The sequence below is a fragment of the Varroa destructor genome, unplaced genomic scaffold, assembly GCF_002443255.2.
Source record: "Varroa destructor unplaced genomic scaffold, Vdes_3.0 BEIS01000002.1, whole genome shotgun sequence".
NCBI classification, from domain to species: domain Eukaryota; kingdom Metazoa; phylum Arthropoda; class Arachnida; order Mesostigmata; family Varroidae; genus Varroa; species Varroa destructor.
The window spans coordinates 36011226-36144019 of record NW_019211455.1 but is presented as its reverse complement, the minus strand read 5'-3'; the positions used below and the strand labels follow the sequence as shown (position 1 = coordinate 36144019).

General features: G+C 37.2%; 9 protein-coding genes and 1 long non-coding RNA gene across 40 annotated transcripts in view; 4 read left to right on the top strand and 6 right to left on the bottom strand.

Annotated features, from left to right (window-relative positions):
• Positions 1–1108: 1108 nt before the first annotated feature.
• Positions 1109–8643, bottom strand: LOC147757739 (uncharacterized). Of its 2 annotated transcripts, XM_086980612.1 has the most exons (4): positions 8531–8643; positions 7523–7609; positions 2877–3026; positions 1110–2046 (listed from the first exon to the last, which is right to left on the bottom strand). In XM_086980612.1, the coding sequence occupies exons 1-4, from the start codon at positions 8560–8562 to the stop codon at positions 1812–1814; spliced, it is 504 nt and encodes a 167-aa protein (XP_086836738.1). In that variant the 5' UTR covers positions 8563–8643; the 3' UTR covers positions 1110–1811. The 2 variants fall into 2 exon arrangements, with proteins under 2 accessions (XP_086836739.1, XP_086836738.1); XM_086980613.1 differs by lacking the exon at positions 7523–7609 and having other exon boundaries at positions 1109–2046.
• A 5869-nt stretch (positions 8644–14512) lies between these two features.
• On the bottom strand, positions 14513–67446 carry Neurl4 (neuralized E3 ubiquitin protein ligase 4). Of its 11 annotated transcripts, none has more exons than XM_086981841.1 (27): positions 67089–67446; positions 66624–66815; positions 57666–57825; positions 32274–32387; positions 31847–32006; positions 31176–31379; positions 30544–30952; positions 30214–30339; positions 29599–29692; positions 28692–28880; positions 27788–27918; positions 27095–27350; positions 26728–26908; positions 26323–26529; positions 25832–26053; positions 25343–25534; positions 24606–24769; positions 24188–24328; positions 23936–24035; positions 22949–23109; positions 22495–22644; positions 21133–21306; positions 20201–20497; positions 18422–18637; positions 16306–16526; positions 15313–15901; positions 14513–15030 (listed from the first exon to the last, which is right to left on the bottom strand). In XM_086981841.1, the coding sequence occupies exons 2-26, from the start codon at positions 66725–66727 to the stop codon at positions 15670–15672; spliced, it is 4605 nt and encodes a 1534-aa protein (XP_086837967.1). In that variant the 5' UTR covers positions 66728–66815; positions 67089–67446; the 3' UTR covers positions 14513–15030; positions 15313–15669. The 11 variants fall into 11 exon arrangements, with proteins under 11 accessions (XP_086837967.1, XP_086837969.1, XP_086837970.1 ...); XM_086981843.1 differs by lacking the exons at positions 66624–66815; positions 67089–67446 and adding exons at positions 65123–65208; positions 66487–66513; XM_086981844.1 differs by lacking the exons at positions 57666–57825; positions 66624–66815; positions 67089–67446 and adding an exon at positions 66487–66519.
• LOC111243641 (solute carrier family 60 member 1-like) lies at positions 51722–59893 on the top strand. Of its 12 annotated transcripts, none has more exons than XM_086981856.1 (7): positions 51727–51994; positions 52343–52464; positions 54122–54252; positions 54536–54801; positions 56338–56464; positions 56694–57015; positions 58469–59893. In XM_086981856.1, exons 5-7 carry the CDS (start codon positions 56410–56412, stop codon positions 59271–59273), a joined length of 1182 nt encoding a protein of 393 aa, XP_086837982.1. In that variant the 5' UTR covers positions 51727–51994; positions 52343–52464; positions 54122–54252; positions 54536–54801; positions 56338–56409; the 3' UTR covers positions 59274–59893. The 12 variants fall into 12 exon arrangements, with proteins under 12 accessions (XP_086837976.1, XP_086837980.1, XP_086837978.1 ...); XM_086981857.1 differs by having other exon boundaries at positions 52343–52468; XM_086981859.1 differs by having other exon boundaries at positions 51729–51994; positions 56721–57015.
• Positions 67447–68536: 1090 nt separating the features above from the next.
• Hsp83 (Heat shock protein 83) lies at positions 68537–71701 on the bottom strand. The gene is made up of 2 exons (XM_022791765.2): positions 71541–71701; positions 68537–71119 (listed from the first exon to the last, which is right to left on the bottom strand). Exon 2 carries the CDS (start codon positions 71117–71119, stop codon positions 68975–68977), a length of 2145 nt encoding a protein of 714 aa, XP_022647500.1. The 5' UTR covers positions 71541–71701; the 3' UTR covers positions 68537–68974.
• A 3517-nt stretch (positions 71702–75218) lies between these two features.
• On the bottom strand, positions 75219–78016 carry caly (ubiquitin carboxyl-terminal hydrolase calypso). Its single transcript, XM_022793636.2, has 2 exons — positions 77601–78016; positions 75219–76963 (listed from the first exon to the last, which is right to left on the bottom strand). Exons 1-2 carry the CDS (start codon positions 77656–77658, stop codon positions 75510–75512), a joined length of 1512 nt encoding a protein of 503 aa, XP_022649371.1. The 5' UTR covers positions 77659–78016; the 3' UTR covers positions 75219–75509.
• A 15952-nt stretch (positions 78017–93968) lies between these two features.
• Positions 93969–98087, top strand: LOC147757738 (uncharacterized). The gene is made up of 2 exons (XM_086981176.1): positions 93969–94066; positions 95302–98087. The coding sequence occupies exon 2, from the start codon at positions 95363–95365 to the stop codon at positions 96230–96232; it is 870 nt and encodes a 289-aa protein (XP_086837302.1). The 5' UTR covers positions 93969–94066; positions 95302–95362; the 3' UTR covers positions 96233–98087.
• A 3933-nt stretch (positions 98088–102020) lies between these two features.
• Positions 102021–114360, top strand: MFS16 (major facilitator superfamily transporter 16). The gene is made up of 4 exons (XM_022794830.2): positions 102021–103256; positions 110937–111120; positions 111608–111737; positions 112823–114360. Exons 1-4 carry the CDS (start codon positions 102302–102304, stop codon positions 113123–113125), a joined length of 1572 nt encoding a protein of 523 aa, XP_022650565.1. The 5' UTR covers positions 102021–102301; the 3' UTR covers positions 113126–114360.
• LOC147757737 (uncharacterized) lies at positions 105688–109186 on the bottom strand. Its single transcript, XR_015320681.1, has 3 exons — positions 108995–109186; positions 107201–107320; positions 105688–106287 (listed from the first exon to the last, which is right to left on the bottom strand). It is a non-coding gene; the product is annotated as an uncharacterized LOC147757737 (long non-coding RNA).
• On the bottom strand, positions 112823–122244 carry LOC111245884 (PHD finger protein 10-like). 5 transcript variants are annotated; one of them, XM_086979672.1, is made up of 8 exons: positions 122105–122244; positions 121524–121643; positions 121292–121343; positions 120385–120739; positions 119935–120151; positions 118740–119096; positions 117667–118282; positions 112823–116574 (listed from the first exon to the last, which is right to left on the bottom strand). In XM_086979672.1, the coding sequence occupies exons 4-8, from the start codon at positions 120713–120715 to the stop codon at positions 116032–116034; spliced, it is 2064 nt and encodes a 687-aa protein (XP_086835798.1). In that variant the 5' UTR covers positions 120716–120739; positions 121292–121343; positions 121524–121643; positions 122105–122244; the 3' UTR covers positions 112823–116031. The 5 variants fall into 5 exon arrangements, with proteins under 5 accessions (XP_086835798.1, XP_086835796.1, XP_086835797.1 ...); XM_086979670.1 differs by having other exon boundaries at positions 121528–121643; XM_086979671.1 differs by having other exon boundaries at positions 120385–120737; positions 121292–121643.
• Positions 122245–123404: 1160 nt separating this feature from the next.
• The window catches only part of LOC111245886 (mitochondrial 2-oxodicarboxylate carrier), an 11639-nt gene continuing 2249 nt past the window's right edge, over positions 123405–132794 (top strand). Inside the window, exons 1-4 of one of the 5 annotated variants that reach the window (XM_086979684.1) lie at positions 123407–123546; positions 127307–127545; positions 130469–130731; positions 131893–132794. The exon at positions 131893–132794 is cut by the window's right edge and continues 2249 nt beyond it. In XM_086979684.1, coding sequence (XP_086835810.1) covers positions 130497–130731; positions 131893–132578 — 921 coding nt within the window. In that variant the 5' untranslated portion in view covers positions 123407–123546; positions 127307–127545; positions 130469–130496 and the 3' untranslated portion in view covers positions 132579–132794. Of the gene's footprint in view, positions 123547–127193; positions 127546–129048; positions 129280–130468; positions 130732–131892 lie in introns of those variants that run through there. The other 4 variants (XM_086979683.1, XM_022794837.2, XM_022794831.2 and 1 more) reach the window with 4 other exon arrangements.

The following is a 132794-nucleotide window of genomic DNA, read 5'->3' as shown; positions in this document are numbered from 1 at the left end:
ATATATAGCTGTGACAAGGTATGACTGAACCTGTGCGCTTTGCTTGACGCCACGTTTTCTCACCGTTATTCCATTAATGTTACGCCATAGGAGCGCCATTCATTACTCCAGAGCAGATCTTCAAAGAAACAATTTCCATACAACTGCATGACAGGTTTACCATAAATCTGTTTACAGATTTTGTACAGAGCATTAATTGGCTCCCAGTCTACGATGCAGTTAATGTCGATTCGATGTATATAAAAAAAAACAAAAGTACCGAATGAGTTTTGATCCTGCACAGTAGAGTGTTAACCAATCTACTGGTAGCAGATCTTGCACCAGACCGACATGATAACTTAGCACACATATAACACATAGACGCAGTAGACACGAATAGCAGAATATAAATCAACTAGACTTCGCACAACTAGACAATATAGCCGTAGGAAAAAGTACAGAAGGGAGTCCGGTAATACTTATATTTACTATGTAAGATTCAAAGCGGATTCAAATTCAAGTGAACTCTACAGCAAAGATTGTCAGAAAACGGGGCTCTCGGTAAGTTTGTTCGATTGTTTTTTGTCTTTGAACAAGCGATGCATAGCTTCTGTTAAATAAACTCCCAAGCACTACATAAAACCTCTAAACTTGAAGGGCTCGATTCTTTTGCTAGATGTGGATTAGCTGACTTCTGATATTCTATCTTCCGAATGATGACTTACCGCCTTAATCTGTCGAGTAGTTTATCAGTACCAGGCTGTGGTACGCATTTGTTTCGACCTACTTGTATATTTGCTGTACCTATTAGGGTGAAACTCTGTGGTCTGTGTTGTTCATATCAAGCCTTTTGGCACCTCATCTTGTGCGCTGACCAGTTCACTTCATTTTCCGAAATCCACACAGTTGTATAAAAGTCTTTTAAATAAAATGGTATTCTCTTAAGTATAAATAGGAATAAAAGAATGTGCTCCAATAATATAGACTGAATTCCCTTGATATATAAAAACTTAGTAACAAACTAGCTTTAAAATATCTATTATTAACTTCTCCTTCAGATGCTGTTAAAATGCAATTAATTTTTTCATTAAAATTAAAATGTTTTCAGAGATCATTTGAGCTTTTAATATATGCGTCCAGGGAGCGTTTCGACAGATACACAGGTCTACCGTCATTCACGGTGCGTATATTCAGAAATAAAACAGCAATATGGTAATGGCTTGCAAGATACAACAGAAGTAGATACGCAATTCAATTATCAGAATCAAAAATTGACACCATAAACATTTAGGTGCTCAGACAATTTTGGGGCCCATGTATAACTTTATTAGTAAATTCGGTACGTCAAGAACGTATATCCACTTCCTATATAGTGCGCTACATGTGGCAAGTTTTATGTCTGCAATATTAATTTCCGACTTACAGAATAACACCATCAAGACAATATTTTTGTATTAATCTTTTACTATGCAACTTTTATAGGTCACAAATGGTTATCTTGTTTATCGCCCATCTAAGTACAACATCACGTTGAGATTTCTCATCTTTCATTAAGCATTTTAATGCGTGACCTCCTCTCTTGTGTGATTAGCAATAGTAATATGACACGAAAAATTCGACGTTTTTACTAGTTTTTTTTCTCAAGCTATGATCAAAATTTTGTCTGCACTAGGTAATATTTTTGGCATATCGCATAAGTGGTAGAAGCCGTATTAACTTGATAAGCAACCACAAAGACATGTCAGCTTCCGCCTTACCCTCTGTCTGTCGCTAGCTGAGCATGGCAGCATACACAAATAGGTCCTGTGAGCGAAAATTGGACATTTGTAGTTCTACTGTGCATTATTCTGGTTGCAATGACCTACCAATAATCTCTGAGAACTTTCTGAGACTGCGCAAAATGACATCTTGGTGATAACGTCTTCGATATTGCGGAAGATGGTCAGGACCTCCCGTATCCTTTCCCCAATCCTTACTACCTCCTTAAGAGTTGCTTCAACATGAGCCACGTTTTCTTTCATTTTCACGTCAAAATTACTGATCACCCGCAGGCGAGCTTCAAGTCGCCTAAAAATAATAAAGCACTTGTATAATTTCAGCTTAAATAAAGGTGATCGAATAAAACTATATTTTGAATCAAGCAGCACTATTGGAAAGCCAAGTATGCATCATTTATTTAGTTTTGCAATAGTATTTGCGATGAACTTGCTAAAAAAACCACGAATTTATTTAATGAGCTTCAGAAACAAATATATAGTAGACCAAAATGCAAATGTCTGGTACCATTTTTGTGTTTCCCCTTCAAGCCTATTATGAGGCATATACCATGGAGTCTGAAGAAAGTTTGACTTGTTTATGCTGAAGGATAATATGATGTGCTATGCAGTAATTTCGTCTACCATAATCATATTTATTTCGCCTCAAAAACAGTCACCGACAACAAATCATTGTGCTTACGTACAGCTATGAAAAATCGGAATACGTGTGTTCTCTAAGGTTCGCTCTGTTGTTATGTCTTGACGTGTGTATTCTTACGCTTAAGAATTAAATGAACATAAGCATGGGTATCTCACGAGCCTATGTTACAGGGTGATATGAGTAGAGTACTCAATCGGATATATAGGAGTGATACTCGCTTTTTGGTCTGATAACAATTCAGACATACATAAGTCTTCGAACTGTTTATATTTGTTAAGAGGTTTGGCTTCAAAACACACTAGCGAGCAAGATAAGCTTGTTCGACTTGCTCAAGCGAGAATGCGGATTCAACCGATAAGATTCCCTTTAATTCAAAAGGTGTCCTTATTTTCGGAAAAAAGAAACGTGTTTACGAGTATTCGCCGAAAGTGGCAATGTTGAGCAAGTCTGAACACGAAATGCATAAGGACAATACTTGCTCGTTTCTTTCTCGTAACACAGCTTTTCGCGCAGGATCGTGTGTCTTCCCTAGACGCTCGCATTCAGTGGCAATATCATTCTTTAGTTCCGCAAGGATCTTTTGCAGCATGATAACTGAATCTTCCAGTGGGCTTCGTTCTTCCTTTGCACTGCAACAGAGAGATCCATACGGGGAGTTATACTGAATACGACAGCTTGATATTAGAAATGATCGTCTAGAAAAGAAGTGAGTAATTATGGTAAACCTAGTCACTTGTTTGTTTTCGAAAGAATACGCTACTATATAAGTTGCCAACCAGCTTTGCTCATAGTAGCGCATTATGAATTTGTTTAAAAAAACTGTCCATATACCTAATAATCCATTGTATTGTTGTATGTAAGTTGCACCAAAACTATAAAAGGTTGTATAGTTAGCTTATGTAGTCATAGCGCAAATCGTAAGAATATCGTAGGCATCCATATACCACATTTCTCTATATGCACATGGATACCCTCCTCTAACAGATGCCAGTTTGGGTGTACGTTTGTAAAATATGACGAAGGGCATCGATATTCGAGTATCGCTCTCGGTAGTGTGCTTCAACCCGAAAGCCCTATCTATTCACTTTTTTTAAATTATCTAAATTTTGATGTACTAACGACAGATCCTACGATTGAGAAAGCAGGTTGGAAATGCTCAATGAACTGGACAGGGGTACAACTACAAATTTTATTTCACATCATTCAAAATACACACCTAAAGAGTGATGTTTAGGCTGTATGTGCATCCTTTAAAGCTAAACGCTCGCTTTGCGAAAGCGGGTGGTGCATCTGTATAACAAAGATGCTTGGAACAATGAAATTGAAGTCAACCCAACCCAAATTATGGTTGTCCATCCAAATGCATGGCCCGCTTCGACTACATTTTGGCAGCAACGAGCATATCGAAATAGGACGGAACGGCTTCTTTTTGAATAGAACATCAAGCCTCAAATGCAAAACTGAACTATTTTATGCCCGGTCCCGGAGCTACCAAATATTATCTTTTCTACACTTACACATACTGCGTTCGACTATGCGGCTTAATAGGAAGTGATTTATGTTCACCAGTTGTATCTTTCTCCAAAAATTGCAGATTTCTAATGCGGTAGAGATCGATAAGGTGACGATATGCTCATTTGGCAAGTTAACTTTCTACTAGTGAATCCAGCACTAATTTAAATTCGGATAATGTTCAATCCTCTTTCCTAACTGGCCACATTCAAACGATCAAAGGAAATACGCATTTATATCGTACACTATAAGGCACGTGATTCGTAAATTGAACCCCATACATGATTTGTTAACAACAATCCCTTTTTTTAATTATAAAAATATAGAGGATGTGAGAAATTTGAACCTTCTGCAGCGAAGTGGGCTTTTAAAGATACCCTGTTAGTTCAGACACCGTGAATAAGAAAAATGTAACTAGAGAGTTACAACAAGAGAGAAACTAGAGAGCTGTAAGCAGGTTTTTTCGATTAGTGTCAAATCGATCCGCACATCCTGGTTACTGCTGTATGGCATGCGAGATCAATCCAAGCGGTGAATGTTCCAAACAGAATAAACTCCTTTAGTGACCAGCAAGCCTAAAATAAGGCCGACTAAGGGTAAACCACGACTTGGAACCTATTTTTTAGAACAGTTTTTAAAAACTACCCAAACTCTAGTGATATATATAATAAATAGATCGAATTTGTTTTTTACCGAGGAATTAATAAATTCCCCGTTAAACACGTCCAGAAGTCTCTGTCTAATAACAGTGTTCATCTTAGTGAAAGTCCTACAAGGAGTGTTAGCATTAGTTTGTCAACAAAGCTAGGATGTAAACAACGAATAATATTATACCTTTTTTTTTTAACTGTTAAATACTTGGAGACCCCAAAGCTATTCGCAAGTGCGTGTTTATCTATAAATAAAATAAATATCCGCATTAAAGACTCATTAGGTTCAGTTCGAATATATTACGGCGGCATAGTAACTGCAGATACCGAGAAGATCGAGAACCTCCATCAGCACAGGAGTTCTACCCCTGCTTTTGTCGCGGTAAACCCACTATACATGAGGTTCTAGGTTACGTATACACATCACTTGAGATTACGCGCGTATATCTATAAAATGTTCCTAATAAACGAAACGAAGTATTTTACCTCTTGTATTCTTACGCTCATAACCTACTGCCAGTCTATTTATATTCTTCTTAACACTAGTCTATTTACCAATATAATTACTATTAAGAAGCAACTTGCAAATATATGGAAGCAATTTTCTGAACCAAAGTCGCCGCTGGAGTGAATGTCTGAAGAGCTAGTCGATAAGTCGGTGATGCCTTCTTCTTATTAATCTTCGCTGATCTTAAGTAACTATTTTCTTTATTTGAAACCCCTAGCTAGTCTTTTTTCGCTTCTGCAGCATTGCCCGGCTGTAAATAAGCGTGCAAGTGTTCTCATCTTCTTTGTTGATGCTCTTTAGATGTTAGCGCTTGTACAAGCTTCGAGGCCGTGATTGGGCGCAGCACGCTAGGCTATTGCGTGTAAGGCATCATCTCCTTCGCTCTTTGGGCATACACAAAAGATCAAGCGAGCTTTTCCTATACGTTGCAACATTAAAAGGCCATGTCGTGTGAGGACATGCGTGAGAAAGTTAGAACTCCAGGTTTTTCAACTCATCTGTTAATAATCTGAATGATGCATCGTACTGCGGATCCTGATGATAGCCAGGAAGTGGCATACGATTTTTGATACTTCTAGGACTGGAGTTCGTTGTACTTTTTGGAGCAGTGTTCTCCGTTGCTTTCTGTCGACTCCGTACAGGAGCTCCAAAGACAATGAAAAATTCAGTTACCACCATTAAAAACTTTCCCTCTAAAGAGTTGTGGATGTTTGACATTTTCCTTGCCAAGCCTACCGAGATTTTCGGAGCTTTAGCCATCGCGTCTCGTATGTTTTTTTGCTTCCCGTTGTCTGACTTAACGGAATATTTAGGTGTCTAATGGTGAAGGCGTTTTAATTCCTCGTTCTTCTGATGCAATCGTCATGTTAAAAAATTTTCTCCCTTTCTGTGACAAGGACCGTTTCAGATTTTTACGAGAAAAATATTCAGAACTATTAAGTTATGATATAGATGTCCTTCGGACAATTTGTGCTATTTAGTGACGGATGTTCTTGTCATCACATGCAAAAAGCGTCTTTATCTCTTATTTACCCGCATGTTTAGATGCAGCATGTGAGCGGGCGAGTGAAATTATTGTTGTTCAAAATATATAAATTGAAGCAGTATTGTTGCTTGTTTACAAGCTGCGCCTAAATAGAAAAAACCAACAGCTGGTATATATATATCTCACTGGCGAGTACAAAGGCACCTATACCAAAGCTGCCTTTTTTCGAAGATTTAGTTCTGGCAGCTGAAGTATATAAAACAAGAAAGGTAAACGTTTATTCGCTTGAAGAGGTTGGCAATTACGTCCGATTTTTGTGAGAAAGGTTATCGAAGGTTGTGATATGTTTGGAACTATTACAGTACTCCAACGCAACAGCAAGCACTGCCATTTGTGATGCGATCTTTTAGAGGACTTTACATATTTAGCAAACTGATATCATTGATTACAGTGGATAGGTCCAGAATAGATGTCTCTATATTTTCATAGTTCTCGATCTTTGAAATATTCCGAAGTTTCAGTAAACCAAACACGGCCGAAGGATTCAGTGGCGAACGAGTTCTCATTCATCAAAACAGACTTTTTTGGCCACCAATGGGGGGAGGGGGGCTAAAGTTGTCAAAGATGCGGATGTCGAAGGAAGGCTCCTACACAACGGCGAAAAACATTAGGGAATGTTAAAGCTGACGGGATCTAAAAGCCCGTCAGGAAGGCACATTTCGGAAGATTCCAGTACTCTAATAAACCGTTTTGCAGCTATTTCAGAAACGAGCAAGAGCACCATCTAGTGTAGGTCGTAAGGGTCCCAGGTATCACAAAGGATAGATATCTTGTGAAAATGTTAAATCGAATATTTGCACGATGTCATTTGCTACTTAGGTCTTTGAAGCAAACAGCGGCCGATAATCTAGCATTGCCTCTCCTCACCGATCTAGAAGTCAATTGAGGACACCACAACTTGCACAAATATGATCATATTCCAATTGCAGCTAAAACGATATTTCCTGTCAATGTTTCTGTCAATAAGTACTCTCTGCCAAGCAAAGCTGACGCTATGTTGCTGCATTGCTTTTAAAAATACAAAACCATCAAAACGGGACGTTGTAAGTTCTATGAACTACAGTGAAACGTTAGATGGACAAAGCAGTGAACAGAAAACAATCTATCTTTTACCAGTCAATCGCAACAGCTATATAGTCGAGAACTGGCTCTCGGATCTTTTGGGCCTTCTCTGGAGCAAAAATTTCCCAGGAGCTCCAGGTAAATATAAAACGACACGAGTAATTACATTGATAGGCTAGATTCAAAATTATATATGATCATATTCTATATATCTACATGATAATGTTAGTTGTACAAAAAAGCTGTCATCTATCTTCACGATTTGAAATACATAAAAAAAAAACCTATAATATAAACAACTTCCTGATACGATACATATAACTCTGCTGAATTTTACACTCAACTCACCTCATGTTGTAGCTGCTAACCTCAACTAATAAGAAAGCGCTAACCCTTTGCCGTAGCGACCCGCCCTCGTGGCGACACATACGAGATCTACTATCAGATTACGATGAGAGAAACATGTTATTTTTATGATCATATTTCAACTATGTTGCGTATACATAGTCTCCTAAAATACCTGCAATGACGCCATGTTTGCGTACAAATTTAAATGCGCATTAAATGTGGCCATTTGCATATACGAGTGTAAATATTCAAACATTTCTATTCGGTTGTTCGTAACCGAAAGCGCTCTGTTGGTACTAACACTTATTTTCGGGAACCGATAAAAGCTTTTTAGGGTGGCCATCCTCTCTAGCAGAGAATACTGATCTATTTATATTTTAATAGAGATTATAGTTTTGAAGATCGATACATAACTTAAAACATTCTATCTATTAAATCGTCTTAAGCTAAATGGCGCACTGCTGAATTGCTCCTTAGTAGATTATGAATCTTAATCTTTGCCGAATCATTATGAACATTTAGATTTGATGCAAAAATGTGCCTCGTACAACAGCAAATAAACGGTGTACCCTTGCATGATCCTTACCCCGCATAGGATTTTATGTTGTCATAGCATATGCCCTGCTGATGTATTCCTAAAAGCTAAGAGCAATTCACTATGGGTGTTTATGGTACGAACGAAAAACATGGTTGCGATTCATGGAAACTTCTCTTAGTTTTCATGAAGCCTAAATGAATCCGTACATCGTATCAAAATTCCTAGATTGTTTAAACATTAACTCGTTTATCTAGATAGCGAAGATGTTCCCTGAGAATTTAAACGGAAATTATTAGATTAGAAACGTCGCCTTTTACTCGAATTCCAGCATCAAATTTATTATTGATTTTCTCCTATTCCTCCCAACATTTTCTTTTCACTAAGGGACCAAGGAAGTGATCTGAAACGAAATGAATTTTAGTGACAAATTTATTATACATGGCATTTCCTATATTTGGATATCTTTTTACCGCAGGAACTTCTTCGATGTTCGAATGCTCATGTTCTTCACGATGTTTTGCCGGACGTTGTCGTGACGAACAACGAAATGGCCTCAATTGTCGGACTCGTTGTCAAGTTGCCTCCTGAAACAGATGTAATATAGGGCCATATATTTCTTCTTATTGATCGCCTTATTCTTGTTACACATTTCACAAGGTATAAGGCCCTTTCAGTCCTATCAAGTGCAAATTAGGCTCATTTTCGGACACGGATCTAGCTTAGCTCTAGGCTTAAGCCTGTAATCTTGAGCTACCCATTTCCTTTGTTTGTGCATCTATGTAAAGACACGAACTCTGGATGACGATTCTATGTAAGACAGTGTTTTCGCAAGTACCGCGTGGGATGTTGAGCTTAATAGGGGACCGAGCTGCCACGTGCTTTTCACCTAGTTTGCGGCGTAGCCAAATTTCTAAGTTCCGGTGAAATTCTATACGCTCTAAATGTATGTACAGGTTATGCTTGCAACCAATTAGCAAGTTGTTAGCTATCCGATGTTCTCATTGATCTTGGATGGCCAATTGGTGTACGGTACATCTAGTAGATCTAGGAACAATAGCTTGAGCTGAATATATATGCATGTATATATTGGATCGATAGAGCTGCACAGAGATGGCAATTTGCAAACCGCACACGTAGTCACAATATAAAATAATAAGAAAATAATAAAAATGCATAGAGTATATATAGTATTAATATATAATATAATAGTTAATATATAATATAAGCGAAACTTATATTAAATATAAACATATATTTATATACATATATGAATAAATAAGAGGACTTTATAGGTTTTAGTTGTTTCAAAAACAAATAATTTTAATTAAGCGATTAAAAATAGTGGTCAACTTTAGTATTAAAGTTTCATAAAGATAAAATAGTTTGTGACCGTCAAGTCCTCATTATATACGGTACAAATGCCCTAGGCTAGTTCAGTAGATTTTTGACCTTAGAAATGGACACTAGAGGTGTCGAAAATTATTTTTGAAACCTAAACTCGACATAAAATTGTACTTGTTCCACACCATTCCATTGTGTAACGCGCTTATAAAGGAGAAAGCGAGTACATTTCAAATGGATTTCGAATAAATAGTGGAGACGTAAACAGGGAAGGCAACACAAAAAATTGACCCTTATTCCTGTAACAGCCTGTAACAGAGCTGAAGATTAATGCTTACACTATCTGCTAGTTTGACATTCAGCCGACGGTTTCTATACAAAACTCATTAAGTTCTGAACCCTTTCAGGTTGCTTCACATACTCATATTGTGTCGAATTGTATCCTGTAGCTGTTGAAAATCTATATCGCTTTGTATAATGTGCCTTGATATCTAGCTACCACGTAGAAGCACAATGAAAATTACGTGACACCAAAATACGCAAATTCAAAAATCCAAAGATTGAATGCGATTTGAATGTAAATTGTACATAAGCCTTTGCTAAATATAATTTGACTCAATAGCCCTGTCACACACAACAGGAAGACTATAGGTTACAACCTGATTAAGACACGCCACAGGTAAACGTATGATTACTGCAGTAAGTGATGCAGAATAATAATTTTATCAAGAAAACAGTAAGGTAATCGGTAAAATGAAACAATCTCGAGTTCCGTAACATTTACCGTATTGTCTATTTCATGGTCACGGCACCTTTTTCGATTTATTGATGACAACATACCACATACGTAATAGTGATTAGGACAGATATGGAAAATGCAATACTGCCGATACTGCTAAAAATGCCAAGCAAAGCAGAATGCTATAAAGTCAGTCAATGGATCACTCAACCTGGTGCAACTCGATGAATTTCTTTGTTGCCCTAAAACTCCTAAGCTAGTTATACTTTTTCCATATAGATATATATGGTTACTATAGAGGGGCCTCATACAGCTACAGGATTTCGATAGTCTCCACTGTTATAGTATAATAGAGCTATAGATGATGTAGCTCGCTTGGTGATACGGCTAAATGTCATCATAAAATCGCATGAGAACACACGCTTTAAAGAGATTCGGTGAATATAGACATGCTTTGGGCTTTGCGAAACTATAGAGGTTTAACAAAGGTTTATCGTGCGTGAATCTGAAGTTTATAAAAAGAAAAAAATGCTTAAATATATTCCTCCAATGTAAGGATTTTGTGTTTCTTGTACGTTCTCCTTTGTTGTTTAATACAAATAACTATTTATGGACAGAGAGAGTAATCATAATTATTATTGGCTCTACATTTGAACACAATCGTTATCTCAGTATGTGCTACACATCAAAAACACAGTAAGAGTATTCAGCGTCACGTTAAACCGTTCATACTCCATTTAAATCGAGGGAGCATGCCTTGCTCCAGGTTACGATAACCTACGTAGTCAGCAGTCTAGGAAGGGATTTATAAAGATACAGAAGTACACGGTGGGGAAAATCTATAACTCGAAGAGTCAATAGCATAGTATTTTGGCCACAGTTTAAGAACACGACCAGCCCACTGTTACCTCTGTCCAAAAGTCAAGCCGAGGGACTTTGCAGATAAGCTTAATTAAATCATTTTTCCAGCGAGGTTGAGTGAGTTGCTTGCTATGTTGATGGAGTATTTAAGTTTTTGAAAAAGATTACATTTAATGCTAAAAAATATTCACAGAAAAACCTCACATAACGTTAGCCAATTAATTTTCGAAATCCCAAACGATAACAAACGATTTGTGAGGCCGTCAGTAGAAGGAACGGCATGCAATTTACTTCCACGGAACGCGAAATGTCTTGATGTCTAGAAGCAGGGCATACTTATAACTCTGAAACTTTGTGGGAGTCCACATATTACTAAATCGTCATTGGAGACCGCATCGCCAATGATAAAACTAAGTGGAGATAAGTCACAAATATCATGTGGTATAAGTTAACGGCGGACCCTGAACCAAGAAGTGTACCTTTAGTTGCCTGATGAAAGTCAGCTTTACTTGACCGGACTTTGCGTAACGACGTATTCGTTTGTTATCATACTGTTCATTATTTTGGATCGTAATTCATTATTTACTACTTGCTTTTTGACAATAACTTGTCCATTTCTATTTTGGTCAGACGATGCTGCTTTTTTTTTTCGTCTTTCTGTGTTTTTCTTCACGTAGTGCATTTAAACGCTTGCTAACAATGTGTTAATGCGAAAAGATATATTAAGAGCGTAAAAATGAAAGTAAGTTTTCTATATTGCGGTTAGTTGGATGTATCAAAAATGAAAACAAGAGCGACTTTAAACACAAACCACGCGCAGAAGAAAACGTTTGCTTTCAAATATCTAACAATTTAATTAAAGTTCGACGGTTTATTATTTACGTTGGTCTAATTCTCAATGTATTTACAAATTACGATTTATAGACATTATACCAAAGCAAACAAGTTTATACTTGTAGCATTGAAAGTTTTACGTATTGCCTTAATGTATGTGTTTTGTATGAAAATAAGGACTACGTTTACTTTTTTTATTGTGCTAGAAACAAGATTCAGTCTGAACGAAAAATGCACTATTATCTTTCAAAAAACGTGACAAATGTGCAAAAACAAACAAAGTACAAACAGCGAACCTTTTTTTTTTAAGAAAGGTCCGCAATTTTTGTAACCCAGTGCAATTAGAAATTGTGAAGTGTATAAACCCAATATTATGGTACCGAAGAAGGGAGAACAAGAAAGCAATTGTGCATTTTTTGGAAGAAATTTTCAGTTTTTGACTCGTAGCCGCATATCATTAAATCACTGAGACTCTTACGAACATACGTCATAGCTAGATCAAATGCTTACAATTCGCGAAGGTCAATGGTAGGCTAAGTTCGCGATAGAACAAAAACTCTGGTGCAAGCATTATGTTTATCAAGTAAAATCCGTAGTGCTCGGTATGAGCTAAGTGTAAGCAATTTTAATTAATACTCCTGCTTCACAATTTTTCGCGAAAAAAAAAAATTTCTTGAAGCAAGTACTACTGTGGATGCCGTAGGGCCTCCAGGTGTTTTGAGAGCTGTGTTGGAAAGCGGAACCCCTGCGTATTTTGGTCGAAGTTTACTAAACCCATAATCCAAAAATTTAATGTTCAAAACAACCCACAAGACCCTAAAGTTAACAAAAAACGCTTTGTGTGGTTAAAATCAGTGTTCATAATACAATTGATGCGTTGCTTATACGTCAAAAATGTCAACTACAGCATTTTTCGATGAATACGGTGCAACCTAAATCTATATTCCATATTTTAGCTTAGCTCCTCTATCGTTTGTGATCCTCATACTTATCACTAAATGATATTTTTGAAACCGATCAAACATTATTTTCACAATTGAAAAGAACCAGATTCAAAGGCCATACTGTTACCTTTAACTTCGCCCTCGTTTCTTTGCTTTGCATTTATTTTACATTGGTGATCGTCTTCGAATAGATGCTTGCGACAATGGCATCTCTTTATGTATAACTCAATAAACAGCCTAGTTTTTTTGCTTCGCAAGTCGCCTAAGTCTCGTTGTTTTTCTGGGTGTTTTATACCGTATATATATATATAGCAACTTTTGCTTCTTGAGTGTCTTATTCTGCTATTTGCTATACGTCAAGTTATATTATTAGTAGGTGCGTTGTGGTTTCTATGGGCAAATGGGCGCCGGGCTCCATATAGGCTTGCAGTGATTTGATACGCCTTAACGTCCCGCCGTCGTATGCCTCTGCTTTTACCAGTGCAATCCAATATCTACCGCTATCTCACACGAATATGTCACTTGCAGTCTTGCGTATATGCGCAGCACGCTTCGCTGCTAGTCAATCCCTTTGTAGAAAATCGACCGGCGATACTTCTTTATACATATATTGTATTTACACTTCTCAATAGTATAATAGGAACGTATTCTTCCGTAGTAACGTGGGAGAGGTTACTCCGCTCTGTTAAAGCTCAAACGCTCAAATTGAAACAATATTGATACAACAATTAACGCGTGTAGATAGTAAAGCATACATTTGTGTTGTATGAGAATGCTGCGAGATTATAGCTAGCAAGGAACAATTATGGAAAGAGATTCATCAGTAACAACAATTATGCAACTTTAATAAATGAGGGTATGTTCGCTTCAAGTCTGAGATATGCGTATATATAAAGGCTGAATATGAAAGTAATCATCTAATTCTTAGTTAAAATGGTTTAAGTCTAGAAATTATATTTATATATTCTTATAAACAACATACAAAGGATAAATCAATATATATATATATATATATATATATATATATATATACATATATATAGAAGCGATGTTGCTTCTGCACACTTTATCCATGGTATTCTTTACTTGGTGAAGTATACTGTATTGATAATAGGTGATGTGCAGTATAATTATAATTGTGAGGTAGACTGCGCACACATTTTATTTAATTTAATTAATCATCAGATCCAAGCCAGTAGATTGATGGCTGCCACTCATTTATCAATTCTAGTGGGAAATTAGTTTTTTTAAACGAATAGATCAATTACCTGCCAATGTGTTAATTGGAAACACTTTTATAAAGATTTACGCAGGTACATGCCCATGTATTTCTATTCAACAGTACGAACAATGTATTGGCAACCTAAAAATGCTAGTATAAAACGACATTACTTCTTGATTGGCGTTTGAAATTATTGCAAACAGGCAGTCTGGAATTTCGAATGATTCGCGTATGTATGCCGAGAACACGAAGTCGTTTTTATTGGGCAAACTTAGCAATATGATGGTGATATCCGTCTCAAGTTAAAAATTATTCATTCGATTAAAAAATAATTTTAGTGCATGCACTTGAATCAGACAGACGGAATAAGTTCAATTGATCACACTTAGTACTCGCAGATTATTCGGACTATCTGTGTCGTCGATAACATTACGAAAAACAAAGGTAATGCTTCTTTGATCCGGGACCTTTATACCTAAAGACCTATGATGTCATTTAAAACACGCTGGAATGACTACGTTTAGGGTAAAATTGCTTTATTTCAAGCTTAACTCACATCACCTTTGCTAAGCATTCTACATTGCTATTATATACAACGGAGCGGATGCAGGCTCTTTTTTCGCGTCCTCAAGTTTGTTGAATATCGTCACGTAAAAACCTTGATTTCAATTCCATCTTAACATTCGCTCTTAACAGTGTTGTTAAAATGTATTGTAGGAAGCAACATATTTTATGCGACTATGCCTATCGGGAAGGAATTCCTTTGTGATAGTAATATTAATAATAAAGTTTAGCTTATTACTTAGAACACCAGCTGTCACGAATATCGTCACAGATTGATATAAACCTACTTGAAGGTGAAATAACTCCTAACTGCACACAATGCTGACGCCGCCATTTCTTTTCAATCCTTGTTGACGATTTATTAGCATCATAAGCACTGATTCTCGTTTCTGGCTGTTTTTTTGTTCCGTCTTTCTCAGCGCTTCATTTGACCAATGCCACGCCAATCCATGATTCCTTCTTAACCTAATAATAATTTAAAAATGAAAAAAAATTTTCTGGTTACACGTAACTATAAAACTTAGTTATAAAAACCATGCTTGCTTCATACTTAGCTTTCCTGGCCTACAAGAAACCTCTCAACTATTCGATAAATTTCGAGGAATGCATACTACTCGAGGATGAGTTGATCATTCCTGCATTGAATTGAATTAACTGAAATAAGTTTGGCACACGCCGAATTCTTCGTGTATCTTACACTGAAGTAAAAAGAATTCAAGTCTGATCTTAACTGATAATAATACTCACCGTAGAGAACTGGCTTATGGAGCTCATGTGTGCGTCAAGCTTTTCTTGACAAAATCCCCTGCTCGGCTATGCCTCGTTAGGTTGGACGCCAGATTTTCCCGTTTATTTTTTTGATGCGGCTGCGTCCATCGGTGTGGCGCGGCCATATTCACCCGAACATGCTTCTTCTTTCTTCTCATTTAGGCTCTGTTCTATTTATTGTGCTTTAGTTCTATAGCTGTTACTATTTAACAGGCTCGGCAGCAGATTTTAAATTTAAATATGACATATTACTTGGCAGTTTTTATAGTAGTTACAACGATGTAGAAAACTAAACATTAGTTTGGCCACGGCTTTCCCTTTGGATGTCTATTGCGTCTAGTCTAGGCAGACAATAATTGCCTGAACAGCAGTAGCACTTTTTTCCTTCGTGTGCCATTCTTCCCATTTTTCCTGTTGAACGGAAGGACTAACGTTTAAAACAGTAGAAGCTGACCCCATTGATTGGCCTCCTTCTGTTAGGAAAACTTTTTGATAGGAATCAGGACAAATCAGAGCTTGAAGAACTATTCGCGACTCCTTAGGCTCACTGAAACCCCGTGGACTGAAACTGACACCAGATGCAACCATCGTTAGGTGATAGAACACTAGAAATGCAACCCTTAATTATAGCAATTCTTTAACAGTAGCTTTCTTTGATGTAAACTGAGTAAAATATTACTCGTCTGTTCACTTTAATCGAAGTAATAAATTAATAGATCACTGCATTAATGTAGACAAGCATTACTAAATAACCCAATGCTCACTAGTCACCTGTAAAGACAAACAATTTTCTAAAAATTGCATACATAGTTTTATCACAGAAGCTTAGTTCTTGATCTCGTTATAATACTATTACCAATCATAGTAAGGTTAAATTGTCTTGCTAATCTCTTATGACTTCACTGCACCCCCCGAATTCTATTAGTTGACTAAAAAAAAGAATCTGTGTGCAGATTTTGATCGATTACTAACCGATGTGCTGGTGCTCGTGACAGCGCGTATCGAAGACAAGGAGTTGCACAAACAATTGGCGCAGATGTTTTTCCATCAAGATGCTTTGCGCTTGCACCTGCCGCAACCACAGGTGCCACCCCCCACTCCTGGCGTGCTAACAGACGGCCATGATCAACACATTTCCGTATAGCTCCAAGTGGAATCTCTAAGCTAAATGCGACGTCCCATGATGGAGAGCTCTGAAATGTATTCCGAAAATAGATTACGGGAAAAATGAAAACTTGAATGGCAGTTCATATGATTGGGGAAAAGATCCGCACTTTAAAAGAAAAATACAAAAAAAAGATAGACATTTATTTCTCCTACGCCTATTCAGTGTAGCTGCGATCTCACTTATTATTAACTATGACTGTAAACCTTCGTAAATGTGTGTGGTACCTTTTTGGACGAAATAAATCTAATAATGAGAAACTTTATTTGACCATAATATTGTAATGTATAGGCTTTTTTAACACAGGAAGTCGATATTTGAGATGGTGGTCAGTATCAGTGAACGAAGCATTTTTCCGATAGAAACATTGAATATCGGTATTTTCATTCTATTGTCAAACGTTCACATTTTCGTAAAACTAACACGTTCTCGGTTTTAACAGACTTAACGATTTACACGACTGCTTCGGTTGGGAAAGCTCAAATATGTGTTCTATCTGTAGACGAACTTTTTGACATCTACACAAAGCTGTCAATTAATTCAAAGCGAATAGCAGTAGTAGATCCAAGAATATGGGAATTAGAATCGTCCTGTTTGCTTCTTTAACATCAAAATGGGGCTACTAAATATATTTTAATTTTGGCCGGCAACCTTAGCGCGCCGTAATGTTTAACGATATTAGTGTATTTCAATGTATAGCATCTCACTTCGTTCGTACGCGATGAAGGTTTAATGTTCTAGTGCTGAAAATGTAGATATGTACCTAACGCATATTGCTGTGGACTGCAATGCTCTTGGCGCAAAACTTTATGGAAAACCATTTGCTAACAGGCGCTGGTTAGCGGATCATTCTGTTGCGTTCCAGTATGTACATCAACAATTCTGCGTAAGAGCATATATTTGAATAGAAGTCTTGACTGGAAAAAGACGCAGGACAACCAAATAATATCGACTTATCCTCTATTCAGATAAAACTAGGCGTTCCTTCATAATAACTTAGTGCGTTTGCTGAGAAGGACTCGTCACATGGCGGCCACAATCGTCCGATGTAACAAGTTCGAATTCCTTGTTGTGGACATACATGAAAAGTGTTGTGTACGAAACTTCAGTGAATCTAAAGAACATCTAGTTGCGGAAATCCCTGTCATTGCTGTGCAAGTGTGGTCAACAGTCAAGAGTATGCTGTGATTCCGAGCTGGAGGATTTTCTGCGTCACGAATTTAAGCAGGTTACACCAACGAGATATATGTTACTGTAATGTACAACAAGGGTTTCATTCAACTTTTTGCTAGCCCTAACGGAGCTTTCTCTGACATAAGGAGAATATTCATGTAACTGATTTTTCGAATGTAATGCAAAATAATACTGACAATTTCATTTTAATGCAGGAAAGCGATAAATAGGGTTTTTGAATCATTGGTAATTTTACTTTTATCTCGTTTACAGCTTAAAGGAGGGGTGAAACGATAATAACAACACTGTAGATATGTTTAGATCAATAAAAATTGTCTATGTTGAAGCCTGCTAACTCACTGACTATGTCCAAAAAAATCTAGACAAAAATATGTAGAGCGAGCACCACAGGAAGGTTCTATCGGCAACTAGAGGTCGGCTTATGGCGCCAGCTATTTTACCGCAATAATTCTAGTAATTGTTGTCAATAATTTTGAATCAATACTCTACTTATTGGTAAAGCATCATCTACTAAGCCATTATAGGATCACCAATCATTAATATAATTTAATCTATAGTATTTATAAGAAACGCGAACTGGTTAGTTTAGGTTTTTTAGTACTGTAATTTAATGACAGTTCACGATATAACATGATAATACTGAACTAGATATTTGTTTGATCGAAAACATCGTCGCAGGCGTTGAAAATAATTGAGAAAAAGACATATGTTTACTTCTATAATACGCACCCTTACGGAAGTCTTCAGAGTAAAAGTAGAGCACTTCTTCATCATCTTTCCTTTTACATTTCCTTGAAGCAAACAAGTGTCACACGAACATCTTTGACCATCGACAAGATGCCACGGGAGACACAGCACATAACGAAGAAAGTATATGGCTACCTGATGGTTTGGGCAGGCCGCTAACGCCAAACGCGTCCTGTCGATCTGTACAGGTCGAGGCTCCTAAAAGAGAACAAAACAAAACAGATAAAAACGAGAAATATAAGATATTGAAACTATCCTTCTGATTAAACTCCAATAAATAGTCATTAATAACATTACAAAAAATAACTGCCAATACAGTTTACTAACATTTGTTTTGAAAGGGAATGCAAAGTCGTTTAATACTTCAGGTTAAAAAAAATCATATTTCTTTCTGCGGTTGATATTTTCCGACATAACTATTAGTCTTACTCTATTTTAATCCATATTTGGCATGTATCATCAGAAACCGTATTCAACGCTCTATTCCATTCCGGCTGCATCAAATTACTCTTCTTATGTTTAACGAAAAAATATAAAGCAGCGTTTTTCTAAATGTTTTCAAGTGTCTCGCATTCCAATTGATTTTATAACGAAGGGTTAGTTTAAGTTAAAAAGTTCACAAGGAAGGTATAGAAAAATTTTAACAGATTTATCTTAACAGCAATGTTTATAGAAGTGTTACTGAAAACGGACCTCAAATTTAACTCATCTTCCATACATTTATGTGCAGGCGTTTTGCGATTGCCTGTTTGAATAACAACGCCATCGCCGTAAGGCCTAAGCAGAGAGCTAGACGTTTCCATTTTAATCCTTGATAAGTAAAAACAAAAAAAATGTAATGAATATAGAATTTTGAGTAGTATATTAAAACATTAAATAAGCCGTCAACGTTTCATTTGCGGCTGTATAATATTTTTCTGTATCAATGACACGTCTTACATCTAAGAATGTGTTTCAATGTCATTAGGTAATTTCTAAACGTCTCCTGAGAGAGAATGGATATATCAATCTGAGACTCTGCCGAGCTTGCTATGTGTCCTCCATACTAAAAACCTCTGTTCTATACAGTGGAAGGTAAGACATTTCAATCTTTTTTAAGAAATAAGCGTTAATCGGGCTTCCAGAATGTTTTAGATGCACGTGGATTAGAAGTTCAGCGCGATTCACATTATTGGATGCTTTTCTTTAACTGAATATCAAAAGGTGGAACTTCATGGAACAACTATATACTTTTTTCGCATTCCATCGAGCTTTCACTTACTAATGATTAAGCAAAATCCCAGCTCGTTGGCACAGCGTAGTTCAGCCGATTCCAAAGCTATATTTTCAAAAGCAAATTGACAGCAAATTGCATTTTACAAAAGTCATAACGTTAAGTAATATTAGATGCTCATCTTGCGGGTTATACGGGTTAGGGTGACATGAACGTGCTAGTGCTAAAGCTATTCGAACACTTTCACACTTTGTCCTTTACCCATAAACACCGCTTTTCCAAAGAAGAAGAGCGTTTCCCTCTCACCCTCTTTGCACTTGTGCATCATTAATGGCACATATAATTCCATTTCGTAGAGCTACGTGAGTTAAAAGTAATGTGTTTTAATAAGCCCATTTCAGACCAAGTTGTTTTCAACGATACCGTTAAGTAAATTTTCATCTACCTTCTACTACATGTCAACAAAGTATAAATCGAACATATTCTAGTTAAAAATACGGTTCTTCTGAATAGAAAGTGGTGTTGACTATATTTTTATAATTACAAACCTGTAAATTTTCTTTTCGACCCTGATTATCATCAAGGTGAGCCTTCTCCAAAGCCTCGATTGCTGTGTCCTCCAGCGGATCACCTATAGGCTCATTATCCTGGAGAACCTCTAGTTTCTCACACCGGCCGTAGAGATCACAGAGAGCAAAGCAGCGCGATGCAAAGACATTTCCACACGCAATGCCTTGGTCAATTCCATTAACAAGGAGATGCATCTGACGAGATGAGTCAACTAAAACTCCGACAGTCGACTGTTCCTTTAGATGGTCGAGATTTGGCCCGTAATTGTCTTTTACCTTCGTTTTAAACAAGATTAAATTATAAAAAATATATATAAAATATACAACTTTAAACGCTGCTCGCGTATCAATAGGGCGAGCTAATACCACCATTTGAAAAATTAGACGATACAAGTACGTTTTCCTGATTTCTTTTTACACACAACTTTTTGAAGTTTGAAAATCGGTTTCATTAAATTGGATTTTCTGAATTGACAGTCACAATTACTGTTACGTCGGCTTGGTACACCATTTTTTACATACAGAACATGAAACTACCAAAACTACGGCGATATAGAATATGCTATAATTAATAATATAGTTACGATGATAATGAGGGTACTTAGATACTAAAAATAAAGATGGTCGACCATACTTTCACAAATCACAACATATGCAAATTTGCTAAATTTTGCGCCCCGAAATAACTGATATAATATTGATAGGAAGATATTATATGTTAAAAATAAAAATATCTGCTTATATATATATATCATACTATGGCTTTTTAAGTGCGCCTCGATGCCCGATGCTGTAAAAAACAAACCTTTTTTTATTAATGAATTTGATAATAATATTAATGATATATAAATTTTTGAGGTAGAGAATATCTGTAATAACAATAATATAGAGTGTGGATAATATCGACTTACCTTTCTACCATTGACGTAAACAGATTTACCTATAATGAGCCAACAGAGTTTCGTAAATTCCAGCGCTGAAGATGGAAGTATCAAAGGTATTTCACCTAGAATTCCAATACACATGGAAGACTCCCATTTTGCGGAGCTTAAACGAGACACACGCACTGAAAATGCCTGATCCACCTACAAGTAATATAGATCAAAATTATATATCAAAATAGAACTTAAAATTTTAGTAAGTCATTGAGGTGCTCTAAAAGATAATACATTTATGATATATATATTAGATCCTAAAGATCATAATATTTCAATCGTGTTTGTGATCACAATAATTATCGTTTTTATATGTGAATACACATAATTTTAATCTAAAAAAAGCAGAATTGGGCACAGAAATTCATATATAACGATTCGAGCGTATTGTTTAAAAACTAAAGTAAGATGCACCTTTGTTCCAGTATAGAAAAAATCCAATAAAATTTAGATGTCTCACTACAACAGTGCAGCAACAAAAGTAAACGAATAATCAGTAATGCTTTATAAGTGCTTAGTTATCCTCCACGCAAAAACCGCCTTACCCCTGTAATTCTGCCATTTTTATGGGACGAGGTGGATTATTGTTATTAATTCATATTATAGCGTAGACAGACTCTGCACAAAATCCACTCAATCTCGATAGATGAACTCCTTCAACAGCATTAACATATTTTCTTAGACCGCGTGGCCATCACTCCTTACAACAACAAATATAATAGTACAAATCGATTCGAACTACGATCGACCGAAAAAAGTACGGTGATTTTTGAGATATCTAACTCTAAAGTAGGATAACGGAGTATTGCAGAACAAAATAAGTGATTCGAATATATTCGTATGGTTCATAGATCGAGACCTACAGCTACATCATTACCTTAAGATGATGCGCGCACACTCAGCACTTAGATCTAATGCACTACATTTTTGTATGTACATACGAGGTATAACTATTAACGCAGTGAAGATCTTCTGTAAACACTGTCTTCTATACACTATCGGTTGAGGAAGGCACTTTTGCGAAACCCAACTTAAGGAGATTCGTATCTCGAATGTAACAAAACCACATGGCCTAAAATAATCGGCAAAAAAATGCACACTTCTACTTTTTGCTATATTTTTCTCAAGTTTTAAAATCCAACCAAAGAACAAAATGAGTTATTGGCAAGACTCCGTCTAGGCATGCTAGGGTACCGCTAAAGAAATTTGCTAGCTCTTGCAATGAGAGTTTTCGTAAACCTATTTTTGTGACTAATATTAGCTATTTATATATAACGCTGATTCTCTCACAATTATTATACCGGATGACAAATATTAAGGGCAATGTCGAGAACTTACAGCTAAAGGTTGAGCTGACATTACGATTGCGTCGTTAAATGAGGCAACCCTTTTGGCAGAGGTCCCACCAGCCGCCAGCTGAATATTTGAACCTATGAGCGACTCAAGGAAGCGATTCACTACCGTACCACAAACAGAAACGGGCAGCGCCTAATGTGTAAAAATAAACGAAGCCATTATAATTAGCATTAGTACACTTTAGAAAAAAATGCATACATTTTGAAAAGTTAAAGCTGCGCAAAATGGTTTGATGGTTGTAGCACTAGTTCGACAAGCATACAAAGTTCGAGTCTCGGTTGTGGCGTGCTTTTTTTTCAGGTCGTAGTACTTAGAGGATAGTTAGAACATAGATTTGTTCAAATTCCTGATTCATAAAATTGCAAATTAATTATACAGGCAATAAACCATTTTTTGTATGTGATACTGTTAAGGTACTAATGACCATTTGAAATACCTCATAACAGCTGGGCGTATGTCGACTGGGAACGAAGGCGCTTGAGCAAAGTGAGACGCTCTCGATAGCGCCAAAGAGATCGAAGACAGCTAACATTGCACGCGGAAGATTTTGCGTTGCTACGTTCTGATCCTCCCCATTTACATACACGTGCATGGTTCCTATTGACATAATATTAGGCCAGAAAAGCATTTAACATAGCATATCTCACCCCACACGCAGCTTCTCATTATAGAAAATCAAATTATTTTGTGATTTCTTTAACACAAAATCTTAGTCAAAATCTACGTTCATATTGAAGAACGCAGTTTTGTTGGAAATAATTCAATACATTTTCGTAAAACACGAATCGCCTTGGTATCTATGCTTTTGTTTGTATGGTTTCAAACTTGACGTCGAAATGAATTTCTACAACAGGCTGTAGTTGAAGAACGCTATATTCGGTACAAAAGTATACAATTATTTAAGTGACTCATTCAAAGGTTTCATAAATTAAAATACTGCATCAGTATTAAATTTCTGAACTACAGTTGCAACATACTTACGGACCTCGCGTAAGTTTGCTGTTTTCTTCGATTCGCATAACAGGAAAACCATTTTTAGGTAAAGTTACGCGACTCAAATGTTCATCTTGAAGAATATTGCCAATTTCTGCGCCTCCGCAAACAAACTGATAGAATGTAAGGAATGCTACTTTAAAAAAATTTAATCTGGCTAACACGATAAGTAAAATTTGAAGAAATCATTACATCTGTAACGATACTATAAACTCTAGCAAATACTTCTGTTCAAGATGTTTGTAAGTTAAGATTACGGGCTGTGTTACCTGTGTCTATTTAAGCAATCAAAATGTTTTAGCCGTCACTGATCTTGAAACAAGACAGTGAATTAAATCACTGCTAATGTCAGCCCCACTTTTCCTACTGTGCATAACTATACAATATTTAGCACTAGAGATTCACAGAAAAAAAATAGGTAGGGTCTTACCGTCCGAACAATGCTCTACACCAACCCTCTCGCCTCCAGTAGCTCGTGCAAGTGCGGGTGAGCCATAATTATCTTTGACTAGAGTAGTATTTGAATATACCTGCGTCCAAAAAATGACCAGATTGCACAGTAAAGATACAAAAAAATCATTATATATATAAATATCTTTTGTCACTGGTTAGAAGGGTATCTATAATGTTCAACACTTCGCAAACTCTTATTGGCAAGAGAGAAATAAGAAAAAGCACAAACCTTCCTTCCAACAACAAGACAGGTGATATAGCGAGTGTCTGCAAGAAGTTCCTGGAACGAGCGATAATTTACGGGCCCGCCCTGCGGGTCGTACGTTGTTAAACCAACGATCACATTTGCTGTCAACATATTAGCGTGAATCTGAAAATAAAGATTAGACTTTTTTCTTATTAATGATACTTTTACCACTAATTTAAGACTATAGTAGCTGTATATATATATATATATATATATAGAGAGAGAGAGAGAGAGACAGACAGAGAGAGAGAGAGAGAGAGAGGGATACAAGCAAAGTACAATGTTTGTGAATAGTCTAAATCGCGAATGCAACTTATAATATATATATATATATATATATGTATTCATAAACATTGTCCTTTGCTTGTATATCTAGCTATATATTAACTACGGAGCTTACCTGTTCGATTTGGACTTCAAACAGTTCCTCTAGGTCGAGTGGTCCACAGCTAAAGAGTAGGCCATTGTTAAAACCTAAGGTACGGCATGCTGAACGACCATCATTACGAAGAACTACATTGTGGCCGCACGATTTGTTTAACTGATGGCTGGTACTCCCGCCGCCTAAAATGAAATGCGTTGAGCGAACGAACGATTATAACCATACATTACCAACATTCCGCAAAGTATTTAGATGTGGCACACTCGCATAGGCTAGCTTCGTTTAAACTGTACGAGTGTACTCGTTAACTACATATATATATATATATATATATATATATATATATATATATATATATATGTCCAAGTAGTCCACACGTTTTTATTGCAAAAATCTACTATAGCTAAGTGTCTACACAATCGTGTAGGAATTCTACCTTTGAAAAGACATTACTGACATTACACTCACTGAGGCATTACGGTCCCGATAATTTACAACTACTAAAAGCGAAACGTTTCCTCATTATGCAAATGAGCTTTATTCTCGGTAAAATAAAAAAAGAACAATAAATGACAAATGTACACTGACCCTTTTCTAAAGCTAATTGAGTTCCCCTGAAGCAAAGTGGCTTGTTTTGAAATAAGCCTTTTAACACCATAACACTTGAGCTTATAGACAACAACTGTTTTACGAAGTCGAATAAAGCGACCAGTTCATTCTAGAAGCCTTTTTTAGAAGGCACAGAGCACACACACCTGTTCGAGCTTGTTGACTGAACGACATGCAAGCGTGTGTCAGGCCGCATGATAATCCTGAACTTTGAACTTGCTGATCAATGCTCTGTGCGGCATATACAACGCTAACACGTGCGCATTGGCCGTACATATCGATTACGGCCCACAATGTAGAAGGCATTCCGCTACACGCCTCTCCCATATCATGACCGTCTAAAATGCAACGTTGCCAACAAAGCACAGATACAAAAAAGAACCCGCAGTTAAGGTGGATGTAGAGATTCAAGCATACGGTTGTTGCCTTCAGTTTATGGCGCTCGTGTCGAGAATTAAATACGGTACCGTTCTTAATTATCTTACTCGCTCATAACTGATCATTTGTAGGAAACATATTCGCGGTTTACTTAAAGTATCACAGTTTAGCCCTTGAATGTATATATGTAGTGTTCAAATATTTCGGGAATCATAGGTCTGAGCAAAAAAATTTATCGAGAAGAATCACATACTTACCAATAAAATAATGTAATGAGCCATCGTCTTTTCTCTGTACGCCCACCCGTGAGCCAACACGGACGAGATTTAAATCATACGCATAGTCGACACTAGTAGATGATCCTGCACACATCATAGTAGAGCCTGAGAGCATCCAGGTATCAGGTCGAGCATCTTTTGCAGTTGGCAGGAACTTCATTTGCTCAGGCGGAACCGACGTTACGCCTACCTCTAAGGAACCTTCCAAAAGTAAATAAGGCACGGATGAGATATTGAATTCAAATTTAAATAATAAAGGATACATAAATTGTTATTTACAACAATAAAAACAATTTTAGCTATTAAGCTCTCTTTATTTTTTTTAGGTCGTTGTATATAGCCTTACGGGTAGTCAACCAGCTAAATATGAAAATGCATGTATCTGTAGAAGAACTGAATCAAGTTCTGTAGTAATTTCTGATAATATAAAATACAAAGTCTAGTGGTTTGACCTTCGACCACTTATTGACCTTTCCATCGACCTTCCATTTCCTCGACAACGACCTCGAAAATCTCGTTATCATAAAGTGGCCGATCCGAAGTAACAATGGCTAAATTGAAGTCCTTGTAGGGATCTACACGAACAGCCGTTAAGCCCGAGTTAAGCACTAGAGCTTTTGCACCATGACGAGTCGTATGAAGACGAAGGAGGTCCGATCGAAAGTCTTCGATTAACGCTGCAACATTTATAACGTTTATAACCAATTTAGGTTGAAGGTAATATTAATCTACCGTCTCGAGTGGTAAATGTATTCGAGACCAATCGCAACAATCAAAAGGCTGAAGGTTTTTTAAAAATTATACTTTGTATATACTATATAGGCTTCAAGCTGAAAACAGTTGTTTTCAGCTTGAAGCCTAAGATGACAACTCACGTCTTTCTGGCTGAACAAGACTAACGACACATGTCTGAGGTGCTGGTCCACTGAGTAGCATAGAACCGACTCCCCAAAGCGGCAGTGGGGCAAGCTGCAGTGCAACGCCTAAGTCCCGGTCGTTGACACAAAAATGAACCGACGTATCCCGAGCTACGAATACACCAACCCGATCTCCCTTCTACAAGCCAGTTTTAACGACAACAATCGCACTTAAAAAAAAATAGCAGATAATACAATAATATACTGACGAACACATTAGTAGCCGTGAACTATAATTTAACTCGGGAACTTGGTAAAATGCGACTTGAACTTTGGGGGGTTCCAGTACGTAACATCATGAAATTAGAGAAAATACGCAAATAACCTTAAGTTGAGTGGCTACGTCACGGCCATAGTTCTTGTCGAAAAGTTGCCCATCGAGTGTCAGTCCTCTCGAGGGAAAAAACCATAGTCCGCTTTCATGAGAGACGCTACTCTCCGTTGTCGATGGAACACGCATTGCAACACCAATGGAAACGTGTGCTCCTAGCGGCAACGCCCTCAAACGGACAAGAAACGCCTCTCCAATTCGAAGTGATCGCTCTGACAGCAAAGTTGCGGACTGTACAGAGCCGCTGCTCCTGTATTATCATATAATAAACGATATGTGCAGGTAGATGTCATATATGAATCTATTGTTTAATAACAAGCTATCATCTAACAAAATATCATATCTTTTTAAACGTTAGAAAGAAATATTCAAATAAAATGTTTTGGAAAGAACAGACGTGGCATCTGCGGTCGAGTAGCTATGCTGCATACAAATTGAAATTCCTCTTAAATATGAAAATTTGCATGCATTGAGCATCATAGGCTTAGGATAGCTGGGTGAGACGTTAACCAACAATTGGCGAAAATAAATTTCCAGCTACATAAACATCGATATACCGTTGACACAAATTGCTGAATTGTCGCTTAAACTGCAAACTGATATTTTTTCTAACTGCGCCTTATTTTCCTTAACTATATACCTATATCGCAGTTTTCCGTAAGCCTACTTCTTCCCTCATATACATACACAAAAAGGGCAGTTCTCAAGTCAGTAGAAAATGCTACGGAATCAGTGGCCGCAAAACATAGTGGCCGTTGAAACCATTGCAATCGATCCTTAGAGTTCCATCCCATTGCTTGCTGGTCGTCATCCTGATCCTGCAAGCCAGAAGAGATGGCACGATGAATAGTATTAGTTTTTAGCAGCTGACTTTGTGTTTGTGTGATAGTGAAGCCCACAACACATGCACACATTTTGATTGTCATGCTTACCCAAACTCAAGCACTTGCTAATATATCATAATCCACCCTCGCGCTAGATGTGCGAAAAGGCTACCTAACGCTTTTGTCTGGTACTCTCAACCCACTAAAAGGGAACTCAAACTAAATTACTTTGAGTCCAAGCTTGTCGCAATTATTTTGTCGCCATTCCGTTCTCTTCTCATTCCGTTACACTGCACCACTTGTCTTATTCCTCTACATTGATTACCCCGTTCTTCTACCGAAAATAACCGTTAATTATTCATCCTTGAAGGTTATTTTGCTATTTCAAGATAAACTTCGTCGTGATCTTGCATATTCCCATAACTGGGCAGCTTGAAAACAATATAAATAAGAAATTTAACAGCAGAGATATTTTTCAGACACATTCAATCGTTTATTTCGACAAAACAGCATACGGCAAACTACATGATAAAAATGGGAAAGGCTGATTTTTTCGAAATATCAATTTTGTGTCAGTTATCCCCGTGAATGCAGTTATTTTCATCAATTCATTCAAGGTACTTAACGACATAGTTTCGTTTGTAGCTCAGTGACAAAATTCATCTGCAGTTAAGGTTGCGTGTGCGCTCATATACACTTATGTGCTTTATATTTTATGTATTATAGAAAAATCCTTACCTAAAAATCAATATTACTGAGCGACTCACCTCATCTGTCTGTTGTTGCTGTTGTGCTAGTTGTACTACAATAGATACTTGGGCTGACCGGCCGTATAAATCAACTACGCCATAAACTCCCTCCGGAACATCCGTCGCTGCAACCCCCTGATCAACTCCGTTGATCACAAAGTGCACATGCCCTCCAGAACGCCACACAACACCGACCCTGTCACCCACCTGTTCGTAGTGGCCATATTTTGTATTAGGTAAATAGCTAGTGCAAGCTTTGAGTTACTAGTGGCTAATGTGTGGTGTTGGAAAATAATTGCTTTAGAAAGAATACGTTAGTAAGGTTTATCAGTGAAGAGCTAAAAAGCGGCAAGAAAAAACTATATACACTCAATGGACTGTAGAAACATCAAATAGTGAAAAGTTAGATTTAATAAAATACTTTTGGAATTCTAACAGGCCGATGACACATGCCTTCAGAAAAAAATATAGTGAAACTTTGTAAAACTCTGGCTAAGCTATAAATGTAGGCCAATAGGTACGATTAATATTTTTTTTTGTATTTATAGTTTCTCTAGCATGAAAAAGCTTTTAAAATATGTTGGGCAAAAATAAAAAGATTTGAGCTATAAAGGTGGCCTAATAAAAATTCATGCAACAAAAGACAATTTCCCAGAAAACTTCTTTGATCTGTCCCTTACCACACTTAATTAAAAAAAATAAAACGTATTAAAGGAAAAGTATTAAAAAAGTTAAAGAATGGCGTGGACAAAGCTATCTAATAGGATCAGTAATAAACTGTCTAGAACTCGCATGTAGACGTTTCTTTATTCGGGTTGTTACTACGAAAAATATTTTGCATTCAATATAAGTTCAGTACAGAAGAGCAATGATAATAGTAATAATTTTTACTACTCAATTTTAAACTCAGTGTACATATATTTACCCGTAAATGATCAAGATCAGTTGATGCGTACGCGGTCTTCGTTGTCATTCCATTAACTAGAATACCTAGACCGTTCATCATTATGGTTCCAGATCTGTAACCAGTGCATGTTATAAACATTTTTGAGATAGAATTAACTGCATTATCCTATCGCATACCTCCCATGTTGACTACGATTTTTTTTTTGCTTCCGATGTAACAGAGATACTAAAAATTAAGAAACAATCAGAGCTATTTGTGCGAAATTAGATCTTGTATTGATATGCAGCTTGACATATGCATTGGCTTTACGTTTGGAAAACAAAACTTTATTACCAAATTGCGAATACTAAAATGTCTTTTACAAACCTTTGCTTTCTGACTGTTCCTTAAATTGTAAAAATCTTGAAAGAAAATTTGAAACACGTATATTTCAGTAACCATATGATTAGAAGCGAATTTTCAAATAACTATTTCTATATTGATAGTGGATAAAACTATAAATATGATTTTATACTCATAAATATTACCTTTTACTAACTAAATATGTCGCTTTAAGTCAACTTTGCGTGCATTTCAAGGAAGCAACTGCTGTATTTTTTGAACTGCTAGCATTAATAATAACAATTTACAAACCTCATACAAGTCATTGTTTCGGGAAAGTCGAGTTGTTCTGGACTATGACTAGTTACTCCAACCTCTAACGAACCGCTCCATTTCGTTACTAGGGCATCGATCCGAATCTCGAATAATTCGTTGTGTCTGTAAAAACCGCGTTGCAAATACGTCTATGAACGAAAATAAAGGATGCAGATCTTTTTAATGGGATGTTAAATCGGTCTCTATACGTCGTTCTTAAAGGAAAACGCAGTTTTCTTCAACCGCAAAAAAAGAAATCACTATTATAAACGGAAACAGTTCATAGTATCGAGGTTATTAAGGGGTGTTACTTCTTAAATGTACTACCTCAAAGGTCGATTACTCAGAATGACACCATGGTTAAACTGATCGATTGGGTGGACCCTCTCGGCTGACATAAGGTCCGGGGCTAGACGAATATTGCTGCCACATCGTTCATGGAACCGCAAAGGGCCTTCTGCAGTATCTTGCTCTCCCGAGGAACTACAGCAGGCCAGGTTTGATGCTCTTGAATTTTCTCGGGAATTCCCCATGAAATTCGTCGATGCGTTAAGCCGGCGCTTACCGACCGTCATGATGCGAGATGTAAAGGAATCGCTGGCTGAATTCTGGTATGCTATAGGAGGAGTAGTAAAATTATCAAACATGCAAGAAGCCACTTGTTCACGGTTGGACGCCGATGAAGAGGTTATCATTGGCAAAGCAAGAGAATTGGGTGAGGGTACCGCGAGTATATCTGTAAAACATATAATTTTCATTATTTAGCGTTCCATCCAGAAAGTTGCATAAAAACTGCATCAGTGAAACTGAGGTTACAGTATGAGTTTTGGATGTAAATATGTTTTTTTGAAGGTACATACTTCTAAACTAGATTAAAGACTCTTTAAGTTGACCTAAAATATCTAACCTGACCTAAAATAAAATTTATAGACATAAATATACGCCACTAAGCCACTTACTCATATTCTCAACAGGTACGATATCATTAATAGATATTTGTACACACTTTCCATAGAGATCAAGCACGGCAAAGAGACGAGACGGAGTGTTACTAGCAGCTACCCCTTGATCTACACCGTTTACGACGAAATGAACACTCCCATTGCTTTGTCGAACGACTCCAACACGATCACCTTTTGCTAAATTATCCAAATTTGCCGTTCCTAAAAATTATATATAACATTTTTTAACACCACTCCGACTGGAAAATCAGTTAATCAAAGAATACTAGACACGGTAACGTACCACAAAGAGTATTGTATGGCCTATATATCATTAGAGATCATCATATGGATTATATATCATTAGTAGATATGTATATCTCTGCCTAACATGTATTTGTCAAGAAAACGTCTATAGTTGACTGGTTAATGGTACTATCAATTTTAAAAAATATTCGCATGATCAACATAAAACATCGTGAAACCTAGTTATGTTTAAAATCTATATACGCGCCACAGATCAGGATTTTTTTACGTTGAATAAGATTTGAGAAACAAACAAATAGAAATATTTTACTCAGATTTTAACAATCATAACATACGTGACTAACTAAGACAATAATTTGTCAAAGTGTAAGATAATTCCCAAAGCAAATTCAACTCTTTAGGTTAGACATTAAATAGCGTACCATAATTTTCAATAATTTGTTTGCCGTTATATAGGATGCACGTCCCAGTATAGAGCCACGTACATGCCTTCAAGTGGGCAGCCGAATCTGGTAATGTGTCGAGACCGCGGGGGTCTCTTGCGGTGACACCAAGCTGAATCGACCCTGTCCAAGTTGGAACCTAAATGTCAATGAAACAATTATAATGCAAAAATATAAATTTCACTATACGCGGCAATCAGGATGATATACTGTACATTTCATAAAGGTATGGGCGTATGTGTTATTTATGATGAAAAATATCCTTAAAATGCTTTCAAGTGCATTCCTTGTCATAAAAATTCAAATGGGACGCAGATTCGATATATCAGTTTACTATTTCTAACTATTTACGGACTATTTCTGGCACGACTTATGTTTAATATTAAATTGACATTATTCGGCTCACTAGAGCATCGATCGTCACGCTGACAAGTTCGTTGTCTTCGAGAGCCTGAGAAGTTAGTACGATGCCATTATTGAATTCCTGAACGGCGTTCCGTCGTGTTGCGCTCCTCCGGTCCTTACAAAGAGAAAAATCAGAAAAAGGTGTTGTCAGTAATCTTTTTTTAAGTGTTTTTTAATCATAATATAATGTGTCAGTTTTGGATGGGATATTTAGAAACTATAGGTTTCAGCGCTTAGTTAAATATAAGTAATATCAAAGAGCTTTTTGTTATTGACGGTACCACAAATAATGGTAAATAAGAAAATTTAAGGAAACACATAACTAAAGCCATATTGTGTTTTATTGTAGTTATGTGCAGTTATTTAAAGATCAAGAAGCTCCAATTCCCTCTCCACTGAAAAATTAAGAACACCGTTAAACCAAGTAACACCATTAGGTTGAATATGCTGAGCTTAGTGCGTTATATATGAGTCAGCTAGTTTTCCAACAGACAGAAGATTCTTTCTAAGCATAATCTATGAATGTAAAAGAAGACGGTGTAACTGCTTCCGGAAATAAACATTGACATTGGATTGGCAAACAGTTCACAAGAATTATTCTGTATGGAAAGCTTACATACTAAAACTATAAGATGTAGGTAATTTTTAGAAACTAGATTACTACCTCGTTTATTATTAGGAAATTATATAGCAATATAACGATAATTTCTTACTATAGGTCTCTACAGCGCATAGACTCATGCTAGAGTTTCCTTATTTGACTTATTTTACTTTTAGGATTTTTTTTTAAGGATTTAGGAAAATGTCTGCGAGGCTATTGCAATTTGAGAATCATCGGGGGAAAAGAATTTTAAGTTTCGAAGCATAAATGTGTATTAACCAGTAAAAAATCAAGAATAGTTGTAAGCAGAATCTCAAGTTTATACTTGTTTAAAACATCTCTAATAAAATTCGTCCAATTTAATACGCCACAAGCCGTACAAGAGACTCCATTAGGTAAAAACTGTTGTAACGAAGTCATATGCGCTAAAGAAAAACCAGTATATTTTAATCCTAGGGTAATGACATGTCATTATAGCGATACTTTATAGGATCAATAGAACCATTAATAAAAATGTTTTTTTTTTGTTAAAACGATTTCATTTATTCTATTGATATTATTATTATTATTGATATAATTTTAATCAAGACTTTAATCATACATAGGGTAACGCTTTATATAGAAGGGATCATATATTTTTTATCACCTTTACTTACCGCTGACACTGAAATGGAAGAACCACAAGGTTCCTGGACCAGCAGAATGGTCATCATTCAAGTTCACATCTGAAGCGTTCGCCCACTCAAAACGCACAATAACACCCCTTATACTAACGCGAAATTATTAATAGTGTTTCGTCAACACCTGTTCGAATTATGTCGTATAACACAAATTGATTTTCCATGTTGACTTTGTGTCTTCCTCCCACGCATAGATTTATATGGGAGTAAATGATATTATTAACGGCGCAGTACCTCAGTAAATTCTAGTAGCACGAACAATAATGTTTCCGCTGTTCCATTGCCATATGATATCTATAAGACACTGTCGCAGTTGTTCATTACATGAACTTCAGCCATTTCGCTGCCAGAAACATACGATCTCTATAGAATATTGTCCCAAAGTCAGCGAATTAGAAGATCAACGGTGGAATCTTAGCAGGATGATACTCCGCTGTTCACATTACCCAAAGAAAATCATCCGTTGTTCATAATCTGATTTCAGGGTTCGTCACCAAGTATCTCGCGAAAAAATTAATTTTAATGGAATATTTAAATAGTATATTTAAATAGCATATGTAGTATTTAAATAGAATATTAAGTATTCGCAATTATAGATCAGTGCTCTTTCTTATAGAGAAACCATCTCTCCCATACATGCGCCATACTTGACACTCGACAACAGCAAACCATCGACATGGAGATCCCACATATACGCTATTCTACTTCGACACATCCTGGAAGTATTTCAGGCGGGTCGTCTGGCAGGCGGCTTAATATTTGCGCGCTGTGCAATTCACTACATACAAACGTTGTGCTATATGAATATGTTGCACGGTAGCCCTAAACCAAAGTTCAAGCTGTAACTTGTACAATATTTCGGTCAACTCACTATATTTTTCTTATAGAATTGTTTTTGCGATGGATTTGGCACGAGTAAACAATTGCCTTGGTTTGATTGTAATTACTATTCTTTAAACAAAAACATTAATTATAATAATATAATCTGCCAGAAGAAAATTTTTTTTACGTAACTTTATAAAGTTCTTAGAAGTGATTTCTAATTAACCAAGCTTTCTTATGGATTGCTTTAGGTATCTAAAAAGAGTTTTGGGAGGGTATCTCACGTTACTTAACTCTACCAAAATTTTCACTCAAAGAAAAAACCTCGTATAAGTACTGCATTAACAGCTACGCAATGTTATGCCAGTTGATTATTCGAAATATCGTCGAGCACTTAAAACCATTGAATCGACTGTTAGAATGATGCATAACATGCACTCAACCTCCAGCGCTGTGCCTGAGCATATAATACAGCAATGTAATAAATAAATATACCTAGTTCCCTTCGAGAAAAAAAGCTATGCGACTTGCATCGCAGAGTGATGAATTTCATACATCCAAGAATACTTTATAAATAATTTTAAACTTAACTCTTCTGCCCTTCCTAAATAAATACAACTTAAAAAATAAATAAATTATGCTTAGTTGACTTAATTGTAGCAAATGCTCTGGAAAGTAAATTCCGAGTCACATATGGCCACTTATAATTTTTTTTGCACAGCAGTACAAAGGAATACCTCGAAGTTGCGTGCAGTGCACGGTAAAAGTATTCGATTAATCTTATTCTATTCCTACGGACAAAGTAGCTTGAATGATAGGGCAGAGAATAATTTATTACAAACAAAACAATACTTTACAAAAACAAGTATTGCATACAACTTTTCGGTAAAAATGGAATGCGCAGCAATATTTATTTATGAAGTAAATATAGATATTATTTTAATGACAAACCAAGAGTATTCGCTGTTTCATCATCTTTCGCATCAATCCCAACATTCAGCTAGCATAATACAACGACCAGCTGAATGACGAAAGATCTCTAGAGATATCATACAAAAATGTAGGCCGGTTGCCCCAAGCACTTGTATTTTATTATTTTTGTGTTGTGTGGTAGCCACCACATATTGCAATGAAAAAAGTCAATAAATTTCTACAGTTCTCGGAAATTAATTTTTATACCATAGGCCAAGCACCAGAGTATCTGGGGGTTAGGTTACGAGAAAGCTATTTAGCGCAAAGATGGAACCAGGGTGATTGCTGTGTAAGCAAAAGTTAAAAAGTAAAGAAGAATGAGGGTCTTCCGAGGAAAACACAGCGGATGCTTTTTGAATAGGTAAATTCCTGTCCACATCGATCCTTGCAGCCATAGCTTCAGGTACAATGCTACCATGGGATGTTATGGTTGAGGAACGAAAAAAAGCGGGGAACAGACACCTGTCCAAGAAGAGGGTACAACACGCAAGCGGGACTGTGACGCTGAGACACGCTGAAAAGTTTGAGCAGCAAGAGTAGGCAAACGTAACAAAGGTCGTTGCCTGAAGTACGACGTTGATATGAAGGTCAAAGAGTACTACGGAAAGAACTTCCGAGGAACGACATAGAACTCAACGCAAGCCCTCGTTAGCTACTAATGTTTTCAAGAGTCCTTCGCAGAAAAAGAAAGGCGCCAAGTGGCTCATATATAGAATGCGACGGCGACGTGTGAGATTAAAAAAACTGGACCTTTGTGTAGGACAGACGGTAAGCTAATAGTATGTTTCAAGGTAGAAAGTTGAACAGTAATCTTTGAAACGTATAAGTACAATGGGTGCTTCAGTTAGTAGACGCTGGCCAAAATACCACATAACTGTGGCAAGCGCTCAGAAGTCAACGCCGGTGTTTATCATGCATGCGGCACCACTTCGGGGTTCGGTACTACTACGGGGTGATAAATTATTTTTCATAAAAAAACCCTCTTGGCTAAATATATAGGTGAGGTGTAAAGTTCACATAGAATAATAATGAAGAAAGCTTTCGCTCGCTGACATAAAATTTACATCAAAATATTTTAGTACCGTGAAGTTCTTGTTAAAACTCTTCAATTTTGAACGCTGGAAGCCAAGCGACATTTTCGAAAGGTTAGAGTGCTCTAATACACTGTAATTTAAATCAATTTGGCCAATACACCCCCTAAAAAGAAAATATGCGAACCATTGCACCAATGGTGGCATTTATTGTTCAGTTACTTCCAACTAGCAATTTCACAGTTTCAAGCGCATTTTCAAGCTTATTTTTGTGCTAAGAGAACGTTCAAACGCAAAACTTCGATACTTTGAGAACTGAAAAATAATTTGAAGTACGAACTAACCGTGAGTGGCTAGTGAATTTGCAAACAAAGATATTAGATACAAAACTAAGCTTTGACCATGAAGTCGTGGATAAGTGCTTAAGATTCTAATCCAGCTTATATTACACTATGCGATGCGTGGATTTAACCACCGAATACGAAACAAAAGGTTTTTATTCAAGGAACCCAACCTTCAATTGCCGATTATGCGATAGCCAGTGGTCGTCATGCTATTTTTTGATGATTATAGAAACTATATTGTACTTATCGTGCTCTCGTTCAATTTCATGTTAGTGTTTTCTGTGTACATTTGACTTGAAAATGTTTTTAGCGAAGAAATAAAATCGAAGTTTACGTCACTTTTGATTTATGCCTAGATAATACCTTAAAATATATTTATAGTACTGTTATCTAGGAAACGTCGCCGTACTTTACCCAGGAAAAATTAATTTTCCGTAGTGCCAGGAGTTGGAAAAATATAGCACAGTTTTTGATAGCAATTTCCAACCTCTACACTCAGCCAACCATGTAATGAAAATGTTAAGTAGAATTCATAAGCTTGACGTTACAATTTGAGAGTAAAAAATAGACAAAAATGTGCTGTTTAAGGTGAGGCAACTTATACTTTAATTCATTTTGTGTTCCGCCCTTTGGACAGCCACAGGGGTAAATACATTAAGAAAAAATATCTGTTTCGATAAAACAACTTTTTCAAAGCTAATATTTAAATAATGACACCTTGAATCAATATTCTTAATAAACAATATTATCAAAAAATAATTAAAGAATAAAAGAAAATTCTCAAATTATGACAAATGGATATGCCATTGTTACACGTATTGTCAAGTTGTGAGCCTAAAATGGCGCCACTAGTGGTAGTGATCGCCATTTCGAACTGAAATGTCGAAATCTTACTACGCGTAAAGCCTGTTTTTAATTGCGTCGCTATCGAAAAAAAAGTGTAAAACTCCGGCGTTTATCTCTATATGCAAACAAAAAATTGCGGCCAGAAGAGTTCAAGAAAATTCACTTTCTACATGGTCTATAAATGCTGAGAATCTCTATCTAACAGAACGGTAATCTAGGGATTCGCGCTCAGTCAGAGTAGGAACATATTCTTACGGGCTTATGGTGGGCATGTGCGGTAAAAAAAACTAATTATTCGTTGAAGAAAACGACAAGCTAATTACAGCGGACGCAAGAAATTCTTCATCGGAATATGCTGCACGAAGTGCGCGGCAATTATAAATGCCCTTAGTTACCCAAAATTCATAGTCGATGTTATTTCGAGTTCTTACCCAGCTTTAAAGAGTGCAAGGGGAAACTCCTATATGTTAGGTTACAAAACACACAACAAAAAATATTTCTTATGGGCCAGAAATAAATTTAGAAGAAAAACACAAAAATGTGTACCTAATGATATTAGTAGTCAGATTGAGAGTCTAAAGGTTATTTTTTAAAAACGAATATGTCGGATACCTTACAAAAATTTCAGGTCCGCTTTTTATATAAAAATTCGGAGCTCAGTAGCAAAAGTTAAGAGATGTTCTCATAAAGTTGTTCTGTAAAGCAGTTTGGAACAAGAAATTTTTTATTCTTTCTCAATGAGAAAATTATACTGCTGGTACAAAGCTCAATCGAAAAAAGACTACTGGTCCGTCCACTATTTTAGCACCGATAAACATTTATAATCTGGCTCGCTCTTAACATTTTTTTCATATACATTTGGAAACTGAATTAAAACGTACTTAAAAAATACCCGCTAAAATATTTAGTGCTATGAGTTTTATTGTTGATAAAATACTTACAGCATCCTATGAACTCCGTCTCGCCAGTAGAGTCGTTTCCGTATTTCTTCACTTGTAATAAATCAACAAACGGGGAATTTTTTCTTTTTTCTATTTTATCTTATATATTGATTAGGTGCGTTTTATGGCATTACTTGAAAAATGCGATTAGGTACAGAGAGGATTAGAAGATTGATCAAGAAGCAACTATTTATATTTTATCAAGATTTTCATGTCTTTGATTTAGAAAGGTTGGTAGAAAAAATATCCTCGACACAGAGTATCTAATGTAATTAAAAATAAAAGTTATTCGAGCTGAGTTTAAAGTATACTTTCACATGGCTAATAGAGGTTACAGTGAAATCTCCCAAGAGACATAAATTTACTACGATATATTTGTACGTAAAGCCTCATATACGAGGTATCATAGAATACTGCAGAAAACAGATGTTGGATTTGCATATTTTGATAAGCGTATAAGTGCAGTTTATTTACAAATGTTGTGGCTTATTTTTGACTGCAATGGGATTAGTACCTGACGTAGTTAAATTTCTATTAATTCAGACCTCAAAGCCCCACGTGGATGGAAAAGCGATACAAATCCATTACCTGCCACCATTAGGAGTTAGCACAATAAACCGCCATAAAGACTACAGACAGAACAACATATCTACAGGTAGGAAAAATTCAAATATTATTTTTAAAAAGTGACAAGAGAAATATATAACACAAATAACAAAGCAAGAACAGCAACATCAGTCAGCCGATTTTGATTTAATAAATACTTATTTATCAGTAAGAAAATATGTTTTACGGCTTGTACATACAGTCCGAAATATTTGACGCATTATGTCTTACTCTTTCTGACCCTCAACGGAAAGGAAAAGAAGCTTATTTCGCTAATGTAGGCGTTAAGGATCCTTCTTTACACTGTAAAAACCTTTTATCTAAAAGGACCTTGCTTACAACTACAGTGTCAATATATCAGGATATCTTTAGAGGAGAGGGTAGATTTTTATGTATATCTTCGTTGGCAATGTGTTGTGACAGTTTATCTTTGCACATTCTTTATCTAAGGAGTTTTACAGGTAGGTAAATTAATTCATTAGAGGTTTCAAATGACGCACTTAGATGCACTCATTGCAATTAGCTGAATACGATGAACTTCTGAACCTGAATTCAAAACCTGTTATGTACAAAGCAGTTAGATAATAGCTGATTGTCATCATAGTAAACACCAATGACACTTCAAGTAGTCCTAACGTTCGCACGTTTTGGAAAATTGTATTTATGGTTAGATAAGCACTTCTCTGCTTGAACATTCAATAGAGTCTAACAAGTTGGTTCTCGTGGTTTAGAAAGACCGACAAAGAAGAAGTCTGAACCCTCGTGCAAGTTTTTCTCGATTGCAAGTAATTAGCTTTACGTATGTGAACTACAGTGCGTCTGCGAACCAACTTATTTGTTGTAAAAGTCAATCCAATATAGCGAACGTATTATTTCTGTATTTTCAGTAAGATATTAAAAAAATCCTTTTCACACCTGTTGTATACTAAAATCTTCAGCAGTAGTTCAGTAATTAAAATCAATCCAAAAAACGCTTAAATGGTTGCTATAGACTAAAATTAGGAATAACATCGATTCACGTAATAAGAAGGAATAAAATAAGTAAAGACAACTGTTTTAAAAAAGCGCCTCGTATTTGTGGATACAATTGTCACTCAATTGTAGAAGTAAATATCCTTAAATTAACGAAGTAGAGAAAATAAAGCTAGTTTCTTTAATCAAACGACAGTAGAAATTTCGCCTCTGCCGTAATTGCTAATAAACTAGATATAACGCATTATAACAGCAAGAGAATTCTATAACTATTTATTCATTGTCGAGGGGCAGACGAATTTATTATTATTTTTATAGAAGAATAGTTAAGAATATTAAGATATTTATCAATAAAAATAAATAGCCCAAATACAGGTCTTTTTTTATATATATACATACCATACTGCGAGTTCTGGCACCACACCATTAGCAAAGATTGTATTAGGTATACGATTTTGCACAGTAAGCGTAATAATAATAATGATACTAGTATAAGATGATCTATTATTCTAAAGAAAAACTGCCCCTTCCCCGTTTTATAACGATTTTTGTTCACCTAAAGCATTTGTAACATAGCTGTTGGATTTTCTATTGGTTCTTCCATTTCGATCATTGAAAATGATTTCAATAAAATTATCATCTAGCCAAACAAACCTTTTGTTTCTGAATACAAAGGCTAAATTGGTCACTGAATTGTAACGAAAAAGAAAACCGAAGCAAACATTTGCTTAAAGCAAATATTTAATCAGATATATTTTCTTATATTTGCCCACAGGGCCTTCCTCAAATATTTTTACACGTGATTTCATAGGATCAAATAAAACGCCCGTATCTAGAACCGTACTGGTCATTGAGGACCAACCTCTCGTTTTTCTCTACCTAAATTTCGTATGGGCATTATTATTACTAGATTCGGCATGGTGTTTCTGGTGATCACAATACAAGAAGGACAAACCCACTCCTCCATGATCAAAAAGTTTTTATATCTGTACTTATGCTAAAACTGATAGAAGATAAAAGAAAATAAGAATTCATATATGAAAAGCTTAGATGCAACCAAAATCTATAACAATAGGTTACGCAACACCTTTTGACTATCGAGCACTAGTTATGTAAATTCTATGCAAAATGTCTATTACGCATAAATGACTATTCGTCTTTTTATTTTACCCGTGTTATCGTAGTGTTAATATAGTGAAACTGATAACCTTCCCGATACACCTTCTTGATAAAACAATGATGGTTAATATGATACTGAGTCAAACACACACAAGAGAAATATACTAGCATATTACCTGCTAAATAATAATACATTTTACTGTATAGTCAATAAAAAGTATATGTAACTTTCGCTGACGTTTACGATACTACGGTTAAGTATGTATCAAGATGGTTGTCTTCAAAAGGAAGATTAGCATACGTCGTTTTGACGCTTAAACCGCTCCATTTGTTTTTTTTTGTTTCTCAAAACTGATTTTTTTTCTCCATTTATAGTGTAAATAGAGGAACGGCAAACTGCTAGCTCAGGCTCATAGCTAAAGCAATTGGATATAGCTCTTGAATCACTTCTTAATTCAAAGATTTAGATTCCTAGCTCTATAATTTTTTTTGCTTTTCATTATAAACATCCTTGGGTTAATGCATGGTTACACTAATTTTAAAAATAATATGAAGCTAATCAAACATGTTGCATGCTATGTCTTATAGGCCCGGTGGAATATGCATAGATATGCAACATTAATATTGTAGTATCATTAAATTATTTGTGTAGGTTAGCGTTATTTATGAGTGAGCTAGTTTTCTAACAAGCAGAATTTTTTTTTACATATATTCTATCAATGGAAAAAAATATCCGGCAATCTTTATTACGGAATATCTTAGTGTGGACACTGGTATTCTGACGTATTAGCAGTCCATTTGGGAAACAAACCGCATTCCCCTCTGTAACAAGTTATCTGGGCAATTAACTTGGCGATTATTTTGGGTATAAACTTCCAAACTTGTAGTATTCTTTTGGATTCCTGAATGGCGATATAATCAAACTCATCTGATATTCCGATCCAATGGTGCATTATTGTTGGTCACCGTTTTCTAATAATAATAACTCAAAACCATCAAGAGCGGCAGAACGGTCATGGTGTAGTAATCGAGAAGTAGAAAAAAGGTAAAACCCATGTATTAACGAATGTATGTGTCAAAACGGGCTATTTTAAAAACACAAAAATAAGTTGGCAAGTTGCGTAAACATTTTTTGTTTTATAGCAAAATTTTATTTATTCTTTTCATCAGGGAACTTTATGCATTTTCACAACACATAAAAGTAACAAAGATATTTTTAAAAAATTAAAGGTTCCGAAAATGTAACGAGTTCTTCGTTGCGGATAGAAATACATTAAATCGTGTTCATTTCTGCCTTCGTTCCTCTTCGGTGAAGAAATGGAAAACGACTTAGGTAGTCTCTACTAAAATCTACCGAAGTAGATAATAACCACTTAACAAAATACAACAATTTTCTCTATTAGTTTACTGTATGTGTACTTCACGTAAAGCCTTTTGGTCTGAACCTCTTAATCTACAGCGTTTAATCGCGTGTTTCAGGGTTAGGAGTAAGCGAGAGGAACTTTTAAGGCGCTTATAATTGAAATATTATTGAGGATGAAAATCTTAGTGAAGCTCAATTTCAACCTTTTTTAAGGAATCGATGTTGACATTTAATATTGGATTGGAGATCGATTCCATAGAAAGAAGACTCATATGCTGAATTAAAAAAAAAAAACTTGAGGTGTGGGTCCTTTCTGAAAGCAAAATTACTACCTCGTTCAATCAAATGTTAGGAAATTAGGTAACAATATAATGATACTGTTTCACTATAGATCTCTCCTACAGATAAACGTACTGACCCAAGACAGAACCTGCTTACTTACTGCACATAAAACTATATTTTACTGGAGTACTATACAAAATCCGCAACTACGCTGAATGTTACTAGAAAATTTCCGAAGAAAAAGAAATTCTTCAAGTTTTAGAAGTCAAGCATCGATCGCAAATTGAAAAACTAAATAGTTATAAGTAGAATCTCTAGTTTATACTTCCTTAAAACATCTCTAATAAAATTCTTCCAATTCAAGACGCCGCAGGCCGTGCAAAAGACTCCATTAAGTGAAAACTGTTTTAAAACATGTAATGAAGTCATATGCGCTAAAGAAAAACAAGTATATTTTAATCCTAGGGTAATGACATGTCATTATAGGGATACTTTATAGGATCAATAGAACCATTAATAAAAATATTTTTTTTTGTTAAAACGATTTCAATTATTCTATTGCTTATCCAATTTTAATCAAGACTTTAATCATACATAGGGTAACGCTTTATATAGAAGGGATCATATATTTTTTATCATCTTTACTTACCGCTGACACTGAAATGGAAGAACCACAAGGTTCCTGGACCAGCAGAATGGTCATCATTCAAGTTTACATCTGAAGGGTTCGTCCACTCAAAATGCACAATGACACCCTTTACACTAACGCGAAATTATTAAGTGTTTCATCAACACCTGTTCGAATTATGTCGTAGTATAATACAAATTGATTTTCCATGTTGACTTTCTGTCTTCTTCCCACGCATAGATTTAGATGGGAATAAATGTTTTCATTAACGGCGCAGTACCTCAGTAAATTCTAGCAGCACGAACAGTAATGCCTTCGCTGTTCCATTGCCATATGATATCTATAAGACATTGTCGCAGTTGTTCATTACATGAACTTCAGGCATTTTACTGCCAGAAACATATGATCTCCATAGAATATTGTCCCAAACTCAGCGAATTAGAAGATCAACAGTGGAATCTTAGCAGGATGATACTCCGCTGTTCACATTATCCAAATAAAATCACCCGTTGCTTCATAGTCTGATTTCAGGGTTCGTCGCAAAGTAACTCGCAAAAAAAAATTTTTAATGCAATATTTAAATAGTATCACTTAAGTGTTTGCAATTATAGATCAGTGCTGTTTCTTATCAAGAAACCATCTCTCCCATAATGCGCCATACTTGACACTCGCAAACCATCGACATGGAGATCCCAGATATACGCTATTTTACTTCGACACATCCTGGAAGTATTTCAGGCGGGTCGTCTGGCAGGCGGCTTAATATTTGCGCGCTGTGCAATTCACTACATACAAACGTTGTGCTATATGAATATGTTGCACGGCAGGCCTAACCCAAAGTTCAAGCTGTAACTAGTACAATATTTCGGTCAACTCACTATATTTTTCTCATAGAATTGTTTTTGCGATGGATTTGGCACGAGTAAACAATTGTCTTAGTTTGATTGTAATTATTATCCTTTAAACAAAGACATTAATAATATAACTAAAAACTCTATAAGAGTTTTTTAGAAATGACTTCTAATTAACCTAGCTTTCTTATGGATTGCTTCAGGCATCTAAAAAGAGTTTTGGGAGGGTATTTCGCGTTATTTAACTCTACCAGGACTTTCATTTAAAGAAAAAAACCTCATATTAGAACTGCATTAACAGCTACGCAATAAACGAATGTTATGCCAATCGATTATCCGAAATATCGTCGAACACTTAAAATCATTGAATCGACTGTTAAAATGTTGCATAGCATGCACGGAATCTCCCGTGCTGTGCCTGAGCACATAGTACAGCAGTGTCATAAACAAATATACCTAATTCCTTTTGAAAAAAAAGAGAGCTGCACGACTTGCACCGCAGAGTAGTGAATTTCATAAATCCAAAAATACTTTATATATAATTTTAAAGTTAATTCTTCCGTGCTTTCTCGGAATAAATAAATAAATTATGCCTGGTTTCCTTAATTATGGTAAATGCCCTGAAAAGTAAATTCCGAGTCATACATGGCCACTTATAATTTTTCTACAGCAGTAAAAAAATATCTCGAAGTTGTGTGCAATGTATGGTAAAAGTATTCGATCGATTCTATTGTTACAGACGAAGTGGTTGGAATGATAGGACAGAGAATAATTTATTTATAAAAACAAGTATTGCATACAACTTTTCGGTAAAAATGGAGTGCGCAGCAATATTTATTTATGACGTAAATATAGATATTATTTTAATGACAAACCAAGAGTATTCGTTTCATCATCTTTCGCATCAATCCCAACATTCAGCTAGCATAATACGACGACCAGTCGAATGACGAAAGACCTCTAGAGGTATCATACAAACATATAGATCGGTCGTTCTAAGCACTTGTATTCTGTTATTCTTATGTTGTATGGTGGACAGTACATATTGCAACGAAAAAAGCCAATGAATTTCTAAAGTTTTCAGAAATTAATATTTATACCGTAGGCCAAGCAGCAGAGTATCTCGGGGTCAAGTTACGAGAAAGCTATTTGTCGCAAAAATGAAATCAGCACGATTGCCGTCTACGAAAAACCAAAACTCAAGAAGAATAAGGGTCTTCCGAGGAAAACACTGTGGGTGTTTTTTGAATAGGTAAAGGATTTCTGTTTACGTTGACCCTTGTACCCATGGCTTCAGATACGAGCTTACCATGAGATGTCACAGTCGAAAAAAACGAGAAGAAATGTGGAATAGACACCTGTCCAAAAAGAGGGTAGGGCGAACACGCTACGAAGTTTGTGCAGCAGGAGCGAGCAAACGCAACAAAAGTCGCTGCCTGAACTACGACGTTGATATGGGGATGAAAGAGTACTACATAGCACTTAACGCAAGCTCTCGTTAGCCACTGATGGTTTCAAGAGTCCTTCGTAAAAAGGAAAAGGCGCCAAGTGACTCATACATAGAATGCGACGGCGACATGTGAAATAAAAAAACAGGACCATTGTTTAGGACTGACGCTGAGGTAGTAGTATGTTTCAAGGTAAAGAGAGGTGAGCAGTAATCTTTGAAATGTATAGGTACACCGGGTGCTTCAGTTAGTGGACGCTGGCTAAAACCCTACATAACTGTGGCAAGTGCTCAAAAGTCAACCCAGTGTTTATCATGCATGCGGTACCACTTCTGCAAAAGTTGTAGAACATTTTTCATAAAAAACCCTTTTGACTAGATATATAGTTGAAGTGGAAAGTTCACACAGAACAATAATAACGAAAGCCTTCGCTCGTTGACATAAAAGTTATATTAACGTAATATGATGGAGACTCCGTGTTTTATTTTAGTACCACGAAGTTTCTGTTAAAACTCCTTCATCTTGAACGTTGGCAGCCAAGCGACATTTTCAAAAAGCTATGGTATTCTAATACACTGTATTTTAAATCAATTTGGCCAATACACTCGTTGAAAAGAAGGTATGCGAATCATTGCACCAATACTAGCACTGATTTTTCAGTTACTTCTAACTAGCAATTTCACACGTACGGCTTTGCGCACTTTCAAGCGTTATTTTGGTGCTAAGAGAAAGTTCAAATGCAAAATTTTGATACTCTGAGAATCGAAAAGTAATTCGAAGCTAACACGAACTTACCAAGAGTAGCTAGTGAATTTGCAGACAAAGATATTAGATACAAAACTAATGTTTAACCATGAAGTCGTGGATATGTGCTTAAAATTCTAAGTCAACTTATACTACACTATGCGATGCGTGGATTCCACCATCGAATCCGAAAAAACAGGTTTTTATCACGGGATTCGACTTCCGCTTGCCGATTATGCGAAGTCATCATGCCATTTTTTCATGATTATGGAAACTGTATTGTGCTAATCATGCTCTCATTTAATTTCATGTTAGTGTCTTGCGTGCATATTTAACTTGGTTAATAGAAAATGTTTTTAGTGAGAAAATAAAATCGAAGGTGATGCCAATTTTAATTTGTGTTTATATAATAACTTGAAATATATTTGTAGTACTTTTATATATGTATACTTTTATATACTTTTATATATATATTTTCGTAAGTTTGACGTTACAATTTGAGAGTAAAAAATAAACAAGAATGTGCTGTTTAAGGAGAAGCAACTTATACTCTAATTCATTTTGTGTTCCATTGTTTGGGCAATTACAGTGGTAAGCACATTGAGAAAAAAGATCTATTTAGATAAGACAATTTTTTCAAAATTAATACTTAAATAATGCTACCTTGAAAACAGTATTTTTAATAAACAATATGATCAAAGAATAATGAAAGAATAGAAAAAACTCTCAAATTATGACAAATGAATATGTCATTATTACACGGATTGTCAAGTTGTGGACCTAAAACATAACCCCACTAGTGGTAACGATCGCTGTTTTGAACCGAGTTGTTGGAATCTTACTACGCGTAAAACTCGTCTTAAATTTTGTCACTATCGAAAAAGGTGTAAGACTGCGGCGCACATTCTTGTTAAAACAACGATAATTGTTATGATATTAAGTCAAAACATATAAGAAATGATTCCCTCACTGTGAAGTACATGCCAATAGAAACATACTAGCATAAACATAAAGTACACATACTTTATTGTATTATAAAATTTGTATATGTATATATTTATATGTGTTTGCTTGCTAACATTTACGGTACTACAATTAAGTGTGTATACAGATGGCTACCTTCAAGAGGAAAATTAGCGTACGTAGTTTAAACTCTTAAACCGCTCCATTCAGTTGTTTGTTTTCTAAAAGCTGACCTTTTTCTCAGTTTATAATGTACATAGAGGGACTGCAAAACTGCTTGCTCAAACTCATAGTTAAAGTAATCACTTTTTTCTTAAGAACTTTAAATAAGCAGACTTCCAGTACTTTAACTAGATACGTCTAATAGACCTTTTTCTGAATAGTAAAATCACAGGTAATTAGTCACTATTCACTTAGATATCGATGTGAATTTATTACGCGATAAGTTATGATAAACGAGCAAAGATACAAAGTAAGACATAAAATATGGTTGTGCAATATGTGGTACAATCTATATACTGAGTTTATCATAGGACTTGAAAATATAAGCCAAGATACGAAAGATCGTGGAAAATGTTAGGATTTTTCAGTCCTACTATTACTACATACTGGTTGTATTTTTATGACATTTTAATACCTCTAACATTTAGTAGCGTTTAATACAAGTAAAACCATACTATCATTGAAATTCCGTAACGTTTGTAAAGTTTTGTATTTTTGTATTCCTTTATAATTGCCGTAAAGCAGAGCTTGCTATTTTACTAATTTTTTTAATTTTATTTTTGCAAACGTTTACTTTTTATGCTAACTTTATACGTTCAAATTGCAAACCTTGATTATTGGTATTATTTTTATTAAGTTCAAAATATCTATTGAGATTTCGTGCTTTTTTAAACTTTGATATATATGAATAACTTCAATTTTGGCTTTGTTCATTGTTTCATCTTGTATATGTTGAGTAAATTTAGAGAAATCTAATTAAATATTAAATCTGTTAGTGTTTTATTATTTTGTACAACAAACAGAAATAACTTTGTCGATATCATAAACACGGTGTTAGTTTCATTGAATTTTGTAGTTTTTCAAGTCTCTATAAATACTTAATTTTTGCTAAAAGTTCTTACTTAATGTATATATCTCTGTATAGATATTTATTGCATGGGCTTAAAATTCAAATTATAGAGAACCTGAGCTATACTTCAGGCGTAAATTTAACACCCAAACCTCTGTACTATCAAGAAATCTCTTGGAAATGTAATGGCCTTCACTGCTTTGCTTATTTCTGACAAATCAAAGCTTTCTTAAAATAGATATCGCCTCCCACATAAATCTTTATCAAATATGCCGTTTACAACTTATACTTGAGTAAAATCTAAAAAAAAAAAAAAAAAAGTAATGAAATGCTTCGTAGCCTTCAAATAATTTACAATGTAAGTTACTTTGAAAGAGGCTCTACGCATACATATTTTGAAAAATAATATTTGCGACTTGTTTATCTGTGTAATTTTTCATATACATCATAAAGTATTCCACCATTTCTGCTATTTTTCGATCATCCCTGGTTGGGACTTTTTCTTTTAAAAAATGATCATGCCCTCTAATTAATCTTAATTTCTCCAAATGAATCTTACCTGGAATCTTAGTTGAACAATCACTTTAGATCCTCATAGTAGAATTGTGATACATCATCGCCAAGAAACCATTAACATTTCTATCTTCAGATTCAGAGTTTTTTTTTATCATTACAAGGTACGTACTGAATAGCTATACCAAAATTTTATTCGCATCAGTTCAATAAATACTGATCGTCCAAGATCATTCTACCTTTTCGCAGATCCATTTTTAAATTGAGTGAAAATTGGACAAACCTGTCTTTCTGCGCGAGGCTTGTGTTTAAGCCTCGTCCGTAAGACTTCACTTATGTTTAGGATGAAATCAACAATGAAATGAGTCACGCAAAATCCAAGTATATGCAAGGGAAAACTTTTACGGCATTACTAAAAGAGTACTCTTTCAATCATTAATCATTCGGCTGTACCCGTGAGCGTAGATTCTCTGATTATACCTTTTTGGACTGTTTTTCGTTACAATCTTTATGATTAAATGTTCGTCACCATTTAATGAAACAACGTTTCATACAAACTACTTTATACAATAATACAACGGACATCATTTGCATAGTTTTGCAAAAGCATGTATTCCGTAAAGAAAGTTTTAAACTTACAACTTTTGTACGATTTTCTTTATGTTTTTACTATGATCCATAAGAGGCAGTCGTATAACCGGCGATAAGTCCCATTCAAAATTGCGCTGTTCCACAAAACTCGAGGCGTATATTAGCTTTTGGACAAACGTTTTTATGGTTGAATTATCAGTACGTGTTGTTTGCATTGAGAAAGCTCAGCTGATTTCAAACAAAGGGTACTGATAAGGGGAAGAACGATAAATTATATCTAAAGTAAAAATACCACGCACATCATGATTAGTAAAACAGTTTTATCCTAAAATTATCTACAATTAAATATGATAATATCTACAGATTATTATCAGACACCTCCCACGGCACCCATATAGATGCGCGCCTGTCCATATTTTAATATATATTTTTCATATATTACATAACGTCTTTATACATCATAGGGTAATTTTTCCTGCGTCACCTTTTGATTTCACTGGATTCAAAATACCACGCTGCCTACAATTTATTTACCTTGAAAGTCTAGATTAATTGACACGTAACCCGTTCCTTTTTACACACCATAAAGTGATGTGACTATACGTAGTAAACCAAATCTCATTTTGTTTTCTATCTCAATCTCACATTTTGAGTTTTGGTCATCGAAATTCCCGTGGAGAATATAATAGTTACTGGCTACCACCTACTGTTGAGACCCGACAGCATGCTTAGTCCTTGCCATCGCTATATTGTTTTCCACCCTTTCCCTTTCTGACATTTTTTTTATTGTTTGAATAAAATTTGTTTTCTCTGTACCAATCGAATATGTGCGCTGTAGGCAAACCTATAGGGCTTAAGCTGAATGTAATACCACGATAAATATTGCAATGTTTGCATAAGGAGAATTCTTCTAAGATACGTAGTTTCCTACATCGGTGGGCATATTTAAAAACAAATTAAATCCACTTGGACTTATGTCTGTGGCTAGTAAACGGAAGATCTACGGAATCTGGGTGGAACATTGCAGGAACATTGCATGAAAGAGAAAAGAAATTTGTGACGCTGTTTTCGTACATGTGAAGCCTTCAGGAAGCTACTTGCGGAATACAATAGGCCCAGAACGGAGCTCAGTGATGTTTTCAGTAATTTGGGTAGTAATAATAATCATTAGTCAATAATAATAATAATTAGGGCTCTCACTAGCGTGCATATCAAGCACATTCTACTGGTAAACACAATATAAGTATTATACATATCTTTCCTTTAAAATAAAATTCTTTAATTAAACCTCCATTACTCAATAGGCACAACTGTTCATTGCATGGCATCGGTATTAGGACGCTTCAACCTTTGAAAAAAGCAACTGCTTCGAATTTTGGGTAATAGAAAAATTAAATTACTGTATTTGTCCCGCAATGTTCAACGCTACCGTAGCAAATGGAAGGCTTTAATCAGAGGTATTAGTGACGAGATATTTATGCATGGCCAAGGGTTCGCCCTTGTTTGCGATGGAACAAGCGTTGTTTACCACCCATGAGGTAATTCCTGAAGCATTAGCTTTCGCCAGTACATATACCCTAAAAATAAATCCGAGCAAACCGAACTTCTTTAAAAAAAAAAGCCCGTCTACCGTGGCATGGCATACTGGTGACTATAAGCAATTTACTGAATTGACAACGACACGTGGCAGCTTTCCTATTTTGCAAATATGTTTGGGTGCTAATTATAACTACGTTCACGATGTCCTACTAGTACTACTTCATATAGCTTGGCAATCAGTCGGCCTATTATAAAATACATGCTCATTTACAGTGCCTCTATAAAAATGATTTTCTCAAGTATGTATGATCCAAAAGGACTTGCAAATTAATTTACAATTGGCAATCGTGCATCCAGTGCTTTTGTCACAATCATGGCTAGTGCTCAAACACGGCAGACCAGCTTTATCTTCTCGCACGATGTTAACTGGCGAGGCGCTAAATTTACAGCTAGCACAGTCAGCTGACGAGGCAAGGGAAGCGGTGTACGTTGACACTTCCTCACGTCTCCGTGCTTTAAGAGCGTCAGTGCCCGGCTCGACTCAGATTAAAACGGACGAGATTATCGTTTCGTTACATTATAACCTTTTTACTTTTTTTTTCAAAAAGCAGATATTGGCCTTCGTATGTCTATGCTTATTACCATTTAGCCTTGTTACAATACTATAGATGCTACCTAGTACGTATTCCAATTGAATATACAAAGAACGGTACGAAATGTTTGGAGTTCGAGTAAGTGCTGGTCTCGTACGATGGTTCCAAACCATCAATCTACATATCGCTATTTTTAGCCTGGTAAGTATCGGTTTCTCTAAGCAAATGCGTTCATGCAACCATTTTACCAAACTGTTTAGGAAAATTGATTTGTAGGTGATTAAGATCACTTATTTTGGATTACTAGTTTTTATTCTGGCTGCACAAGAAGTCACTTTGACATCTACCGTAATAATTAGATAAATCAAATTAGGCAACAAATGCTTCGAGTCTTACGTTTGGTACCACAATAAGTATTGCTGTCGATAGTCAACTCACAATAGTGCGTCTGGTTTGGAACTTGAGCCTCTTGAAGATTTTTTTAAATCTAATAGGCAAACACGCTACCATTGCAACCTGAGCTTCTTGAAGATTTTTTAAATCCAATAGGCAAACACGCTACTATTGCACCATCAGTGGGATATATAAGACAATCAGTCGTCTTGGTAAACGTTCCACCCTCAAATATTTTTGGCTGCCCGCGACTCGTACTCAAGCAGTCAGTACGGCAGGCAAGTATGTTACCGTTTCACCAATTAGAAAACGGAATAACTTTGAGCTTACGACTGAGATCTTAGTGTTTTTTAATTGGAATTTAATTCGCGCGTATTGGCTAGCATGGTGGTGCTTAATACGCACACATGCTAACACTTTTTTTAATCACATCCATTAAATAATAAAAAGAGATATAGCAATTCTGTCATCTGAGTGTCATTTACGTTAAAAAAATGGGGTGATGCTAACCAATGGTTACTCGGGTTATAGAACGTCTCTTCTCTATACTTGTTTGTACAGATAAACCGTTGATTGTTTCTGTCGCTTACTCTCCAATATTATTTCTTTTGATTTTTGGCAGACAAATCAAAAGTATGAGGTAATACTGTAAGGGACAATGCGACTATTAAAGAACACGTTGAAATTAGTCTGTGAAGTGCGTAGAAGGAATCCCAAGTGAAAAAGATTATTTCTTTTGTCTTCAATAATTAGTGACTTCATAAAAATAAAGGTAGAATAACCGACCGTCTCTGCTAAGCTAAAAGAATGTAGATATTCAAGAGAAAATATTTGCTTAATTTAGTTAATACTGGACTTATACGAAAAGTAATGGATTGGTCCGTCTATTAGTTTTATTGCTTTACTAAATGTTTAGATAGACGAATCACAATAATAGTAAAATTTTATATACTTATATGGACGGAGATTTGTTGTGGGTATTTCGTATTAGTGGAAGTTTTCTTTTAATCATATCACAGTTAACAAGATTCCAAATTTTGGAAAAAGCGAGGGCTCGCATGAATAAAAGGTTTTTCAGCTTTTTACCGTTACAAAAACTATGAACCACTCAAGTGCTGATGAATTAAAAAGATCTTATTATTTATTGCGCTTCCATCATTTACACAAGCAAAGTCCCGTAAATTGAACAACAACCTCATCCCGTAATATAAAAATACCTTAAGACTCATAAATTCAGAAAATAATCATTTGATTTTCTCCACTGCATGTTCCTATTGTTTTTATAATTGGTGTTCTTGTTAATATTATCAATCATTAAGTCACAATTTGCTACAACAGCAATTGCTTAAGAACATCTAAACAGATCATACTTGGTAATTACTACAACCAGGCTGGAAAGCGTTAGGTGTTTAACACTACGAATCATAATCATTAATTGTTTTCATAAGTAAAGTAGATGTATTTTCCTGTTCGTATATATAGAGTTATGATTGGTAAAAATCGACTAATGTGCCGACTTTTTTGAGATTAACCCAAATAACTAAAAGCAGGTGTACCGAATAGCGTTAACGGACAAACAGAAGCTATCTTTTTATAGGAGATAATTTATTTCACCACAATAATGCTCACTAAGACTTTATTATTCGGAATCACCCATTCGAACCGTATTAGCTCTCTTCTAGTGCGACCGTATTGGTCAAGACTCATACGCTTAAAGGAACTTCCTCAAAGAAAATCAGTTATCCAGTATTGGCATGTACTTAACAGTATGTCACGCTTTGTATAACAAAGGATTGGTTGACGGTTTAGTAAAGCAGCACCATCAATACGTGCTTTATTTGTTTAGTGGTGTACCTTATATCGGCTTTAGCTTTGTTTGAAAAATATATATATTTCAAACGTTTTATATATAAAACGTAAATGTGTATGACTTAGTCGGTCCGCAACAGGGACGCGAGCGACGTTCAAGGCAGCCAGTCACCAGGATGATCATAAAGCGTGCGCCTTTGTGGCACAGCAAGCAGTGCGTGCAGCGGCTGTCATGGCACGCATTTGAAGTATTAAAGGTAAAGATATTCGGAATGATTGTAGGCGAAAGAAAACCCAATTAAACTAAGATTACAAAGTATTTTTTTTATTTTGAAATAAACACTGCACATTGATACGTCGGCAATTGAATTTGCTCCAACAACCCCACGAAATAATAGAGCATACACCTTTATCTTGAAATCCATGTCACCCATATACAGTAATGTTAAGGCAGTTTTCAAATGCATGTTTGTAATTTCCAAAGCTGCCTATGGACAGGCACTCTGAATATATTAACAAACAACTGGCGGTTAAATATAGGAACGGCTCGTCACCGGTTAATGGCGGACGTAACCTTTCAAGAATTTCGCTTGAACAAGGAGACCATCGAAAAAAAAGTCCTACGACAGATACGAATCGACTGTAACCGAACGCGTGCTGAACAACCTTCTTCGCACTACATATAGCTTACTCAACGTCGCTCATTCCGGAGGGTGCATCCCCGCCGTTTGTGTCAAGTTGTCTCCATCAAGACCCTCTCCACTCCAATGATACCACGAAGCCGATGAAGTCAACACAATAAAGAGGCAAATGAGCTTTTTCTTTCCCTCTGTGTCTATTACCCCGCACCCCTTCCTCTCCCTTACTGGCTTATGATAGTATTCTTTTCGCCTCTTTTTATTCCAACACCAACCTGTATTCTATCCAATTTTTACTTCTTTACTAATCATCTAAAAACTGCTTTCTAATATTCGTACAAGATATTTCACTGTGTATCCCGCCGATCCTATTCATGTGGTCTGCCTTTTTTTTATTCAAACCCATTAACCCAAATGTCAACAGGACTCAACGGAGTCATCCGAACAGACGATCTCCCCAACTGCAATGAACAAGCTACATTCGTTGCGCAGTTCATACTGTTGATATTATAACTATCGACGACAGGCAATTAATATGGTCGACACTGGTGCCGCGTGACTAAACACTTTTCTAAAATAGCTTCATAAGCACCAATGTGTAATACAATGCAGAAATAAACTCTACTTCGCTTATGCAAACATACGTGACTCGAGCATGATCCACCAATTCGCAAAATGGGACAAACCGAAGAATAATTCCAAACACCTATCATACAAAGTCTGATTGCATACAAGTTAATATCATAGGGCAGATATCTCTGATGACTTACGTTATAATTTTTAGCGTGATCAATACCTACACGTTTCGGAGCCGAAATACCAAGATGTAAAAAAAAACTTGTGATAGGTGTCAAGGCATGCACAAGAACATTTTTTACACGATACTGTTCGCGCTAAAAGCTTTTCTTATAACTAAGATAAATTTATTATGTAGGCAAACCCTACTTTAAATAAGGCTTCTTTACTTAATAACATATATAAATATTATTTGAACTCTGCGGGTAGGTGGCAAGCGGATCTATAACCTTTTCGGCATGCGATCTTTTGTTTGTACATAGTTTAAGAAGACCCTCTCCCTTAACTAAATCATTATGTATGTATATTTGCCTTCACACGTCTTCAAGAAAAGGCTTTTGGATTTACGCAAGCGCTCAATGCCAACCCTACAGCGCAAGCTTATAGACAGTGGATTTACCTTGTTTATATAATTCCAAACTATTTTTTACAAGTGGCACGTCAAAGTTATATATCATTAGATTAACAATAGGTTCAATTATAAGAGTGAACTGGAACGTCTGAAGCCTTTTCCAGCCCTGCCCTTAAGCGGGTCAAAAATATATTGCTGCTTAGTATTGTTACGTAGGTAGTCTTCCCAATATAACTGTTTTTTTATTTAGTTCTGCTTCAGTAGGTCTGTATCTCTACTAAGGTAGTAAGTTATTTCTTTGTCGCATATCTTTGAATATATATTTGTAAAAATGTACAACTGCTTAACTACTCTCAACAAGCTTTTGAGTTTTTATTTCCGAGCTTTCCGAACAGAAGTTTTTTGTTTATTTTTTTATCTTTCATTTTTTTAATTTATTTATTTAAAGTCATTTTAAGAATAAATATACCTCTGAAACAACAAAAACTATTTTATGTAAGAGTTCATTCACAGAAAAAAAATTAATATTGTACTTGTGTGTCTAATTTATATTTTAGGGTTGTATCTTCGGGCTGACAGGCGCAACGTTACTCGACCTTTCTAAAATCTATCTTACGTCACCCAGAGCCATGGCATACACCATCACGACCCGTGGAATTGGATCAATTATTTTCTGTATTTTTGGTAAGCAGGGTTTTTTTTGGAGATACAGGCTTTGGTGGCTAACATGATCAGTCTACGTTACACGACATCCTGGGTCAAAAGGCCGGCATGGTAAAACGTATCTGTAGAACATTTTAGGAGTTACAACTAGTTAGCTAAAGTTTTAATAGACTTTACTAGCAAAAAGTTTTAAATTGATTTTTAGCGGATCCCTCACTTTTCATCTAATAAGCCTCTTCTTTTCCTTAAGCTCATCTTTTCTTGTTCCTTGTTTCAGCTGGCGTCATACTTCGATACGTAAACATCCAGGTTGTGATGATAATGTCTTTACTGGTAGCTAGTTTATGCGTCGCGCTTAACCCGCTTCTCGGCCAATTGACATTTTGTCACATAGCAATGTTCTTTCTTGGGGGTACTTTTGGCCTTATAGAAGTCGGTTCCAATGGCTGGATCATAGGAATTTGGCAAGAAAAAAGCGCAACTGTATTTCAGTTTTTCAACTTCTGTTTTGGACTGGGCGGTGTTGTGGCACCACTTGTAGCCGAGCCTTTCCTCAGTAAGGTACATTCAAGGTGGGTGAGTTTTTGGCCATTTAGGAGAAGGTTCTTAGGTTCGATCACTAAAAAAATTTGTAATGATAAAAAAAACTTGTTAAATAAGAAAGAGACTGGTGGGAAAATAAGCCGACATTTTAGTAAAGTCCGAGTTCCAAACAAAGAGCTCTCTAGAAATACTTCCGTATAAGATTTTTCCGCGCCTGACGGAGAGGCTATTTTTTGAAAGCAACGAAAAAAAACTTTCGCTAAGAAGCTTTTGTTTTTTCTAACTGTGGCCTAATGTGGAGATGACAACTTAGCAAATTCTGTATATAATATAGCAACGTATGTAAGCTAGAGCTAATCGATTTGCTTCTAGATGTTAATGGCAAGATATTATTCGAACGAGGCATGGTTCATATGACAGCGCATTGTATTTAATACCCAAGATTAAATATGATTTATTTAAACATTAAGTTTAGACAGATAGAAATCCAGTAACAATCACATGACAGTCTTATGAAATATAACTAATATATAACAACAAGAGGACACCCTCGGCACCAATTTGCTGCACAAAATGCTTAATGGATTTCAATAACTCTGAGCAAATATGTTTTAGTGCAACGGATATATGGTAAAAAGAAGTTCCGAATATATCTGTACTGATAGTCCAGGGAACTTACTGCGTAGTTCTTGCACTCAGCCGATTGAGCTAACAGCGTCCTATGGTTATCTTTATGGGGATATTTAGAAGGTTGCCAGCGATGGATCAGATGTAGTTTAGCTTGTGACGGGCGCGCAGGTTGGTGTCTACACCATACAGCAGATTTAGAGCATACATAACTGTGAAATAATAAAAATGTCATGCTTATTAAAAAGGCTTAATCTACGGTCGGACATTGATAGCTAAAAGACGGTTCGAATGGCATTACCCTGAATCTCTCATACCCTGTTAAAAAAAATGTCCTACCATATACCACAATGTAGTAATTACTCGTTCAAGAAGGGATCTATAAAGGAACAGAGGCATGCGTTGAGGGAAATTTTTGCCCTGAAGCAAGCATAGTATTTGCAGCGTACTTCCAGGAAATAACTAGCCTAATCTACTATTTGTCCAAACGTTAAATTAATATGACAAATAAAATAAAACGTAAACAATCGTAATTAGAAGGCTGTCCTGTTAGGATTAATGAAGTTGCTTAATAAGTTGATGGAGCATTCCAAAGTTCTAAGATACGTTTTGCTTTCGAAATGTTTACGGAGAAGCGAAGCGTGTGTTAGGGGACGATTTGCGAATTTATTTTATACGAATGGGGTCATCAACAAAGCAAACAATATGGAATCTGTTATTTGGACAATGGATAAATATCAATGGGCCTCGGATTGAATCACATATTTAGTAGAGCATTTTTGTGTTTTTCTTGACAAAGAGAATATCAATAAATGTTTTTTTAATGTATCCTGTTGATCTCCTTTATTATTTCAGGCACACCGTCATCGAGACCATCGTCAATGGATCTATAGGTAATTCTCTGAAAATTCTGCCCAGTACTGCAGACACAACCGTGTACATTCCATACTTGTTACTCGGAAGCCTAATATTTGTCAATACTGCATTCATGATAATCTCATATGCATTTAGTAGAAGCAACATTTCGCCTGGAAACTCGACCAGTTCTGATTCAACGTGCTCACGTAGATCGGAGCTCATTATTGTAGCGGCATTTAGCGCGTACGTCTTTTTCATTGTTTCGCTTGAACAAACCTACGTTTCCATGCTGGCTGTATACGTGGTTGAAAATGAGCGCTTGGATTTCAGCAAGTCCAACAGTGCCTACGTTTCTGCTGTTTTCTGGCTTTTTTTTACTTTGAGTAGGGTAGTTTCGACATTTGCGTCTCTTTGCATGCGTCCGAGCAGTATGTTGATTGTTTGCCATTCTATCTGCCTGTTGGGAGCAACAGCGCTTATAATCGCGGGAAAATGGTCACCAATTATTGTGTGGATCTCCACTGGACTAATGGGCGCTGGGGTGTCGCCAATGTTTGCTACTTCTCTTAGTCACGTAATGCAGTATATTCTGTTGTCTCACACGTATATGTCACTAGTCATGCTTTGTGTTTCTGCTGGTGGTATGATGTCCCCAATCTTGGTTGGACCCTACATCGAAGAAGAACCCTTTGTCTTCTTGTACGTTAATTTAACACAGGCAATAATCGCCACATTTCTTATGATTTTCCTTGTAGTCTTCACGCGAGGAATACAGATTCGGCCAGCGATGAAAAAAAAATAGCGTATAAGTGAAATACTCCTAATCAATAGAGCCCGTAGATTTTTTCGATGGAATGATATCCAACAATGACACAAGAAGTCGTGAACAGTCGCCTCACACTTGTAACGCTTGCATTTTACGACATATTGTACATTTAGTTGGTAGGTATTTAAAAAGCAATATAGCTATAATTGTATCGAAGGAAGTTATCTGACCTTACCCTATAGTGTGTATACAAAACAAGAAGACATGAGAAAACCAATTTATGACATATTTATCTACTTCAAAAATTTAAAAAGAAGAATTCAAGGTCCTCTAGAAATACTCACGTTTCTCTTACATTTCATTTCCGTAAATGTAAATTAAAAGACCTATTCTTTTATTCTATACTGAAGTATGGGATCGAGTCGAAAAGGATAATCGAACGAACTGTAATAGAATAAAAATTCAAAGGGAGATGCAGAAGAAAATGAATACGTCGTGCCTTTAGCAGACATTTTGTAAAATCGTTCAAAGCTATTAACGTGGTGTGCTGATGATATATATATATATACTGGAAAACAACGCCCGTAATCTGAATTTAGAATCCAAAGTGTAATCAGTGGGCTGTCTATTGGATAATACAAAACTTATTAAATTATTGTGTTGCGTCATTTCCTGTATAAGCCTCGTGCAATTGATCTAAAACAAACTGATGTAGGCATAAGTGAGAACAATAAATAAAGGTTTTTTTTCAAAAAGGTAGGTCCTATTATGTTAAGGTTAATATCAAGCTTAAAAGGCGTAAGCAAAAATTGTGACTAATTACATATGAAAAAATGATGTTAAAAACGCGTTCAGCAATAGATGGTTGCGTGATCCAAGCTCGAAAAAACATTATATTTTATTTAATAGAAATGTGAGTCTAACTTGCGAACTCGGTGAAAATAAGCAAGCAAACAAGTTTCCAACAAAGATAAAAGTTCATTCACACTTGGACTCGTAAAAATTTTTTCAAGTGCACCAATTTTTAAAATACGAATTTTTTTACTCCTGAGTCCGTGTTTTTTATTGCAGTGCAAACTATTTATCGTAACGTAAACACCCAGCTTGTAATGAGAATATACGCTCTGAAAGCCAGACTGTGTATGTAGCATCGGCCTCACTTCTCGGCCATCTTATGTTTTACCACATAGCGAGGTTTATCCTAGGAGCTTGTATTGACCCTTTAGACGCCGATTTGAGCGGGTGGATAATCGGTACGTAGTGTAAAAATCACAAAGCCGTAATTTAGTTTCACAACTTTAACTTTGGACTTTGTGGAGTTTTGGCGCCGTTTATGGTTTAGCCCTTCCTCAGTTTAATACATTGAACTTCAGTCAGAAATCTCTTTCTATACTTACTTAGCTAGCGATAACCTAAATTTTTCACCCAAAAGTCGTCGCGTCCACTAAATTGCTTATATGCCTAACTGCGTCTAACAAAAAAAAGCGACGATTATTTCTGTTACGACAGTGTATGAGTAAAGGCAGTTTGTTCTATTTAATAGAACACGTGGCGTTTCACACAAATTGTGGCGTCAATAATTTATCATACATTCGTCGTCACTCTCTTTGACATTACTGCATTTTTCAACCAATTCATCTATTACTTTTCGTCGGAAATCTATAGGTCTGGTATTAAAAGATTCATTCAACCACTCTGTTTAGATTGAGACGTATCATTTCGCATTCAATTCGCCACTAGTATTTCCCGATATATCACTGAATTCCCAATCTATAGATCCATTCAGTCCCACTAAACATAAACCAGTTTTTTGGGACTGAAAATATGTGTAATTTTTGGCTTAGACGTATCTTTCGGTGTTACTCATTACTTTCGCTGCTTCATATCGACATGAAGACACCGTCTGTAAATACGCTTGGAATTGACATTGCACACGACACAAATATTCCGGGCTGCTTTGGCAGCTTTGGGCCCGGGCTAAGAAACAAGTAGAATAGGTACTAAAAGTGCTCTGTTTTTCGCCAAAAACATTCGTTTATGAAGTTTGAAGTCAGGTAAAAGTACCTTTTCTGCACCGTTTCAATTGGCTAGCGGAAGAAAGAGGATGTTTTTAAAAGGTATATAGCGGTGAATAAACAAACAAAAGAAAATAATTGAACAAAAATCATCATCCCTTACATACCAACCTAATTTTTACAACTTTTATGACAATACATTTCTGAGAGAAGTAAAGGGTATTTGGCAGCTGGAGCCATACTTCCTCAATTGAAACCAATAGTTCAGGATTTGCAGTATACAATGCATTTCAACAGATAGCATTAAGTAGAACGTTCGAATCTCTCGAATTCATGAAACAAGTTGCCTTTTATGTTGCTCGAAACGCTATAGAATAATAAAGATAACAATTAGAAAGTAATAAAAAGACCATTGAGGATTATGAGTCTGGAAATTGCACTGACGTTATACCAACCTCTCCATATTTATTCACCGTAAACATCTAATGTTATAAAGCACTACTAAGTAAGTTAAATAAAAACTGTGAGTAGGAGAAATTAAGCAAAAGCTGTCTAATTGGGTTAGATATTACTAAAAGAATGCAATTCTTAAAAATCTTTGAAAAGGAGACTGTATCGCAATAGCGATCAGAATTTAAATGGCTTTTAAACGCCTTCAACGGTTCAAAGAACTCGCAGTATTTAAGCTTACTCTTTAAACATATTTATTAGAAACCAGAGGTAATGGCCAGTAAGAATTTGAAAGCTTTCTCGGAGGTGAAGTGTCAGTCTGCCTCCATTTCGAGATCCTTCTTTACAGAAATATAGTGCACTATAGTTGTCATTATCACAATGAAGTCATGCAAGCTTCCATAGCCAAATCTCGGTCAAACGACTAACGTTAATTTGATGGGAATTAACTAGATGGTACGTGAATTTGAGTCTTTCATACCAAGTTCTCCGGTCTTAAGACGCAATATTGAAGAGCTGATTTTTTTTTCATTTAATATTAGCATCATAATAAGTACAAGAAACTAGTACTGACTCAGAATTCCAATAATCATCAGTTGACATATTCGATTGTCACATAAGCAAGTCCACTAAAGAGCTCTATTGAGGCCTGCCAGGTGCATTAGCGTACCGACCATCCACTGTTCGTAGAATTAATTCAATAATAAATCATTGAAAAGCACTAAACAAAAAAGTCCCGGTTAGAGTCCAGCTATAATCGAAGTTGAATTGTAATACCTCCTTATGTTCCCCACAAGTCTAATTGATTATCTAGAAGTTAATGCTTTCAAATTCGAACGGTATCTCGATAAAGTGGATCAATTGATTCCTATTCTTTGGAACATAAGTGATGGCTGCCTATTTTTAATGTTCTTTTTTTAACACTTCCATTGTTTATTTGCTTCTACAACATATTTGAAAATGTTTCGTGGCTTTTATAAACTGTCATTTCATTACGCAGTGAAAAAAATTCATGCCGAATTCTGGCTCCACAAATTATGGTTATTATTATTACAAAATGGTTCTAGGTGAAAAACAAATGACTTTCAACGTCTACTTTAGCTGACCTTTTGTTTATATTAGAGACATAGAGATGGCATATATGAAAATTACGGGGCTACGGGATCCAGTGCGCATATTTCACGACTTCCATATTATTGTGCTGAGAGACTTCAGTGTCGGAAGTTATGAAGCACTCTGTGCTAAGGGTTGGCCAAGAAAAGAGTAAATGAGGTTCGTTAGTGGACATACTTCGTCGAACGTGTGCAAAGAATTACCTAAATAGAGGCGAATAGGCCAGGTTATTAGCCTGGACATGATATGAGTATTAAGTGTAATAAATAAACGAGACACAACAAGAAGATTTTCACAAATGTTGGTTGATCATTCTAATTCAGTAGTCAACTTCGCTTATGACGTGCGGTGATGAAAAATTAAAATAAAAGGTACGTTTATTTGGAAAATTTTGGATGTTATACAATTAACTGTATTAGTTATTCCTTGATAGCCACTCCCTCTAGAATTCTCGTTCTGTGAAGAACCTAGAAGCACATAGTCCTGGAAGTTTGAAATACGAATTGAGGATGTATGCCTCATGGTAAAGATTAATCCTGAGTTGCTCTAATGACAGCGTTTTCATTATTGCGACCCTCAATTTTTCAAAATTTATTCTGAAAATAATGCTCATATAAAGGCAAGGTTTCTCTCTTCGCAATATCTACCGTGTCTTTTTCAAGCATCATTTTGTGTGAATGTCCTTTTGCATAGGTTTTTTTGCACAGGTCTCTACAAGAAATGTTTATCACTTTCGAGTGGTTGCGAGTATGCTCGAGTAATTTTGGGATAAGCCGTGATGAGATAAACATTAAAACGGCTTTTTTTTTCTCTCTTAGCTATCATATCAACCAACGGCGCTCCGAGACGCTTTTTTCTTTAAAAGTTGCTTTGTTACCACCAGCAGGGGCATCTGTATATAATAAATAATGCAGTAGTGAAACAGGCACCTCATAGTTCAACAGGACAGGGAACTCGGGCACCTGTCCTTAGAATTAGGGAACGTTACAGAATTTTACGTGTCCATATTAAAAACGGGGTAATTTTGATTTGCCTGAATAAATTTAAATAGTTGCTCAATATGTAATTGCATAGTATACTAGAATTTGATTTCATGACAAACCTGACACGTTCAGACCAAGAGTTACGTGTCACACGAGAAGAACTCAGCCGGGAAGGAACGTTCCGTGACAGACTGTGAGTACGAGTTTCTCGTAATAGCGTTTTTCGTGAACACTGCAACGCATTGAACGCTGACGTCTTGTTTCTGGCTTGGGTTCAGAACTAGTATAAAATATAGCTTCAAACTATATTTAATACGATAATAACGATATTAAATGCGTAGATTACTCCATAGGTACTACTTCACTGAGAAACGGATAACGGGTTGAAGATATAGACGCTTTCGTAGAATATGTGAGGCAATATGTCAATCTTTGGGAACCGCGCAGGACTGGAAATGCTGACATTGAATATCAAGTCAAATCGGTAAGTTCGAATAGCTTTAAACAGAAGTTTATCTAGAGCCCATTTTGTTCTTCCGTGTTCTTGCGTTACCATTCTAAACCCTTTTTTTTAAACGAAAAATTTGTTTCGATTCGGAACTTTTGCGATATATTCTACCTAGGAAAACTTTTTTAGGCTTCGAGTGTGCTTTTTAAGGTTTCGAGTGTGAGACAAAGCTTACACAACGTAAAAACGGCATAAGCGAACTTGGGAAACCAATCCCATATGTTAATATGTTGTATTTACAACAAAATGCCATTTGAATGCCACCAATGGCATATGCATCCGTGGTTTAAATTTTTCATATCGAAACGATCTGCTGAGATTGTCTACCGTTATTCATTCTGTCATAGAAATGAATAGCATTGATCTGTTTTGCGTAGGACTTGCAAAAACACTTTGCTCACACGTAAATCTAAGTTCGCCTCGCATCTAAGTTTAGTAACCTTCATTTAATCTTATTAAAAAATTATTTTAGCTACTTTTTAACACCCATATTATCTCCTCTAGGAAAAAAACAAATTCTTCAATTCTGAGGCTACCGTATGAAATCTGTCGAGTCGAATACAAAATCCTTCATGTTAGGGATTGGGGCAGATGCAACATAGCTGCTAAGTGCACTGGGTTCTATACCTTCGCCCAAAAATGAGGAAACTGTCTATGGTGTGGGGCGCGCGCATCTGACTAAATTGAATTACTCGTAATTAGTTCAGCAGATGTTAAAATATACCAGATCGATACAGCATACATTGAATTCCGTCAAGTTCCGAGCTTAGAATGGACGCTTTTTTATATAAACTGCGCATAATGCTTTACAAAAACCTGTTTCTATTTTTCTCTCCGTAGACATTGTTGCGTTGGAGACTGTGATAGCCATCTTCCAACGTAACTACTTGACATGGACGGATCTGAAATATATTGCCGTTTGTTTTCGATTATTTTAGTGTCTCAACGATTTTTTTTTATCTGTTACTGTTATTTTTTTAATAGTTGCTTATTAATTAGGATATAATGTATGTTATTATTACAGTTGAGTTGAATAGCTTCACTCGAAGTCTCAGACATTTGCGTGTTGCTTCATGTAGACATTTAGAGTTTCACGCTATATATATTACCTTTCATAGAAACAAAACCTGTCATCTCATATAGGTCAACTTGACACAATCAGTAATCACAGCGATTATCTTTATCTCGTTCTGCTACTAAAAAAAAATGCATCCATCTGTATATGTCGGAAACAACGCGCTATATATATATATAAGTGCTGTTATATATACATGTTCAAGTACGACCAAAAGGTATTATCTAAAGCACGAATCAACATCAATAGTTATTTGATAACTGCGCACCAAAAGTTATTTTTGTATTTTCTGCCACCCATTTTGCGTGACTTTCGAGTCCTATGCAAACACACCATGTAACATGTTTATGTAAAGGTTGAGCAATATTCTCTTGATAGTCGGAGAACTTTCACTGCATATATACACGCATACACCAGATGGTCTTTTTGCAAACAAAAAGAGACTTTAGCGCCTACTCTGTGCACGTGTAAAAAGCAAAACGTTTTTAGGTTGTACAATGACTGTCCGGTATTTGATGTGGATAACATATTAGCATTATCAATATTATTATTATCGGATAGCTAGAATACTCGTTCCGCTCACCTTCGAAAATGACACCTAGCTACGGTATTTGTCAACCAAGTGGTCTGCAGTTACCCATATGCATTATAATTAAACCAGTATTTGCTAGACCTACCTGAATTCGTTATTCTACCTCTAGGTCAAAAAATATTGCAGTCGAAAAATAAGATTTTACTTATTATTTAGTATTGTCAAATAAGCGTTAAGAGCCTTATTAGACCACTTGTAAAATTCTTGTAATTGTAAGCGCTTTTTTTTAATGTCCACTTGCCGTAAGCTTTGCTAATATCTGTGCCTCTTAGGAGCTTTTTTATGCAACTGTTTTCTTTTTGAAACTCTGGTTTGGTATTGGAAGTTATGAAGGTATAGATATTTTTCTAAATTTAGATGATGTTGATTCGGTAATATTCTCAGGTAGCTTGCAACTTGAGTGTGTAGGTAGCCTCTACTGCGGTAACATCTTTGAATAGTCACTACACGGAATCATAATACAAAATCGTTAGAACTACACAGCATACAGACATTTGCATAAAGATTGTTCACCTTCTTTTTCATTTTTCACTCTCTCTGCGTATGCCGTCGACTAGACGCGTATATCGTTGTGCCGACTATACACAGCGTTATAAGTTAGTCTGGTGCTGAAGAATGACGTGTACACGTTGATAAGTGTTCCCACGTACCTCAGCGTGTCACACCGTATCCCTTGTTTGTCTTCTCTTCTACTTGTCTTCAACCCCTGTTTCGCCACGATTGTGCTTCTTCTTGTTGTTACTGTTGCCATCATCTTTAAAACTTCAGACGCACGGAACCTGATCACACCTTAGCTTCGGACACGTTCCGGTCGAGTCATTCAAAACATTACCCCTTTCAATCTGTTGCATTGTCAATATTGGGATATATCAACGAAATTTTCTTTATTTTACAAACGTATACAAAAAGTAGACAATCTACCTCATCCTAACGGTATTTACACTACACCTTCGTTCAATAACTCTAGACTCCACAAAATGTGAGTCGAGCGGCGCTTTTAGACAAAAAGTGCCGCTTAGCTCGTATTTCATTGGTGGCATTCACATGGGTTTATGCCTAGCGGTGCGTCACTCATGCTGTTAAGGACGTCATACAGACGCTGTTCTGCTACACACCTTCTGGAAGAATACGATGCCTCTATTCTAGTTGAACTGCATTTTCGATTGTTCTCCGTGGCAAAGAAACTCGAAAGAGTTGTCTCCAGAACTAGTCGTCGTACTAATATGACAACAAATATTGTATTTTTATTTTATCGTTACGTCACCGACCTGCATAGTAATAGGATTAATAATACGCACTGCGATTAATAGTATGATTAATAATGCATAATATATAACTAAATTTATTTTCCATTCAGATTGCCAGCTAAGTCCGTAGCCTACTAAGTTCGGCAAGGAACGAATTTTCTTAAATTTTAACCGATCGATTCTATTGAAAATAGTATAATTATAAAATGTTGCAAAAATTTAGATGTTACAGAATCAAACGATAGGAAGCGGGGTGTATCCAACGCAATAACACCGGTCTGTACGGCCGCCTTCACCACGAAAGCGATGGCACCTTCCACCTTAAGGAGAGACTGAGAAAGGCTAAATACGTATATGACTACACAAGGCCAATAATCGTGGCTAAGTAGGTATATAACTACGAGATGGACTAGGAATTCCTAAGACTGTAGGTATATGACAACGAAAGGCTAATAATAATGGTTAAGTAACTCCATAATAACTAACTTCATAGTCATATACGACTACGAAATTATATGTTCACAGTAAAGGCTAGGTATGATTCTTATAATGTTGACTTCTGATCACATCTTTCGTCTCATATAATGTTGACTTTTCTCAGCTTATCACATTATTTCATACGCTAGGAAAGGCATTTTCTTCCGTATCTTTGTACGCCTTTGTAGTACTACTATCATAATAACGGTATGACGTACTATCTACTATAACTACTACTATAGATATAAACTATGAAAAACTCTACTATATAAACTATGAAAAACCTCTACTGTAAACTATGAAAAAAACTCTACTACGATATAAACTATGAAAAACTCTACTATGTAAACTATGAAAAACTCTACTATATAAACTATGTAAAAACTATAACTAACAATGAAAAACTATACTATATAAACTATGAAAAACTATACTTATAGTTTTAGTATAGTTTTTCATATATACTATATAAACTATGAAATAAACTATGAAAAACTATAGTAAACTATGAAATAAACTAAGAAAAACTATACTATAAAATATGAAATAAACTATGAGTTTTCCATACTCCATACATTAAAGTAAAAACTAGATTTATTTTTGCTACAATAAGTGTACTTTTAGTAAATACCTAAACATAGTATACTTCCATCGTAGTATTTCCATCGTGAAAAACTATACTATATAAACTATGAAAAACTATACTATGAGTTTTCCAAAAACTATACTATATAAACTATGAAAAACTATACTATGAGTTTTCCATACTCCATCCATACTTTAAAGTAAAAACTAGCGACTTTAGTCTTTTGTAACTAAAATAAAAAGTAAAAACTAGATTTATTTTTGTTACAATAAGTCTTTTATTTTAGTACTTTTAGTAAATACCTAAACATAGTATACTTCCATCGTAGTATTTCCATCTTCCATCGTAGTATTTCCATCGTAGTATCCTAAGATTTAAATTAGGTGTAGATTATTATAGATTACGCCTATTATGTCCGTTCCAGTATTGATTGGGTTATCGATTGGGTTTGGAGTTACGTTGCCCACTCAGCCTGACCATTATTACTGAAGTAATAACAAACTTGATTTTATCTGTACAGGATAACGAGTTTATTGAATTAATAGGCGCAACTCGTACAGGTATGCCTTACGGGGGCTTACTTACAAGGAACGAAAGCTTTAACTAATGAATCAATTTACAACTGAAGTTCACTGTAATTCTTTCCGATCGTATAGCATCATAACTGGGCGGAGTAACTAGGCCGGGATAACTAATCTACCTCCTCCATGCGCTGAGCGTCCTCGGTAGTAGGCTCCAACGCGGGCGGTCCCTCAACAGTCTCATCATCAATTTCGGAACCGTCGTCATCGATACCAAGTCCAAGCTTGATCATACGGTAGATGCGCCCGGCATGTTGTCCAGGTTCATCGAGGTTGAAGCCTGAGCACAATAACGCAGTCTCGAAGAGAAGATGCACGAGATCCTTGACAGATTTGTCGTTGCGGTCAGCTTCAGCCTTTACTCGAAGCTGCTCAATGATTGGATGATCGGGGTTGATTTCGAGGTGCTTCTTCGCTGCCATGTAGCCCATGGTAGAGGAATCACGCAGAGCTTGCGCCTTCATAATACGCTCCATATTTGCTGACCACCCATACTGTGAAGTAACAATACAGCATGGGGAACTGACCAAGCGGTTCGAAACTACCACCTTCTCTACCTTCTTGTCCAGAATGTCCTTAATGATTTTACAGAGACCCTCGAATTTCTTGATATTTGCTTCAAACATCTTTTTCTCCTCTTCATCCTCAGGGAGTTCTAGTCCTTCCTTTGTAACCGACACGAGCTGCTTTCCGTCGTACTCCTTGAGCTGCTGGATGCAGTACTCATCAATCGGCTCGATCATGTAAATCACTTCAAAGCCGCGCTTCTTCACACGCTCAACAAACGCGGAGTTCGCCACAGCTTCACGGGACTCGCCGGAGATGAAGTAAATATGCTTCTGGTTATCCTTCATGCGACTTACGTAATCTTTGATAGAGCACATTTCATCACCAGAGGCAGAAGTGTAGTACCTTAGAAGATCAGCAAGCTTCTTGCGGTTCTGCGAGTCCTCGTGGATTCCCAGCTTCATGTTCTTGGAAAACTGCTCGTAGAACTTTTTGTACATCTCCTTATCCTCAGCGATAGATTCGAAGAGCTCAAGGCATTTTTTAACCAGATTTTTACGTATAACTTTTAGGATCTTATTCTGCTGGAGCATTTCACGTGAAATATTAAGAGGGAGGTCTTCGGAGTCTACAACACCTCTCATGAAGTTCAGATATTCGGGAATCAGCTCATCACAATTCTCCATAATGAAAACACGTCGTACGTACAACTTAATGTTATTCTTTTGCTTCTTGTTCTCGAAGAGATCGAAGGGAGCTCGTTTAGGAACGAACAGCAGTGCACGAAACTCGAGCTGTCCTTCGACAGAGAAGTGCTTCACTGCTAGATGGTCCTCCCAGTCATTGGTGAGCGATTTATAAAACTCGCCGTATTCCTCCTGAGAAATATCATCAACATTTCGCATCCAAATTGGTTTAGTTTTGTTTAGCTCTTCATCTTCCGTATACTTTTCTTTGATAGTTTTTTTCTTTTTCTTGTCACCAGCCTCCTTGTCGGCATCCTCATCTTCACCGGCGTCCTCAATATCGTCATCTTTTTTTTCTTTCTGCTCCTTCTTGTCGTCTTCCTCGGCCTCATCATCGGACACTTCCTTTTGACGTTCCTTCTGGACAAGGAGCTTGATCGGGTACCCAATAAACTGCGAGTGTTTCTTGATAACCTCCTTGATGCGGCGCTCCTCGCAGTATTCGGCTTGGTCTTCTTTCAAGTGAAGGACGATTTTCGTTCCACGGCCGAGAGGCTCAGTGTTATCCGTACGAATCGTAAAAGATCCTCCTGCCGATGACTCCCACGTATATTGTTCGTCATCATTGTGTTTCGAGGTCACCGTCACTTTATCGGCAACGAGGTAGGCTGAGTAGAAACCTACACCAAATTGACCGATCATCGAGATATCGGCGCCAGCCTGGAGAGCCTCCATAAAAGCTTTGGTTCCGGATTTCGCGATCGTGCCAAGGTTGTTAATAAGATCGGCCTTAGTCATTCCGATACCGGTGTCGATGATGGTAAGAGTTTTGTTCTCAGAGTCAGGAATGAGCTTGATGTATAGCTCCTTCTGCGCCTCCAATTTCGAGGCGTCCGTAAGTGATTCATAACGGATCTTATCGAGAGCATCGGATGCATTAGAAACCAATTCTCGAAGAAAGATCTCCTTGTTTGAGTAAAAAGTGTTGATGATAAGAGACATCAATTGGGCGATCTCCGCCTGGAAAGCGAAAGTCTCCACATTCTGCTGCTCCTCAGGCATCTACAATACAAATTGTTATATATATATATACACGAATTAGACGAAGTACATAATGATTCCGCATTTCTATGTAACTAGATTCGTTTTTATAAGACCACCACTGCAACTAAATTGTACTAATTTTTAACGCCGCAGTTAGACAATCACAGCCCAATCGATCATTAGAATCCTGCGTAACTAAATAAGAAGTGAAGCTCAACATATTGCGAAGAGGCCTATGAAATATCACACACTTGATAACCTCACAACGAGGTTATTACACAATTGTAATCTAGAACCTAGTATTCCCCGAAACTCCACGAAACTACACGATCACACACTTCAACATCCGAAAACGTAAGTCATGTAGTATAAAGTACCTCTCGCACACAAACTTCAGAGCACCGATATTACTCTAGGACCACTAATCTTTCATACTCACCTTTCCGGTTGCGTATGCCACTTCAACAGATTACACAGGAAATTCACTCTTGACTTGCGATCACTCTGCGTATACCCTCTCAGGGAACTTACGTTCTGCGCGGACTGCGCCGGCCTTTATATAGGAGTGGAGAGGGTTACCAACGAACTTTCGCGCTTTTTCCATCACGTTTCGCTGTGCTGATGACTATGCTTTGGAAAATATTAATTCTCTACCGTTATTCTAAGCTCGGCGTACACAATAAGTGCAGTAACTATCCTCAATTAAGTTGTAGTTCATTTAGTAAGATGGATCTAGATTCTTGCTCGGGGCCAACGCGCGACTAAGCTATGTGATGCGGCCGAGTGTTCGCGAACCTTCTCGACATTTCACCGGAAGAGACCACTGCTTCCGTTGACGAACGCGGAATGATTTCCAGAAGGTACATGAAATAAGGTACCTGTACGTGAACGGGTTTATCGTAAAACTAGTTTTATGAACGCTGTGATAAACACTATTCCATGGGCCTTTAACTAGCCATAGAAATGGAATCGAATTATGAAACGATCTAATTTATAATAACTGCGGTGGCGGAGTATTTCGAAGAAAGGTCGACGTACGATGAAGTAAACATAGCAGCGTGTTCGACGTAGTAGTGCCGGTGTTTCAGTAAGGCTACCGGTGAGACTCGGGAATATCAAAGATGTGCCTATGTTATTAAAATTAGGGTTACTGTGTTGAATTTCATATCAACCATATAAGAGAAATGCTTCTTGTAATGTGTAATCTTAGTGAATTAAAAGGCTACTTTTATAGTACATTTGGTTAAATGTATAGCTCATGGTATAGGAATGGAATTATCCAAGGTAACTTTTTGCTATCAACTGCTATAAATGGACAGACAATTAGTTCGATAACAGATAAACGGGGGTATTGGCTGAATGTAAAGCAAAAAAAAAACGGGAATAATGTAACAATGTAGACTTTCCAGAATTATTCACGCCCGTGTCAATATGTAACGAGACAAAACAATGCATCAAGAATTAAGGGATAAATTGTCGAGAACTGTAGACTTTAGAGGTGAAAAACATGCGGTAATATACTGCAGTTACACTGAACTGGTGTCACACTGGTGGTTAAGCAACAATCCGATGAAACTTTTAATAATAAAATGACTTCAATTTTGAGTTCCAATTTAATGAGCAAACTATGTCTTGTAACTTCAAAGATTTTAATTTTAAGGGACCAAGTATCACTGCTTTTAGTTCCGCCAGCGACATTCTACGTAACTCGTGTGAATGAAGAAAATTGGCTCGTAGAAAAACGTGGACACGATAATTATAATAAATATCTAACAATATTATGCTTATCTGTTAATCTCTGTATTACTATTTGAAATTTAAATTATTGTAAAACTATTGTTCTAACCCTTAGGGTTTCACGAAATATCCAGCATGAAGGCAGTGAAGTATTAGGTATGTATAATCGTTGATGGAAAAGCTTCGGCACCTACTTCCTGATACAAATTCATTTTCTAGCACGTTTTTGTGGAATATGGAGTAGAAAAGAAACCGACAATGTAGATAGTAAAATGAATTTCCAGTTTATCTGGTACTTGTAGCCATTTAGTTGTTTAGTATTAAAAGGTTTGAAATGGAACCACATAGATATTACTTAACACCAAATACGTCACGCTATGCTAAGCATGATCCAAGATAGTATTAGAGTAGCCTATTTTGGTTGTAAAAAATTATGGGCATTAACTGCTTTTATCTTCGTCTCCACAGAGTTTTCTATAGACATTCATTTCGATGACATTCCGTAGCGAATGATGGTAGTGTATCTACTCTTATACCTAAAAATCGATGAACTTTCTTACCGTCCTATTCATATGTCTGCCTATTTAATTTCCCTATCTTACACACGGTCGGTCCTGTTCTACTACTCTCGATCAGCATTGACAATTCGAATAGATGTATATATATATTCGCAAAACGTCGAATAGTCGAAACAAACATATTTTGTAATGTGCTGTTGTGTAAGCGATGTCATCCGCATCATACTATCACTACTACTTTCTGCTAATCTATATTTAAGTAGCTTATTTGGCATAATCCAATGGCAATTTTTTATTCAACTTCATTATTAGATCCAGAGTCCGGCTTCTAAAACGAACTTCGATAAATATTGAGAGAACTCAACACAAATGAGAAATTAAATAAAATAACGAAGATATTTTAGATATAAAGATAAACAGGTTTCCTATTGTTCTGTTTATGTGGTGATCAATTGAATCCAATAAAGCTTCTGTATGATGAAATCTTGAGACGCTTAACTTAAGCTTAGCATTTAGTTCAATCAAATAATTGTTGAAGCAAAATTCAGAAGCGCATGAAGCAAAAGAATTGATCAAGGATTTGTCGATTTCGAGCGAAGAATAAGACTATCGGTTAATAGAAATATGACAAATTATAATATGAATGCTATGATAACTGGCGGTAACATGATTACTTGTCACAAATAGTTAGAGACCAATCGTTGATCACCTATTTTGCAAAAAAGCTTTGAGTGGAAGTTCCTAACCTCACGCAGCCGATTAATAGATTTCATGGCAAAGGATATTCCTCTTGTGCAGTCTAAATTGAGTAAATTTACTAGATATGTTTAGTTATGTTTCCTACCAGCGTTAATGGGTAATGCCGGACGTAAAACTCGAAGTACTGGGAGAGATTAACTACACGAACTTGTGCTCCGAACAAAAAGGCATATTAATATTTACTTAGCTAGTGGAATTTTATAAAACATAAGTTGAACTTTTAGTCTGCGAATCAATGAATTTTAAAATTGTTCGCTTAAAATATTCCTTTTTCATAGAGTATTCAAAAATAAACAAAAAAGACAAATTTGTGTTGCATTAGTGGTGGATTAGTCTAACACTATTAATATTTCTTCTTAGAAATAAACAATGTCCCAGCTACGCTACTACATATCATTATATCGCCATCAAATAATCATTTCTTATCTAAGTCTATTTATTATATGCGTGTAACCACATTGTGAAATGGACTGTAAGATCGCGGCAAATTTTTCACTATTGGCAGAAAGTCCGTTAAGGATGCTTTGTAGAAATATATGTTGTTTTTATTCATATCTAACAGTTGTATCGTAGGAAGTTACGAAACTCCAAGAATCATAGTAGGCTGCTGCCCAGGTTAGCATGAAATTTCGGATCAAATGACTCCTCATTGACTTCGTGCTAAGCAACACTTCCTGCACCATGATTATTTATCCTCCATTATAGAGTGGATCAACTATAAACATACTTATGAACCTCAAAGACAAGATAACAATTAAAGGTTAATGTCGTCTATGCAATATGAATTTCGCGTTTCTTTTGTTTTGAAATTCGTGACCTTTATGAGTAGTTGTATACTTCCTAAACACAATTTAATGTTATTAAAGGGAAGTTCTTCGGTATATATGCATGACTTATGCTAGTTGATTCAGCTTAAAAAGCTTTTCAACAATGAAAGATGCATTTTCTTGAGAGACCCAATATCTGTCATCGTTGCTGCACGGAGTTATTTTTTAGTAGCGTTAGTTTGCTTGGACTTAATTGAGAAACTATGCTTAACTATGAAGACAATTTTTGTGTATAAGATCAAAGCACAGTAATATTACCTAATGAATAGACAAATATTTCATAAAACGAATACGTTTATTTATACACATAGCATATATACAGATCCAAGAATCAAATGATTGCGGTGATTCTGCCTCACGTTTGGGAATGGCGTAATCAACAGCACCATTGTAAATCATTCAGACTCTACTTATATCTACACAGCGAATATACTATACAATGGGTATAGAAAACAAACAGGCGCCTTGTTTGCTTAGTTAACCTAGAATGTTCTGTATTTGCATATTTAAGTTCGTTGAAAGTCACAAGCTTTAGAAAACGCAGTTTGTTTTTCGACTTGGAATAGCCTATTTTTTTGGCTGTGTTTTTTTTTTGTTGTTTTTATTTGGTTGAGAAACCTTCTTCTTTTTGTTGCTGTTTGCACCCGTTGCTGAATCGTCCCGTACCATACCTTTAAGGAATACGCCCTTTCGTTTAAATTGTTCTTCTAATAGCATGGCTAAATGGCCTTGATCAGCTAGCATTGATACAAATGTACAAATAAATGGATCGTAATTATGGGTCCGCCGACAATCATCAACGACATACTTATCCCTCCTGTATTTCTCGTCTGCAATAAGCGACTCGACGGAGCTAATCTCATTATCAACATCTTTAAGTAGTGCGAGTAGATCCTTTGCTGACACGTCCTCATAAGCATCTGCATTAAGTTGAAGCAACTTCCCAATTCGCTCGGTTAGGTCACCTCCTTCGAGATCTGATCGCCTTTGCTTTCTATTTGGTTTAGAAAGGGCCTTAGAAGCGCTTCGTCGTTCACAGCGCAGTGACCTGGGTGAAAGTAGGACATTCTCTTGAGACTCTAGGCATTCACCGTCTCTTCTTGTCTCTTCCTCATCCGAGTACTCACTTCCTGAACACAGCTCGTACTTCGGCTGCTTTGGGTGACCCTCAGTAATATATTCGGCTAGCAGCTCAAGATCGGCATCCTTGGCGTAGTTATGCATTGTATCAATATGTGATGCTTGCGACTTTAGTTTGTAATTAGCCACACTGCTAATAACATCAACCACGTTGCGTCTGTCATTGCGTAGTTTCTCCAATCGATTAGAAAGGGCTTTCCGTCGGTCGGGGATAAGTGCCATAAGGTTAAAGCGGATTTCTGCCTTGCATGCCCCGATGCGTTCACTGATTACTTGGAAGAAGCGTTTGGTCCAGTCCTCCTCGACGGGTCCGTGATCAATCGGATAACCTTTTAAGCCATCCAGCTCGTATAGGCGTCCATTAACCGGCACGTACGATACGAAATGAAAGGCTTCCACTGTAGCTCGGCTTCCAATTGTGGCTCCACTGCCCTGGCTACTAGAACCGGATCCAGAAGTGGACCCATGCACAGGCTTTGCGTGCGAGTTATGGGCTAGCGCCAATTCCGCAGTATTTCCAATCGCATAACCTTTGTTCTCTGGCGTCATGCCCAGCGTGGACATTTTGAGACGAGTAAGCGCTGGTCCAAGCTCGATATCTGGCGGGCAATTGAGTAGGATGCTAAGAAGCGAATGGGTGGCACAAGAGTTTGGTACAATCTGTTGTGCGAAAAACATCGAGTTGACGATATTTTCATTTGTAACAAGTTTTGCTTCGGAGTCAGCGTCAATTTTGCGCCGGGCTCTTCGCTCTTCAATCCATTTGAAGAGGAAAATAAAACCGTAAACTGTTGGGGAATCGATAGGCCGTTCCAAATCGTAGATCTCTTCTACCTGGATGCCAGTCGCTCCAAAGTCTTCTAGAAGAAGCGTAAATACTCCTGCAATAGTAGAAATTAGAAAATCGAACACGGCTTTTTTGAATGTGAGTTGTCCGAAGTTTATATTAAAAAACATGTGCAAGTAAAGACAGTTATTCTTTCTTGCACATATGCAAACAAAGCAACTAGCTCTTGTTTTATCATCAAGCTTTGCTAATGCGGTAGATTACGGCAGTTTGCGGCTTCTTGAGAGAAAACTGTGGCACATTAAAATAGGTTAAGCCCGAAATTTCCTAAAACTTAGGTTTTCATTTTTTGACAGAAAAAATGCTAACTATTAACAAGAAAATGTTAGCAGCAGTGCAAATTACTGATGTAGAAAAGTTGCAGCACAGGTTATCATGTAGCTAATTAGAGTAAATTCGAGAGATCACTTTTTTTTTTATATGAATCGTGTGGGTTATATGTTTAAGATAATTATTATAGATTGTATCATTATTACTATACAGGATACGGATGTATGATTATTTCCTGAGAGATATTTCTATGCGTACGTCAGACTAAGCAAACCATGACAATATTCACTATCGCTTCAGTGCGCAACTTTGAATGACGAACTCTACGGAAACCTAACAGATTCTCAGAAATCTAGTATAAAAATGACACCTAAGCCAACACAGAAGCCGTAGTTACTCACCTGGATCGCTTTCTAACTCCCGCCATCCCTCGGCCAGCTGTGCGATGTCCACAGGCATCGTAACAGATGGCTTTTCCTTACTAGGCTACCTAGCTTTTACCGGCAACACCGTTAACAACATTTTAATTTTTTGAAGCTTTCCTTTATTTCGCGTTTTGCGAAACCCATTCACACACAGCGCGGTTACTCCTTGCCGTCTTCAGAGCATTGTAAATTGAATTGACCGCTTATCGTTAAATTCGATCAGGCGGAGACACCGGCGATGTAGCCAATAGCCGAAGCATACCGACTAGGGTTTTGTGTACAAACATCACTTGCGTAGACGCCAACGCTGGCAAATTGATATAGTCCGACCGTCAATAAAGAGCGCGGCAACTTCAAATCAATTTGAATTCATTCTGAATTCGAAGATACTCCCCATAATCATATCTACTAGCACTTCCGATTATTGATTCAGCGCAACATAACTGACAAAACTGCAGTGCGTAAGCAAGAAATATTGTTAGTCAAATATTTAAAAATCAAATCAACACTAAAAAATTACATTTTTTTGGCGTCTAATGCGATGACTATTTCAAACAGCACTTATGACACTTGTGTTAAATAGAATTGCAAATGTACCTAACATACAAAACCACAATCTCTGGAGGTTCTGCTGCTGCGACACCTAATAGAAAAAATATTTATACTGCAAGCTTTCAGTTTTAGTAAAGAAATTATTTAAATATAACGCGCTTAAAGTCTACGAGTGGCAAGTAAACAATTACACAGATACAACTCTGTCTATTAAAAAACACAAACTCTGTCGTTCTAGTCTTAAATTAGATCTACTATAGCGGAACCTCTGAATAAGTTAAGATTTCCCGTTATTAACTGTGAAGACCTACCGAAATTATTAGTTCAAAGCAAGGCTTTACAAAAGACGATTTAGAGGCCGCCCTTCGTTGTTTGTCTCGTACTATGCTGTGTTTAATTACAAGCTTTAACCAATTTGAGGAAGGTTAGTTGCATGTCTTCGGCGTTAGAATATGCCTGAAATTCCCCGGGAAGCCGGGACAGATTTTCATTTCACTGGAAGGGTAAGCAAACTGAAGTACAACAGGAGTACTTCAAAACAGTCCCTATTAGGTTTGTCGCCAAATGCGTTGCCTCTATTCATTCATAATGAATTGTTGTGATGAAAATATCATCATTTCACTACACATGGTGTGCTACACTAATAAATATAGATAAGGTTATTTTTTAGTATATTATTGGGATCTTCAGATAGCTTTGACAGCCCACTTTTAATGTGTCACTCCACGCTCCAATAATGAGGCATTTGATTCAACGCTTCTTTTTCAGAATTTCTTGTACACCCTTAACAGAATTCACTTTTTTTTTTCAGAATTATTTAGCATCTAAAGCAGTCTTGGTTTATTTTATAACTGGTGATTTTATCTGTACCAAACCGTCATTTTGTTAATATTCACTCAAGCACTATGGTTACTGCCGGTAATTTACCAATGCTTTCCCATTTGGCTTATGTAGCAGTTGACACCTATGAACGTCAGTGGATGAATTATTCAATTCATAAAAACTCAGCTACGGTGCCTTTAATGGCGGATTTTAATCCTCTGTTTAACAAAAGGTTATTGCAGAATATTTCTCAACACGGGGATAAGACATAAGTAGTTTAGCATAAACACATTATTTTTTAAATGAAAAATTCTACGTCAAAATGACAGCGTTCACTTCTATTGATATGAGCACATGACGTTACTAAGAAAAAAATGTATATATTATTATGCCAAATACACGAGAGTATTAAATTCAGACGTTTTAGTTTAATGGCTATTCTAAGTCGTCGTATTATTTGCATATGATTAAACAGTTCGTATGTTTTTCATCTTCTCTACCTTTGTATTCTTTGCCATTTTACATACAAAATACAATGTAATCGCAATGCGATGCGATGAATAAAGCACTGAAGTGCTAGACAGCAACTGATTATGGTGTAGATTTTGTGAAGTTTTCTAATAAAAAATGCAGCCTAGTCTCTAGTTGTTACCGAAGTGTAAATTTACTCGATTCTGCTCTTGATATATTTATTCATCATCTCAACTATATGTGTGAGTATCGTACTAGGAAACAAACATTGAAAGGTGATGCTCACGCAGTCGTGGAGCTTAGTACAATTCCCGTAGCTGAATTTTTTTCGTTGTCTAAACTTCACTAGGTAGAGCTATGTGAAACACCTAGAAACATTTCCACATTCAATTTTTGCTAATTGCTAAGAGTCTGTCTTAAAAGTATAATCTTCCAATGGTAAGCTTAAACAGGTTAGGTCTCATGACAATGATCATTCGGGGGACTATATCGGCCAGAATTAAGTGGGGCTATATGGGTCACTGCATTTCGAGCACATATAACATCACCTGCCGTCGATGATAATTTTACGAAGAAGTTGAAATCTCTAGGTGGATTCAGTATATAACTCAGAGTAGAAGTGCATAAATGTGATGATATGAATATGATAAGTGAAACTAAATCTTCGTAAATTGACACTAGTTTTACCACACGGCGTTGTTGCTAACAGTGTGTCACATGCCGTTACTTTTGAAAGAAATTTTAATTACTTTTTTGACGAAGCCCAAAACAATAATGCTGACAAATGCGCCACATTGCGGGTAATCGCGGTCATGAATCAGGATTACCGTGGATAATTATCTATACCAGAATGATGAATATTATGATAGTTATACGGACTTGAAGGCAGTTGGGTCTTAACCACCGAGGTGAACGGGCTTGTCTACCTTTGCGGTGTCGGGCTGTTAGGCAACTTTAAAGAGTTATTGGTGAATTGTGCGTAATCCGCTGCTTATCTGTTGGCGGAACAGACATTTTTCACGTTTGTGTGGACTGACGGCAAGGGTGCAAATGACTGTGCGTAGTTCTACGTTTTCTTGCCAAGAGACATCGCGTGGCGACGGCACTGCAGCGGACCGGCCCATCTCCTTAACATCTAAACGTCAGCTGATGCGACGCATTTGCAGAGACAACGCCAATAGATGCTGCCGCAGCTGACCGAGAGGAAGTTTCTGTGCAAGCTTTCGTCCATTTCCCCCGGAACAACCTGACAGCTCGGCGAACTCTCTACATAAAATAGAAGGCCCTCAGTGGTGCTCAAATTTGCGCGCGTTTATCTATTCGTCGTTCTTGTACTTCGTATAGGACGTTTTTGGTAGAGACTTAAACAGTCTGTGCAGTGAGGAAGAAGGGAGAGGCCGACACAATCTTGAGATTGTTAAGAAGCAGGAATTCCAGATTCAAACAGTATGCTCGGGGCGCTGCATTCCCTTGACTGACTGATGGAACCTATCGTTGTTACAAGTTGGAAATGAAGGACCCCTTAGGGGAGTAAGGAAAGATATACAATACTGTGTGCTAGAAAGGAGATGGCGTGATTCAAGGGTAACATCAAATGTCAGATGGGAAAAGCGGGGTAAGGCGCCTTTTGTAGAGGAAACTCGGGCAGCTGTAGATGAGCATGAACGATGCAATCACTTCAGAGCCGGACAATGATTTGACGGTCATGAAAAATGGGACTAAAGGGTATATCGACGCGAACGTCGAGCGAAAGAAAGTACGGAAGAGTCTGTCACAGACTCACCCCAAGCATCGAGTCTGCCCCATTATGTGCCCCATTAAAAATACTGGCAAAGGGAAAGTCGATAAAAAGGAACAAAGTAGACATCCTGGCATATGTAGCCGCTGATTCACCGGTTGACTATAACGAGGCTTTCTAGAAAATTGAGGACTTAATGAAATCTTTTAGCGACTTCCAACAGCAACATAGTGTCATATAAGGCTCAAGTGTCATGAACGCGATGACAAAAAGACCCAAAACAGACCTTTGGGGGCTTTTTGAAGACTACAAGTAAAACGGCATATCTTATGGAGCAAGAATCAATAAAAGAACATACTGGAACTTGATCTCCGAAATGACATATTTACAAAGCAGGTTGAAGCACCCAGAAAACAGTTCCCATCCCTCCAGCAGGAGAACAAAGAGAAATGTTCCAGTTGCTTCCAGAAAATACAAAAACACGAACGTGTACTAGGACCCTGACCGCTGGAGTATTCGGCTCACGCGTCTTTTTGGTTTTATTTGGACCATTGGCACGGTAATTGAAACGAGCGGGTCTCTCGGAAACGAAGACTTAATTAGACGAGCTGTCGAGGTTTGCTGCAGAAAAAGCGAATGCAAAACAGAGTTTATAACAAAGAAAGGCCTGAAGCCTCGTACATCCAAATAGATAAAAATACGGTTACAGGCAAGACCGGAAAAAAATTTTATATTATGGCCAAGAAAGGTTCGTCTTTTGGAAATACTTTTTGCAAGATCAGAGCGCACGTGATGCTCCTGGAAGTGGAATTGAAATCGAGACGTTAAAAAGGACCCGGCAAGAAAATCCTATCATAAAAGCAGTTGAAACTACGGCGGGTAAAGGCAAACCCTCTATAGACATTAGGCGGTTGAGGGCAGGTACAGTGGTTGATGTTCTACAAGTTTCGAGAGTTTTCTCCACTAACGTGAATCTTTTCTCAGTTGCCAGCCAAATCGAAAAAGACGAAAAACTCGTCTTACCTGAGGACGTCAGGATACACACGGAAGGCTTCTACATAAGAAAAAACATGAGGGGCAACGTCTGGCTACTTCTGTCGGTTTCCTGTAACTAGGCTGCTCTCACGTAAGTGAATAGTACCCGAAAACCAGAATTGTAAGATTGAGGTATGGGTTCCACTGCCCACATGCTTTAACTGCCAGAAGCCGGACTACTTTTCCAAAAAGTGCAAAAGTGAAGATAATGAACGACGCTGGTTTTCTGGGTGGCGAACACTTAGACACAGCAGAGATGCGGTTAAACAATGTCTGACTTTATTATGAGTGCAAGGAAACTGCGAACCCGATGGCTTGCCTCGCATTGAGTATGATCTTAGAGCGGAAGCAGGCGAGACCGAAGAATCGCTCAAGTCCAGGCACAAGCAGAAAAAGAGGAGGAGGCGGCTCACAATATCGTCAAGCGGCAAATATAAAACGGATGCAGAAGGTTCGACAAGGTTAGGCGCAGACCATTTCATGGAGATTCGAACCACCGAAGCATTAGGCAGCGCCAATAGTTTTGATTAAAGTCATGTCGATGGCAACCGCAGTCGACATGTCCATCGCACGGTGGATCAAATATCAAATAGAAGAAGAACTTTGCGCACAAGCAGACCTCATATAATACTAGTAAACGACAGATCAGACGTGGTTGCAAACACGCACAAGAGCGTGTAGAGATTTACATGGATAAAACTAAAAGGAATAGGAGAGTATACTCTTGTAGTATTACGGCCAACTGCACGCTGGAAAGCTATTAATTTTAGCTAAAGGGCTTGATGGCTTCAATCCGCAACGCACTGCAGCCAAACAAATTCCTTCTTGCAGAAGACTAATACCGCATTGGAGGTATGGAGATTTGTCAGGGCGAACTAAAAAAGAGAAGTAGTATCGACCTGGACGGCTTCAAACAACTTGTACGTAATGAGCTGAGGAAGGGAGTCAACGCGCCATCAGGCAGGGCAGAAAACATACAAACTTCAGCACTCAGAAGCACTTTAAGATGCTTTTAGCAGAGCAATTAAAGAAAACGGCATCCCCAAGAGCACTGCTGATCTACAACGAACCCTGGACAGTGCATGTAAGCTCGCAGGCAGATCGATTAACCTATCTAAGAAGAGAAAACTGGTATAATGCAAAATTGCGGAAACGTAAGGAAGTGGCAGCAGGCTATGGGAGCTATTAAGAGAACTAAAAGCGATGCGGTAAATATTGTGGGCTTACTTGTCCTATGCCAACAATATAGGGTGGGGCTTAAATGCCCCATAGGAGAAACTCTTGCAACGAACTGCAAGGCTCGAGAAAAATGCTTGGGTAAGATCTTACGGGATGGGCAAGGGAAAATCAAAGAAAGCCCCTAACCTAGGTAAAAGAAAAAGCCTAGACCTACTGTTGAAACTATTTCCCTGGTACCAAGAGTTTCCATGAACAGCAGTCGTGCCCAGATAAACAGCAGCAGACCTGGAGAAGGATACCCCAGTGTAATGGCGGCCGAATTCTCAAAACAGCTGAGTTGACGATGTAAATGAAAACGCAGGGCCATCCCTCTTTTGGCGGTCAAGATCATCTCTAAAAAAGACATGTCACAACAACCACAAGGACTATGCGAAAAAAACTTGTTCCCAGCCGCCTGAAAAAAGCCGAAATAATTCTAATTCCAAAAAAAAAAACGGGAATTTAAGCCAACCTGCATGATAAGCTCCCAAGCCCAAGTCTTCGAAGTAATTATGTAAGACAGACTGCGAGTATTCGTTGAGGATCACTGGCCATTATCCTTTTGCCGTTGCGAGAGCTGCTTGGTCCTGACGGTGATAGATAGAGTGATAATCAAAGTCGGAAAACTTCATGGTAGTGCTCTTAGAATGCCTTCAATACTCCAGGATGCCTTCAACAGTCTTCTGCGGAAGGTAAAATTTGAAAGGATGACTACGAAGGCTGGCAGCCTTCATAACATCTCCTCCATAACAGAACCATAAGGAGCGAAGTTATCATGCCTCTAATGGCGACGGGAGCGCCCAAGGTTTGACATTGAGGCGATTCTTATTTAACAACGGCGAGATCTTTGGAGTGGAGCATTTGACACGTGTAGACGATCTGACCTGCATGGCACGAACAAAAACAGCTGAAGGGAACTATCTATAATAAGTTAAGCAGCGAATGCAACATCAGAACAGATGATGCAAAGTGGACTGGAACTTACCCGGAGATAGAGCAGGGGCATTCTGTCTACAGGAAGAAAAGGTGTGCGGAAAATAAGTTTCCACCCAGTGGACAAACAGATTAAGATGGTAAAAGGCGCCAGGTGTCTGAATTTACACATAAACAAGGAATTTAGTGGATTGCTCCATGCAAATATACTTATAGCCAAAGCTAGTACAAGGTGAACGGTTTAATAAGGATTTTGCATAGCAAATATAGGCTAAGACAATGGGAAGACGAGAGTTTCTGATGTCGGTCGCCGAATTAAAAACGCTTTTCGGTTCCTCAGTTTGGTTTAGTATCGTCTATAGGTTTTAAAAGCAAGCAAATAGACCCCTCCGCAAAATACAAAGGACGGCCGCATCGCGAATTTTTTAACTATATGGGACAGTCTATACATCAGCGGTCTTGTCTTGGCCAGAAATTCCTGTGGAACTCGAAAGATGAAAAGAAGAAATAACTATGAAATATCGGTCTTAAAAACTCCAAGGAAACTGAGCGTAAATGTACCATGGAAGTATAGCAAACCAAGTGGGCAGTTATAATTAGCAGTAGGAAATGTGGAAACCGGATCCCGCGACCTAAAACAAGATAACCAAAGGAGAAATAAACTATGTCGTAAAATAGATTATTGTAGTCCATGAAGATTTCCAATCTTACACAGGCAGGATAAATGTCCAAGGGACTGAAAATGACTTTGCCTACATGTCACAAACCTGGCCTACTATCGAGGCTGAGAGGACAATAGCCAGAAACCAGGTTTGACAAAGTAAGAAAGACAAAACACCTCCCCGAGAACAAGGGTCCTTCTCGAGTTGCTTAGAGTAGAACCACCGGAACTTGTGGAGCTCATATGCGTAACCACCGGAGGCGGAAACTCAGAACGACCCCACAGGAAGTGGTTCTGATAAAAGGAGTTTCTCTGGCTGCAGCGGAAAATAAGGTCCACTTCTGAGGCTGCAAGCGAAGCAGATGATATAACTAGATTCCAGGTTCACAAGTATCGGAACATAGCAAGTCTGCAGACGGTGGGATTCTAGAGATGATCACGAGAAATTGATCTTTAGACACTTCTACTGTTCCGTGGTATAATTAGTTAAGTCCTGGGCTGACAGAGAGTGAAGTTTAAGGAAGGAGATGCGTTAGTTGGTATTGTTCTCGGTGTAACCAGGCTCACCTATCGGGGTTGAGTCCGACACCACATTGTATGTCTATATAGCAGTCGGTCCTTGCCGAGTGCGTAACTTACTTTTCTTGCCTTTTAAGAAAAAAAAGTTGGCTCTATTAAACGGCGCACACATTATTACTGTATTTGATCATTTCCTTTATAAGCGCAACTCATAAATGCTTTAGTGCTTTGGCATCCGGCTGTACTCTGGCAGCAGATCCTTTTATAGAATCATAATAATAGGTTGGCAGTAAATGATTACAACGTATCGTTTAGTCGTAAGTACAGCCCTTTTTAGAAAGAGCAGTATTTTCTTACTGACCTTGAATGACTAATTTCGTCGCATGAATAAATGGTTTATATAGTGTTACTTCTGCTCTATATAACCTTTCGTTGTGGTGTTATATAGACCAAAGATGTAAATGCCTTTAATAGATATTTTCTCAATTTAATTAACGTTGGAGTAGCGTTTTTTCATAAACTTAACCAGATCCCAGCTTCGGGTTTGAACGTTTTAACTCCCAAACAGGGATTCTTTCAAATAGTTTTACACGCAGCGCATAAGCTTGTAAGTATGCAAGCTTGCTTGGCAGCGAGAATGCCCACAGGCATAGTAAGTTATTTATTCTGTCCCTATTGTGTCTATTACTAGCTCTTTTGAAAGAAAAATCTTTGCGATTGTCCATCCTTCGTTGTAAAGGTGCTCGCTGAATAATGAAACTATTAAAGAGTTATTATTTACTTCGGCGGGCAGCTAGCACATCGTCGTGCAAGTCGCATTTGTTTGAAGGTAAGATTGTTACAGGGGCAAGCTGGTTTATGATTTCGGCAGCGTAAACCTTATTCATAAGGACCTTTTTATATTATTTGCGAAAGCTGACCTCAGTAGTCGGGTACGCGATTGCCATACCATATCTCTTTATATGATTTCGTTATGTCTTGCATAAATTTGATACAACTAAAGTGATTCGACGGTTATCGGATTAAAATCTATCTCTATATGAAAATTTTCTTGAAGGCATTGAACTTTTTATGAGCATTTCAAATAAGATATTTTATAGGCCGAAGTTTGAAATATGTTAAATTATTTTATTAAAGCACTTTCAACATAATATTCTATCATATTTTGTTTGTGCATTCAATTTGAGTTCGGACATATGATTTGGTATATTTCGTAGTATACGCTTCTTGCAAAGCGATGCCTCTCATTCACTAAACATTATGTGTTAGATGTGTTAACATAATATAACGATAAAATTGAGTTATAGAACAGAAAGCATGATCGTTTTCTTTAAAATTTGACCGCGCAGGATGTAACGTAGACTCAAATAAGGTCCCAATTGTGATATCATTGTCTTGTGTTATGACAGATTACTGAAGCTCCCACGGTTTTTTCATTACCTACCGTAATGTAACCTTATAGCTATAGATAATCGCAAACATGCCACCGGTTATTTCGACGGTCGCCACCAAATACCTCAAATTCAAATAGGGCAAGAAAATGTAGGTCAAGAAACACGGAACGGACAAAAGCGGACAGGCTTCCTTATTATTTAACGTTGTCGCAAACGAGGGGAAACCTGATGGCCAGCAAGGACCAACCGGATGCCTCTTACTGCGTACGCCATTGCAACACAGGCCGCCTAGGAAAATTCAAGAAGAAAACACGCACTAAGCGATCTAAATTAGTTCCAGGCATCGTAGAACACGGATTGGTGCGTCGGATTGAAGTAACAAGTACTTATTCAAGCACATTTTTACTACAGTAGGTACCTATTGGTGTCGGCGTCTGACGAAGGATTTCGGAAAACCTTATGATAAAGATACATGGAAGATATCCCGCCACACACATATATATACACTGAACCATATGACATAATATAACGTGACATAATAAAACATAACTCATTATTATGAAGCACCTTAGCCATTGGCAACCGTAAGAGCAGCGTCATTTCTTTATAGTTCATTAGTATGGAAGAGGGATGGAACTGTACATAGATCGAAACCAATACGTATAATGACTACATATGCTTTGATCTTTTGGAGGTGTTTAACGGAATCTTTCATTGTCACATAATTTCAAAACGATGTCGGCTATTTTCTACAAATAGTATGGATATTATCTAAAATCTCCTGATTTTTGCTACACTCGTGCAGAAGGGCTCATTGCAATCCCCATTAAGATTTTTAAGAGCAATGACAGATTTTAGTTAGAATACGCAGGTTTAGTTAGAATGTCTAATCAGATGATTTTGTTTATATGTTTGTTATGTTCTAACTGTGAAAGTAGGAAGGAGTGCGAAAGTCTTGACTGTGGTATGCAGGACGTCCTTCAGTGATTGTTAGATCTAAAAAGTTCATCTCTATTTGGCATAGGGCCTAGAATTGGTTTATATGTAGGGTAAATGCTGACTGTGAAGAGTCTTCTGTACTAAGGCCTATAAGTTAACTAAATAGGCTGCCAATATTGAAACGTACCAACGACTACTCATGCAAATCGTGATACTACAAATCACTCTTTGGTTGTTTGAAACGATAATCTTAGACGCAAAACAAGCATAAATGACATTCAAATTTTTCGCTGTCACAATTCGAATAACATATTTATCTGAAAACTAACACAAGGTAAGTAATTATATTTTAATTAAATAGCTATAACGTCTGTCATGTTATGTTACATGATTCGTTTGCTTCTTTAGCGAAAAATAAAAAATATAGCTATTTCTAATTATTATTTGAATTCGTAAAATATTCAAAATTTTAAAAAAGCAATACACCAAACCTAGACTGATTGAAAATGTGTGCAAGTTTACATAAATAATCTAAATACGTTTAACCATCTTAAATTCCTTATACGAGCAAATAATTGTTTGCGTGCAATATTGATGGTGTTGAAACCTATGCATTTGAATTATTTAGGTGTACATAGACTCATCATTTTGTACTCGTATCACGAATTCTGAGTGTTACTTGTATAAGAATGAACATGTCGCGTGTCAGCGATGCGTGTTTTATGTGCATCAGCGATTGGTGTAAGTAGGTATTTTCGAAGATTCAGAGCCGACACGTAGATCTGGCCATTTTAAACTACAACTTCTTTTACGTTTTTCTTATAAAGGCACTTTTTTAAAATGTTCTGGCTTTTTTCGATTCTGTTGGCTTATGTGTGATCATTGTTTTTAGAATAAATGATCAAAGAAGAATGTATCTATTGTAGAACTTTGTTATGGCTGCACTGGATCTGTCGACCTACGCTTAATCTGAAACCAAGAGCAAATGTATTTTTGTATTTGAGAGATCTATTTTATAGAACACGTTTTTACAAAGAGAGTTGTTGTCAAAAAAGTCTCGCGCTTAAACAGATTTCGCTAACAAATAAACGAGTGCTCCCGAATATAGAAAATAAAATTAACCAAATAAAACAACGGGGTAATATTAAAATATCTACAATGATTTACAAATTGCAAATGGTAACTTGGGATGTGTTTCTGTAAAACCACCGTTACCATAGAGGCGTGAGGCCTAAAGGACGCGAACATTTTTCAAATATTTATCGTAAAGAAAATAATGACTACAATTAACAGATGTCGAACACAAACTAATTTCGGTCACTTACGTTATGTATAACACTAAGGGTGTCTTACTTACACAGAGCAATATTTTTGAGGTCACAGTGTAGATGAAGCTGAGACAATCAAACCAAAAGCGCATTTACATTTGGGGGTTGCACTTGTCGCAAAACCCACCGATTTCTACTCACCTATCGGGCAGTGTTTGTGGTAATGCGCTAAATGGATTATTCAAAAGCAGTGGCTGATGTACAGTAGGATAATCCTAGGCGAACGATAGAACAGACGAGTATAGATCTCGTAGTACCAAATAGAAACCTTAGATGTGCATTATCCCTTTTTAAATTTTAGGAGAATAAAGAGAGAGTATACAGCTTTTTCTTATGGACCCTATTACTTCGGTTTATCACTATCAAGGGAGTTTTGTCTTTGCTATTGAGTAATCGAAACGGTGAAAAAGCGTATTTCATCAAAATAACTGCAAATCTGAAAATTTGCCTAAGAAAAAAAATCGAAAACATGACCAGGTTACAGAACGTATCAAAAAAAATGAATTGCATTGACAAGGATGAAAGACCGAACGACGCCAACTAGTTGGAGAGCAGGTTATCTTCACATGGGTTTAAATACAAGGCAAATTAGAATACCAACAAAAAATTGTAATTGATAATATGGAGATTTGAGCTTGTGGGCCAAGAGCGTGCGGCCAGATTCTTATTATAATAAGAGGTAGCTAGGTATGTCAAATTTCCATTCAGTAACATTTATATAGTTGTGCGTTTCTTTAACCGAATTTCTAAATTAGCCAGCAGTATAAATAAAGTGTGACGACGCACAATTGGAGCCCTTTTCACCAAGTTAGTTAGTTTACGATTTACGTATTGTATAATTTAATATATTGCGTACCTTTGGGATATAATAAACATAAGTAAATAGTGTGCCCTTCTGGTAGATCTTTGCGCGAACGATTAAAATAAAACCTTCTTGTTAGCGACTATGGCCTTTATAAGTAAACCTAATTGTCCTATTGAAGTTTTCTTCGGTTTACTCAGTGAAAAGCGGGTTAGTACTAAAGTGAGTTGAAAAAAGGATATAAACTTTATTTAAATCAAGGCTAAAAGAGCCTTAGAAAATTGCTGGCTTCGACGGAGAATCGTTTTGTATCGGAGTCATTTGATGCGAGAGATCTACTAGGCATGATAATATAGAAATGTAGTGTTTGTCCTATACTTACTTTAGCCCATTAACAACAAAAATATATAGCATCCGGACCACATTGCAGACGGTGACAGCCCCAATAATAATGAAATATGGCCAGTATGGGATAAAGTAACGTTTTATTATTTAGAAACCTTTTTCTCTGAGAAGCCAACAAAATCTCGAGTCGACAATGTTGCGGTTTCTAAAGGCAAAGTTTCAATATTTTGCATGGAAAATTGACAAAATCCTATTAAAATCGCAGTAGTTCTTACTCAAGTCATTCCAGGGGGTTTGACTTCGACCAGTGTGAAAGACCTCCCTGTAGAGTTCAAGGTCATCGCATAACTACACTGTTCACCGTTAGAACCGATACTATATTAAAGCGACAAGAAACATTTTTATTTGTAATGCTATCCCGCATAACACGTGGAGCATCATTATTCGAGATGGCCGTCAAAGTGCAAGATAGATTTTACTTCCACATCTATCATATAGAACATGAAAATCAACCAAAATATGCAAGTGGATGCGGTACTTTATAAGTAATGTTAACTAAATTCCGTTTTTACAGATTTTTAAATGGAAGCATCTTGAGAAATATTAATCCATCGGTAGTTCTGCTATTAGTAGTTTAATAGTCGCATTTCGTTCAGTTGAATATAATCAGCAGACACAATATTTGCACCCATATGTTGCTATTCAAGCGTTCCTTTGTGTCAGCGCTTCGGATGACCTTTATTCTAATTTTTAGCGCAAATTCTGTCGTATACTTTTACTTAAACCACTTTCCTTAAAAAGAAACATTACAAAATTCCTAGAAGTTACTTAAGAAATGTTGTCCATTAATTACCCATACTTGTCGAAAGATAAAAAAATCCAGTGCTTCTCAATATTGAAAAAAGCAATTTTTTACCGAAGTCTCATTTATGCATACGAATGTAGAAGAATTTATTTTGTTTGTGTATCGGGTAAACAGCCTAATTTATTCTACGTTTTTTTTTTATTGTAGTCGTAATCCAGTCCCTGCATGCATCTGTAGGGTATACAATAGAAAGTCTTGATTCAGCCAATATTCTTACCAATTCGGCGATCTCATTCATGTCGTCAACCGGAGGTCGATTGCTATCAGACCAGTTCCGCTCCCGCATTTTCTTCGTGGCCTCTATGAGGGCAGGGACTTTTCTTTTTCTTTCTCCTTTGAAGGTGGCATTCATTCCATTGTCATACTATTCAGTCCACCTTTTCAAGATCGAGGATACGCAGGTGACAAACCCTTCCGTTATCTATTGCCTTTTCAGGTTTCTTGGATTCACAGGTTACTAATAATCCGCTCACTTGCAAATCGGACATGGATTATACACCCAATTTTCGTGAAAATAGACAGGATTCTGCAAACCAAAGAAGATTTAGTCTAAGCAAACCTTATTATAACAAATATAATCTTTCCAAATTATTACGCTAAAGGATTATTTTGTTCATATAAACTGATTGATATATCAAATAGCTTAGCTTGTTACTTGTCACTAGTTTATTTTGCATTATTAAAAGGAATGAGGCTGTCATTTTTGTGCAGAATTCATCAGCAATATCTTCATTTAGGTTATAATTCGTTTGCTATTACGCATTTGCTACTGCATTGCGATGACTACGAGCCGCTATGGTTTGATCCGCTGCTAGAGCAGTAATCCACTAGGAAAGTGGTTGGAAAACGGTTTTCTATGCTTCAAAAACTTACACTTTAACGAGCATTGCAGCTGAAACAAACGAAACCACGGGAAAAAAACGTGCCCTGTTAGGCAATTGTTTGCGCTATTGATTACCAAGATGTGAAAGATATATTGAAAAACTTTAGAGTTTCCTAATAAAGACACCATAGGAAAGACCAAATATTCCCCTCGGAAACGGCGTAGTGATTATGTGGCAGCTCACTGCGCAGATGGACTGGATTAAAACGGCGTTCTTTTTTGCTGCACGAAGTTCAGTCTCTAAACGTGTTTGCTCATGCCCACAGAAAACATGCTTAATTAATGAATACGAACTTATTTTTTTTATTCCTTGTTTTTTTTTATTTTATTATAGCTACTTTTCATCAAAAGCAAGATAAAAAACGGTATTTTTCCCAATGGGGTCATTTAGACAAAATTCTATTCTAAATAAGAACCAAAAAATGGTCAAGTCTCCAATTATTGCTGGCGATTTAGTCGACAAAAATCGGCAGTTTATTTATAGATATCGAGGTTTTGCGCATAAGTAGGATTAACTGAAAAAATACAATATGTGACGACGGCTGAGAAGAAGCAAACATAGGTATCGACGGAGCTCTGTTTTTTGTCTAGTGCTTACTTAAGGGTGGTGTATTGAAAACCAGTAGTAACTTTTGTTTTGAAACCTGCTACTTTTTTTTATGCTTTTCCTGCTTCGTTTATGCGTTCGGGCAAGTTCTGGTTGGACATTTTTTTGTTCGCTAAAGATTTGCTCAATTACTTTAATCTCTTACATAGGTACATTTGCCGTGATTATTATCAGTATATTTATTTTTAGCTTTTATTCGAGTTGGCCAGACTTAATCGTATCGGCCAATATTTGATCTAAAGAAACAAAGTATTAGTATTCATGAGAATGTAATACATAAAATACAACGTAGCCCTTAAGGAAATAATACGCGTCTGATATTGTAACAAATATAATTGGTTAGTAGGCACTGCGTCGATAGCTAAAATTTTGTTAAACCGCTCACTTATTTAAACCTTTGATTAGTAACAGCAACAAAGCAAATGCGGCACTACCTGAAACGTAGTTTTCATATATTCATCTCTGTATTAAAAAAAAATATTCATTTATTTTCGCTTGGATGGCGGAAGAACTCTTCCGTATATTGTAACCATTGGTGGAGACTTGCGTTGCTTCAGTTCAAGCAAACGTGATGTCGTTCGCCTGAGTAACCGTCCTTTGTTGATGTAATTACGGATCTTAATAAACTGGAAAACTTTGTTGACGACTTTCCGCATCATCCAAAAATCAACATTGAGTGAATAGCCACTTCTCACAGGTAAATTTTAAATCAAATAGGCCAAATATAAAACTTTCACTTCATGGGCTCGTATCACAAAGCGTAGAAAATGCTCCTTAAAATCCACCTTTTCGCTCTTTCTAAACAAAAGAGTTGTTCTTGAATCAGGAAGCGCTAGGTCTAGAGAAACGCTTCCTACGCAGATTTACGACACTGAAAGGTCCTAATGATTAGTAATTTATGCTGGTGATAAATTCACATTGGCAAGCAGTTCTAAACAAAAAAAAACATTTACTTATCTAACATCAATATTAATAGTAGCTGACGAATGTATGTGTGTGGTAAATCATGTGTCTGTTGCACAGAAGGAACAGCTAATTGCAAAACATGAACGCCTACTTAAACAGTTTTACAGGGTAAAGTTTGGTCACATTAATCAACCATTTTAGCAGTATCATAAAAAGCCCCTATTGATACGAGGATGTTCAGCCATTGCTTTTAGTGTATTTTCTATATTATTCTCGATAAAAATTTGTAGTTAAGATGTATCTTCCGCAGATAACTGGTATGCATAATTTAGAACCTGAAACGGATTCGCGATTTTACCTAATCGGCAGCCGTGGAGAGAAAGCTTAGCGCAAAATGAGGCAACTGAATGAAAGTATACAGCAGGTAAAGTATGATATCGGTTTGTCGCATCTATAGTAAAATTCTGAGATAAATTAGAAGCCCTGGGCCTTTTTTATTTGTGAGTTATTTATTTGTCTCCTGGTTTCAACAGTCAAAACAAAATGACCGTGAGAGAATGCGGTTCCAACAGGGCCGACGTGCAAAATATGTCTAGCAAGTATGAAACCAAATTTGTCTTTAGCCAATTAGTGTTTTAGACTTAGCCTTTCGTTGATCATTCTATACAATCATTAACGAAATAGAAGGTTTAGAATAAAGAGAATAAATGTTATAATAAGTTCTTTCTAAAAATTGCTATCCAGCTAAACTATAACGGTTCTTATAGGAACTAGTAACAGATCTTCTAATATATAACCAGTATTGAATGTTTATGTTGAAACCGCTTTCTAAGCGTCAGTGCATGTGTTACTGTTATGTTACTGCTTATGAACACGTTGCATGGAAAAAAACTAATCATAGCCTAAACCAGCCATTGCAAACCTGGCATGAAATGATCGCACCTGGTTGACAGAGTATTCTACTGGTTACAAATTCTTTAAAGAAAAATGAGTGTAGCCATAGAAAGACACGTAGTCACATTCGTCATTTATATTATGAATATATTTATAATGTAGATATATTCACTAAACTGCCATCAATAGCGCTATTAAATTATTGACGTGTTGGATTGAGAAAGAAGCGAAGCATGATAATTAACATGAATATTACATGTCCACTCCGATTTGCCGAACCATAGCACATACAGTGTGCGCAGTTGTGGATTTCCAACGAATTAGATTCAGAGATACATGAAACTCCCAGCGGAACGATTGTAACATATGGTTGTATTCGAGGAACGAAGTTATTTTCTGTGAGAGATAGAAACCTTGTATGACCTCGAAAAGTTACAGGAATAATAATAACAATAATTTTAGGGTAGATTGTAAATGCATGCGCGATGTGTCAAAAAGAATGAATGCAAAGATGCGTACAGAATCTACGAATAGATGGGCTACTTGAATAGACGAATAATATATTTAATACCACAATATGGTCTAAATCTTAAAGTGTAATTCCTGCTCCTGAGGAACACGATCAACGCTACAAAAAGGGAACCTGGCACATTGGCCGTCATCTGATACAGGGCAACGAAGTGTAGTGGTTCTAAACCTCAGCAACGTCTACCACGTCCGTAGTTCGATTGACTGTGTCGATTGATTGTGTTCTTGTTTTTATAGGAATATAGCTATTGGATAATCGAACGTTCAGGCAACCGCTAAACGCTTCGGTTAGGGTGCAATGCTGTCTGCTGGTGCTGCGACGATGAACCTTTTTGAAGCAGTGACCCCAGGTATCTCGATGGGTGGAAGTCCATCGGACACTTCGATAAGGTCACAATGTAATTGGTGCGATTTCACGTCTTGTTCGCAGATGGTTATGTCCACTCATGAGCGTGCCTTACATTCGGCTGAAATGAGTGCCAGTTTTTTCTGTACGTTCTGCCCTGCTAAACTTAGTTCGGCTGTTGGACTTCATCTTCATACATCTCGAAAACATGGCGTCAGCCACTTACCTGGATGGCCAGCACAATCGACTCGAGGAAAAAGGAATGGCGATTCAATTCGGCCAATGTCAGAAAGAAATTTAGGTGATGGATGGGTTGTGGGTGATACTCTTGAAGGTGCACGAGTCCAATACAAGGCTGACTTTTACGTAAACGCCTTTCACACTGTAGGCGATGGGTATGTTCGTCTTGAGTTGCTTGGACCTCACTGTTCGATAGCTAGTCAAAGCAATCCTACATACCTTCACGAATTAAACAGGATATTGGAAGAAACAGGAGCTCAGGAAGACCGAGAACCATTAGACGATATCGATGAGTTGAAAATTGACGACATCGAGTTTAAGCAGAAATTAATAGATTCAGATATGCTGGAATTACAAGATCAAAGGCAGTCACTTAAGATGATGACTGATGACCAGCAAGCGTCTTCTGGTTATAGCTGTACTATTAACGAGGCTTTCAGGGAGACGGCCGTTGGTAGAGGAGAAAATAGACCTCCTAAGGAATATTTTTGTGCAAGTTGCTCTTTTAGCACAAAATATAGTTCCTCCTTAAGAAGACACACATCGAAAATGCACAAATTTGAAGGCAGAAGACAACACTGATTATGTGGCCTTGACTCTGTCTGCTTTTAAACATATTCGTTCTTCCCTTCTTCACGTATAGTGTTTGACGATAAAGCTTTTATTCAAATGTGAATGTACCCGCTTAGCAATAAACAATGTTTAACCACCAGTTTTTACGGCATCGATGCAACGCATATTTCAATCATTCGTCTAGCAAGCTGTTTCTAGTAAGTAGATTTTTAATATCTTTCATTTGAGTTCCGTCAGCCGTCGTTTATCCCATTGTAACATGTTCGCATGACGTAACATGTTCGCACAATAATAATTTTATTAAAGATGACAAAAAGTAACATAGATGAGTTAGTATTAGCTGAAATCATAATCTACAATATAACTGAATGTATAAAGTGACACAAAGTCGATTTAGCTTGTAACCCATAACTATTGTTGATTAAGGTTATTCGAAGGACTAGCAAGTTTCTGCGCGGAAGCAGATTTTTGCTAGAAAACGATGAAGTTTGTTGTAGTTGAAACTAATCTCCTCTACGAACTACCTGTAGGTCTGTTTTCGGTTGCCCAGGGTTATCCATTTTGCCCTCTTAACTGATGTTCAATTTACGTGCAGCTCCCATTAAATCCGGTTATATGTTAACCAGAGTCGTGGTGAACCGGGATAGACTTCAGTACATCAACGAAGAAGGTAGTTACTCAGTTCTTTCAATTACGTTTTGTCAGATTAAAAAACTCGAAATATTTTTTGCCATGTGCAGACTGTTATTAGTAATTAAGTTTTGGGAAGCCTCAAAGCTTGCAAAAATGTCCAAATTCGATTAGCTAAACACGAGTTTGGGGTGAAAATACAGGAACGGAAAGTAAAGGACGTTTCAATAACAATACAAAATTACACTGATGTATGTGCGTTCTTTTTGATAATTATGCTGCTCAAGAAGACTTCGGATTGATTGTACTATTCCAACATACACAAAACAAATTAGCAACTAATGACCTCACGTTGTACGCTTGTTGCTGGGCGGCTAATAATTATCTTGCAAGGATTTAATGTTACTAGAAAAAATGTCACGAGTTTTTTTAGCTCAGTAATGCGTTTAGTTCGACATTAGTCTAAAGCACAAAGTAAGTTGTCGTACGTGTTTACACATGAACTTATTATTTTGAAATCGATGACTTGGTCAGAACTTGTATCAGTAATTAGGGAGTGGCTAAATGATAGTTTCGCGGGTGTTGAGTTTTGATATAGAAGCATTTAAAACTACAAAGGGGCTTTAGAAGAAAGAGTTATTATATGTTGGCGATGGCGCATTTTTTAGCTACTTTATTAAAGTTTTTAATTGAGAAACCATGATGAAGGTATTGCTGATAATGTACAGGCCCCCTGAACTGTCAGAGCATTGAAACAAATATGGAGCTAAAGCAAATCGGTTACAATATAATTTATAATGAAGTTTTGGTACGGTCATACTGCTAGTAGACAGATATGAACCTGTCCCTATTTCAATTGAGAGAATTCGGAAAAAAAGGATAATTGTATTTTCAAAGAAGAGAACAACTTTGTCTGCTAAACAGCCTTTATTAGCTCGTGGGATATTAGATCCAAGTGTTTAATGCACAACATGTGAATGATGTCATAAGGGCTAAGTTTGACATCATAGCACAGAGTTTACCAAACACGCACGTTACCAAAGCAACGCAAGAACTTGAGATGTACTCTTGCTCTTCTACAGTACATGTTTAGGGTGATTGGAGGTAATGCAAGTTTTGATGTAACCAAAGTTCACCATTTCTTTCAAAAATCCAGAATAAATAAATTTGTTTTGCATTCGCCATCACCTTGCAGAAATTTTTTTTAACCAATTCTCCTCGAAGTTTTATTCTTCGAATTTCGTTTGCCAGTTGTCTCCTTTGGATAGCCGTGTTTAATGCGGTAATCTATTATGTTGTTCGTTTCGGATATTTTTCAATGTATAGAACTCATATCTATTCTATTTGTAAGATCAGTAAGTAAATACGTTGCCCACTATCACAGAAACGCTTCAAGGACACCTAATAGAAATCTAGTGTTCGTAGGCTATTTCCTTGGCCAGTTAACAGCCTGCTTGCCAGTCGGGATCCTTATTAATATCGGATAACCGAGGGGCGTGAAGTATGTTTTCCAGATCAAAGACCCAAACCTTGAGCAAATCCGTTCAAACAGTACATTTATTTATAAAAAAACCTTGTTATACAAAAATGATCACTTTAAGCAATTTTTTTTACCTCAGGGAAAGTCAAAATGATGTCAAAATAGTCTTTCCCTATAATGAATAGGCATAAAGCTTGACAATAACTCCGTTTACTTCCTATAATAGAAGAATATAATGGGTTGATGGTGAGGGGAGAGCACTTTCGAATGCCATTTAAAAGTAACAAACAGTGCAGAGGTAGAAAACATTAAAAAAAAAAGCTTTTACTTATATTTATTTACAGTTCTATTGTACAAAGGCTATATACGTTTCCACAAAAGTCTTAATGCAGAAAAGCATGTGCTGTTGTCTAGTATTAGAGCCAAAGATTGAAGAAGGTTGAAAGATTACATTAGGGTCTAAATAGTGTGCACTAAAATTAATTTAACGCACATTACCAAAATAATATACCGCCAAAATAATTAACAGAGTGAAACGTAATCGGATGGCAGCGCTGCAAATGGTGAGCATTATAATGATGTTATATGCATCGCGTTTTTCTAATCAAAACTATAGAACACATGTTCCCATGTCGACACGGAAGTTTGCATACCACGTTTGGTACCGTAACGTAACATACTGTCAGCAGCTTTGAATATCTTGGGCCAAAAAGTGAGGTCGGATCCGCTTCTTATTAAGAAGGAGCAGATCACACAGTTCGAGACTTTACTCTACCTAGCGCAACCTAGCGGCTCTGCGGTCTCGCTGCTGTATGTTGCTGATCTGTTAACTCTGTGGCGTCATCTGCAGCTTCTCTACTCATTGATAGAAAGATTATGTATGTCCGAGAAATAGTAGTAGTCTCCGTGTTACGATTAACATAAAATTCAGAAATAAATAAGTATATGCAAATCTGTCAAAGGTAGCGATCCGCGTCGTGTCGTCGTCACTCACCCCACCCTGACTAGCTTTTTCTTCGACTGACCATTGTCGCTATGTTATCGCAATTCGCAAGCCACTTGATCCCTCCGTCGTGCCGTTATGAAGAACAACTGAAAGCTATGCAAAGTGGAAGTTGCCGAGAGAACGAGATGCTTGTAACCTACCGCGAAAACTGCCGGTTGTTCTGCTGCGGCACCTGGTGGTGGTGGTGATTGTGATGCTGCTGCTGCTAACGGTAGCAAGTGGTTATTAAGAGGAGATATAATTTGCCGTCAGCACAAAAAAGGAGAGCGTAGTACGACAAAAGCAGGTGGCTAGACTCTAATAGGCTACTATTGGCGTTCGCCGGTTACTGTTACGTTTGAAACTGAAAGGAAACGATTTTCTTAAATGCAAGCGTTAAAGGTGTCTATACAGTGAAGCTGGGTGGATAAAGGCAATATGAAAACAGTGTTCGACGTTACGTCACAACGTGGAAAATTAGCATCAAGAAGATAAGCCAAATGTTTAGCTAAGACAGCTATCTGTCAAGTATGCTTGCCTTTATCGACAACCGGTTGAGTCGTCACATGTTAGCCACATACAAATCGATCCACCGGAGCAGCTTCTATGTATATTCACAGCACAGATTCACAACTCGGTTACTATCATCATTTGAACAGCGCAAGCTAGTTAGCTTATAATTGGCCTCTACTATATTTCTTTGATTACTCAGGAACTAGTAAATTACCAGACCATATGATCCGCTATACCTGTTCCATGCCTGCAGTTAAGACTTCCTCGGCTAGACAAGCCAGGCGAATTTTCTTCTTTTTAGCTGTGTTATTATCTCTTGCTATATGTTACGTTTCATAGGTCTACTTGAGATAATACGCCTTACATTATCAATATTTTGCACATGTTTCTTCGATTTAGCGAAGCGCCACAAATCGCTTTACGAATCAGTATTTGCAGTTTTTTTTTTAGTGATATGCAGACTAGGATGCTTTGTTACTGTACAACTACCACTATTTGTATTACTTTGGAAGTATTATGCACTGCAACTATTTTGTATTACGAAGCATTGTTAATTGGTAATGGTACTGCAGAGTTCAACCAATTATGTTCCGCTGTTGCGACATCAACGGAAATCATAAAGCTTATGTCTCGCACACGTGCGCACGCGCGCATAGGCTATAGGCTATTCTGCAGTGCTACTACTAATCTACATACTCTATAATTATGATTTTAAGAAGATCCAATGTTACTGTTACTTTATACATTTCGATACGTATGAGAGCCTTTTTCCAAAGGGACAAGTATATTTATTTCAACAAATTTAGCTGGAGTGAATCTTAATACCCCAAATCGATTCTATTGAAACGCAAATTCGTGAGACCGAGTTTAACTTTAAAGTGTTCTACAGTAAAGATAAGATTACTGTAACTTAATTTGTAGAAGACAGAAACAGATTTCAAATTTGTTAAGACCTCGATAACAATCCATGCAACTGCAAATGTTCCTACGTGCATGTATCTTTCATCTAAATCGCGAACTTATATACATACGTTCTTTCTTTTATGGCAAGTCAAAGTTCGCGATTTAGATATATACATATATTTTTTTTCAAATTTTAAATTTGCATTAAGATTATATTCTACGCAACCACTTACTCATAAGAGTCGATGAAATTATTTACTTCTATATTCATCATTAAAAAGAACATACATATATATATCTATATATATATATATATATATAAATCTAAAAAAATATTAGATTTAGACTTAGATATATATGTATATATATGTTCTTTTTAATGATGAATATAGAAGTAAATAATTTTATCGACTCTTCTGAGTAAGTGGTTGCATAGAATGTAATCTTAGTGCAAATTTGCGTTATAAATATAATGTGCAAGTTATACAGGAAAATTATTAAATATTGTTATTAAAATGTTTTGGTATACGGGTATTCGCTTCATTAGAAAAAATTCCGCATGATTCGGGTGTGAAATTTTTTACTATTTTTTAATGTTTAGTTTAGAATTACTCTTTAAACTACCACAGCGATTCCATTTTGTCTCAAGCCAGGAACGTTTTGGAAAATCAACATATTTTAGTTCTGACGCTATAGCAATTGCTATGTAAATAGGCAATTGTAAACGTTCTGCTTGATTAACATGAAATGGTATAACATGTCAAGGACTCTGGTAAGACTCGTAGATACAGCTAAGCTGCGACTATACGTGTAGCTGCCGCTTTAGACTTTTAGGCTTTATATGTACTCTACTGAACATTATGGCGTATATACTGCGCTGTGTCAGGGAGTCATGCTGATCGGTTGCGTTCGGTAAGCCGACAACAACAGTGTTGTAACACACAGGGGAGAAGTCGAGTCGCAGACTCGAACACGGTTTTTTCCATAGTGAGAGAGAACAGAAATTAGAACACTAATGGAGGAGCAGGTGAAACATTATTTGATTTGTGTGAAACATTTAAGAAGCATCCTAGCGGCAGTTCGTACCACATGCGCTCCATTCCTTTACAGCCGTATTTTCTGGAACCGCTTTGATACTCTCCTGCAGCCGCTAAATTGTCTGACGCCACCTATCGAGTCCTATTCTATCGAACGAAAAGCATGCGTTTCATGTAGAGAGGGTTACAGGCCCTCTCCCGCGAGCGCCAACTTTAGCCAGCTGCTCGGGCAACAACGAACGAGTATGACTATGCTAACAGTAGTGTCCATTGTAGCTACATCTGTTCTTGTCACTTTATTGTTACCGTAGGAACATCCTATTTTATCTGACTAATGCCTGTGCGTATCTTTGGATAATGACTTCGATGCTGCTACTGTAGCAGGAGAAAACGCTGTACTTGAGCAGCAAACAGATGAGCCGCCGGTCAGGTGATGCAAAGATCACACTCCTTGCAGTAGCAGCAGTTCGATATTATTGAAGAACGGCCTATGAATCTATAGTTTTGAGCGCTAGTCATTACTGACAAATATGTTTCCGAAACCACTAGGTATTCGGATGTTCCGGACTGCCTTGCCCAAGTTGGATCCAGCCACTCGACTTCGGCGCTATCGGTTGTTTATTTTCGCGGTAACATTTCTAGCTTACTTGTGCTTTCATATGACGCGTCGACCTATTGCTGTCGTTAAACCCGTCCTCAACTACAATGGTAGCTGCTACCAAGCGGCACCACTTGTCAACCTGACGGTGACAACGCAGAACGCCCGCACTTGGTGTAATTGGGAACCGTTTGGTACACATCCACAGTATCTCGGATACCTCGACTTTGTGTACCTGTTCTCCTACGCGGTGTGTATGTTTGTGTCCGGTTTCGTCGCTGAGCGCATGCATCTTCGATATTTCCTTTCCCTGGGGATGCTTCTGTCCGGGTTAACCACGTACCTCTTCGGACTAGGCCACACAATGAACTATCACACACTCTGGTTTTACTTAGCAGTTCAACTAGTTGCTGGTGGCGTTCAGAGTGCAGGCTGGCCTGCTGTCGTCACAATAATGAGCAACTGGTTTGGTAAAGCTAAGAGGGGTCTGATTTTTGGTATCTGGAATGCTCATACTTCGGTCGGCAATATAGTTGGTGCTTTTATTGCGAGTGCATTCGTCGAGATTGATTGGGCTTACTCATTTTACGTCCCGGGCCTGATATGCTGTGCTTTTGGCTTATTCGTATTTCTTTTTGTTCCGACTAGCCCGGAAAATGTGGGTTTGAACGACGGCGCTATTTCTGCCGAAGTCGGCCCCACTTCCACTGCCTCAGATGCCGACAATAATGAACCCCTGAATACTGTGCTAGGTAGCGAAAGTCTAAGTAATAAACGAAATATAAATAGCGCGGTTGCTGATACTAGTGAAAACATGAACCTCATTAATAACGCTGACCAAATTCGAAAAGATGCTATCTCATTCTTCAGGGCCCTCGCGATTCCAGGTGAGTTGACAAACTCCTTCCTTTCTTCCTTATTGATTTTCAAGTTCGCTTTTAATTAGTATTGTATCCAAAGGCATAGCACAGAATGACAAAATCGCATGTTCTTTTCATATGCCCGTAACCGAGTCTTTTGATGGTAAAATTTTTTAGCCTTGTACATTCCATTGCAGAAGAATGGTACCTAACGTCTACAAAAGCGACGCGAATAAAATGGTGCTTGCTTATTTACAACACTACTTTATCCATTCTTATTGATTATCGCATTGATAAGAGGACAAGTCTACGTTCAAGTAGTCCGCGACTACTCCATTGTACTTAATAAATAAAGCGATTTTTAATAATCAAGGAGCATATACACCATGGTACTGATCCGTATAGTCAACGTTATAGATGTGAGAAGACATCCTACTTTTACTTCTACATACGTTCGATTGACATACGTCTATGCTGAGTAAACGGCAATATGTACAATATATGTGTCTATACCGTTACGGAATCTGATTTTATATAAAATATGCTAAGCATTTATTATAGACTTAAAATTATTTATTATTAGATTATACAGTATCCGAAAGCTGAAACTTTTTTGAACATGAGTCTATTTTAAATGCAATTTTTTGCCTCTTGAAAATTTCTAGGATTCTAGCTTAGGACTAGTAGGACGTATTTTGAAAATGTATACTTGTCGAATTTGTAAAAATGTCGGAGAGTAAATCCTCCAGAACGCATCTAGTGGTGATAGTATTAAGCCCACTCGCATGTTTTTTGTCATAAACTGCGCTAGGTGAGCATACATTCGCACGGTACCGCACCTGTTGAAATCCACGGAAACATTAGCATATTCAGGAAAAATAAGCTCTAAATAAAGGTACTTAATAACGATAAAGTAAACTTTGGAAATCTTCGCAACCAGAGCTGTACACTTTGTTCACAGTGTTCGTGCTAAATATCTGTCTGTTTCGCGTATGTATAATTCGTTTTTAAAGTCCGCTGAAGGTATAAATCTGGTAATAAACCCCGCTTTTGAAGTCCTTGAGTACTTTATTTTTGTTAGGCAATAGTTGCAGCAGTGCGCAAAGTTACCTTTAGACATTGTAAGAAACCGGTGCTGGTGACCATCAAAAAAATACAACGGTCTAAAGGTTTAGATATAACAGTCAGTCATAGATCGAAACTGCCTATCCCAAGTTACAATTTCTTGCTTACTTTTAGCCCACAGCCAACAAACATCTATTCTGTTGAAGTGTTTGTAATGGTCAGTTCTACTCAATGACAGGCGATAATTGTATTGGTCTCTATGACCTACATCAACGAAATTACATAATGAATGGCGTATCCGTAACTAATCACAGAATAATAAGGAAGTTAAAAAGTACGCTAGATTATGATGTTATAACATCATTTGAATGGTACAAACACCGGATATGTCAAGAGAGTGAGCACTGATATGATCTAAATACCATGCAGTCCTTCATTAGAAGCTCCATATGACTTGTTTCTATGAGCTCGGTAATTACATTACCAGCACTTTTCTCCCACGAAAGTATAGTAAACTGAGTACTTTATCTGTCTGCTTAATCAAGTACGTATGGACATAACGAGCATATAATAATCATGCGAGTCAAATGTGAACACATTTGCACTGCATGATCCTCATTATGGTCGTTACCGTAATACGTTTAAATTAGTCTCCAAAAGTGAAGTAATTAATAAGCCTACTGCAGGGCTTTCAACACTGAGAAGTATCTGGGTTTTTTTAAACAAACAGCACCTTTGGCCAAATCATGACTTCTTAACCTCTCCGTCTTTGTCAATAGTGTTTTGTGCATTATAATTATTTTAAAGGAAGTAGAGTAGGAACGAACTATTCTATCTCTATGTGCTAAAGAATTTGTTCGAAGTTTCAATTTTGCCTCACAAATATAATCCGAACATGTTGTCTTGTTGCTTCGTTTTAAAAATATTATATTCAATTCAATCCAACCTTTGTAAATCAATTAGAGACCACTCACGCTAAAAAATAAGGCACTGATTGACATAAGCAGTAAGCTTCATGGATGATCTAAATGATTTCAGACGTTTACAACACAAATAAATAAAATTACGTTGGATTCTTTTTTGAGGATTTATCGCGTGAAAAATTATTATGCACTATGAAGTCGCCATCAGTGAACGCAGAACTTATAATGAGACACCAACCTTTGCCTCTTAAATATATGCGACAGCGGAGGACGCAGTGATGTGGCAATTTCTAAAACTAATCACGATAAGTTTAAATCAATTATCAACCCAACCTGATTGTTTATATTTTTCGAAGGGCGAAAGCTGCTGTGTATCGGAACCAATATTACCTCATTTACAGAGCTTATATATTTATCATAGATTACGCTCTCTACCTAGAAGAGGCTTCCTAAAATAAAGACACCACACGTATATCAATTATTATTACTAATGCACGCAAGTTTGTTCATATTTTCCAAATAAGCAAATATGAAAATGCTTTTTTAACCCAGTTATTTCATTCGCATTTAATTACTTTATTATTACTGTTGTTATTGGCGTGTTTTAACATAATTTTATTAGCAGTTTATGCGGTACCTCCAGAACTTGTTTTCCATGTAGACAACTGCTCATATGCTTGGATAAGTCCGCTGAAACAATGGTCGCTCTGGTGAAAAGGCTCAATAAAAAAGTGCAGTTCTTTTACGAACAAGGTTTTACCATATATTACTATGACAGTGCAAGTACCACGACACTTGAAGCTTACCATAGCAATTATTGTTTTGACAAAATCAGTCGCCATGGTTCACTTGATCCTTTAAGACTACAAATCTGCAAGCGCCTGTCGAAATGAGTTGCGAGATCCGCTGTTAAATCTCTACACTGCTCCGGCAGTGGCACCGACGACGGGTAATTCTGTCCCTTCGCATTAGCCATCAGATAAGACCGACTTGGGGGGTGGATAGAGATACTGCTTTCGTTTGACCAAGTGATACAAGTCGCTGTAAAATTTGAGTGCTCGTGCTCAGTACTGCAAATAATGTAAAAGGGATACGAGATATAATTTTATAATAATCCGTAAAGCTAAAACATTTAGGCTTAGATTGAACCACTCAACTGCTAATTCCTACTAACCTGTATGAAAAAACTGAAAAAATAAAACGTTTGAAGAAAATTGAAAGATTGCGTGTATGTACAGTCGTGACTCAACGTGTAATCTTAACTGAAGCTTACACGTGATTCGTCTTCATGGAAAAAAGAAGTTCGACAGAAATAAAAAAATTATGGTGTATGCTCTGGCAGTAATAGCTGTATGGATACCCTTAATCGAAGGCAAACCCGGCTTTAAACTTCTCTCGAACGGCGAGGTAAAGAGAGTAGGCTATTTGAGACATCTTTCTAAAAACGGTAGACCTGCACGTTGAGTGTGGACGACAACATGCGAAACGTAAAACACTTTTTATAGAAGATCTCTAAGACATCCTTAGGGAGCTCTCAAAAAGTTTAGCTCTTGCACGCTTATTTCAAGTCACTTCGAAAGATCAGAGTCAGAAGGGTCACCGTGAAGCTTGCCTTGAAGGACCCCAATTCCAAGCAAATGCAGATTTGCCAGCAAATCATTAACGCACTTAAATACGGATTTCAGCCTCCCCTTCGAGCAGATTTAACCTCACATAACTTTCGCCGCTTCTCAAACCCAAAGAAGGCCATAAAAGAAAAAGATTTAAGATGACAGAAGAAATCCAGAAGACGAGAACAGAACAGCATTTCCAGAAATGACATAACTCTCCGACTTCGAAGATTTGTGCGTAAACTGATAATTCTGATCCTAGGCTAATAATCGGAAAAAGTAGTGATAAAAAAAGATAGGCTACCATGGATACAAAACGGCACCTGACCAAAAGACGAGTGAATTACTAAACGCAAGGAAAAGAGAAAATAACCTTTATCAAAGTACGACTTGTAGCAGAAGTCATGGAAAAATAAAGCACCGCAAGAGACCTAGCAAACCACTAGAGATGATGTTAGGTTGTTCTGCTGTAGAATTTGATCAGCTGGGACACCTGAAATGGGAGACGGACACCCAGTGAATTCTTTTAAGATATTCTGGCTGGAAGGGATGAAATTCCGTGTTAATGAAAGTTAATTGAATATGGAGGCCTATCACAATACCCGCTCACTAGCAACAAAGTTGGTCCATAACAAAATAGAGGCTTTTTGAAAGAATAGAAAATCTTATGCTGAAAAACTGACTCGTAATGAGGTGGTAAGTTTATGATAGTATTTTAAAACCGACTCAAAAGATTTGCCAGAGATCAAAGCAAGATACTAACATGTGCTCTTCTCGATGCTATTAAAGCAAACTGCGGAGTCAACAGGGATATGTTTTAAGGAATAGGATATTAAAACGGTATGCACTCGCATGGGTCGTAATCATTAGGTTGTATACCGTAGAAAAACAAAGCTGAAAAAAATTCGAAATAGCGAGGAACTGAAGTAAATTGTTCGATGGCGCTGTTCCTGCTCATGCTGTACATTTAGCAGAATTAAAAGATCAAATGATAGTTAAGGATTGAACGTCCAGTAATGGGCCCTTTCTACAGGAAGAACACTAAGATACGAAGATCAATGTTCTCAGATTGCATCTTGGCAGCACTCATCCATCAGGACGTCAAATGTATATTTTTTTTTTATGAAGATTTATTTTTGCACGAAGGTAGGTAAAATCGTTAAGCATGCACTTAAATGTGCATATAAAATATTGGACTTGTACTTATTGTACAAATCATATTTCCTTCTTTACGACTCTTAAGTAACATAAATCTTATGTTACTATTTGACGCATATTGAATATTAGAGCGCATCTCACGCGGAGCACGCGTCTCAACCTATATTTACATCGTCTAAAAATACTACAGTGATGTGTTTAAAAGAAGGTTAGAAGGCCAAAAGGGTTCTTTAAAGGTAGGAGAAGATACTTGTAGAAAAGAACTGATACAATTATCACATGGAAACGAAGTGAAAACATGGTTCACGTTGAATAGCTAATAATAAGTGTTCAAACAGACCAAATACGCGACTAGGTAAGTTCTGAAAGTACCTTGATAATAATTATGTAGGCAGTGAGTACTTTTTAGGAATGGTAGATCCACGACCGCATCATGTTTTTTGACAGAATGTCACACCAACTTTGGCCTGGGATTATACTGACAATGAAGACCCTTAGGAATAGATCAACGTGACGTAAGAAAACCACAGAACTGACAAAACTGTACAGTTGCAAACAAAAACGGATTTATTCGTGGATGAACGGAAAATCACTCCTGAAAAACCCTTGCATAGTTATTGAACGATAGGCGTCAAAAGCGGTTATTGACTAAAGGAGATGAGGAAAAAGAAGTGTCGCGAGGAAAGCCAATAACGTAGATCCGGCGACGGGAATAGCGTGAACTTACAGGCACAGCAGCGAAAGCTTTATTGGTACTAGCACAGGCAAAGATGGTACCACTCTTTGAACCCTATATAAGAATATGCTGCCAAATGTGGGATGAAATAAGATATAATAGGATAAGCGGAATTAAGACGTAACACGGTGCATACCTAAAGCTTTATTTTTAGATACCAATTGTTGTCTCTACTTGGTGCTGCTAGTGTTGTGCTGGCTTAAATCAAACCAATTCAGTTTAAGAGAACTGCATGTTTATCGTTTATACCCAAAAAAAGTATTAGGCTCTTACCAGGCCCGTAGTCTCAATCGTCCAGCAGCGATAGCAACTGCTGTTGACCCTGCATGCTGTGAAACAAATGCGCATGTGTGCATCCACATCTGTTTATTTGTTACCCTCCTTACGCATAAGTTTACATTTTTCTTCGTTATTACTTGGCTTGTTTCCCGTCTGAATCTATCAGTCTGTGACACATTGTTTCGAACTGATAATTACCTGTTTTTCATGGATCGATAATTGTTGATCTTAATAGAAGGAAATACATCTTATGAGATTGCGGCGCAGTATTAAATCAGTAGCTAAAAGTAAAAATAATTTTGAACATCTATCTGATCGGCAGAATTATGTATAACACGCTATTGTATTGGCGCTAAATGAAGAGAGGGCGCTTAATACAGATTTCAGCGTGCTGTAGTTTCAATTTGTGCTTTTCAGTAAGCCGCACGTCTTATGGTCCCTGAGGAAATTCAGTTTAGAGTTTCTGAATAGGTCGTCTTATGCCATTTCTGTTGAAACTAACATAACTGCAACTGCTTCGATTCGCTAACTTCATTTAATAAGACGTGCTCCCAACGAAGATCTAACTAATCAACTGCTGTATGCCGCAGATAAATTCTGACAGGAATCTGTATTCCATTTTCTAACCGGGGCTTGACGCTAATAGAATCTCATGACTTGCATTTAGTCTGCCGTTGAACTCACAGGCAGCTACAGCTAAATAATAATCGCGAAAAACATATTTATCGTTACCCCACAATATAATAAAAATGTCAACGTCTCAGAAAAATCCCAGTATATCTAGGAGGACATTATTAGGATATCATGAATGGCTTTTTGTCACATCTTGCAATCACAAAGTCGCGTTCTGGTGCGTGAGTCGACTAATTTAATAAAAATGAAACCTACGGAGAAAATCACAAAGCTCGTTAATTACATCTGCCTAAATCCAAAAGATTAGCCTCTCTACTGCAATTGCCACAAAAAATATGGCTCGTACAATGAAAAGATGGTTCGCTTTTTTTTACTCACGCTAAGAGAAAATATTTAAAGATCAGTCCCGTATCGTTGGTTGTGGCCAAATCGAAATAATCCGCTACGGCAAACAATAAAGCAAGCCAATTCAGTCATGGCTAATCAAAAAATAGAACATAATCAAATCATATATGAAGAATGCTATAGCTAATACACAAAAAAGGCACTTCAACCACTGAACATTTTTTGTTTGGCTTTATTTTAATTCAAGAATTTAAAATGCCTCACTGTTATAATTTTTCTCATTGTATAATATTGTATTATTAACAGAACTTCGAAGCTAGCCAATCCAAAACTAAGATTGAAAGTAAGAACTGTGCGAGTTCTGAGTGAAATACGATTGCCTTTCAACACTGTCAATGTCTTTTTCCGGGTGAATCAAGGCATCCAACAAGAAAGCGCGTTAATTTACTACTTATGTCAATATGTCATCATTCCGCTCTATATAATAAGGCGCAGTTATTTTAGCGCACTCAAGTACTTTATGGTAATGATGTTAGTGCCTGTTAATATGCTGCGAGGTAAACAGTTGTCCAGTTGAGTTACATAATATCCTGTAAAATTAAGTGTCTCGTAAAATATGTGGCATCCCTAGATCAGCTTCAGCTATTCCTTTTTGTCTCATCAAAACTTCTTGGTATCTCTCAAATATAACTTAGGTTCCTTGTTACAACTTCCTATGACACTATAGGCTTTGCTTGTTACGCTCTAACTGCCGTGTAAGCCTATAGAACAACTAGCATACATATATATTTGTTCCATTGAAGTAAGCTCAAGTACGCTAGCTGGAGCTGTCTGCAGTATCCATATTTTAGTAACGTATGCTAATGACATAAATAAAAATAATAATTATGCTAAATTTTCTCTGAGAGTATAATAAGGCTCGTAGCTAACCTTGCGCTTTTCTGTTTATTTTCCGCAGGCGTATTGGAGTTTTCCTTAGCACTATTTTTTGCAAAGCTGGTATCCTATACGTACTGGTTTTTGTTGCCGTTATACGTTAATTCTTCGACGTCGTTTTCAGCAGAATTTGCTGCAAAGATCTCGACTGTTTTTGACGTCGGCGGAATTGCTGGGGGAATACTAGCCGGATGGTTTTCAGATAGGTGAGCTCTACCAGCTCACCCAATCCAGATATTTTTCATTTGACATAAAATGTGCTCTTAGCTTATTAAATATATACCTCCCGTACCCACTTTTCTATACTGACATCAATAATGTAGCCTGTATGATTGTTTGATCGGAAAGCGTTGCTCAAAAATGACGTTCCTATATTATCTGCTATATTGTTTAGTTGACATCAGCTTTTAAGATGAATAACATAACATATGGCTAGGGAATACATATGCATGTAATTTTATTGCTAAGAATATGGAATCATATCTGCTCGCATTTACCAGGAGGATTCCACAGAGATCTTCCACTGGCGCCTAAAGCCAATTAAACAATTTTTTAATTGTGTTATGCCTTTCCTGCAAATAGCAACATAGCCATACCACTGCTTAGAAAAGGAGTAATTTATTTAAAACAAGCTCCGTTGCAATCAAACCCGCCTAAATATTATGTCTTGACTTTTCGATAATTCAATGGTAGAACGGGAGCAAGTGCCGCAACGTCCGTGGGCTTCTTTGCTACATCTATTCCAGCTATAATTATCTACCAAAAGTATGGGAGCATGAGCCCGGTAACCAACATCGTCCTTCTGACACTTATTGGCTTTCTTGTAAGTATTTATTTGCTACCCGCATAGATTTCTATTAACACAGCACATTATGCGTCCTTACTTTCTCATACAAAGGTATAATATTCGCCAGCTAACGAATCCCAAATACAGAGACGTGTATGTATATAAGCTTTAGATTTTAAGCGAGAGCCACAAATGTTTTCACACTTTTCTTTAAAATTAATATTTTGACCGACTTCTGTTCTTTTTAGCCGAAGTTTTATTTCCACTATTTGAAAATAAATTTACCGCAGGAGTTGCACTTGGATACATTTTATAGCTCTTCCCATGATATTTCCTATGTTTAATCTAATGTTAAATGAAGGCAGCAGCAATAAATGTCGAATTTTTGTTATGTTTCGCTTAAATAAATTAATTGCTAACGAAAACTAAAAACGTTTTAATATTTAAGATTGAGGCGTTATTCACATATTAAACTTACCTTAGAGAATCCGAAACGTGCGCTGTGGATGCCATTAGATTAGATTTGAAAGTAGGCCAAACGAATTGTATGCTTTTAATTGCCACGTCAACAGTCCATGAGCCTCTTCAGGAATTCGAAATAGTGGGCTTCATTTTCTATTTCTGGCGAATATCTCGTAATGGCAGATGCCTATGATGTTCATTGTAAGCACAACCATCACTTTACATTTAAACCCGCTCGATACCGCTACCAACCTGAATTTCTCTATAGAGTAACGCCATCTTCTTGCCACCTTCATCTTCGACAAACCGTTAACAGTAAATCATGTTTCGGGTGCCCCTGATGTCAACATCCGGTCAATTCCTTTTTAGCCTTGAGCACTCGAATTACTGTTCTTGCGATGTTTGCGTCATTTTTCGAGAGTAAAAGATGTCTATACCGTTGTAAACTAGTTCCTCCTGGAGTAAACTCGATTGATTTTTACTCACAGGTTTTTACTAAACACTGGAGAGTTTACTGAATTTTTCGTCTCAAGCGGCGCCTAATTCAAAGTCCGCCGTATACGCTCGTAACGATCCGTAATATAATAATAGTAACGATAATATTATTCTATTCTTCTAATATCTACCACAATTTTCTTTTATTTTTTTGATTCTATTAGATAAACGGTCCATATGCACTAATCACGACGGCAGTATCGGCTGAATTGGGCAATCATCCCTCGGTGAGCACTGGAAATAATGCGATGGCAACCGTCACTGCAATCATCGACGGGACGGGATCCGTGGGTGCCGCACTGGGCCCTTTTTTTGCTGCTCTTCTTAAAGATGTCGGCTACAACTGGATGGGAGTATTCCTCATGATTATTCTGTCTGAATTGTTGGCTCTCATTCTTCTTTTGAGGACCGCGGTAAAGGAGATACTCCGTTTACGACGCCGCGAGGACCCTGCTAGTACCCTATAAACAATGTGTACCGCCGAATAAATAATGTGTTCCGCTGAAAACATGCAGATGTAGAGTTAAAAAAGTTTAGAAGGTTTCGAGCACAGAAACGAAGCAGTGTCGCTTTGCATCAGGCGAACGCGATAACCGCGTTAGGTGTCAGTAAACAAAAAAATGAACCTTTATGTAGCGCCTTGAGTATCTCAACTACACCCATCTATTTAAGCTAACCACGAGAACAGTCTAACCTTCCCTGGATTTAGTAAATGAACCTGCACTCACACAATTCGTCCTCATGGTTTACCATATATATTGATAACATTATGATTATTGCTTAAATGAAGGAGTTGTCTCACGTGGTACGACGTGGCATGGAAGCGTAGGCCAAAAATGTAATCCTATGCATCTAAAGAAATGGTCATTCCCTTTTAAACTTACATCACGTGTAAATGATGAGTGAGTTGCTTATGCAAAATGGACCCGCTTACGGTGTAATGTAGTAATAAATCTACTAAAAGAATTCATGTATGAACAATGACGTCTGGCAGGGCAATAAGTAATGGAAGACCGTGAAGCATTAACACTTATTTCAAACTAGTCTGTTGTTTACTGACGAAAACACAAATAGGAGCAGTAAGTGCTTCTGGCATCAGCTGATTTTATAGAAGCAATTTTTAACTGTTACCCCTACTCCTGTTTTTCTCGTTCAGGTGCAGAGTTTGTTTTGCTCGATGAGTGTAATTTTCGGCGATTGTTTTAGCGTGAACTTTAACGATAACATGAATTACTACAATGTAAATCGCACTTTTTACTGGTAACCGCTAAAATTATTGTTGAATAAGAATCCAATCTAGTAAGTGTGCAAAAGAAGTAAAAAGCGAATCCTATCGGTTATTATTAGACACAATGTATATGTCCCTGTGATGGCATAGTGGGTAACGTATTTACCTGTCAGTCTTAGAGACACATTGTGGTGTCGGTTCAAACCCGAGCATAGACTTTCGTTTCGTGATAGAAGCGAGCCATATAATGGAATGCCTAATGGGAGTATATATATATATACATTGTAGTAAGCGGGTGCTTGTGAACTTCATGGTTATAAAAGACTTATGTAAACAAATTAACTACACGTTCCACCGACAACCTTGTTATTGAGTCGCTGCCTATAGCTGTAACAGGATTATTGCGCTCAAAAATCTTGTACTTAATGTTAATTATTTTGAGGTAAAATATATTCATACCTTATATATACCAAACGCCTTTTTTTATTGACACATTATCATTATTATTATGATTATTATTGCGTATATCATTAAGTGAGCATTTATTGAAATATGGGCATCTTTCTTGAAGAAAATTCCATTATGATACTGTAGACCACATGTTTTCTTCTTTCAGTAATCCTAAAATGTAGCCGATATATTTATGTACATGTGCATTGTATTTGCATCCAACAACAGCTGAGTATGATTACGTATCATGTCAAATTCAATACTAAGGAACCTTATTTTCGAAAAAGCAGGGGCCATAAAACTCTGGAAAAGTAAAACAATATTAAATTAAAAACGTAAATCTAATGCAGCAATTTCGTTGTTTAGTTGAGCTGTATAGACTAAGAGTTTTCCTAAAAGCTTTCTTTAGAGGATACTGGTAACACTTCACTGCCCACCATTATTACAATTGTTTTAGTATACACTGTTTTTAGAAGTTCATGTTACTACTGTGAATATAAATATACTTTATACTGGAAGCTCTTACACCACGCTATTTCGGACGTATTGCTTCTGACAGGTTTCAGTTTTTACAGGCAAAAAATTCTTGCAAAGTTGTGTGTACGGGGCAACTACACAACAAAGTCTTTATATTGAGAAGGGAATCCATAGACAAAGCAACCAAGGAAAAGATTTATAGAACGTAACTTAACCGACGGATCACATTTTGAATCTACTTTTCGTGGTCTTTGTTCACTGGCTTCCGTTCCCGGGGTGTTATTTGCTGATTATTAAGCACTATACCATTGGAAATCTTCATTCTAGAAGCCAAACAGAGCATAAGATCAGGCTTTTTGTGGGACTAATTGTTCTACAAAATGCGATAACTTCGATATTAAAAAAAAAAACAATGAAATTGCTTGAGCGACAAATCAGCCGAATCAAAATGAAACAACAATTTTTGTAAGAAATGAAATAGTATTTTATGAAATAGTAAAACCTAGTTGAAAAGACTAAATATAACAAGCTTAAAATAAGTAAAAATCGTATTTCCTTTTCAACAAATTTTGCGTGTTTTTTTCAAGGCGGTCTATGGCTATTTTTTTTTAGATCATGTCCTCATATATTTTAATAATTTCATCTTTTAGAGATAATCAAAGAATGATTGAAACTCTAGTTTATTAAAAAAAAAAAACGTTTGCTTTCAACTCCAAATTTGAACTCATATCTTAGCAAAGTGGCTACAAAAGGCTCATAGAATAAACTCCTTTATAAAGCAACTTTTTATAAAATATCATCGGTTAATACATTTGCCTTTCAAAATTTTGTGATACTTACCATATCCGCCCAGATGTCAACCCAATGATAACTGCTTCTATATAAGCATATATATATACTTCTGAATAGTTGAAATTCACATAATATGTATAAAAATATATACAAAAAGGGGGATACCAAGGATGAATACTACACTATGTATGTGAACAAACACTTACTTAGAAGAACAAATTTATATGTACATGCTATTATGTTAGCTGGAAAACAAAGAGATATTTTTGAAACGCGGAGAACTGTTTTTTTATCTCACGGCTTTACCATAGATCTTACGCATAGCGTATGTACACGAATTATACTGACACAACTTTTTACAAAAGTAAACTATTAGCTAAACCATGGCATACCACAATCAGAACAAATCGCTGATGGATTGTTCTATCATTCTTCCATTGGAGTAGACGTGTTTTCTTGAGACCTGGGCGTTGCCAATGTTCTACGACCTCTTCCTCGTGCCCTCCTAACTGGCCGTCCTCTTGATGACACGCCAGTTAAGGGTGTAGACGGTAACGCTGGTGCCACTGAAGCGGACGGTGTCGCCGGCAGCACCAGCTGCGAGTAAACTTCCGATTTCGCAACATCCTTGAGTTCGGGCTTTACGTCATTCTGTTCTTTTTTAATCTGGTCACCACTATCTCTCGAATTGTCACCGGCATCTTTGACAGCTTTTGAGTCTTTTTCAGTAGTTGTTTTTGAATCCTTATAATCTCCATCAGTGTCTTTCATTTCTTGATCCTCCGTCAAATCACTTGTGACTGCTTTATCGTCTATTGTCCCGGGCGCTCCATCGTCATTTTCTTTCTTTATATTCAGGTAGGATGGCCGAGGTTTACGTGGCCGTGGGGTACGACACTTTGTGCAATATATCTGATACACCTTACGCTTTTCTTTAATGGAGATGGGCCCTCGTTTATATTCGTGCACCTAAAAGATGCGGATAAATGTCACGTGTTACTCTTAATGCTCACTTTGAATATGTTGAAAATAGCAAACTGGAATAGTACTCAGTATACAGGGTAAGGCATCTAAAACATTTTTAAGACTATATCTAAACAAAACAAAATGTGTTTCCTCAAGAGTCATTCGTTCCGGTTAATTTTGTTCAATATAACTATAATTCAATCCTAAACCACTCACTAGTCACTTCCCAAATATTTCTTTAATCCGCAAATAACTAACAGACTTATGAAATGCTAAAGTACAAAACAGCCAATGAGTGCAAAAAGGCGCAAGAAGATTAACCGTTCGAACTCATCGGAGACACCACAGGGGACTGTTAAATTCTATAAATGAAAGCGCATTAAAAATAGCTTCGTAGAGTATTTTAATAAATTTTTGATTCCTTTAAATCTAAATTCTACTCTTTTTTGAATGTGATTTTAGGTATTCCTCAAGGTTCGCTTCAAGTAAAAAAGAGGTTTCTAATTTGCGGTTTCTCCTGCGTTGACTTAATGGATAAAAGCTGACCTTCACTCAAATTTCGAACATGATGTACTGTTTTTCGCCACTATGGATTTGCTATTTCTGGCTTTCTCTCTAGTACTAAACCAACGAATTAATGCACGCCAGCTACGACAAGCAGTTCGCCAAAGTCTGCTCTGATTTGAATGCCCTACTCTGTATATTTTCCGTGGATCTACCATTAACGAAAAAAGCATTAGAGACTTCTGGTGGTTGGACTCGTTTTCGACCGTCATAACGCCAGTTATTAGCCGTCCACGTTGTTTCTGATTTTTCCATTTACATTCAATATGATTTTTTTTTTTGTTTTTGATGTGATCTCGTTTCTTAGCCATCGCTAAGCTGCCAGAGCTGCTTCTTATTGAGCGATAAAATCTGTTCCGATACAGAAATACCTAACTGCCCCGTAGTATCTCATTCGTGCATTCAAACTGGTTCCTACTACACCACAGGTAATTATAAGCCTATGGGAAGCCGATAGCGTATCGGTGCTAAAAGATATATATATATATATAATGGATTATTAATAATGTAAATGAACACAGAGACACATACCCACTGAGCATCTTCATCTTCTTCGTACCAATCCGGCTTGTACACGCCACATTGGTGGCATTCTCCACAGTGCCGACAAACCCAACCTCCGGGCGGAAGTTTAAACAAACCAACGCAGAACGTGTGGTGTCCACGATCACACTGGTCGCAACAAATCATCTGGTCTTCATGGTCGGGCCGCTTACACACAAAACATGTTTTACATTCCATGCATTGCCAAGAATATTTCTTCAAGTATTCGGGCTCGGCTGATGGCAGATCGAGACACCGCAAGTGATGCCATTTACTACAATCACTGCAGCGGAACATGAGACCTGGGGCATCCTTCTCACAGTCCTTGCATATAAGCTTACGTCTTTCTGTTGTTTCATACCAGTTTGCCTTAATGTTAGACCCTATTTCGTCTGGCTCCTCTTCGCTTTCTTCGCTTTCGGGATGACAGGTGTCGTCGCACTCCGAATTAGAGCAGTCTCCGCCCCCAGTCTCTTCCTCCTCGTCTTGACGAGCCGCCTCCTCAGCCGCCATCTGGTCTAACATTTGCTTATCTATTTCCTTTACTGGCCCGTATAAGACCGTGCTCAATGGCAGATATTTTAGCTCATGTGGGGTATAAGCCCTGTAATAAAGGCGAGGTAACAAATAGATAATCATTAATTACTTCCTGAATACATTCAATTTTTGGACGTATTGGACATGGCTTTGTATAAAGCAGACTGCATAGGTCAGTTTTTCTAAGCTTTACATGGTTGAATGATTTGGACGAGATTAAACATTTCAGCAAAAAAAAGCTGCTTGACTTTCTCATAATCAGAAAGGCCTTTTGAGTCATTTTTACGTAAGTCTTGTAGGACTGATTTCAGATTATCTACATTAATTGCTATAATAGTACCTTTATTCAGTAATGCCATATAGACTTTATATTGAAAACCTGTTGATAATACTTGAATATGGCGGGATTCAAAAACTTTGAAATAAGATTTTGAGCTAAGTTGAATAGCTCAGTTGCAAATGTTACTGAGGATAAATTTTTGTCATATTACGGGAGCGGTGCATATGAAGCGTTGGACCCTTACCTATAATAATCCTGATATTGTCCCGGAATAATTGCTACGGGGTAACGTCCCAGTTTCGGCTTGGCGAACACCTTCCGTCTCTGAGCAGGATAGAGAAGTGTGTATGTTTGAAGATCGAATATTGTGCTTCGCTCCTCGATACGCTCGGTATTCAATCTTATATTATATTCGTATACGGCTTCAACTGCTTTTTTGCCAATCTCAGCCATTTTAGCTTTATCGATCTGTGCAGGTGGTGCAGATTGGGCGGCTTTTCGTTCAAGAAGGATCTTTTTGGCGCGCTCTTTCCTCTGCTGTTCCCATTCTGAAAATTTTTCAGGGAATTCTCGTGCGATCACCTCACCAACTTCATCCCAACTGTAAATGCATTAATTGACAATCAGAGAACACAGACTAAATACACACGCTTAACCCTTATAAACGGTAAAACAATATCGAAATAATTAGGAATTATTCATGTAAGCTTGTAATTGCTAATGTAAGAATTCCATTCGATCCAATTCACGAAAATAGCTATTACCCAATTAAGATCGCTAAAAACAGGAGCTCATTAGCTCATAGGCTTCTGCAAATTTAACGCATATATCTTCATGTTTTCATACACCAAAATGCTCCTCAAGGAGCACAAAAATTTAAACTTCAAAAGCATCCACTTACAAATACTCCCGATGACTCAAACAATTGATAAACTGTTTGCGTAATCTATAAAACGAGAATAATGAACGAATATTTTAAGGATATTAAATAGCATGACAAACAGTATGGCCATACTACTTGTTATTATCACGTATATCCCGAAAAATATATACTCCGAAAACAAGTAAATATCATCTAATTTCTTATATTGTTCTGGCTTTCTTATATATATCTAGTCCGCTAACGATTACTACGAACAAAAGCTGAGATTGACCTTCAAAACATGAAACCTTATCCAGACTAATCATAAAAAACGACTACTTTTCGTTCGCCAGTTTTAAAAGACTTTTCTATTTTGCAACTCACTTTATATTCTAGCACACTTGATAGTTATTAGGGTTTGCATGAGATAATCCGGTAAATTTCTGCGAGTCGCAGATTGAATATGTAGAAATAACTGAACCAACTACAGATAATTAAATTACTTCTGTAAATACGTAGATAACAACGCTGACAACACTAAAATAAGTTTGCACTATTTGCATGTACTTATACTAACCGAAGTGCTACGAGTCCCAGATCGCACTGCATATCGGTGACATATCCTTTCGCTCGAAGAAATTCCCTTTCGTCGGATTCAATATTACGTCGTGTTAGTTCCGGATAACGTCTTTTAATATTTTTGATGCCCACGAATTCAGCCAAATTATCTTGGAGAACCCAAGTCTGACCAGACAGCGGTGGCCAATCATGTTCTAAAAGCGTATCATGACGAGCTACGAATCGACCCGGAGTTAATACAAGAGGAAAATTGTTACTACGATGTTTAATTGAAACATTAGTTCCTAGTTTAATGTTTGATTTCTTGTATGGTGCAAAATCTGGCAAATTACAATGTGATTAGCTACTGGTTCTTCACTGTTTGTTGTCCGGGCGGTTTTGATATAATGAAAATATGTCGCAGCAAACCTGACAGATTTCCCTAAAGCAACTAAATATTTGTACGAACCGAGTGCCTGTTCAGCAATTTGCAAATCGCTACATCTCAATTTTTTCTTGGCTGTTTTTCCACTCTTCGAATCTTCTGTTCCATCCATACTCTGGGAGGGAGTACCGGTTTCCTCGAGAGGGGGTTCTCCAACTGGAGAAGGAGGTTTCGAAGGCGGCTGATCCGTAAATGAACTTCGAGTTTCCTCCTCGATCAGAGGTGCCGCTGGAGCCGTGGGAGGCGGAGAACTTTGCTGTGCAACAACAATAGCGCCCAAACCAGATCCCGCTGTCGGTCCGAGCTTTTGAGGGGATCGCCCTCGAGGGGACAGAAATGTCCCATTGTTATCCATGGCTATTGCAATTCCCGCCTACCTCTAAAACAAGGAATTTTAAATGTAAATATACACACAACAACTACCATATAATTTACTCGATAGGAAGAAATAACTTAATAAAGAAAACAATTAACAATTTGCCGTAAAAGAAGAATTATCGTTATCATAAGTTCAATGTTGCTATTTACGCTATACTAGTTATCTGTGTTGAGATTATAATAATATTCAAGAAAAATATGTATTCCATTTTCTGCGTCTTGAATCTGCTTTCAGTTCAGTTTTCCTGAATTAATTAAAAACAATAGGAAAACGCTAAAAATGTTTACCATTGGTAAGATGTAATAATACGCTAAGCAACTATAGTAGTCTGCCGCTATACGCATAATAATCTAAATGGATAATAATAAAGGCGATAAAACTGACTCATCGACCTACAACAGCTTCAATGCAGAAACGAATGTACAGAAGGGTCTGTTTGATCTCAGTTATCCAAAACATAGCCAAACAGATCGTTCCTACATAGGATACCTGTGCTCATTGACAAAAGCACTCGATAACAAGCAAAATTGAAACTGTGATTCCATCACTTACTTCTATATTGATTGCTGTTCTGCTCGAAACAACCCACTCGAATGAATAACACCTGGCTTAGAGATTTTTAGAGAAGGGCTGTCAGTTATCGGAAACAAACCGTCCCATTAACTAATGCAGACTGTATGTAAGTTTCCATACAATATAATAAAGCAGCTAGTTGTCTCGTAGAGTACATCAAATGTTTTCAGCTTGCCTAGATAACTGTTTCCAAGGTTGAATCGAATTCTACTTGCTTTTAAGAATAAACAAACACGTAGACTGCCTGGCTTGGTTCCAACTGGGGTAATTTCGGACCCTGGTAGAATTGTCAGCCACCACCGGGTTAACCGATACGGAACACCAAGCTTCCCTGACAAAGAAACGAACGGGTAGCAGAACGAAACTATGTTTATTTTCGGTTCACCGTTTTATAATAAGCAGACCAGCCATGACGACGACGTACTAATACCAGTTATAATTGTTCATACATATACATGTTAGGTCACTTCAAGCTGGTATATTTCAACTCAGAATCGAAACAGAGCCTAGCTACGGTAGGTAAAGTAAATATATAAATGCACGATTTCGACGTGTGTAATGTATCATAGCGAACAGGCCTTTATCAGATATCCAGAAGTCTACCACTAGGCCATAAACGATACAAACTGCAAAAAGCAAAACAACATCTCTATATTATTATAATATAGTTTTTTTTTCGTCAAACCCTGTATTTATTTAGAAACTTCAAGTTAGCGCGCGCTTTGGTGCCGCTTTATCAGAGCCAGTTCTCTTCTTTCGGTCGTGATGCTAGTTTTGCCTTTGTTTATTTACCAATGCTATTAGGATGTCATCCACGCCACGGAGAAGCCCGCGTATGAACAGCGTCCATTCGCGTCCTATCCGCTGCTGTCGTCTGCTATTGATGCTGTGACAGCCATAAACTATTGATTCCAAATCTCTCTTCCATCCAGCCACTTATGTTCGCCGTGCGTTCGTCCGTTTGTCAGTCACGTTTTCCCATGAATTCTCATATTTCAACACTGACTGAAAGAAATCATGGTAAGTGTGGGTGTCCCCAGTTTCGCTGGGACTGTAACCGTCACCTGGATGCAGCTAACGCTGTGGCCGTCGTCATTGCAGTTAGCATCACAACCGTCGAACAGTCGCAAGCATTGTCGTAGTTGCTGACACGGGTTAATTTATAGGAAGCATCTGAGCGATAATTGCTCGGAAAAACCAACTCCTCACTAATCGGTGATTGTCCAAGCTGGGGCTCAATTTGCAGCATCTTTTGGAGTAGTCTCAGTTAAAGCTGAAGCCGCCGTATTTGCAGCAGCAACATCATTTGGAGGTAGGAAGCAGAGCCGTTCGACAACGTCAAACGTCCTCCTTTCGAGTGAAAGAACGACGGAGTGGAGGAGTATACGTTCGTTCTTTCATCTGCCAGTCGTTGACGTTGTAGTTTTCGGTGCATTTGCGTGGTGCTGTGAAGTGAGCGAGTGTGTGGCCAAGCTATCGAAACCTACGAACCGTCTTATTGCTGCCGTTGCTGCAGGCTGTCAGTGCCTGATTCCTGTATATTCCTCTAGTCTACGACGGGTGTGGTGCTGATGTGTTGCGGCCTTGCGCACTTACCACTAATGGGCGCACCCACACATAGCTAAGCGTCAACGTCAAGGACTGCCAGCGTTGTCGGGCGGCCGGAGGAATAGCGACAGTCAGCAAAGCATTCCGAACTGAATGTCGCTGCTGCTGTTGGCTACAAGAGCGGCTCCCGCGACAGCCGTGGCGCGGCTGCTATCTACTGTGATCAGCATATGTGGCGAGTCGATACAACGACAGTAGCGCGCCTACGGAAGATTTAAGGACTGAACGGACAAACAGACCGATCAATAGACAGACAGGCAGGCGGGCAGATCCTCAAGCGATCGAGTGACAAACTGGAGAACGAACAGACGCGAGTGGACAGGCTCGTTCAGATAGAAGACACGGTTATCTAAAACCTTTTTTGTTATTCAATAACTGTTTGAACCTAGTATGAGCATTACTACGGGCCGATCGACGGGTTAACGACAGAGGCACAACTCCCCCTCAGTGTCACGATTTCCAACTTCGTTGCCGTCGCCGTTACCATAACCGAAACAGCATAGAAACAAAAATCGACAGCGTCAATAATAACAAGAGAAGCACTGTGCTCTACAGAAAAACAAGCGAGTCTTGACGAAGTCACAAAAAACGAAGCAGAAACCAAGAGGCGCGCGAAGCTAGTACGGGTAAGTGAACGGCGCAAACAACAACAACAATACCGACTCTTGCCGAAAAATAGGTTAAGATTATTCTAAAAGAGAAAATGAAGGTAACGCTGTTCTTTGACAATCAATTTACTCTGCATTCTATCATAAAAATTTTTTTGGATTAAATCTATAAGACCTCATACGTTATGGCAGCAGTGACAGAGCAGTGGCCAATCGTGATTTCTGTCTAATATCAAGCTTGTCTGCGACGTGGCCGCTGAAAGAGGAAATGAATAACATCGCAAAATATAAAAAAGAGTCATAATGCACATACTACAAGAACGATTCACAGTCGTTCTGCGGCATCATGATACCACTAACGCTACTTTGCGAATGAATAACTAGTGTGCTATATCACATAACTATATATATATATATATATATATATATATAGTAATATGTGTAAGCATACCTTGCCATATAAACATATACGTGGTAGGTACATATATGTACGTGTTACGACATGCTTATAACGTTGCCCACCCGCGGGTAGTAGAACATGCGTGCAACACTGAGAAACATCACTTTGGAGTCCATTTCTGTTTGATACATTAAAGTGAGAAACTTGTTATTATGTTATCTTTGTGTCGTCTATTGACAGTGAACTCGATCATGTAACCAATAAAGCATGCTGCCGGGGTCGAGATTCTATTTGTCAAAAAATATTTTTTTACAACGCCACAACATCCAAATGCTATTTAGTACTCATAACTACTGTCTTCTAGATCTAGATATTTTCAGCGTTCCGAAAGCAAATATTAATTTTCTTTTGGAAGTTTTCTTACGATGTCTAATAGAACATTTAAATCGCTGTCAAAAGTTGTGGTTGAAAATCGTTTTACACAAAGAACAGTCTAGTAGTCTTCTATTTGAAACACTTTGCCGGTCGACGAACCATTGAATTACATTGAACACCAATTAGCAGAAGTGTATTGTTGGACCAGAAGACGCTTTTAGACACGTTTGAATATGACTAAAAGGAATATCTTGACGTTATAAAGAATCTTATTTTTATATGAGAGAATATTTCATAAAGGGACAATATATTTTAGCTGCTGATAGCATCACAAGGTTTAAAGTATCTCGATGTCGTAAACCCCAATGATAAGTTAAGAAGGGCAAAGGTAAATTATTCTGGTTTCAATACTGCTTATAAGTTCGCAAGCATAAATCAATATAGCAAGGGAGCTGTCTAAGCTCATTTAGGTATTAAGGTTTTCGTATGGCTACTTCTTTGTGCCTTTGATCTTTGCGGCTATAGAATTCCTATTAACAATGTATAAAATAATAAAATAAAAGAACATAAAGCTAGAGAAATAATTTTGTATAGCATGACGCATGTAAATAGGATGGCTTCTTCGTTCAAGAGATCATCTTTTTTTTTTTATTATAATCATCTTGAACTCAAAGCATTTAACATGATTAGAAATTGCATATACTTGGTTTCTTATGTGTTATATAATATATATAATATATATAGTTTTATAATATAAATGGAATTGGACTTTACGGAGAGCCTTAAGCATTGACGGCCTACAAGTTTTGTTGTTTTACCCTTTCTATCATTCTTTTCGGCCTTAATTTTACGTATAAACTAGAGACACGCAGCTTCTCTTTCGCTCAGTTGTAGTTAGATTCCTCGTTTAGGTTCACACCCATAAAGCTGATGATGGATGTGAGGCATCATCAGCTTTACGGGTGTAGCCGTGTAGCCAGCCCTGTCTGCACACTCAAACATTAAGGAAGCTGCTTGTAACGTATATGATTCGGGTGGGAATCGAAAAAATGAGCCAAGCGTGTATATTACAGCGTTTATGTAGGAAACGTAATATGAAGAACTCTGGATACTGTTCAGAAGCTATTTCTTTTTTCTCATACAAGTATGCTTTATAATAATCATTTGTGGCTTTTCGTTATTTGTATATTTTGCTACTGTAGAACTGTAAAGTACAAAAGTTCACAATGTCCTGAAAAATTAATTTAACATTGAATAGTCTCTGTTAATAGACGTTGTCGTAATTTTGAAACAAATTATAATATCAAAGTTTAGCTTCTACGTTTTTCTCACCGCGATTTTCGCGGTGTGAGGTCGAGCCCTGTTGCGCAGTAGAAATAGGTTTACCTCTATTTACTAATTTTGGGCGCATAATGTGACTAATTCGTGATGGTACACCTAAGCCATAATCGACAAATTAAAACTTAGCTGTAGTGGATAAGCTTTTTCAGCTACACATTTGCCTTTTTGAAATATGTTGTGCAGGTTCACTTACATCAACTCATTTAAGTGACCGTTTGCAACTGCTATAAAGAATCCATTTACCGTTACACGTCACAATTCAATGCATGAATGGGTCACTGTTGTTACAAGAAAGCATATGTTATATGGCGAAGTGCCTCCGCAGCTGTAGTTCCAAGATGGGACTAATTTTCGTTAAATCACTGGAATTTCTCAAATCTGCATGGCTTCTATGTTTCGAGTTGTTAGTCCTGTATCGCCGTTAGGCTGGCTCTCAGTACGAAACGAAATCTGTCGCTGCTCGAGTTCGAACCTAGACCACAAAGTGTCCTTAAGATTAGCAGGAATTCTTTACCCATTGGACTATCAAGGGTACAACTACTTACATGGCCTACTGTTGCACAATCCATCTGTTGAAAGGCCGAGTGACGATACGCGAGCGAACAGTGTTTGTTTTCAGAAAGTGGAAGTGCATATCTGTTACAAAAAGACGTGTCAAAAAAATAGTTATCTTGAGATTTTAAATTAACTATATATATATATATATATATATATATATATATATATTGTTTGCTTCATAGACACTTTTACTAACTGTAAGCTTTGAAAATGGATATTACGCTTTTTTCCACAGTAATATTCAGTGATGAAGTCACTGAATGAATTACTACTCAAATATATTGGACAGTACTGTTATCTCGGAGAAGCATAAGGGTTTCTGAGTGAAATTTTGACATCTAAAAAAGCCATTCAAGGTAATGTTTCCAAAATGTTACTTATATGCCGTCCAATATTCTATTTGTGTCATCTTATTGATTGCTGTGATATACAGAAGTCCCCTCTTCCTTGAAAGAAAGTCAAATTGTGATGAAGGTCACTCGAGTAGACTGCTCAGTTGGCATCGATGATTGTGTGTTATTCAGCGAATTATGTTGTTTGTTTGTTTAAATTTATTATTGATTCATAGGCAACAAGGACATCTTTTCTATAAAAAAAGTAAACTGTTTTTCAGATTTTGCACTAAGGAAAAAATTAACTTTGTAATTTTTTTTTAAATATTTTCGTGGTCGGTATCTATATAGTAGTAGGCCTATGTTGTGACGCCCTTGGAGGAAGAGCAAACACTGTATACAAAAAAAAACGTGTACCAAAACGGCATTTGGGTGATCGATGAATGGATTCTTCAATGAATAGTAGAGTATCTCGAAAAACCTCAAAAATTCGCGTAGCTTTTTAAAGGATCCGTCAATTAACCAGTCTGTTTGAAGAACTAAAGTTGCACTGTTTACTTTAGTTATCTTTTCAAAGAGCTACGCTCCTGTACTTCGCCTTCGTATAGCTATACTGATATATCTGCCTTACTTGCGGATTCCTTCCTGGTATATTTTAGGTGTGTTGGTTTCCAGTTTAATTTGCCTTTCTCTTCTGAGTGGATAAAAAATCAAAAGTTTTGGTGACCTACATTGTGTTCAGTGAGATTATACCGTCACCTTTCGCTCATAGGCTTCTCTGGCTCTCGTTAACCGAAGTATCAACTACGTCCGGGTCGCGTCCAGCTTATCCGTGAACGGCTGTTGGCCTGTCGATACATCGCATGGATCAGTCCTAGTTCATAAAGTATCTGCGCAGAACTTCACACTGAATCGACCGCTGTAGATGAAAAAGCAGCAGGAGTTTCTTCAAACTCTTCGATTGGCTGCACTTCGGTCAAGGATTTTCGTCGAAGAGCAAAATGTTGCTGAGTGTGTTTTTTTCGTGAGATCTGTTCTCGAGTATTTATAATTTTTATAATAATAGCTGTTCTTAGTAAAAAGACGAATTTCTCGAAAGATAATTACCAGACAACATGGTTGTTATGGCTAGCTACGTTTTCTATTCATCTATATGTACACTTTGTGCTAATATCGCTCTTACAGTTTACACTATGTTCTATGATAGTTCGTGTCTACTATGTTCTATGATAGCTCGTATCTACATATTTCTTAATTCAGGAAAATTCTGCACAATATTTAATAGAACTATTCTACAATAATTACTATAATTACTCTGACAAAACAAAGAATTGATTTGCTGGCGGAAGACGATAAGCTACAAAGTTTAAAATTGCAAAACTTTGCAAGGGTGTTGATGCCCACGTAGTTGCTGCATGGTGCATATTCGCGCGGGTTTTCGGGACATTTGAATATGTAAGTCCTTACGACAACGAAAACAATGGTTCACAGAAAATACGAATAAGAGTTGTCGGAAGAGTTCAACAACAGGTTGATTTGAATAAATTTCTAGTGTACTATTTATTGTGGTGTAGTTGAGTGAGATTTGTAAACGTAGCAGTTTGTTCACGTTTGTTCAAAGGTTCTTGGTTTTTGTCACATAGTTCTCATTTTGTTCATTTTACAAGTATGTAGTTTTACGAATACTACTAATAGTTTAGAACGTAAGGTATTTAACATACAACACATAGCAAACGTTAATGAACCTGCAAGTTTCTCGGGAAAAGTTAAAATGCACCTGTTAAAATACCTTATTCATATTTTGTCTAGCTGGCGGTGAAAATAAAACTAAGATGATCGTAGCGACATTTTAGAGATTTCATGGAATTATTAGGTATATAGTCATTTTGAGCGTTCCTATTTCGTGCTACATACTGCAATGTTAAAGTTTGACCATCTTAAATGGGCAATCGAAAAAGTCGTCTTCCTCAACAGGTCTTTCCGTTTAAACCTTTTATAGTTGACAACTTTATTGGAACCTACAACCGTAGAGAACGCATCACTAACAAGAGTCTGGTAACTAAATATGCTTTGTAGATGCTTTAATATGCTTTCAACAACTGCATGTAAGCATTATAAGCTCCCTATAGAGCATGAATTACAATTTTCACTATTATATCAACATGAATGGGTAAGCTAATATTGGTTCCATATTGCATTATGGGCGTGCATATTATTACTACATGCGCATAACTGCAAACGTAATAAACGTTTGTTTACTATTGGCACCAGTTTAGTGGCGGAGCACGAAATGCTTCGCAATGCCAAAACTACTGCGCTCTTCGGAGCCAGGGAGTAAAATGGATCATTGACCCTTGAAGGAAAGAACAGCTTTAGCATGCTGCGGCCGATACGAACCACGATATCTCCAACAATGAACAAGATAACTTGTACAAAAAAGAGAAAAAGGACCAGTGATTACGGTCTTCTTATATTCTTGGCCCCACTGATGCTGCTTCCGTGGGTGCTGTGTATCCAGTTTGTACACAACGTCGTTCCTTGCCTTTAGGGGCGATTGCAGCAGATGCTGCAAACTGTGCAGCACAAAACTGTAGAACGTAGAGATGAGAGCGCTGCTCGTTCGATCCAGTGACGCGCGAGCAGGTGATAGACGAAATTTTGCCGGTCCTCGGCTGGCCAAAAACGGTAACGTCGGCTAAAGTGAATCGCAGAGTCCTCCAGCTCGTAGTTTGATTATCATAGAAGGTAAGCATGCTGTGTGAAAGAAGCGCTATGCTTCAAGGCGAAGATACCGAGATAGATCGAATAACATCAGTACGAATTTCTCCATTGGCTAAACCGTCCTGTCTGTTTACCACCGTTAGCTGGCCGATTGAACTATATGCATTGTACCTAAGTCATCGCCGTTAAGATGTCGGAATCTTACTATAGATTATCCACTAGTGAAGCTGAACATTTCGGGCGTAGAACTGAATTATTGCTTTTTTCATATATTTATCGAGTTATAAAAAGGCGTGGAATACCTGCTGTATAGTAAATAATTTGTCTTAAAATATCTTTATTTGATCTTTAAAGATATTTTTATTTACAAAAAAGGGGGCGTATACATATAGCCGAATTAACAGTATATTGGAGTATGCTCCTAATGATACGGTACTATAAGCCACAACTCATCATATCATTCTGTACTTACTATTTAAAACAATCTATGCAAAAATGTTAATTACCACTTCAAAAATTGTGTTTTTAGCGTTGTAGAGAGCTATCATGGTATGTAATTTCAGCACATTACATACCTAATATGTGACATGTTTCGCTATATATATATATATATATATAGACGCTCTCATCTAATACAACTTCCATTTGCAAACGAGGACACCACAGAGAACAAAAGACGCCCATAAAGCTCGAAGTTTTTTATACCTACATTAGAATCGATAGGCCGAGCACACAACAGCAATGTTGTTCAGATTCAGCAAACTGCGCAAAAGAGCGTAATAGGTTTAGAAAACCGTGATACCCAAAGAAATTAAAAGCGTCTCAAAGTATTAGAAGTAGTTATGAATATTTAATTAGCTTTAGTCTACTTGTCGGTACGTGCCTAGTCAAATGATAAAAAATTTATTAGGTAACTATTATTTGCTGCAGCTAAGCTGGTGAGTTATTAATCCAAAATTGTGCACCAACAGGCGCACCTGTTTAAATAAACTTTACTGGTAAAGTAATTTACCGAACCGCAGCAGTGGATCCCCATGGTGTTCTCAACGCTTTAATAGGAAAAAAGAACATACGTCGCTGACTCACTCTTTATAAAATGATTCCTCCCAGATTACGGCAACTTCAAAATAAATCGTTGAATAAAGAAGGAGCATAAGCTGTAGTTCTATCCACTCCGTTATAACCTTTAATACTTATTCGGTGTATTTTCCAGGTAGCTTGCTCGCTGGATAAATTTCAAGATGGCAGACGAAAGAGCAGCTTCCAAGATGAAGAAGGTTGGCCGTGAGGCGTCTATCCAAATCGCCTCCGGTGGATCAGCGGGCTTTGTTGAAATCTGTCTTATGCACCCACTCGATGTAGTGAAAACGCGTTTTCAGGTTCAGAGCAGTGTAAGTGATCCAGAACGCTATCGAAGCATCGCCGATTGCTTTCGTCGTATGATACGCAGCGAAGGGTTTTTCTCTATCTATAAAGGTTAGCCTGTTTGTTTGTATTTTTAAGGGTACACATGCAAACTGGCAAATACAATTTTGTGTTGTTTTGCTATTAATACGACCATCACACGAACATTCCGTACTGGCGCCATATTCCCAGTCCACATTAAAAGTATTTGCAGACTCTAGTATAGCGTCGTTCTTGAGCATAATGGTGACATACTAAGGACTTGAAGTTATTAAAAAATTTCGAAATAGCTAATAATAAATTAAATCGTGACTTATAGGAACGTACTAGTTAACGAGTGTCTACTGTCTTTTGAAGCACTTAAATGCCAAATTTTTCCAATATTTTGTCTAGTGGTATACTATGATACTGTCCAGTTTCTTTAAATTTAAATAATGAAGTCCACGAAACTATATGCTTCTGTTCGATACCCTGACATATAAAGCCTGTGATCGCACCATTTCTTTAGTTCCGTTGACATACGACGATTATGAGTATTAACGTGCAGATAAGCTTCAGTAGAAGTTGGAACGGCAGCTCCAGAATGAGAACGTTGTCTGACCACTGTTAGCCTATGTATAACATGCATAACATAGATATGCATAACATAGATATGCATAACATAAATGTACATAACATAGATGATGTGCATAACATAGATGATGTACATAACAAAGATCAGCTGGCATCAACGTTAACATATATTAGCCGTGAACTTTCTTTCTCCTGACGGTTTGTGTAACATTTTTACGTATTCAGAGTAGGGGCAGTGCTTGGGCAGGCAATATTTGCCACGATTTTTTCAGAAAAATAAAACTCTGCGTTTATCTATTGAGCTTCTCTCACAGATTTGGAGACACATGTACTCTTTTTTGCCATTACATCAGACAAATGATGTTACTACGTTTTAGAATGCAGAGAACCTTAAACACGAATTTTCATGTGCACTCACGTGCATGGTTTTTAGTATGTGGATTACCTTAATGTTATTCGCACAACTATATTGTGTACTATTTGTATTAATATGTATTCATGATTGACAGTTAATGATTATGTACTCGTTTAGCAATGAGTTTATTTAAATCAGATGTAATTTTTCGGCTCAAATTGTCATGAAGCATTCTGTACACTCAGTACATATTCTTTAATGAAATACTCGTCTTAAACGTTTGTCTCGTTTTTTTCCGTCTAAAGGTATATTCCCGCCGATTCTGGCCGAGACGCCGAAGAGAGCCGTGAAATTCTTCACATTCGAGCAATATAAGAAGGTGTTTCGGTATGGTACGAAGGACACTCCGGTTTCGTTGTCAATGGCTGGTTTATTCGCTGGACTTACTGAAGCGGTGTTTGTTAATCCCTTCGAAGTGGTAAAGGTGCGCCTGCAAACCGATAAGAGTAAAGTATCCGATCAAATGACGACCTACCAAGTTGCGCGGAGGATTCATCGAGAGGGTGGTTTGGGCTTGAGGGGTCTCAATCTCGGTCTGACGTCCACCATGATGCGCAACGGCGCCTTTAACATGGTTTACTTCGGCTTTTACTTTTCGGTAAAGGATGTTTTACCGAAGACAGACAATGAAGCTGCAACACTTGCACTGCGTATTCTGACAGGCTTCACAGCCGGAACACTGGCGTCATGCTTCAACATTCCATTTGATGTGGCCAAAAGTCGCATTCAGAGTACAGGTCATATTCCCGATACCAAGTACAAGGGATGTTTGCAAAGTGTGGGCCTTGTTTATCGAGAGGAAGGCTTCCGTGCATTATATAAAGGCCTCGTGCCTAAGGTGTTAAGGCTTGGTCCAGGTGGAGCTGTCATGCTTGTTGTCTACGAGCATATGCGGGAATTCCTCGAGCATAAATGGCCCCCATATAATTAAATTGAAATAAATAGTGTCACGCCAACATGAAACATACACATGTGGTGATACCATTGTAATCATCTCTTTGAAAAAAAAATGTCGTATATTAGTTCCCAGAAAAGCCGGCTGGTCCTGTTTTTGGTTTAATGGGATAATGAAACGCAATCTTGAGTTGAATGAAAGGACATTCCACTTTTCTAGCGAAGGTACCTCGCTCAGTCGAGGGCCACATTG

Coding starts and splice junctions, on each gene's coding strand:
- LOC147757739 (XM_086980612.1), bottom strand. CDS start 8,562: ATGAGCATTCGAACATCGAAGAAGTTCCTGCG. Junction 3,027..7,522: donor GTTAGCAGCTACAACATGAG/GTGAGTTGAGTG, acceptor TCTCTGTTGCAG/TGCAAAGGAAGAACGAAGCC. Junction 2,047..2,876: donor GTGTTACGAGAAAGAAACGA/GCAAGTATTGTC, acceptor TATTATTTTTAG/GCGACTTGAAGCTCGCCTGC.
- LOC111243641 (XM_086981850.1), top strand. CDS start 51,917: ATGTTTGGAGTTCGAGTAAGTGCTGGTCTCGTACGATGGTTCCAAACC. Junction 51,995..54,135: donor ATATCGCTATTTTTAGCCTG/GTAAGTATCGGT, acceptor GGTCCGCAACAG/GGACGCGAGCGACGTTCAAG. Junction 57,016..58,468: donor CTCAGTAAGGTACATTCAAG/GTGGGTGAGTTT, acceptor TTATTATTTCAG/GCACACCGTCATCGAGACCA.
- Neurl4 (XM_086981841.1), bottom strand. CDS start 66,727: ATGATGGCAACAGTAACAACAAGAAGAAGCACAATCGTGGCGAAACAG. Junction 26,909..27,094: donor ACGTAGCCACTCAACTTAAG/GTTATTTGCGTA, acceptor ACTGGCTTGTAG/AAGGGAGATCGGGTTGGTGT. Junction 24,036..24,187: donor GTCTTGTTGTTGGAAGGAAG/GTTTGTGCTTTT, acceptor TTTTGGACGCAG/GTATATTCAAATACTACTCT.
- Hsp83 (XM_022791765.2), bottom strand. CDS start 71,119: ATGCCTGAGGAGCAGCAGAATGTGGAGACTTTCGCTTTCCAGGCGGAG.
- caly (XM_022793636.2), bottom strand. CDS start 77,658: ATGCCTGTGGACATCGCACAGCTGGCCGAGGGATGGCGGGAGTTAGAA. Junction 76,964..77,600: donor GGAGTTAGAAAGCGATCCAG/GTGAGTAACTAC, acceptor CTACTATTGCAG/GAGTATTTACGCTTCTTCTA.
- LOC147757738 (XM_086981176.1), top strand. CDS start 95,363: ATGCTGTCTGCTGGTGCTGCGACGATGAACCTTTTTGAAGCAGTGACC.
- MFS16 (XM_022794830.2), top strand. CDS start 102,302: ATGTTTCCGAAACCACTAGGTATTCGGATGTTCCGGACTGCCTTGCCC. Junction 103,257..110,936: donor CAGGGCCCTCGCGATTCCAG/GTGAGTTGACAA, acceptor TATTTTCCGCAG/GCGTATTGGAGTTTTCCTTA. Junction 111,121..111,607: donor GCCGGATGGTTTTCAGATAG/GTGAGCTCTACC, acceptor ATTCAATGGTAG/AACGGGAGCAAGTGCCGCAA.
- LOC111245884 (XM_086979671.1), bottom strand. CDS start 120,715: ATGGATAACAATGGGACATTTCTGTCCCCTCGAGGGCGATCCCCTCAA. Junction 120,152..120,384: donor AATTGCTGAACAGGCACTCG/GTTCGTACAAAT, acceptor GTCGATTCGTAG/CTCGTCATGATACGCTTTTA. Junction 116,575..117,666: donor AAGATGAAGATGCTCAGTGG/GTATGTGTCTCT, acceptor CGCATCTTTTAG/GTGCACGAATATAAACGAGG.